Here is a 144,179-nt window from a genome sequence, read left to right as displayed (position 1 = left end):
GCAGATCTTGAGGGAAACTTTTGCCTTGCAGAGGAGAGGCTATGGGGAATAGGAGATTGGAGTGCTAACTTTTTTTTTAAGATTTTATTTTTAAGTAATCTCTACACCCAATGTGGGGCTCAACTCACAACCCTGAGATCAAGAGTCCTGTGCTCTACCAGTTGAGCCAGCCAGGTGCCCTGTGTACTAGCTTTTAATAGGGAGGGCCAAATGTGCTATCTCTGAGGGTTGAGAGGAGCCTGGGGATTCAAAGTCGTTGAGGTTATCCACACAAATTGTCAAGGACCCAAGCTTCCCAACAACAGCCCCAACCTTAGCACAGCAGTCCTGCCTTAGCTGAGTGGTCAATTCATCTTTGTAGCTTGGTGATTCAAACTTTTAAGTCCCGAGTATGGTTTTTATAACCTCTGCTCTGTTAATTTAGGAAACAATGGACTTTAGGCGTTACCAAGGAGGTCCTATGACCTTCACACTTAGTTTTCAATTCTTTGTTAAATGCCCTCAACATTCCATTATCCCTCTGTTGTTGGGGCATCAATGCAACTTAATAACAGCCAACCAGTTTCATATCTTTGTATGCATTGTCCACACACTACCTGGCAACTTTCCAAAAACCTGAATAATTGCACCATCGAAGATGTTCTCCTCCACCAGAACATTTTCCTAAATCACCACTGGTGGAAGTTTTAGCAATTTGGCTGCCATCTTGTACATAAACTATCTTTGCCTTGTATACCACCTGGAATGGGGCTGCTATTGCCAGCCAATTGATGAATGATCCACTCCGCAGGCTTCACAGCTGGTGCCTTACTACATTACTTCAGGTGCCTGAGTAGACAGACGCCAAGGCAATATTAGGAGGACAAGAGGTTTATTAGAGGTTGATGTCTGCAAAATTTAAAGGGAATGAAGCAGGACTAGGCAGGAAAACCTTCAAAAAACACTGCAGATCTTGGGGAACCTGGGTGGCTCAGTTGGTTAAGCGTCCAACTTCAGCTCAGGTCATGACTCACAAATTGTGAGTTCAAGCCCCACATTGGGCTCTGTACTGACAGCTCAGAGCCTGGAGCCTGCTTCAGATTCTGTCTCCATCTCTCTCTACCCCTCTGCCACTCATGCTATCTCTCTTTCTCTCTCTCTCAAAAATAAAATTAAAGAACAATGCAGATCTGACAGTCTTAATCGCCTGATCGACTACTAGGATAAAAACTAGTAGAACTTCTAGATGCTAATAGAACTCTTGCATCCTACTTCAAAACATGTATGTTTGTGTATAGAAACAATGTTTTAAATTAGTTGCTGGGGGTGGGGGAAGAAGTGAGTGAAGGCGTGTCTTGTGTAAATGGACAAAATGCTATAGCAGTGAATGCATTGATTTTATAAAATTGGACTGAAGCAAACTCCTACCAAACACATTTTTAATTTCTTGTCAATTTTCTCTTCTCTCCTGAGGTGACAATATTTTGGAGACCCCAGAATCCCATAAATATGTGAATAGAGACTGAAAAGATGTTTGTTTGTTTCTACTACATCACAAGATATGAAGGGAAATCATTAAGGGGAGACACTCAAAATGTAGTCACAAATATAATAAGGTGCAAGCAGAAATTCAGGCTAATGTCAGGCATTCTACGGGAACACATCACTAGTGACATAGGAAAGACTGATAGGCTCCTTAATCCAGGGTCAGTACCCTTTACAATCTTGGGATTACTTGTCAAAAGACGTTTTTAATGAAGAAAGTGAGATTTATCCTTAAATCTATAATTTTGGTCATGTGTAAATTTAAAAGTCTCCAATGGTTCGTGATCCTCAAGATCAACTTCCTTCACATACTCTCAAAAATCGTTTTTCATTGAAGCAATGCTATTGTTTTTTATTTTGGAAAGTTCACAGCCTGTTATTTTTACCATTCTGTTAAACATGCTAAGTAAAGAGGCAAATTTTTTTCAGATGAAATGTTCTTAGCAAATGATGCAGGATTAGTTAATAAATTCAGAAGATAAGCACTCCTGCAGCTTTATATATGATGCCCATTTATTCATTTTTTTCAGTTGCTACTCTGTTCACTTAAAATTCACATATCTTGTCGAAAATACTTTTGTTTGCCCTTGGCAAATAAAGATGACTCCACAAATATTCTCATTGTCAACAATAGTAAAGAAAAACAAATGAAAACCTAGATCAATAATTTGTCTTCAACATATCATTATATTTGTTTGAGTACATGTTTTGAGCATATCAGAATGTGTTTTTTGATGGGATAGTTCCATTATTTCAGCTCGAATACCAATTTGGGGGGCCAAATATTTTCACCAAATCTATAATGCCAAATCTTCACCAAATTTTCTCCTACTCAATAGCTTCATTGCCCACAATAATTCTGAAATTGATTTTAAATTTTGTTTTTGTTTACCTTCTTTAATTATTTTCTTTCTTCAGTTTTTTTTTTTTCAACGTTTGTGTTTTTTTTTTTTTAATTTATTTTTGGGACAGAGAGAAACAGAGCATGAACGGGGGAGGGGCAGAGAGAGAGGGAGACACAGCATCGGAAACAGGCTCCAGGCTCCGAGCCATCAGCCCAGAGCCTGACGCGGGGCTCGAACTCACGGACTGCGAGATCGTGACCTGGCTGAAGTCGGACGCTTAACCGACTGCGCCACCCAGGCGCCCCACTTTCTTCAGTTTTTAAAAGTCACTGAAAAATGGCTGGTGGTATGTACTCAGAATTTACCCCTATAAGTCATACTAAGGTTCAAGCTATTTTGTATCTCTGTAATAGTAAGACTCATGCTGAGAGATGCATCTATGGCAGAGACATATACTACTCACCAAATAAACTTGGGCTCCTCCACATTTCCTGATAGACTTGCAGGTAGATAAGCCTGTGTGACTAGCTTTGGGCTGGGATCAAATGAGCTGTTGTACTGTTCAGCCCCTAAGAGTAATTTTCTATCACACAAAACCTAGCATCTGAGTGTATTCTACCTTTTTTGATTAACTGCTGCTTCTTACTGTTGCTGACTCACAACCTATGACGGAGTAAGGCTAACTCTTTTTTTTCCTGCCAACAAGGGAGTCTTTAACGAAAATGCCACTTCCTCACAAGCTTTGATCATTTCCATTATTTTCTCTATTTGAGTATGAACAGTTTACATATTCATTGGTTTTAAGCTTAATCATCAAATTTTTCATTTGCTGCCAGCAATGTGTGGCCCTAATTGAAAATACAATTTTAAATATTACATTTTTAAGAAGATGAAGAGAGGCATTGCAGTCATTTTAAAGCAGAATTTCAGGGGTGCCTGGGTGGCTCCGTTGGTTGGGCATCCGACTTCAGCTCAGGTCATGATCTTGCAGTCTGTGAGTTCAAGCCCCATGTCAGGCTCTGCACTGACAGCTCAGACCCTGGAGCCTGCTTCAGTTTCTGTCTCTATCTCTCTCTGCCCCTCCCCTGCTCTCACTGTCTCTCTCTCTCTCTCTCTCAAAAATAAAATAAAAACATTTAAAAAAATTGTTTTTGATAAATAAATAAATAAATAAATAAAGCAGAATTTCAGGTATATTTTTATTACAAGGGAACTAACTCACTGCCACAGGAAGTAATATTAAGGGTTACATTTGGTTATGGGAAATTGTGTTAGGAAGTTGGGCTGATTTGTAAGAAAATTATTTTCTATAATTAAAATCATAAATAAATAAATAAATAAATACACAAATGCATGTAAGGGTTTGAAAAGAGGCCATCTTGTTCTTCAAAATACTTAATGTGTGGACTTCCACAGGCTGACTGAGAAATCACATGGTCCAGTTCTAAGCACTACAAAGCGGAAGGGGCAGAGGTGGATAACAGGGAGGAAGTGGACTCACAGCCATAATGCACCCAACTGGGAGGAGGGAAGGGCAAAATAAACCAGATTTCTTCAATGATACAAAGTTCGAATTTCCCAGTAATTCCTGGTATATAAAAATATTAAAATGTGCAAAAATTGAACACATGTAAAACAAAATTGGTAAAATACACAACACAAACACACACAAACCATAACAAGGTAACTGCTGATTGTTCTTGTAGATTTATGTGACAAAATGTTTTAATAAAAAATATTCACAATTTTTTCTCTATGATATTTATACAAATTTAATGCTTCAGAAAGATGGGACATGTTAATTCTTTGGTTTCATGTATCCCCAGAACACTGATATGTATACTTTTAGGGATAAAATTACCCCAATTTGAGAAGCATCACTTTAGTTTTCCTAAAAATTATCTTTGTATTATACTCTTGAATACTTTGGGTCTTGATTGATTGTATAGATTTCTCAGATCACTGCTTTCACTTAGTGTTACTTTGTTTTTATGCCATTAGTTTACACTAAAGAGTGACTTAGTTCAGGTTGCTATAACAGAATACCAGAGACTGGGTGACTTAAAAACCAGAAATGTATTTCTCACAGTTCTCGAGGCTGAGAAATCCAAGATCCAGGTGTCAGCAGATTCCGTGTGTGGTGAGAGCCCTTTTCCCAGTTGGCAGATGGCCATCTTCTTGCTGTATCCTCCCTTGGCTCTGCTCAGAGGTGGGGAGTTCTCCGGACTCTTCTTATGAGGGCACAAGTTCCCATCATGAGGAACCCACTCCTATGATCTCATCTAAACTTAATTACCTCTTCAAGGACCCACTTCCTAATATCATCACATTGGGGGTTAGAATTTCAACATATGAATTTTGGGAGGACACAATCACTCAGTTCCCAATAAGAAGTAACGTAAAAAACATTGATATGTAACTCATACTAGAGCTCTTTTAGATTGTTGAGATCATCTTTTATAATTTCATATAATGTCCCCTTTATGTAGTTCCATGAAATAAATTTCTTCTATATCTCAGCCTGGGGGTGGTCAGGAACAAACTTTTCCCACAAAACTTCTTTGTTTCTTAAATTAATAACACTGAATCCCTAATTTGATCATTGTGGCACCATCCACCAAGGTATCTCCAATGATCCCCATCTCCTGATACTCACATTCTTGGGTAGTTTCATCCCACAATGTAATAGGGTTGGTCTATGTCACCAACAGAATACCATAGAAATAATAGTATGTCATTTCCAAGACTAAATCATTAAAAGCAATATGCTTTTGCCTTCTCTCTTAAATCACTCACTCTGGAAAAACCACCTGCCATGTTTTAAGGGCACCCAGGCAGTCCTGTGGAGACAGATGGGTACCACCAGTGCAGGGCCCAATGCGGGGCTCAAACTCATGAACTGTGAGATCATGACCTGAGCCGAAACCAAGAATCAGACGATTAACCAACCAAGCCACCCAGGTGCCTCTATGGTATGGTTTTTTTTTTTTTAATATTCTTAATCATACCATTTTCTCATTTCCCCTAGCATTATGTGTTTCTGTTTGGTTTTGTCTTATTAAATGTTCCCTGTGCATGAAACCACTGACTGCAGGAACCTCTCAGCTCCTAAGGAAGTATTGAAGGATGGTGAGGAAGATGGCAAAGCAGTGCACAAATCTCAAGGCAGAGGAATGTCTGAGGGACAAGAACATACATACTTTCAATACACTCTGTTTTCATAACACTAACTACAGAAGCAAAAGCTTAACCAACTTGCATCGCAGGGCTTCCCTTCCCCAACCTGGTTGAGTTCCATTATTCCAGAGAAGTAGACTGGTTCCTATCTTTGGCCCTTGGAGACAATACAAGAGATTACCCAATCTTTTTGCTCACTTAACATTATCTATAGTCTGAAGAGTATCATCAGATAATATATGCACTCTTTCAAATGCATAGAATTGGTATGCATAATGAATCAAATTCCATTAAAAGTGGTATAAATTCATAGCAGGTTTTTACATATTGTGTCATCTAATTACTAGATACAAAAATGTCATTGCTATGAGATGAGCATCTCATTATTTTTTTATGTTTTTAAAAGGGGACCTTTGAAATAATAGGGAACTAAGTAAATGTTTTTGGATAGATAATAGGATCCAAAAAGAAAAAAAAAATGGAAAGGAAAGAGTGAAGTGCTTGAATCTTCTTTCCCATAATACAAGCTCCTGGGAAAAGTTCTTAACTGTGATAGACTCTCAATCTGACACATAACTCTTTATTTTCTTTATAAGGTCAAGTGGTTCCATGCTGCTATCTCCAAATGAAGCAAAATTGCCTCACTTTTAAAGGTGAAATTCTTTCTATTCTCAGATAATCTGAAGAATGTGTTCATTAAGTCTAATATCCTATTTATGAGCCGATAATAAGACCAATTTTCATAAACCACTCCAGAAAATCAGTAATTACTTCATAAAAAAGAGCTCCAGTTTCCACAAGTAATGCAAGTAGATGGTTACAGCCTACAGCTTATCAGTGAGGAGTCAGGATATTCAGCGTCCCCTGTGGTGTTCTGAATGTTTCAACTTGCCTCCAGGACTGTCCTGTGCCTTCCAGTTCATTTTATCTCACTGGAGCACGAGGCTCTCTGTGACAAACTGCATAGTGTAGACTCACATCTTTCCTCACACTGGAGATTGTATCCTTTTACTAACAGAAACACATGTTCAGACTTAATATAACCAGCTTTTTGAATCGTGGGAGGATGTCTGAAGCTCTTCTGCTGCCTCTTAGCAGATGGACCTAAGAGGAGAATGGCAACCAATTAACCTTCCTTATTTCTCCAACAGCTCTTCCACTGCTCAACCCTCCCTCTTCAGGAATTGTTTTCTAGCCAAGGTTTGCATTCCTTTCAAATCTGGAGAATATATCAAGTTCAATAAATGGTAAGAAAAATCACTGCATCTTGGAAATGGAAAGGACCCAAAAAATTTTTTTTCTAAATTAATTGCTTGAACTTCTAAAAAAAAGGAAAGTGGGGCCCAGGGTGGCCTATGTGTCTTAACTAGTGTTGTACCACCACTTGTAACAGGAGCCAGGATTAGAATTCAAGGTCTCCTGGTACCAACTTAGTTTTTCCCATGTAGGAATTCATCATGTTAATGGTATAACTCAAGAGAGAAGTGGGGAAAAGAAGGAAGATGAAATATTCTAATAAAGCATTCCCATTCTAATTTGGTACCTCTCAGAGGAAACTCTGAGGGGCCCTAAGCCTGGAAGGACAGGAAGTCCTCCTTCCGGAGTCTCTTCCATCACAGCAAGTGCTGGCTTCAAAAACAACTTAATTTTAGGGGTGCCTGGGTGGCGCAGTCGGTTGAGCGTCCGACTTCAGCCAGGTCACGAACTCGCGGTCCATGAGTTCGAGCCCCGCGTCGGGCTCTGGGCTGATGGCCCGGAGCCTGGAGCCTGTTTCCGATTCTGTGTCTCCCTCTCTCTCTGCCCCTCCCCCGTTCATGCTCTGTCTCTCTGTGTCCCAAAAATTAAAAAAAATAAAAAAAAAAATAAAAAACAACTTAATTTTACACTTGCCTTAAAAGTTTAGTAATGATGTCATGGCAGACCCCAGCCAACATTTCCTTCAGGGCCACAGGTTTTCTAGAACTGAAATAAAAAACAAAACAGTATTTTCCTTTGCACAGAATACAAAAGAAAGGAGAGGGGATGGAGGGAGAAATAGAAAATGACATAACCATATCTATATGACCATTAAAGCCAGCGAATAAATTAAATAGCATTTTCTGAACTTAATTTACTTAGGATATTTTGAATTATCAAAAAATGATATGACTTACTTCATCTTAAAACATTAAAAATCATCATCAGGAAAATATTAACAAACTCGGGGCAGATAGAGTACAGAACCAAAGAGACAGAAACACAGGACAGAGGGTATTCCAAATTGCAACTAAATTCCATTACATTACTTTAGAGTGTTCTTAATTTTTAAAACTACGTTATCTTTTTTTGTGCCCACCATCCCTTGAATTTTATATCAAATTCTTTCACTGATTTAGCTTTAATACATAGACTCTAATCTGAAAAATCATCATTATACACTATTAAAGAGCACCATCTGGGAATACAAGGTGGTGCAGCCACTCTGGAAAACAGTATTGAGGTTCCTCAAAAAAACTAAAAATAGAACTACCGTACAACCCAGCAATTGCACTAATAGGCACTTATCCAAGGGATACAGGTGTGCTGTTTCAAAGGGACACATGCACCCGCATGTTTATAGCAGCACTATCAACAATAGCCAAAGTATGCAAAGAGCCCAAATGTCCATCGATGGATGGATGAATGGCTAAAGAAGACGTGGTATATATATATATATGTATGTATACACACACACACACACACACACACACAATGGAGTATTACTTGGCAATCAAAAAGAATGAAATCTTGCCATTTGCAACAACGTGGATGGAACTGGAGGGTATTATGCTAAGTGAAATTAGTCAGAGAAAGACAAAAGTCATATGACTTGACTCATATGAGGACTTTAAGAGACAAAACAGATGAACGTAAGGGAAGTGAAACCAAAATAATATAAAAACAGGAAAGAGGACAAAACAGAAGAGACTCATAAATATGGAGAATAAACTGAGGGTTACAGGAGGGGGTGTGGGAGGGGGGATGGGCTAAATGGGTAAGGGGCACTAATGATCTACTCCTGAAATCATTGTTGCACTATATGCTAACTAATTTGGATGTAAATTAAAAAAAATAAAAATAAAACAAGTTATAAATAAATAAATAAATAAGAAAAAAGGAGCGCCATCATTTACGATACTTTCGCACTTTTTTTTTCAAATTTTAATTATGGCTTAAATTTTAAAATGAATTATGAAGGGAAGTACTCCTCAAAAACCAACAGAGCAACAGGTTAATTAAGAACAACATTACAAAGAATATATACAAAAGGACAACAGGTACGTGAAAAGATGTTTAACATACTAGTCATTAGAGAAATGCAAATTAAAACCACAATAAGATATCACCTGACACCTGTCAGAAGGGTCATCATCAAAAAGACAAGAGATAACAAATGCTGACGTGGATGTGGAGAAAAGGGAACCCTTGTGCACTGTTGGTGGGATTATAAATTGGTGCAGCAACTACGGAAAACAGTATGGAGGATACTCAAAAAATTAAAACTCAAACTACCTTATGATCCAGCAGTTACACTTCAGAGAATATATCCTAATGAAACAAAAACACTAACTCAAAAAGACATCTGCATCCTCATGTTCATAGCAGCATTATTTATAATCCAAGACCTGGAAACAACCTAAGTGTCCATTAATAGATGAATGAAGAAATTGTACACACACACACACACACACACACACTGGAATACTACTCAGCCATAAAAAATAATGAGGAAATCCTACTACCGGGGACAACATAGATGGAATTTGAAGGCATCATTCAAAGTGAAATAAATCGGACAGAGAAAGACAACTGATAATCTCACTTATGCATGCAATCTAAAAAATATTCACAGAAAAAAGATCAGACTTGTGGTTCCTCAAGGCAGGATGAGGGAGAGGTGAATGAAGGAAGGTGGTCAAGAGGTACAAACCTGTAGTTGTAAATTACATTTAAGTACTAGGGATGTAATGTACGACATGATGACTATAGCTGACACTGATGCATGATATATAGAAAAGTTGTTAAGAAAGTAAATCCTAAGAGCTCTTACCAAAAGGAGAATTTTTTTTCCTTTTTCCTTCTTTGTTTTCTTTTTATTGCATCTATATGGGAAAATTGATGTTAGCTGAACCAACTATAATCATTTCACAATATATATAAATCAAACCATTTTGCTATATGCCTTAAACTTATACAATAATGCATATCAGTTATTTTTCAATGAAACTGGGAAAAATTACGTCAATTTTATTACACTAGGTGGCAGCAAATAATTAGGAGGGCCAAATAAAGGCAAACATTTGAGTATCTCATAAATATTGAGGCACTGGATTGAATAGAGAAATGATATTTGAGACAGAAAAATAAAACTTCTATATGACTCCTGAACATTCTTATTTTTTAAATGTTTATTTATTTATTTTGAGAGTGAGAGAGAGGGCATGAGCCGGGGGGGGGGGGGGGGGGGGCAAAGAGAATGGGAGAGAGGATCCCAAGCAGGTTCCACATTCAGCACGGAACCCCACCCAGGACTCAATCGCACGACTATGAGATCATGACCTGAGCAAAAATCAAGAGTTGGAGGTTTAACCAACTGAGCCACCCAGGAACCCCCTGAACTCTTTGATATTTACCATTTATGTATTCCTTCATTCAACAAACATTACCAAATTATTTAACAAACACTTTAACTTTTACAAAGTGAAATGTGAGTACTTCATGCTGATTTTATAATCCTTAAACAGCACATGAGGACTTAATTTGTTGCTCTTGTATAGGCAAGAACTATGTTTTCTCTTTGAATACTCTGTGCTACTATATAACTGATACATAGTAGGTTCAGATTTCACATTCAGTTACTTGTTAGCTTCCAATCACAGTATGAGAGTTGTACCTCTGTAACTTTCATATCATGTTCTGTATCTGGAGTTAGTCCAATGCCCCCCATACACACTGCACTATTAGCTCTTTCAGATCAGCTTCAACAACCATCATAAGTAAAGCAGAGCTCCTTCTTCCCTGTTCCCACAGAATTCTGAGAATGCCTATAATCGTGGAGAGTTCTGTGTTATATTTGACTGTCTCTTCCACTAGACTCTGAGCAGTGTTTTTATATAGCCACTATCCAGGACAGTTTCTTTCACAAAGAGGTCTTCTGTAAAACTTTGTTGAGAGATTTAGGTGTGTTGCAGGAAATCAACCTTCTGTGTCAGAGGTCTGATAATAACTTACAAATGTAGATACCAATATTTTATAATGTGATGTGGTAACATATGGATAAGACTTGTGAAAGTGGACAATAAGCCAGAAGTGCCTCCAAGACAGTCTCAAGGTTCATGATAATACATTGTTATACAATATTAATACTAAAGAGAAATATGAGGTCAAGGAGGATAAGCAGAAAAGGACAAGAAGAATGAGAATAAGGAGAAGAAAGAGAGAGGAGGGGAAGCAGAAGAAGAGGAAAATAGACACAGAACACTTCACCAGGCACTATTCTAAGGGTCTTATTTCATTAAATCTTTATGCCCCTAGGGTAGATACTATTAATATTCCTATTTTATAAAAGAGGCTCTTAAAATGTGGGAAACTTACTCAAAGTCATAGACAATAGGTGATGGGATCTCCAATGATTCCATAGACCTTTAGCTTTGTCTGGAAACCACTGTCATACTAATTCAACACTCAATCTAATATGCAAACAATATGTGGGTTATCTTACCATAACCATATAACTTCTTGGCTTATCCATCATATGGTTTTAGTAAAACAGTGCAAAATCACCATGAGTACTTCTAACTTATGCTACAATAAAAATCTTTGCCAGAGATAGTGTGGATTATGGAATTTCAGTGTGGTGATAGTTAACAAAATCATGAACGAAACAAACAAAAACTTCTAGAATATATTCATTGATCTTTTTCTCTTATAGGATATTCAATATTTTCTTCCAACTTTACTTTTCTTGAATCCTGTAGCAGACACTTGCCATTTGTCTCCTCTCCTCGCACTTGACTCCCAGAATCTGTATCCCCTTCCATTTTCTTTTTTTTTTTTTTTTGGCTTTTTGTCAACTATCCTGACTCCAAAAAAAGAAACTCAAAGGAAATAGATACAATGCAGTTTTCTATACACCAATAATGAATCAGCAGAAAGAGAAATCAAGGAACTAACCCCATTAACAACTGCATGAACAACCATAAGATATCTAGGAATAAACCTAGCCAAAGAGGTAAAAAATCTGTGCTCTGAAAAGTATAAAACACTGATGAAAGAAATTGAAGATGATGTAAACAAATGAAAAGACATTACATACTCATGGGTTGGAAGAACAAATATTGTTAACATATCTATATTACCCAAAGCAAACTACACATTTAATGCAATCCCTATCAAAATACTACCAGAAGGGGTGCCTGAGTGGCTCAGTCCATTAGTATCCAACCTCAGCTCAGGTCATAATTTCACGGTTCATGGGTTTGAGCCCCACATCAGCACGGGCTCCGTGCTGACCTGTGCTAACAGCTCAGAGCCTGGAGCCTGCCTTGGATTCTGTGTCTCCCTCTCTCTCTGCCCCTCCCCTGTTCATGCTCTGTTTCTCTCTCTCAAAAATAAACATTTTTTTTAAATATCACCAGCATTTTTCACAGAGCTAGAACAAATTATCCTAAAATTTACATGGAACCACACACAAAAGACCCTGAATAGCCAAAGCAATCCTGAAAAAGAGAAGCAAACTGGAGGCATCACAATTCTAGACTTCAAGTTATTTTACAAAGGTGTAGTGATCGGGGCGTTTGGCTGGCTCAGTTGGTTAAGCTTCCAACTTCGACTCAGGTCATGATCTCGCAGTTCGTGAGTTTGAGCCCTGTGTTGGGCTCTGTGCTGACAGCTCAGAGCCTGGAGCCTGCTTCAGATTCTGTGTCTCCCTCTCCCTCTGCCCCTCCCCTGCTCACGCTCTGTCTCTCTCTGTCTCTCAATAATAAATATTAAAAAAAATTTTTTAAACAACAACAACAAAACAGGTGTGATCAAGACAATATGGTACTGTCACATAGATCAATAGAACAGAACAGGATCAATAGACACATAGACACATAGATCAATAGAACAGAACAGGAAAACCAGAAATTAATCCACAACTATATGGGCAATTAATCTTTGTCAAGCAGGAAAGAATATCCAGTGGAAAAGAGTCTCTTCAACAAATGGTGTTGGGAAAACTGGACAGCAACATGCAAAAGAATGAAAATGGACCACTTTCTTGCATCATACAAAAATCAATTCAAAATGGATTAAGGACTTAAATGTGAGACAGGAAACCATTAAAATCCTAGAGGAGAACACAGGCAGTAACTTCTTTGACAGTGGCAGTAGCAACATCTTACTGGATATGTCTCCTGAAGCAAAGGAAACAAAAGCGAAAATAAACTATTGGGACTTCTTCAAAATAAAAAGTTTCTGCACAACAAAGGGAACAATTAGAAAACTAAAGGATGCCTGTGTGGCTCAGTTGGTTAAGTGTCCAACTCTTGACTTTGGCTCAAGTCATGATCTCACAGTTTGTGAGTTCAAGTCCTGCTTCGGGCTCTGTGCTGACAGCTTGGAGCCTGCTTGGGATTCCCTCTTCTCTCTCTCTGCCCCTTCCCTGGTCGTGCTCTCTCTAAATAAATAAATAACAAAATACACTTGAAAAAAAAAACTAAAGGCAACCTTCGTAACAGGAGAGGATATTTGCAAATGACATATCTGATAAAAGGTTGGTAACCAAAATATTTGAAGAACTCATAAAACTCAATACCCCAAAGATGAATAATCCAGTTAAGAAATGGGCAGAAGACATAAATAGACATTTTTCCAAAGAAGACATCCAGATGGCCAACAGATACATGAAAAGATGCTCAACATCACTCATTATCAGGGACATACAAATCAAAACCACAATGAGCTGCCACCTCACACCTGTCAGAATTACTAAAATTAACAACATAGGAAACAACAGGTGTTGGTAAGGATGCAGAGAAAGGGGAACCCACTTACACTGCTGGTGGTAATGCAAACTGGTACAGCCACTCTGGAAACCAGTATGGAGTTTCCCCAAACAACTAAAAATAGAACTACCCTGTGATCCAGCAATTGCACTCTTAGATATTTACCCAAAGAATACAAAAATACTAAATCAGAGAGATACATGTATCCTGATGTTTATAGCAACATTATGGAGAGAGCCCAAATGTCCATTAGTTGATGAATGGATAAAGAAGAGGTGGTAGATATAGATATAGATAGATATAGATATAGATATAGATATAGATATAGATATAGATATATGCCAGATATATGCCATATATATGCCAGATATATGCCATATATATGCCAGATATATGCCAGATATATATATATATATATATATATATATATACTCACACATATACATACATATATATGTGTGTATGCACACACACACAAGGAATATTATTCAGCCATAAAAAAAATGAAATCTTGCCATTTGCAACAATCTTGATGGAACTGGAGAGTATTATGCAAGCAAAATAAGTCATAAAAAGACAAATACTATGATTTCACTGATATGTGGAATTTAAGAAACAAAACAAATGAGCAAAGGGGAAAAAGAGCGAGAGAGAGAGAGAGAGAGAGAGAGAGAGAGAAAACAAGAAACAGACTCTTCATTATAGAGAACAAACTGATGGTTACCAGAGAGGAGGTGATGGGAGGTGGGGGGCGGGGGAGATGGGTGAAATAGATAATGAGGACTAAGGAGAGCACATGTCATGATGAGCACTGAGTGATGTATGTAAATGTTGAATCACTAAATTCTATACCTGAAACTAATATTATACCCTATGTTAGCCAACTGGAATTTAAAGAAAAACTTAGAGGGAAAAGAGACAATGCAGTGAGGAAAAGAAAATTTAAGATAAACAAAAATTATTAATGTGCTATGAAATTACAAATGATAAGCATTTATGAAACAAGAACAGGATTCTATAAAAAGGAACATGTAGAGGCAAGATATGTTACTTATCTATTGCTGCATGACAATTTACTCCAAAACTTAGCAACTTGCAACAAACATTTACTATCTCACACAGTTTCTGTAGGTCAAGAATCTGGGAGCAATTTAGCTGGATATCTGGCTCAGGCTCTCTCATGAGATTGCAGTCAAGCAGTCAGCTGGGACTGCAACTTTCTGAGAACTTGACAGGGACTAGAAAATCCTCTTTAAGATGGCTCACTACATGGCTGTTGGCAGGAAACCTCAGTTTCTCACTGCATGGAACTTTCCATAACACTATGTGTGTTCTTATAACATGGCAAGTGGATTCTCCTAGAGCAAGTATTGCAGAGAAACAACAATAAGAAAGCCACACTGTCTTTATGACCTGGTATCCAAAAGTCACACACTATCACTTGCACTTTTTTTCTATTCATTAGAAGCAAGTCACTAGGTACAGCCCATACTTACAGGTAGTGTTATTAGGCTCTATTTTCTGATGGGAGCATCAAAGAATTTGTGGACATACTGCAAATCACCACACAAGAAGAAAAATAGCTCCAGGAAATTAAAATATGATCAAAGTATAACCATCAAAATAAAAATTCAATAGGAACATTAAAAGGTAAACTTGAGAAAAGTTAATAAAAAGTCAGAAATGGTTATCATAAGAAAAATGGTAAGAAAAATAGTGCTATAATCCAGAAGCTCAAATTCCCAACTTGTTGGAATTTCAGGAAGAGAAAACAAAGAAAACAAGAGGGGGAAAATAATTAAAGAAAAAATTTCCCTTGACTCAAAGGATACAAATCTCCAACTTTGTAAAAGAGATCCCTTACTGCCTAGTGCAAAGTATAAAAAATGACCCAAATGAAAACTTGATAACACTAGAAATAAAGATGGGATCATAAAAGTTTCTAAAGTAAAATTGGTTTTTTTAATGACAAGTTTCCAAGAACCACCCATCTGGTATTCAAATTCAATATGTTTGCAGTGGGTACTAAAAATCTTTATATCTATTAAGTTCCCCAAGCACTTTTAAAGATGAGCCAAACCTAGAAATAATTGGTTTAAAGAGCTCTGAGGAGAATGAGATAAACATCTTCATATATAAGGATTTCCTTTCCCTAAAATTGTTGGACATGTTTTTCTAATATTATGCTATAAATTAATCCACTTTTTTTAATGAGTGGCAGAATTTTCCTAATTTGATAGAATCATGGTGGAGAGGGGAGAAAAAAAATTTAAAGCGCATCTTAAACTAAATTTTAGTTCCATGTAACATTCTTATACACAGGGAATGGTAACCTGTTCTTTAACAGCACTATAAAGAAAGAATAAAAGGAAATGACTTAAACTACAGCAAAATAGCTTTAGGGTAAGGAAGTTTCCTGACATTGAGATTTGTTAAACACTAACATAGGTTTCTAGGGATGTTATAAAAATTTCACCTTCGAGATTTTTTAGAAAACATTTCCATCTGTCTGAGTTTAGAGAAAAAGCCTGAAGGAAAGAAGATGGTTAGAAAGACTGAATACATTCATTCATACAATAAGTTCTTACTGAGCTACTGCTAAGTGCCTGGCACTGTGCTGGTGTTGGGTATTTCAAGACAGCATTTTTCAAATTAATTTGATTATATAATACTTCTTGAATGAAGGTATGTGAATATGTCTCCATCAAGAGGAACTTCTAACATATAATAGTTATATTCATAAAAAGGAAACAAAAAAATTTTGCAGATGAATTGATGCAAGAAAACAAAAAAATATTTATTAACAAAATTTATCAAGGGGCGCCTGGGTGGCTCAGTCAGTTAAGCATTGACCTTGATCTCAGCTCAGGTTTTGATCTCACAGTCATGATTCAAACCCCCACGTTGGGCTCCACACTGGATGTGGAGCCTACCTACAAAAACAAAATTTATCAAGCTTAGTATAATAGCTTTCATCTCATATTTTTATTATAAAACATGATACACATTTACAAATTACATTTATACACATTTTTTTAAATTTTTTTTTAATGTTTATTTTTGAGACAGAGAGAGACAGAGCATGAATGAGGGAGGGGCAGAGAGAGAGGGAGACACAGAATCGGAAGCAGGTTCCAGGCTCTGAGCCATCAGCCCAGAGCCTGACACGGGGCTTGAACTCACGAACCGTGAGATGGTGACCTGAGCTGAAGTCGGACGCTCAACCGACTGAGCCACCCAGGCGCCCCTATACACATTTAAATAAAACAATCAACTCTATTTTTTAGAACTTGCAGTTCATCAAGGTGATCAGATAAAAATGAATATACAAATCTTTTCTATAATCAGTTAAAAAAGAAGTGAGGGGGTTTGAGTAGAGGTCTGTTCTCTAACGCAATAAAAAAGATGAGATATCTATCAATATGAATACAGGAAATATACAAGCTCTATATGAAGAACCAGTGGTAATTTACTAAAATATATCAAAGAACACTGGAATAAACAAATAATTCCAGAACAGAAGACTCGGTGTTATAAGGATACCAGTTTCTCTGAAATTAATCTATAGATTTAATGCAGTTCTAAATAGATTCCTATGTGTATGATGGTAGGTGAGTTAGAATAACATGGACAACTGCTTACAAATTCTTATCAAGAAGAATAATGCATCAAAATGGAAACAGATAGCACATTGACCATGTAAGTTTAATTCCTCTTCCTCCAAATTCCCATCTAAAAATGACATTAAATGGATTCTTGAAAAATATAAATAAACTCCTTCGCTTGAAAGACTCACCTAAGTAGGTAGACTCAACCAGGATAATCTCTGTTTGATTAACTCAAAGTCAACTGATTAGCAACTTATTCATGGGAATAATATCCCATTATATGTACTAGTATCACTCATAATCAACAGAAAGGTATTATGCAAGTCATGTACATCGGGGAGAGGAAATCTTGAGGGCCATCTTAGAATTCTGCCTAACAAATCCAACCAAAACTTCATTTCAAGTTTGAGGTAATCTGGTTCTCAACTCTGTTATCACATTAGAATCTCCTGGGGAACTATTAAATCCTAACATCAGACTCCTCACTTAGTTGGTCTGAAGCAGGGCTTGAGAAGTTTTGCTTTTGTTTTTAATTTCCCTTATAATTCCAATATTCAACCACGGTTGAAAACCACTAGAATAGAATAAAACCCTTTTCAGATATCCAAGATCTCAAAGAGTTTACTTCCACTGACCCTTTCTCAAGAAGCTACTAATGAGGAAGTAGCAAGACAGAGGAAAACACAGGATTCAGGAAACAAGGATAGTAAGATAGGAAATAGCAAAGGGAAGTTCCAGATGACAGATAGCAAGAGCTTAGAAAGTAACTAGTCCAGACTGGAGCGTTGGGGTGAAGGGCTCCAGGAAGAGGTCTCTAAGAAAATACAAGTGGAATTAATGGATTATCTGATACATCTGAGCAACGAGGATGAGAACTAGTATTAGGCATATGACATAATTGATAAATAATTGGGAAAAAAGTAAGAATAGGTACATAGAAAAGGTATACACAGGATAAATGATGCAATTATGTCCCTTAAGAAAATTAAAAGCTTATCAAGACAGAAAAGTATGTACTAGTTTGCTGTGACATTAACAATATGAATATAGTCATAGAGTAAATATTGATTTTTAACTGAAAATTATCCTTATACCGATAGTATAGGATAAAGGGAACACTACATATGTATCTATTTAAAGAAGCTAAAACAAGAAATTGGAAAATAGTTCTATAATACTAATTTCTGGAATAACAGAAGAGTTTAATGTGTTTGGCTTCAAAAATAAAATAGAACGGGGGCGCCTGGGTGGCTCAGTCGGTTAAGCATCCGACTTCAGCTCAGGTCATGATCTCGCGGTCTGTGGGTTCGAGCCCCGCATCAGGCTCTGTGCTGACAGCTCAGAGCCTGGAGCCTGTTTCAGATTCTATGTCTCCCTCTTCCTCTGACCTTCCCCTGTTCATGCTCTCTCTCTCTCTGTCTCAAAAATAAATGTTAAAAAAAAAATTTTTTAATAAAATAAAATAGAACGTGTGGAGAACTACTGTTTTTTTATATAATCTTTTCAGTACTATATTCTTTTCCATTATGTGCATGTGTTACTGTATTAAACTTTAAAAAGAAAAGAACATAAGGAAACTCACCAGCAATAGTGTTAAAAAGAAATAAATTGGTAATGGAATAGCAGTTTTTACTCAATAGATTAGCAAAAGTTTAAAACTCGAACATTACCAATAGTCAGGAAAGATAAGGGGAAATTCACAACTGATAGAATAGTAAATTTGTGACCAACTGTGGAAAGCAATTTAGCAATAAAGTAAAGCTGAAAACGTGCACATACTACTGCCTAGAAACTTACATTCATACATGAGACATAGAAGGCTAGCCAACACAGCATTACTTGTAATATGGAAAAATTGAAAATAGCATGTCTATCAACTGGCATATCACTAAAATTCATTTGTTCATTCAACAAATATTTACTGAATGGATGTTGTCTGTCAAGCACTGTTCTGAAAACTTGAAATATAACCTAATAATACAGACAAAAATCCTAGCCTTTATGTAGCTTATATGTTCATGGGAGACATATGATAAAGAAATAAATAAAATTTTAGATGCCAATATGAGCTACGGAGAAAAACAAAGGTGGGGAGGGATAACAGGAGCCCTGGGAAAGAGTATGTGTATAGTTTTTTTAAAGGATGGACAAGGAAATCCATACTGACATTTGGAATAAAGAGTAGAAAAAAATAAGTGAGCAAGCCAAGTGAGTATAGGAGTTGGGGGTGGGGAGATGAGTGTACCAAGCCTTTAAAATAGATAAACTAGGGGCGCCTGGGTGGCGCAGTCGGTTAAGCCTCCAACTTCAGCCAGGTCACGATCTCGCGGTCCGTGAGTTCGAGCCCCGCATCAGGCTCTGGGCTGATGGCTCAGAGCCTGGAGCCTGTTTCCGATTCTGTGTCTCCCTCTCTCCCTGCCCCTCCCCCGTTCATGCTCTGTCTCTCTCTGTCCCAAAAAAAATAAATAAACGTTGAAAAAAAAATTTAAATAAAATAGATAAACTAGATCAACATATATATGCATGGATAGATGTTAAATACATAATGTTGAGTAAAAAGGGCTATAAAAGTAAACATACCACATGACACTATTTTTTAAAATAATTTAAAAATAATAATACTATTTCTTGTTCCTAGATAAAAGTAGGTAAAAATATGAAAAAATACAGGTAAAACTAAGAAGGAACAATACCAAATTGAAAATAATGGTTAGTTCTGGGGAAGAGGGAATTGGGATTGAACTTGGGTAAGGGGTCAAGTACTTCAGCTTTGTTGCAATATTTTATTTCTTTGATGTAAAACAAATTTCACTCAAGTATAACAGACTGTTAAATAATTGTTAATTCTGGGTGGTAAGAAAATGAGTGTTTGTTATCTTATTTTTGTACTTTTCTGAATTTAAATTTTCTCCAAAAGATTAGCCAATACATTTTTAAGAGAATAGTGAGGTATTAGATATCAAAATGAATAATAAAGTTACCATAATTCAAATACTGCCATGCTAACATAGACAGAGATTAATAAAACAGAGTAAAGTCCAGAAACAGATTCAGATGTATGCAGGAATTTATTACATTAAAAATATGGCATTTCGGGGCGCCTGGGTGGCGCAGTCGGTTAAGCGTCTGACTTCAGCCAGGTCACAATCTCGCGGTCCGGGAGTTCGAGCCCCGCGTCAGGCTCTGGGCTGATGGCTCAGAGCCTGGAGCCTGTTTCCGATTCTGTGTCTCCCTCTCTCTCTGCCCCTCCCCCGTTCATGCTCTGTCTCTCTCTGTCCCAAAAATAAATAAACTTTGAAAAAAAAATTTAAAAAAATATGGCATTTCAAATATATGAAGAGACCAGGAAAATGGCAAAGAAGCAAGATAAATCATTTACAAAAGATGAATCTCAGTAGATTCATCCAAGCTGTTGCATGTATCAGGAGTCTGTTCCTTTTTATTGCTGGTTAGTATTTCAGGGCTGATTTTTATTGCTGATTAGTATTTCAGTTTAACTATTCACTTATTGAAAAACATCTACGTTGGCTATAATTTTTGGTTACTTATTTTGTAAAATAACTTGTGTATATACATTGGGGGAAAAAAAGACTAGGAAGATGTATACCAAAGTAAAAATAACCATCCTTTATCTTTTAGGGATGCTTGGGTTTTTTCCCTTTAAACATTTTTTAATGGGTTGAATTTATTTTTCTTCCAAGATTTTATTTAAATTCAAGTTATTTAACATATAGTGCAGTATTGGTTTCAGGAGTAGAATTTAGTGACTCATTACTTACATATGACACCCAGTGCTCATCAAGTGCCCTTTAATGTCCATACATATTTAGCCCATCCCCCACCCACCTCCCTTCCAGCAACCCTCAGTTTGTCCTCTATAGTTAAGATCTCTATGGTTCGCCTCCCTGTTTTCTCTTATTTTTTCATTTTGTTTTTCCTTCCCTTCCCCTATGTTCATCTGTTTTGTTTCTTAAATTCCACATATGGGTGAAATCATATGGTATTTGCCTTTCTCTGACTTATTTCGCTTAGCATAATACACTCTAGTTCCATCCACATCATTGCAAATGACAAGATTTCATTTTTTTTTTGATAGCTGAGTAATATTCTATTGTATATATTGTATATGTTTCCTTTTCCACTTATCAGTCGATGGGCATTTGGGCTCTTTCCATAACTTGACTATTGTTGACAGTGCTGCTAATAACAGTGGGGTGCATGTGCCCCTTCCAACAGTATTTTTGTATCCTTTGAATAATTACCTAGTAGTGCAATTGCCGGGTCATAGGGCAGCTCTATGTTTATCTTTCTAAGGAACCTCAACACCGTTTTGCACAGTAGCTGCATCAGTTTGCATTCCCACCAACAGTGTAAGGGGGTTTCCCTTTCTCTGCATCCTCACCAACATCCATTGCTTCTGAGTTGTTAATTTTAGTCATTCTGACAGGTATGAGGTGGTATCTCATTGTGGTTTTGATTTGTATTTCCCTTGTGAGTGATGTGGAACATTTTTCATGTGTCTGTTAGCCATTTGTGTATCTTCTTTGGAGAAGTGTCTGTTCATGTCTTCTACCCATTTCTTAACTGGATTATTTATTATTGTGGTGTTGAGTTTGATAAGTTGTTTATTTGTCATTATGTATTATTTTTAAAGGAATAAAAATAATATTTTAATGAGTAAGCTCTTATAAAATTACATTTGTAAAAAGCCAACATTTTAATAAGAATAAATATTTCTGCCTTATCCTATAATACCCACTACCAGGAATGATGTTTGTTGAAATGGATACTCTTACTCACTGCAAAATTAAGTCCATTTCTACAAATTGCTTTTATTCTTACATAATGCAAAAACTCTGTTTCACATGAGAATGTTTCACCAAATGGAAGAAGAAAATAAACAGCTGGTTTTTTCAATATTTAGGTATTTATGAGTCAGGGAACACTAAAAATCATTTGGCTAAATTAAAAGATTTGTTTCACCTGACCCATCAGTAACTCAAGGGGTGCCTGGGTGGCTCAGTTAGTTAAGTATCTGACTCTTTATCTCATCTCAGGTCTTGACATCAGGGTCATGAGTTCAAGCCCTGTGTTGGGCTCCATGCTGGGCATACAGCCCATGAAAAATAAATAAATAAATAAATAAATAAATAAATAAATAAATAAATAAATAAATAAATAAAAGAACCTCATGGTCCTACTCTTCTCATACAACTGGTCTGACTAACTACAGGGTTAGCACAAATACACATATTCTTATTTCCTAGGTAGAAATATTTTAACAGAGTATTGTGAAAAACCTTAGACTATATAATAGCACTGCAAATATCTTTAGTAACTGCAGATTTAATTATAACCATAGCTATTGAGTATAAGAAAATTGTTCTCTGTTGTAGTCAAGGTGTGCAATTTGTTTTATTAGCAATGTTGATTTTTTTTTTTAAAGGAAGTAAAATTGGCTATTCTTCCTTTAGGAGCTGTTTCTCCCACTAAGCCTCATAAAAATGCCTGCAAGGTATACTACTAACTATAGTCTCTGAGGTAAAGACAAACAAATTTGAAATGAATGGGAAAACACTGGTTCTTAGTAGAGATATAGAAACCATTAAAAAAGAGCCAGTGAGAAAATTAAGAATTGATAAATACAACATTCTGAAATTTTAAAGTTTCCTAGGTGGGCTCAGTAGCAGAAATGGATATAAAAGAGACAAAAATTAAGTGAACTGGAAGACAGATCAGCAGAAATTTTCCAATATGAGAAATAAATAAGATCAAAAACAATTAACAGAGCCTTAAAGACAGGTAGGAAAATATCAAAATGTCTGACATTCTTGTCATTGGATTCCTAGAAGAGGAGAAAGAAATTGAGATAGGAAAATATTTGATGAAATAATTGCTGAAAACCTCCCAAATTTAGCAAAACATGTAAGTTTCCAAGTTTAAGAACTCAGCAAACCATGGGGTGTTGGGTGGCTCAGTCAGTTAAGTGTCCGACTTCAGCTCAGGTCATGATCTCATGGTCTGTGAGTTTGGCACCAAGTAGGGCTCTGTGTTGACAGCTCAGAGCCTGAGGCCTGTCTCAGATTCTGTGTCTCCCTCCCTCTCTCTGCCCCTCCCTGGCTCATGCTCTCTCTTGCTCTCAAAAATAAATAAAACATTAAAACAAACTTTTTAAAAGAACTCAGCAAACCCAAGTAGAATAAACTCAAAGAAAAAAACAATGAAAGAAAAAATGTTAAATATGGAAATAATCTAGAGAAAAGTAACAAAGTACATATGGGGGAAAACTATTTGTATGACCACAGGTCTCTTCAGGTGGAGCCTGAAGAGAACAACATCTCTAAAATATTAGAGGGAAAAAACCTGTTAATGCCAGAATTCTATAACCAGCTAACATATCCCTCAGGAACAAAAACTAAATAAAACTTCCTCAAATGAAGAGAAACTAAGAGAATTTGTCACCAGTAGAACTGCTCTAAAGGAAATGCTAAAGGAAGTTCTTCAGGCTAAAGGGAAATTATACTAAAAGGAAACATGGATTTTCAGCAATGAAAGAAGAGAAATGGAAATGGATGGCTAAGTATAAAAGACTTTTTTTTTCCCATTTAAATTCTCTATGTATAACTATTGTATGCAATAGTATGTATATTGCATACATACAAAAAATATGTATAACTATTGAAAGCAAAAATGATGGGATTCCCAAATACATATACCAGCTATGAAATAAAGGTCAATGAATGGGGGAAAGGACCTATATGATTGCAAAGTATCTTTCTAAAATTTACTTGAAGTGATATAATATTAACACTCAGTAGACTGCAAAAGTTTATGGTGATATACTGTAAGCCATAGAGCAAATACAAAACAGAGAGAGAGAGAGAGAATGTTCAAAAGGACAATATATAAATTAAAATGGAAAATTAAAAACATTCAAATAATCCAAAATAAGGCAGGAAAGTGAAAACAGAAAAAACATAAGGAACAAACAGAAAACAAATAATAAAATAATAAAATGGTAGGCCAAAATCCAACAAAATCAGACTCTTGATTTCGGCTCAAGTCATGATCTCACAGCTGTGAAACTGAGCCCCGAGGTGGGCTCCTTGCTGAATGTGGAGCCTGTTTGGGATTCTCCCTCTCCCTGTCTCTCTGCCCCTCCCCTGCTCACACACACACACACTCTCTCTCAAAAATAAATAAACATTTTTTAATTAAAAAATAAAACATTTTTCCTACAGCCACAGGACCTTGACCAATGAGTTTTGTCATATACATGTCTAACATATTCTATACACTGAATAATAGTACAAACACCTTTGAAAGCAAGATAAAACACATGATAGATCAATGGTCACCAAATAAACCAAATGCATCAACTGTGAAGTGGGCAAAAAATGCTACTCCTGCACAGTGAATAATCATGCATTCAAATACCAGGCATGGCATTTTCTGCTATGACACATTTCTTAAAGGGTTGTCATCACATAACAAAAATTATATAATGTAATTAGCATTTTCTTATTTAAAAATACATTTTAGAAGGAAAAATATACCTAGCAAAGACTACCTATTAGTATCTCACAGAACTCTGTCTGGAAACACAGTTTTGGAAGTGCTGCCTTAAGGTTTACTTTGACTCGCGATGCAATGTTATTGCTCCCGCCTCCCTCCGTCTCCTCCCTCCCCCGCCCCGCTCTTAAATTCCCTGCTCTGGTGAAACATAATGTTCTGAAACTGTGGGGAAAAAAAACAGATTCAAGAAAAATATTTAGAAACATAGACCCTTGGAATGTGAGATGGAAACCAGAGCTTAAGAAAAGAAAGAAAACAAGAAACGCACTCAAATGAAAACTAGGGCAACATAAAGTAATGGATCTCATTTACGATTATGAACGTGTGGTGTTCCAACAAAAATTGGTTATTGGTCAAGTTTTTGGCTCTTGGATGACAAATGAAACTGCCTGTAACATCTCTAGGGCGGGTCATTTCCAAGTCCTCTACTTAAAAAATTGAAGGGAAAACGGATATTTGGGGACTTGTATCGAAGACTTTCAATCACTTTCCTTTGCCTTTTCAATACAATGAAAGACCACCAGGGGGAGAAATACGCAGAACGCTGGACCCTTACCAGTAGCGATCTCAAAAAGCAATAGATCGCTTTACTCTCAAAAAAAAAGGGGGGGGGGTGGAGGGGTGGGGAGAGTGGGTTTCTATGGCACGCAGCACAAAGCTTCAATCTAATCTATAGCTGAGATGGCTTTTCTGAAGTCTCTGTGGACACTACGCGAAAAAAACTCGTCTTCTCAAGCCAGAATTTATTCCTACAAGCTGATTCAAATCTGAAAAAAAGAGCATTGCAAAAGGTCTCTCCGGAGTGAGTCAAAGGATTGCAGAGCGCAATAGCAGTTTCTCTTCCAATTTGGGCTACAACTTAACTTTATGTTGGCAGAAGGACACTCAGTAACGCTTTATAAAATGCCTTCTAATATCCATAACCGCTTCTGGTTAGTCACTGACAGCCGCGGTTAGCCACCGAGGCCCTTTCTCTCGCTCATTTCCTCCAAGAGCGTAAATGAACTCACTCGATCCTAACACTATTTCTCTACCCAGGCCTGCCTGGTGCCCGCAGAAATGGACACACAACACATATGCCGTCCTAAGATGACACAACATCCCCACTGCTGCAAAAGACGGAACATAAACACCCGCGCGCCAGAGGCCCCCCCACCCCGGCACACAAAACACCCGAACTTCGGGCGGAAAAGCAAGGCGCAGGCGCACTGGCACACTGTTACCCGATTTGCCCACTGCCCCCTCCAGGTCTCCGCAACTTCACTTCCCTCCTTTGCACATCTACTTCCGGGGTATTGTAAGCTCAGCCCCTCCTCAGCTCTTACCCTCCTCTGCCCGAGGAGGGGGGGAGTCGAGGGGGTGGGGAAGAGTTCGTTGTTTGTTTACACGATGTGAGCGGAAAAGAGACCAATAAAGTTTATTCTGGAAACAAAAGGAAAAAAAACAGGGTGACAGAGAAAGGAGACGGGGGCGGGGGCGTGTGGCGGGGGCTAGAGAGGAGAGGGAGCTAGAAGGAGAAAGCGGCAGTTCCGGTGCCGCCGCTGCGGCCGCTGAGGTCTAGGGCTGCTGCTGCCGCGGCCGCTGGGGCTGGGGCCGCCGGCGAGGCAGGGCTCGGGCCCGGCCGGGCAGCTCCGGAGCGGCGGGGGAGAGGGGCCGGGAGGCGGGGGCCGAGCCGCCCGCTCTCCTCTCCCTCGGCGCCGCCGCCGCCGCCGCCGCCGCCCGCGGGGCTGGGACCCGATGCGGTTAGAGCCGCGGAGCCTGGAGGAGCCCCGAGCGTGAGTACAGCGCGGAATGGCTGGGAGCGGGCGCGGCTGGGATGGGAACGGGGTGGGTGTGGGGGCCTCTCCGGCGCGCCCGTCGTATTGGGCGGGGGCTACCCACGGGTCGTCTCCCAGCGTCGGCCCGCGGCGGAGTTCGCCAGCGATCGCCGCTCCCTCTTCCCCGCCTGCCGCTGGCCTCACCCAGATGCAGAGGCGAGGGCTCGCGGCTTACTCTCCTTTCCACCCTGGCCTCCGCCTCGCTCCTCGTTTCCTTCCTTTCTCATTTTTGGGGATGGGCGGCTGGAATCTGAGGAAACGCACCCAAGGGCCGCCGCCCCGGTCGCGGTAGCTCGGTCCCCCGCACCCTTGCACGCCCACCCCGCCGCGGGTGGCCGGGCTGCAGCGAGCAGCGCGGCGTGAGGGATCCTGGCGGAGCCGCGAGCTGCTCCAGAGGGGCTGCTGTCATGCCCCAGGACTCCGGCCCCGCCAGCCGGGCGACCCTGTGTTTGCCTCACGCTGAGTTTAAATCGCCCGGCTGGGGCAGGGAAGGAAAACCGCTCCCCCCACCCCGCAGTTCCCCTCCCACCCTTCCTCCCGAGGTTGTTTTTTTTTTCCCCCCTTTTAACCAAGACAGTCAAACGTATTGGATCTTTCATTCATAGACCTGAGACACTGTCTCGTGATTTGTGTCTTTACTAAGTCTATTATGCGATGTCTGCTTCATAGCTCCTAAGTGGTTCAGAAAGGTAGGGTACGCCCAGGATTGGGCTATGTAAACACCAGACGTTCCGCCAGTGTTTTGACCGCGGCTTGAGGGGTTTATTTTAGGATGCTAAAGGAATAGTGGTGATGGTGGCTTGTTCCCAGAATTGGGGATCGAAAACTGTTTTCTTAGATGTCAATAACGGGGGAACTGTTTACATAGTTATATGAACGATAAGGGGAGCGCGACAAGAGAGGGCTTTGTAGAAAACAGCCTGCATATTCTTTAATGAATTAGAGTTGTGATTTCGTTTTTGAGAAGCTTCCTCATTCCAGCGACTTTGTGCACATGCGGGACATGGGTTTGTGAGATGATGTTTTGAATCCAGTTTGTGAGGCCTGGGAGAACCCCCAGAAAACTTGGGTAGATGAACTCCTGGTAACTCAAGTCGGGTGATTTCAATGGCCAACATTTGAACCACTGCGGGCAATATTGGTTGCATGTTTTCCTGCTTAGAAAATAGATTCTTCGGGTATTACAAATTTGCTTGTGTGCTGGATTGTGTGATGTTAAGACCTGGAAATACTTAAGTTAACCATGTTGCTAATTTAACTTGGATAGATCAGAACACTTTACGTCTTTATTAAGGAGCCCTCAGAGCAACTGCAAGTGTAAGAATTTGTTAATATGTCTGTGTTTTCAAGTTTTAAGATTTTTTTAACTGAAGTATTGAATTCTGGTTGATAGCGTAGATCTCTAGCTAAACATCACATGGTATGGAAAATTTTAATTATCAGATTAACTGTTCTGCAGTGTCATCAACCAAAATTATCTGAAGAGGGCCCAGTAGGGTGTGTGTGTGTGTGTGTGTGTGTGTGTGTTGGTGTTTGTTTCGTTTTTTAAGTTTTCTCATCCTGTGTTTTGGGATAAAATTAAAATTTCATCCATAACTTTTTTCACAAGTTTCTTGTGCAATTTTCATCATTATAAAATGGAGTGGTTTTCTATTAAAATCACAAAATAGGTGATTGAAAGAAATGATAGCACATCATAATAGTAATAGCTCCATGGGGGAAATAGCAAGACAGTAAATTAATATTAAGTTAATATTCTATCAACTATGAGTATAAAGTTTGAAAGGCATTTCTGTCAGTTTTACTTGAAGAATTCAAAATAAACCACACATGTAAATGCAGAATTGTTTTAATATATATAAAGTTTTTAAATGTTAAGTAAATTAGATATAACATGAAAGAGATATCACTGGATACAATACTGTACTTGAACTGAAAGATTACTTCATGAAAGTGTATATTCTCATGGGCTGGATATGTATAAAAGGGAGGCTAAAAGAACAAGTGACTGCCTGGCTCTGTGTATGGAACAGTCCTTCTGGAGGCAGAGCTTCCTTCCTGTGAGGATAAGATCCTCTCCATCCCAAAGAAGTATTCCTTTAAAAAAAAAACAAAACACTAAATTTATAAATAAAATACTTGTATAATAAGGTAGATCATAATAATGTTTTTCCTAAGACAGTTTACTTTATGTGTAGCTTTCATGATTAGAGCCCTTTAGTGAACAAAGGAGTTTTAAACATTTGTTGTTACCATTAAAGGGCATTTGCTCTGTTGATCTGTTTATTTGAAAAGAGCTAACTTAATCCCATTTGATCTCTTTAGCAACTAGAATAGCATTAAAAGGATCAGTTCCCTATTTTATTTTTTTAATATCTTGAATTCCAAGGTAGGCATTATTCTTTAAATGAATGAAATGTATTCTTTAAGCATCATACAAGATTTCATCCTTGGTGAAAATATTTATGACCTTTAAAATTGTGCAATTTTGGCAGCATAAATCTTGGAATATTCTAGTTTCTATTTTATTAGCCCATTTATTAAGCTCTTTTCTTAAGTGTTGTCTTGAATTACAGCAGTCCTGTAGGCAGGCAGTATCACTATCTTTGAGAAGTGACATTTTAATCTAAGGTCATACAGGTGTCAGGTGACAGATTCATTGACAAAACCAATGTTTTCTGACTCCTTTCACTATATCAGACTATCTCTAACTTGCTTCTTCCTGCTTTCTGATAGACAAACTAAGGCCCAGAAAAGTTAATTACTTAAGACCACCTTTTTCATGATTTCCAGTAATAAGCATATTTTTTAATTCCTTATATAGCTTTAAAAGTGGTTTTCAATCTTGGCTATACATTAGAATCTTCTAGTTAGCTTTTTTAAACTACCAGTGCCAGGGCCTCATTCCCAGAGATTCTGATTTAATTGGTTTGAAATGGAGCCTAGACATCTGTGGTTTGTTTGTTTGTTTTAAAGTTCCCCAGGTAATTCTAATACACAGAATTGTAAAGCCCTTGTTTCCAAGGACCTGTATGATTTGGTCCTTGCTTGTCTTTCTAGGTTAATTTCTCCTCCCAGAGCTTCGTTGACCTTTCCCTGCTTTCATGTGCAAATGCTCTTTCTGAAATATTCACGCACTCCATACCTCTGCCTTAACTAGCTGATTCCTACTCATCTTTCATACCTCCTCCTCCTAAAAGTCTAGTCTGGGTTAGGTATCCTTGCCTCCTGTTCCCATAGCATCTTGTATTCCTACTGTCATAGCATTGACTCACTGCATTATAATTGACTGTTTATTTGTATCCTCTACCAGGATATAAATTCTATGTGAAGGATAGGGAATTTTTCTATTTTATATACAGTTGTATTCTTATTGCCAAGCACAGTAGCCAGCAGATAATAGGCACTTATTAACTGAATAAATATATTGGCAACAGATTTTTTTACAACATGTAATAATTTATGAACACCAATTAAGTTTTTACTTCTGCTAAATACATTTAATATCTTTGGTCACTAAAAGTGTCTATCCCTGAACTTGCCACACATATAATTTCGTTTAGAGACAGTTGAGATGTTATAAATTATACATGAATTACATCAAGTGTGACTCAACCCCAAACACATACAAACAAAAATAAGGATTATTATTATGCACAGAACTGCCCAGGAAATCAGGAGACTTGAATTCAAATCCGTTTCACTACAAGCATTGTGTCCTTGGGTAAGTCTCAGTCTTTTGGGGCTTCTGTTTCCTCATCTGTAACACAGAGAGATTGTATTGGGTGCTCTACATGGTACCCAGTGATCTGGCCTTAAGTCTTATGAGTACCAAAAAACTAAAAATAATTGGTTTTGGAATCTGAAGCTCCTTGATTTAATACCTGGCTCTTAGAGTTGCTGTCAGGATTACTTTAGACAGATTTCCTAATCTGCATAATAGGAGTAATTACTATTCAGTAGAGTTGTTGTTGAATTAAATGAGATAATATAGATCTAAAAGAGTTTTTGTCCTGTGTTAGGTACTTAATAAATTTTCATTTCCTTTCCCCTTAGGAAGTTAGATCTCATGAGTGGACTTAGATAACAGAAAGACATAGTTTATGTATTAAATCCTGTTTTCCACTTTGCTGAGTGCTAGCATTACAGATGTGACTAGGGACCAAAACAACTGTGGCTTTTAGTTTCATTTTCTTAGAACCCCATTAGACTGTCAAATACCCACGTGTTAGCTTGGGAAATAATTGTGCTTAGAAATTTCAATCATGACAGGATATCAAATGCTAAACTATCAATACATCTATAATTTGAAGGAGGAGAGAGTCTGGTGACCTTATACCATCTACAAAGATAAGTGAAATCAGACTTGACCACTCCAAAAGAAGGGGACAAATTAAAACTAAGGGTGATTTATAAAAAGAAGACCCAGCAATTTTGGTGAAGTCTCTGTTCACCAAAGCTTAAAACTCAGGAATCATTATTTGGTAATTTCTAGGAGATATAGGAAATATACCTCTGGTCAGGGCCAATTCCAGAAGATAAGATTGTTCTTGATGTCACAGTAGCAATTTCAAATATCAACAGACTGAAATTGTTTATTTGGGAGCCATGTTTTTTATATAGTTATCTTAGGATTTATTTGGTAATAGAGAGCAACCTTACAGTGTACTAATATCTCTTTGCTAAAGTTTTTTGATACCGATCTTATTTTTATATAATCGAATTGGCATGCCTGAGTTTTCCCTTAAGTTTATGTTTAAAGTGAATTTTATTACCATTTTGGAGAAAAATTCTATAATAAAAACTGAAAACTGTGGGGAGAAGAAACTGAAGTGTTAGGGCATAAAGAAATTTGAAGCAACACATAGTGAATGAAGTCTGAGGATTCAACTTGAAGGCTTGAGATTTCCATCATTCAAAAAAGGTTATTAGACCTTAGATATACCAGTAATGTTGTATAGCTATGTATCTTATTCACATTTAACCCTTTTTTCTATGAACTGATTGATTGATCCTGGTTAAGGAATTTTTAGGTGTTTCTTCTCCCTGTCCCCAAATCATAGTTTGGGGAGTTTAAAGTTAAAATGTTCCACTAAAGAATTTGTAAATTTATAATAAATGTGGTACCTTAGAGCTTTTTCAAGTTTAATATTTATTAAGGTGAAGCTGTTCTTAGGGTGGATTATAGAGCTCTGATCTAGAGGACTAATGGACTGAATTCCAGCCACAAACTGCTGCTTTATATATGTGTATGGGGGAGAGGAGGCAGATTATATCAAGTTTTTGCCTCTTTTTCTGCATTGAGATGATAGGAACTCTAATATGTTGCTTGCTAAGTAACTCATGTAATTAATGAGATAATTTAAATGATCCCTAAAATTACATAAAATTATTAAGGAAGAATGTATACATACTAATCATTATTTTAAGTTTACATCTAATACAAGAATAATACCTTTCATATTTAGCCCAACAATTAAATACTCATTTTTTCTGTAGTATTCTAGTAGTTACCTTGATAATTTATCTAAATTGCTAGATTAAGTTTTAGTAACCTTTAGCATATAATTGCAGTTGTTACAAAGGAGTCTTTGTATCAAAGCCAGCATTGCCATTTGAAATAAAGGTGGGATTTTAAAATGTAGTAAGAATTTTTACAGACCATACCTATCTGGTACACATCATATTTTAAATATTTGTGTAAAAAAAGTCAAGTGTTTTGATTTGAAAAAGCTGTACCAGGATAGAATCATCCTACTCTGATCTTAATTCTCTTGCCAAACTGAATACTAACTCAGGAGTTAGTAAGACTCAATGGAGAGGTGCATCGTACAAACTTCCCATAGAGAGGGGCACCCAGGTGGCTCAGCCAGTTAAGCGCCCAACTTCAGCTCAGGTCATCATCTCAGTTTGTGAGTTCAGGCCCCAAGTCAGGCTTTGTACTGATTGCTTAGAGCCTGGAGCCTGTTTCAGGTTCTGTGTCTCCCTCTCTACCCCTGGCCTGCTCACACTTTGTCTCTCTCTCTCTCAAAAATAAACAAACATTAAAAAAAAAAAAACAGCACTATAGAAATTTAAAACAATATGATAAAGATATTTTTAAGCATAAATTTTTTGACAGGATGTTCATTCCTATTATCTTCGGCACCTAGCATAGTGCCTGGATATAACTGGCCACTAAGCATTGATATTTTCACAGTAGAATCATAATTGAGAATCAAAATAATTTTCTTTTATCAGTTTGTAGCTATATACTTCAAACTATCTAAAACTAGGTAAATTGTTCTGTGCCAGTCTTAGTTGATCATTTATTGAGTATAGGTTTGAAGTATATCAGAAACACTTTTCTGTAAGTTGCTAAGTAGTTGCAGATTTCTATTGCTATTTAGAGATAATTTTAACAAAGATTGATAGGTTAAGGAGAGGCTGTGTGTTATGATGAAAAGAACATTGGATCAAGAATCTAAAATCTAGACTCTGTATTGAACTGTTAACTAGCTGTTTGGTTTTGGAGCTTGACCTTTCAACAATTGTTTCTTTTACCTACAAAACATCTAATGTTCTTTGCTATTCCAAAATTCTGGGATATTGCTAGTATTTTAAAGTCTATTTCTGATTTCAGGGAAGAGTAAGCCACTCTCTCGAGGGAGGATAGTCCATGTCTGTTGTATTTTCAGAAGCTAAAATCTTTTTGTCTGCTTGCTTATAAATTTGCACATATTTGAAGGCTCTTGTGTGAAATTCTGTGGCATAGACAAGCTGCCATCAGAAAAAGAATGGACTGGAAAGATTTTTTTTCTTTCTGAAACCATCAGGGATTTTGTAGAATCAGACTTACTGTAGGAGTGGCTGTTTTGGTTACTGGCATTGAGAGCAGTTAAATGACTGATAGGCATTGAGAGTAGGTCATCTATTGCACACCAGGTGACAGAGTTATGAAGGCCAGCAAACCTGTCACAGCACCCTTAATACCTCTGGTCACCATCCCTACTTGTTAAAGACTTCTAGGAAGGTATGTTCCACAATTTCCTTTGATGACCTATCTCACTAAATGTTTTTCAGAAAATGTGTTCTAATCTTAGGACTATAAATCAAGAGGCATAGTAAGCCTTTTTTCTAGATATATCCTTTTTGTGCAAATATAAGGAAAGATGACAAAAATAATTGTCCTTGATTGGAAAGCATTGGTATTTATGCCACTGATTTGTTTCTATAAACGTTCAAATTACTCACCTTCAGGGTTTGAATATTTTGTAGCCAACAAACTGTTCAAATTATGAGATGTTATTTGGAGTATGTACTCATTTTTCAACAAGCTAAGCACATTTCTGTACCTTATTTTTCTTTGAGAGGTTGTACTTTTTCAAGTACTTTTTTGATGGACTTATTACAGGTCTAGACCTGAAAGTACTATTGTTGCATTTTGAAACAATTGACTGCCTTTAGCTTAAAAAGTGAGTGAAGTGAGTGAAGTGTGTGTGTGTGTGTGTGTGTGTGTTTGTTTTCCTTAGGAGTCTGAGGAGGTTAACTTCTTGGCAAGTGCAAAAACCTTAAAGTTTTTTGCCAGCTAAGCTACTATTCTGTGAATAATATAGGTTTGTAGGGTATGTCATCAAATATAGAGCACGTCGTCATTAATGGGAAAAATTGTGGGGGAAAAGATTGAAACTAGAACTACTAAAGTCCAATCTGAAATCAAACCACACATGACAGGAAAGAAAGGAAAAACTGTGTGATACTGTCATTTTTTTATTTATAAATATTAATAGTAACATCATTAAAAAAATTTTTTTAATGTTTATTTTGAGAGAGAGAGAGAGAGACAGAGCGTGAGCCGGGGAGGGGCAAAGAGAGAGGGAGACACAGAATCCGAAGCAGGCTCCAGGCTCTGAGCTCTCAGCACAGAACCTGACATGGGGCCCAAACCCGTGAACCGTGAGATCATGACCTGAGCCAAAGTTGGACGCTTAACCAACTGAGCCACCCAGGCACCCAATAGTAACATCACTTTAAAGTTATTTTCTATATGAAGATTTCCTTAAAATCTAATGGCTATTATCAGTTGCATTTGAGACCCCAAAAGGCAGCTTCTTAAAGTATTTATGAAAGATACTTGTATTCTTTTTTTTTATGTTTGTTTATGTTTGAGAGAGAGAGGGAAACACAAAATGTGAGTGGGGAGGGGCAGAGACAGAAGGAGACACAAAATCCAAAGCAGGCACCAGGCTCAGAGCTGTCAGCACAGAGCCGGACGGACACAGGGCTCGAACTCATGGACCAGGAGATCAGGACCTGAGCCGAAGTCTGATGCTCAACTAACTGGCCCACCGAGGCACCCCTGTATTCTTTTTCTCTAACTATATAGCAGTTGTAAAAGTTGAACAGGACTTTTCCAAAGCAACTTCTGTACTTGTCTTGATAATTATAATGGTAGCAACACTCAAAGCTGTCTGGAATATTAGTAATTTTATAGTGTGGAGATTGGTTGTTCATTTTCTGTTCACTAGAAATGACCAACTTTCAAGTTTCTTAATGATATTATGGGACTCCAGATTTCCTCAAATTCAATTTCACTAATTCTGTACAATAAAAGGTAGTAATTTTTACAGCCATGTAATAATGTTCATGGACACTATTATTGTATAGTTAAATGTATCTACTAATGTACGATGACTAAAACAGTTAAATGTATCATGCTGTGGTCTTTTTGTTGAGTATAAATATTAAGCATGTAAATTAGTACATTTCTCCTGCAAATAATTTTTTTCCCCAATCAAAATGAAGGTAAGTAATTTGACAGTAGGAATATTTGAAGGCAGGACAGTCTTCGAATATTCACAAAATACAGTTAGTGTACTTAGGCTTCTTTAGTTTTCTTTTCTTTTTCAAAATATACGTCATAATGGTTAAGAGCATGTGCTCTGGAGCCAGACTATGGAGATTAGTAGTTTTTTTAGCTTAAAGCAAGTTATTTACCCTGTCTGGGTTAAATATTCTCTGGGTTATTAACACATATTTCCTTGTTTGTAAAAGAGGGATGATAACAATACCTACATCATAACATTGTAGTGAGGATTAAATGACTAATACATTAAAGTTTTTTGACAGTGCCTAGTTGGTAGTAAACACTCGACAAATATTTGTAAATTCCTTGAGAGCACAAACTGTGTCCTATTCATCAGTTTATTTGGGGGCTTTAACATTATGTAGTGAATTGAATTTTGTCCATTCTGAGGATTTACTAATGGATCCAGTCTCTAGAGAGTGAACAGTAAGGCTGCCTTCTAACAAGTTTCTTGATTACTAAGCAGTAATGTTCTTTTTGTTCTATTACAACTTAAAATTTCATTCTAACTCTAGGAATCTGAATTGTGTTTCACACCTACTCCTAAGAGAAGTTAGCACATGGAGATTTAGCTTGATGGAAATGAGGTATTGATGGGCAGAAGATACTAAGAAATGGATGTACATATTTCACATCTAGTCTGATGTTCCCATGGATTGATTTTTCCCTGTCAATTCCTGGAATCTCAAAATCCCTGGCAGATATCTTAATAGCATTCAATAGCCATTGAAGTAGCACTTGTTTCATGCTACCAGTCATTTCCTTTCCTTGTCCTCCCTCATGCACTAAAGTCTGTAGTTGTGTCCTATTGTCATATAGTCCCTATATTACAAGACTTTTATAGAATTCTTATGTCATGTTGGAAGCTGCTTCTATTTCACGTAAGTACCTTATTTTTCTGAATAAGGTATGGTCTAGGTAAATATGGTCTTTATCATTGGTAAAGATACGTGTTTATGTTTTCTCACCTCTTAACTTTTAGCAATTTAGACTGCTCTTGATGGTCACACACCATAACTTATTCTTCTCAAGTTGATGATCCTATTGTCTGTATTTCTCATTCACCAGGTTGATAGTAAACAATAAAGTCCATGTACTTTTTAAAACTACATGAATTGTTATAATTAGTTTATATGGGGATTGCTTTACAAAGGATCTATAATTTTGGCACAGTTATTCAAAGTTTTTCATTGTTACTTTTAAAGAATTACTAAGCATACTTTCAAACATTTTTTATATGTGTAAAACTATATATAGAATTTCGTCTCTTCTAGGGGGTGGTATGCATAATGAAAAAAACAAAACAAAAACAAAACAAAACATGACCGTGGACTGCCCTAGTACTAACCAAGCGTTCATTGCCGTACTGTGTCATTGTGATTAACCTAGGAATTAAAGTTAAGAATTAACTACTTATTTTGCTGAAGGAAACTCAGCCATGTTACACCGAATTTATTTTATGAAAACTCTGAGTAGGTTTCTGTTAACACTTTCACCTAGGGAAATGGGAAAAAGTAAAAGACAGGACATATATAAATAAGGTAACATATCTCCATGTTACTCTCACCTCCTTATGGAATATTCATTCCCTTTGTACAAACACCCACTTTTTGAATGATCTGTGTGGAGAGGTGGAACTTCCCCTAGAGTCTTAGAAGAGTGTACCCTGAGCTGCCATGTGCCCGTCTTTCTAGCTGTCCAGAAGATAAGGGCTGAAAAGAGATGCTCTCTCTCACATTGGGGGAGAATAAAGGGTTGATGCACTGAAATAGGACATTTGCTTATAATTCTAGATCAGAACCAGAATATCTAACTTGCCTGCCAACCACATGACACTGAACAAGCCACTTAGGTTTTGTGAGCCTGAAAAGTTGTCACTAGATGGCTAGTGACTGAAAGAGATGTTTCCAGGGTGCTGTATTCCAGAAATGAGCCTGTGCAAACTTTATGAATGTAGAACTCAAATAGCTATGAATAAAATAGAAATAAAAATAATTAAGTATATTAAGTCTTTTATGATTATCAAATATCTAAGAATGCAAAGATGGGTAAATATGAAATTTTATAATATGTAGGTCAATAGATCTGATAAGGAAAGTAAACATATCGGTAAACATGGAAAAGAAAATAATAATTTCCTTTTGTCCCTTTAAAAGCCAGAAATAAAGAGAAGTTTCCTTAACAAACATACCAAACTAAAAGCTAAAGTAAAAATTGATAGTGAAACACTAGAGAAGCAATGAGTGTTTAAAACTCAGAGACCTGTTATCACTACATTATTATATAATATTCCTCTGGATGTTCTGACCAATATAATAAGAAATGAATTAGAATGAAGAGTAGTAAATACTGGGGAAAAAAAAAAGCTCTACAATCCCATTTTTGGGTGGTATGATTGCATTCCTGGGAAAACCAAGAGTCACCTGAGAAGTTATTAGAACTTATTAATAGGAAGGTAGAGTAACTAGATTTAAGAAAATACTTTAAACTCAGTAGTTCTCCTTTATAATAGCAGTAATTGTTTAGAAAATATGGTAGAAAAAGTCGCTTATAACAAGGACAGAAAATATAAAATTATGTTAATAAGAAATGTGTGAGCCCCTGTGGAGAAACCTGAAAATTACTGGGATACGCACAGGGTGGGGGGTTGGGGGTTGCAGGGAGAAAAACATCATGTGCCTGAATGGGAAGTCCCAACTATTAACAAATATCCGTTTTTCTCAAGTTAACTTAGAGGTTGAGGTTTAGCATAATTCTGATTTTTTAAAATACGTTTGAGAAATTAACAAGATAATTCTTAGTTTTGTCCAAGAAACTAGAGGTAAAAATGAGATAACTTAGGTGAAAAACCAAGAACAGTGCCAGAGAGCTAATAACCCTGTGGCCCTATCAGATATCAAAGCATGTGTAAAACTATAATAAATAAAAGAGTAGGGTACTGGCATAGCACTGATAGTAAAGTTGGTGAAAGTGAATTGAGATCCCAGAAATATATATTCTAAATATAATAAAAGAATCATCAGAAATCAGAAAAAGGAAGACATTCAGTGCATGTTTTTGAGAGTAGTAAATAGTATTCAAAATAAATTTGAATCTTTATGTCATCTTATATACCAAAATAAATTCAAGGTAAATTGAAGAGTTAGATGAAAAAGAGTAAATATCCTTATGCTAGTTTCATTTAAGAAAGATATTTTATGTGGGGGCACCTCGGTGGCTCCGTTAGTTAAGCGTCTGACTTCATCTGGGGTCATGATCTCCCAGTCATGAGCCCAGTGTCAGACTCTCTGCTGTCAGCACAAAAGCCTGCTTCAGATCCTCTGTCTCCCTCCCTCTCCGCCCCTCTTCCTACCCTCCCCCTCACCTCAAAAATACATAAAACATTTTTTAAAAATTAAAAAAAAAATTATGTGCATGGGGAAATACCTTCCAAACTTTAAAGAACTGGAAGGACTCATGAAGGGAAAATTTATTACATTGACTCAGAACATTGCCATTTATTTTGTCCTTTTCTCCCACCTCCCTCCCCCCAGTACAAATGAATAAATTAAAGATGTGCAAACTGGGATTAGAAATTTGCAAATATGTAGCAGACAGAGGTTTATCTCTATTTGTTTATGTGGATCAGATAATTTTATTGGGGCTCCAGGGAAGGGTTGAACGGCTGGGAGACCAATAAGATCCAACATCCTTGGCCTGGCCAGGATCTCTCCAACTTCACAGTTGCAGAAAGCCAAATGTTTACCTTTAAATTTTAAGGTGTTCCTACAAATGCTTTCAAAAGCACCAAGTTCAATGTACATGAATGAGCAAAGAACTTGAGAAAACAGGTTCATTTGCTAAAGTGAAAATAAAAGCAAATGGGGAAATGTTTCTCCTTGACAGATCTTCAAAGAAGTGAAACTTTTAAGTTGCAGTGATATATTTTTACTTTTTGAGTTACCAGGAAATTTTTCTAATGGTTTTGTTGCTGGTGAATATGCCATGAAATGTGCTTGTTCATATATTTCTTTTGGCAGTCTAAATTGATTGAACACTTTTGGAAAAAAACAAGTCAGCAATTTTTGTGCCTTTAAAATTAACATACCTTTTGATCCCATAATTTCATTTTTGCAGCATCATATATAATAATGGAAATTTTTTAATTTTATTTTTTATATTTTAAAACTTATATCCAAACTAGTATATAGTGAAGCAATGATTTCAGGAGTAGATTCCTTAATACCCTTACCCATTTAGCGCATCCCCCCTCCCACAACCCCTCCTGTAACCCTCTGTTTGTTCTCCATATTTATGAGTCTCTTCTGTTTTGTCCCCCTCCCTGTTTTTATATTATTTTTGTTTCCCTTCCCTTCCCTTATGTTCATCTGTTTGGTCTCTAAAGTCCTCATATGGGTGTAGTCCTATGATTTTTGTCTTTCTCTGATTGACTGATTTCACTTAGCATAATACCCTCTAGTTCCATCCATGTTGTTGCAAATGACAAGATTTCATTCTTTTTGATTGCTGAGTAATACTCCATTGTATATATATGCAGCATCTTCTTTATCCATTCATCCATCAGTGGACATTTAGGCTCTTTCCATACTTTGGCTATTGTTGATAGTGCTGCTATAAACATGGGGGTGCATGTGTCCCTTCGAAACAGCACACCTGTATCCCGTGGATAAATGCCTAGTAGTGCAATTGCTGGGTCGTAGGGTAGTTCTGTTTTTAGTTTTTTGAGGAAGCTCCATACTGTTTTCCAGAGTGGCTGCACCAGTCTGCATTGCCACCAACAATGAAAAAGAGATCATTTCTCTGTGCATCCTCACCAACATCTGTTGTTGCCTGAGTTGTTAATGTTAGCCATTCTGACAGGTGTAAGGTGGTATCTCATTGTGGTTTTGATTTGTATTTCCCTGATGATGAGTGATGTTGAGCATTTTTTCATGTGTCGGTTGACCATCTGGATGTCTTGTTTGGAGAAGTGTCTATTGATGTCTTTTGCCCATTTCTTCACTGGATTATTTGTTTTTTGGGCGTTGAGTTTGAGAAGTTCTTTAAAGATTCTGGATACTAACGCTTTCTCTGATATGTCGTATACAAATATCTTCTCTCATTCTGTCGGTTGCCTTTTAGTTTTGCTGGTTGTTCACTGTGCAGAAGCTTTTTATTTTGATGAGGTCCCAGTAGTTCATTTTTGCTTTTGTTTCCCTTGCCTCCAGAGACATGTTGAGTAAGAAGTTGCTGCGGCCAAGATCAAAAAGGTTTTTGCCTGCTTTCTCCTTGAGGATTTTGATGGCTTCCTGTCTTACATTGAGGTCGTTCATCCATTTTGAGTTTATTTGTGTGTCTGGTGTAAGAAAGTGATCCAGGTTCATTCTTCTGCATGTTGCTGTCCAGTTTTCCCAGCACCACTTGCTGAAGAGACTGTATTCCATTAGATATTCTTTCCTGCTTTGTCAAAGATTAGTTGGCCATACACTTGTGGGTCCATTTCTGGATTCTCTGTTCTGTTCCATTGATCTGAGTGTCTGTTCTTGTGCCAGTACCATACTGTCTTGATGATTACAGCTTTGTACTGTAGCTTGAAGTCCGGGATTGTGATGCCTCCTGCTTTGGTTTTCTTTTTCAAGATTGCTTTGGCTATTCGGGGTCTTTTCTGGTTCCATACAAATTTTAGGATGATTTGTTCTAGCTCTGTGAAGAATGCTGGTGTTACTTTGATAGGGATTGCATGGAATATGTAGATTGCTTTGGGTAGTATCGACATTTTAACAACATTTGTTCTTTCTATCCAGGAGCATGGAATCTTTTTCCATCTTTTTATGTCTTCTTCAATTTCTTTCTTAAGCTTTCTGTAGTTTTCAGTGTATAGATTTTTCACCTCTTTGGTTAGATTTATTCCTAGGTATTTTATGGTTTTTTATATAATAATGGAAATTTTAAAACAGCTTAAGTATTCAGTAAGTAAAAATGTATTCAGTTATATCTTCCATAGAAATAGGTGGTCATAGATCACTATTGTGTATGAGAAATTTACAATAATTTGAGGAAATGTTTTTGAAGTGAAAAAACAAGATAAAAATCATTATACTATATGAGCACAACTATATAAACCAAAAAAATAAACTAAAAAATACTCATAGAAAAAAAAAACCTGTGAGTACATAAGAAATGGTAATAATGGTTGTCTCAGATGCATTTTTCACTGTTTTGTTTCCTCATTCATCTGTACACCATTGCATTTTAAGTAGGTACAGGGCAGAGTCCCAGATCTTAACAGACATTTCAGTCGGTTTTTAAGTGAATGAATTTCTATAATAAGCATGAGTTACTTTTACATTGAAAGAGATATGAATATAATCCACATCTAAGTTAAGAAAAGGAGAAGTGTGGGAAGTGCTCTAGAAAGGAACCTGATTAATATCTTACACTCAGATTTCCAGTCTTCAAAATGTTTTCACAATTATATTTTATATGATCCTTTTCTGTTAATGACATCATTACTTGCTAAGCTAAGAATTTCTGTTAACCTTGACTTTATCAAACTCTCTGGCCCACCAAAATTCAATTAACCATCAAATCTTGGGTATTTCTTTCTTAGAAATGGCTTTTGATTTCATTGCCATTTTTTCTCATAGTCCCTGCCTTATTTTAGTTCTTTCCTGTATCACTAAAGTACCCCAACTAGTCTCTCCACTTTCACTTTCCACACTGCTGCCAGAATTATCAGACATGTAAATAACTAGCAGAATTTCATGAATGTGCTATAATAAATAGATTCTGTGGAAGAGAACAGGGGAGAGATTGACACTGCTTCCACACAGTTGCCAAAATATCACTCATCCTAAAATACAAAATTGATCTGCTTAAAGCTTAGTAGTTCCTTGTGGCCTGCATTACTGCTTCTCAAGCTTTAGGTGTATAAGAATCACCAGGGGAACTTGTTACAATGTAAATTATCCCCCCTCCCAAAATGTAAATTACCCAGACTCCAGAAAATCTGATTCAGTGCATCTCTGGTCCTGGAACATGCATTTTTAACAAGACTTCCTATTCCTGGTCCTATACATGTGATCCCAGGACAGAATTTTGAGGAACAGTGACCTTGGAATAAAGTGCAATCTCATTAATTTACTATCAGTCTCACAATTCCGCACCAGCCCACTTTTCTGTATATAGTTTCTGTACTTTCCCACTGAACACCTTGCAGTCTAGCCACTGTGAGCTGCCTCAGCTCACCTAGGCCTTTCTGGACTCCTGTGCTCATCAAGCTCATCCTGTTTCTGCTGCTCAGAGCCCCTTTTGCTATGGCTGCTCCTACCCAATAACCTGTTGACCTGGCACACTACCTTGAGCTTCTGTGTAAACTATGTAAAGTATTCCTGGACTCAGCTCTCCTAGACAGAGTCTGTCTCTCCCTCCTCTGTTTCCTATAGCCTCTTTATTACAGCACGCACACACTGTACTAAGTTTTGCTTATTTATTTACATATCTGTCTTCCTCAATAGATGATAAGCCTTTTGAAGTCAGGGATGTCATTTTATTTATCTTTTACTTCTAGCATAAGCCTGACCCATAATAATTGCTAAAATACATGTATGTCATGTAATTAACAATCTAGTAAAGATGGGGGAGGAGTGATTAGTTCCACTTTTCAGTGAGAAAAATGAGGTCTTAAGTATTTGCTTAGTTACCCATCTTGGGAGTTTATAGACTTAAGATTCACACCCCCAAGATAACCTGGCTTCTCTTCTGGTTCTGGTCCTTACAGGAAAGGTAGACTGTCATAGTAAAATTACACACAAACACATCCCTTTTTTAAGCATCCCCCTCCACTCACCTATCAGTTGATCATGTTTGGGGCAGAAGATGTTGCAATAGGGGCTCCTGGGTGATCATTCAGTTAAGCGTCTGACTTTGGCTCAGGTCATGATCTCCTGGTTCCTGAGTTTGAGCCGTGTGTTGGGCTCTGTATTGACAGTTCAGAGCCTGGGGTCTCCTTTGGATTCCGAGTCTGCCTCACTCTGTACCCCTTCTCCACTCATGCTCTGTCTCTTTCTCCCTTTCTCTTTCTCTCTCCCTCTCAAAAATAAACAAAAAAGGATGTTTCAATAAACTTTTTTATCATACTCTTTATAAAATAAAACCTATCCCTCCAGATTAAGAACTGGTTACTGGATATTAAGCTCTTTGTCCCTGTTTCACATCCAACCCTGTATGCTCTACTTCGTGATGCTTATTTGTATCCTTTGCAGAAACCATATTATAGTACCTGATGGGGTTTCCACAAATGCTGGTTTAATTAAATTCAGCTGACATTTACGTAGGTAACATTTTCTGCAACAAGACAAAAAGTTATCTATATATGTATAAGTATTCAAGTAGGTTTCTGTCATATTTTTTTAAGTTTATTTATTTATTTTGAGAGAGAGAGAGGGAGGGAAGGAGGGAGGGGTTGGGGGGCGGGGAGAGAGAGAGAGACAAAGAGAGAATCCTAAGCAGGCTCTGCACTGTCAGCGCAGAGCCTGACGCAGGATTCGAACCCACAAACCACGAGATCATGACCTGAGCCGAAATTGAAAGACTAACTGAGTCACCCAGACACCTCTCCATCATATTTTTTAAAGCTCCATTTTCATAGTTTAAATGTGTTTAGCCTTGCTGTAGACTTCAGCCTTAAGGTGTTGATGGAAATCAACCACCAGCTACAAGGTTCAGATCCAGTGTGCCATAGAATACACATAGCTATGGCTTCAACCAAATGTTAGCAATGAAATATTTAGTAGCAACTGTTCTTTTAAAAGAAACATTTTAGATAATTAGAGTCATCTTGTAATATCCTTATACCCAGCTGTCAGCTTTTTACTTTTTCTGCCAATATTTCTGGAACTGAAATCAAGAAAATGGAAATTAGGGTACCATACTTTGACATACACTAAACACTTGAAAAACTGTTATACCTTATAAAGATTTCCAAATAGAGTTCCTCAGTTTCTCAAGGATGTTTATAAAAAGCAAATACCTATAGTAACCCTCCCCAATATTAAGTTGAAATATATGCATTGGTAAATAATAGGAGCATTAGAGAATTTGAAAAACTGCCTCTATAAATAGCCACTGGTCTTGAAGATTATTAAAGTAAATTTGAGCATTTTAATTTCATTTTGAAATTTTGTTGTTTCTTAATTTTGTTACCATGTTTAATCAGCATCTCACTATCCTCCAATTCTCCGTTTGTTTAGCTTTTGCTATCTTTCTACTTTTAATATACTCAAATCTCCATTTTCTTTTTAAATTTACTTACTTATTTTGAGAGAGAGAAGAGCAGGGTAGGGGCAGAAAGAGAAAGAGAGGAAATCCCAAGCAGGCTCCATGCTGTCAGCGCAGAGCCCAGCGTGGGGCTCAAACCCACAAACCGTGAAATCATGACCTGAGCCAAAATCAAGAGTTGGAAGTTTAACTGACTGAGCCACCCAGATGCCCCTGTCAAATGTCTATTTTGTATCATGTCAACTTTAAGTAATAGCCCTGATTCCCCACTATGTTAGACAATGATAATATTATTCTGTTTTTCCTTTCAAGTCTTTTCCTACCCTTTCACCATGTTATACAAACGTTATACAAATTTTACATTGTCAAGTAATGGTAACATTTACATTCTATTCTACAACCATACTTAACCCTGCTTATGTTTTGACTATAGGTAGATTTTAATAGTTGAAACTAATGTTAGTTATATTAAAATGATTATGTAAAAATGTTTCATTCCACAACTAAGAACCCTAGGATTAGATTTCTTTATGTGTTCAACATCATGAGCCACACAAAGAATATTTTTAGCATTCCAGTCACATGGTTCCTCTTCATACACCATATAAGTTTCTCAAAATTGTGCTGTTTTGCTTCATATTTTGAGCATAATTTTATTACATATTTTGAGTTTTTCCCCAAAGTTTCCAATTGCCTTTTTTTTCTATTGTAAAAATAGTCATGTACACTCTTTATATACATGTCTTTAATACCACTAATAACTCCTCAATTTCCTTATCTGTTGCTTAGAGCCAGTTGTATTCTTTTTCCTGAATATTTTTTACTTGGGCCATACAGATTTCATCTTCTATCTTGGGTTTATTTCTTCCTACAATTGATAAAACTTTATCCTAGGATTGCTTTTTCTTATTATTTATGTTGTTTGGCCACTGGGTCAGTTCCACCATTTCTAGTATAGGATATCTTCTTCTTTCTTGACTTCCATCTGTGGTTGGCTAGAATAATAAATCAGGTCCCTCAGAATTGATTCATGGAAGGAAAACCCATGGAAATACCTTTATTTTTTTTCTTTACAATGATAATTTGTTGAGCATAGAATTCCTGGTCAGTTGTTTTCCAACAGATTTTAATTACTGCATAGTTTTTCACTTGTTATTTTTTTCATTCCAGTGCAGTTAACATCCAGTGTTTCACCTATATAATATTCACCACGGTTATTAATGAGAAGAATGTTTGTTGCCAGTCAGATAATTGTCCCTTTACATACTACCTATTACCTATTTTCCCCCCTGTAAAAGCTTTTAGGCTCTTATCTTTGTCTTTTATCATATAGTATGCAGGATTTTTTTTTCCATTTATTCTGCTCAGTTGTCTCTTTTAATCTAAACATGTAGGTCTCTCCAGCTCATGTTTTTTATTTCTTTAATTTTCTTTCTCCATTTTTCTCTTATTTCTTCTGGAATAATAAGTATTTGGTTGTTGGACCTCTTTGATTCATCTTACATCTGTTTACCCCTTATTTTCAATACATTTCTTTTGCTCTGTGTTTTAGCAGTTTTTTTTTTTTAATTTTGAAAATCCAGTAGGTGAGATAGATCATTTAATCTGCATTTTATTATGAATAAAGATGAGTAATTATCTGGTATTTTTGGCAACTTGCATTTCTTTCTCTGTGAACTCTCAGTTCATATCCTTCTGTCCATTTTTTATTGGGTTGTTCCTATATATACAGTAGGGATTTCTCCCATTGTTAATTATATGAGTAGCAAATAATTTTTGCTAGTTTATATTTTATCTTTGCCTATGGTATTTTTCGACTACATACAGGAATTTTTGTTTCTGTGTAATTGGATTTATCAATCTTTTTATGGCATCTTGATTTCACTTAGGAAAGACTTATATGTAGAAGGGTCATCTCACGTGTTCTTAACTGTATTTTTATGTTTTTTTTTTTTTTACATTGTGATTGTTATTCTAAGTAGAATTTATCTGAATGTAAGTTGGGAACCCTCTCTTTTTTTCAAGTGTCCAGCCAGTTATTACAAATGGTCTTTTCTCTATTGGTTTGAAATGACATCCTTATTTATAATACATTCTGTGTCTATTTTAAATTTTCTGTTCTATTGCTGTGAACATCTTAACCATGTAATTATTGTGATTTTATTATATATTTTAATATTTGGTGTAGGACTAGCCCCTTTTCTCTCCTTTCTTTTTTCCCTCCTCTAATTTCTCCTGAGTTTTCTGCTTTTCTTTTTTTTTTTTTAACATTAGAATCAGCATAATAAGTTCTGCACACACAAATCATACTAGTATTAATTGGGATCATGTTAAATGTATAGATTATTTAAGAGAGAACTGACATCATTATGAATTTGAGTCTTTATATCTAAGAACATGATACGTTTCTCCATTCCTTCAAGTCTTTTGTTTTACTCAGAAACATTTTAAAGTTTTCTTTATCTTAAAGCAGTAAAAATTAAACTTTTTCCCCCTCCAAGTGGCTATCAGGATCATCTAGTAAATAATCTATCCTATTACCTCACTTAGAAATTCTGGGTTTTTTTTTTTCCCCCATACAAAATTGCAGCAACTACTTGTGTTCATTGCTGTACTGAGTTCTGTTCTCTGGATCTGCATCAGCCAATACTATATATACTATTTTTATAACTGAAGCTTTAATGCCTACTAGGCTAGTGTCTCCTAATTATCCTTCTTTTAAACACTCAGTATAATAAAAGCTATTATGAAACTTCTTAGACTGTTTTAAAGACTCTCTTTCACACACACACACACACACACACACACACACACACACAAAACTACAGCCTCACTTCAGGTGTTAATTATCTTATGTAAAGTATTAGCTAATGGATTGAATAGTTTGTGAAAACATACACCTGCACACTGCACAATCAAATGGCATTTATTCTAGAAATACAATGGGTCATATTTTTTTTAATTTTTTTTAATGTTTATTTATTTTTGAGACAGAGCATGAACGAGGGAGGGTCAGAGAGAGAGGGAGACACAGAATCTGAAGCAGGCTCCAGGCTCTGAGCTGTCAGCACAGAGCCCAATGCGGGGCTCGAACTCATGGACTGTGAGATCATGACCTGAGCCGAAGTCAGCCACTTAACCGACTGAGCCACCCAGGCGCCCCTACAGTGGGTCATATTAACACTAGGAAATCTGTAACGCCCATGTACACATACATTTTCTTAATCACTCACACATAAACACATAACCTTAGTAAAAGATGACTTGACATACTAAATAGTAAATGTCCCAAACCAGAAGCTTTAGTCAGGCTTAATAATGAAAGATTCACACTCCATTCATGTTATGAATAACATAAGGAACAATCAATAACTTCTCTTATTTGTGTTGGTGTACAACACTGATACAGTTAGACAAGGGAAAGAAAATGAGTATAACAAAGGAGGAGACAAATTATTATTTGAAAATTTTGCTTTTCATTTTGTATATCCATTTCTGTATCCTAACTTCCCATTCATATCCTGCCCTCCAAGTGTAGCCAATGTTAATAGCATGTGATTAATTCTAGGGCAGGGGGAAATAGAAGAGGATAAAGGAATATAATCTGTATTTTTTCATTTTATTAGTGTAGAATTATAATCAACATTTTCTTTTTAAAAGTATATTCTGAGTCTATCATTATATTCCCTTTTTAAATTTGTATTTAATTTTCATCATTAAAATAATTGCATCTTCCAGTAATCACAGAATGATGAGGTTGGGTGATTCTCCTCCATAGGAAACAGGCACAAGAATGCTGGAGTGACTATAATAATAGCAGTGAAGATATATTTTAAAATAAAGAGTAATACTAGAGACAGAGAGGTATAAGGGAATGAATACAACAGGAAAATATAAAAATTCTAAGTGTATATCAGTGTAACAGAGGCACAAAATACATGGAAGCAAAAAAACCAACAAACTGAAAGGAGAAATGGTTCAACATTTAGTGTTGGAGATTTTAGTACACTTCTGTCAAAAATGGGTAGGATAAGTAGGCAGAAAAACAGGATAAATAAGACTTGAGTAAGGCAAGTTGACCTAATTGACTTCTACAGTAAATTATACCCAATGCATTCAAAGTGGATTTGAAACATTCATCAGAATGAGCCATCTACTGACCCACACACATAAAATGTATTAGTAAATATAAGAAAATTGAAATTATGCATTGTGTTCTGCAACCACAAGGAATTAAATTAAAAAATCAATACAAAAAAATCAGTACAGAAAGAAATAAGGAAAATCCCCAAATATGTAGAAATTAAATAATGCATTTCTAAGTAACCCATGGGTGAAAGAAGAATTCACAGGGGAAATTAGGAAATATTTTTACCGAATGAAAATAGAAATACAACAACATGTGAAAATAATCAGTATATAGCTAAAGCAGTGCTAACAAAGAAATTTGTAGCTTTAAAGACCTACTAGAAAAGAAAGGTCTAAAATCAATGATCTAAGCTGCTGCTTTAAGAAGCTAGCAAAGAGTGAATTAAACCCAAAATAAGTAAAAGAAAGGGAATAATAAAGATCATAGCACAAATCAAGGAAATAGAAAATAGAAAATCAATGAAAAGCTGGTTCTTTAAAAAGTTCAATAAAATTAACAAACCTTTAACTAGAATGATCAAGAAAAAAGGAGATGCAAATTAACAATATTAAAAATATAATATTAAATATTAAACAATATTAAAAATATAATAAAGGAACATTATGAACGACTTTACACTAACCAATTTGACGACTTAGATGAGGTGGAAAAATTCCTTGCAAAATTCAAATGACCAAAATGGACTCAAGAAGAAATAGAAAATGTAAATAGACTTACATAAAGAAATTCAATTAGTAATTTAAAACCTTCCAACAACAAAAAAAATCCAGTCCCTGAAGGCATAGCTGGTAATTCTGACAACATGAAAGAATTAAAAATACCAGTCCTACAGAAATTTTCAAAAAATACAGGAGTAAAAAATGTCACAACTCACTTTATGAGGCCAACATTACCCAGTTACCACAACCAAATGAAGACATTGTGAGAAAAGAAAAATAGTAGCCAATATCCCTCATGAACATAAGACACAAAAACCCTTAACAAAATATTAGCATGTTAAATCTAGCAGTATATAAAAAAAAATAATACATCATAGCCATGTGGGATTTATCCTAGTAATGCAAGGCTGGTTCAGCTTCCAAAAAATCAATTCAATGTAATATACCATGCTACCAAGATAAAGTTGAAAAAAATATATTTGCATCCCAGTAGATACAGATGACAAAATTCAGTACAGACTTACAATAAAACCTCTCAGCAGAGTAGGAATTGAAGGCACCCTCCTTAACCTGATAAAGGATGTTTATGAAAAAACCATTAACATACTTCATGGTGAATGATTTTATGCATTTCCACTTTAAGATCAAGACCAAGTCAAGGATGTTTGCTGTCACCACTTTTATTCAGTATTACACTGGAGGTCATGGCTGGTGCATTAAGGCAAAAAAAAGAAATGAAAGGACATACAGAATAGAAAGAATGAAGTAAAATTATTATTCACAGGTGGCATGTATATAGAAAGTTCTAAGAAACCTGCAAAAAAGGATGAGTATGTGAATTTACAAGGCTGTAGAAGATTGTTAATAAACAAGAACTAATTATATTTCTACATACTAGCAATGAATGATCCAACAATGAAATTAAAAAACAAAAAACCACGGTAATATTGTATAATTACTTAGAAATGAATTTAACAAAAGATATGCAAAACCTTTACACTGAAAACTACAAAGTATTGCCGACAGAAATTAAAGAAGACCTAAATTAATTGAGAGATACACCATGTTTTTGAATTAGAAGAGTAAATATTGTTAGGGTGGCAGTTCTCATAAAACTGAGCTATAGAGTGAATGCAATCCCAATCAAAATCTTGTCAGTCTTTTTCATAGAAATTGGCAAAATGATTCTAAAATTTATATGGAAATGCAAAGGCATAAAGTAGCAGCAAAAAAAAATTTAAGCACAGTCATCTAAGGACTTAAAATACCTGATTTTTAGAATTGCTATGAAGCTACAGTAGTCAGAATGGTTCAGTATTAGCATAAGGATAGACATATAGATGAATGGAGGAAATTTGGAATCTAGAAATTGAACCATACTTAATAGGATAATTGATTTTTTACAAAAGTACTAATATAATTCAAGGGGGAAAGAATAATCTTTTCAAAAAAAATGGTTCTAGAATAACTAGATGTCCATTTGGAGAAAACTTTTTTTTTTTTTTTTTGGAGAAAACTTTTTTAAGTTCATTTACTTTGAGAGGGAGAAAGAGTGGGAGAGAGGCAGACAGAGAGAGAGAGGGAGACAGAATCTTGGGCAGGCTCTGCACTTTCTACAGAGCCCCACGCGGGGCTCAAACTCACAAACCCTTGAGATAGTGACCTGAGTATTTGGAGAAATTTTTAAAAAGATCCTTAACACAATCTTCACGCTAAACCCCAAAAATTCATTCAAAATGGATCCTAGACCTAAACATAAATGGTAAAAATGAAAACATCCTACTAAGTGAAAGAAGCTAGACACAAAACATTGCATACTGAATGATTTCAGTTATGTGAAACTCCAGAATAAGAAAAAACATACAAAGATAGAAACCAAATTATTAGTTACCTAGGACCTAGGGTAAGAATGAAGATTGAGGATTGACAACAAAGGGAGAAAACTTATAGGGGTAGGTAGCTGTTTTTAACTTGATTGTGGTGGTAATTTTCACAACTGTTACACGTTTACCAAGACACATTGAACCAAATTTTAAATTACCTCAGATAAATAAAAATACAATCATGTTGTTTTAAACTACTGAAAGATTAATTAAAAAGTTTAGCACTCCTCCTTCCTCCCATCCTGTCCCCTAAACTTGTCTTGCCTTAAGTAATTCTGCAGGAAAACCACTTTCAACTATTTCAGCTGCTCATATTTACCACTTATAATAATGGGGTATAGTGCTATCTCTTGGTCCACCAATATTTGACATCCATTAATTTCTTCTTATAACATGATTTTACCTCTTTTAATGCGTAACTTTGCCTTATCTCATGTCCTAGTGTATTATTTCTGGCTAAATATACACTTAGTGTTTTTATTATTATGACCACATAATATTATTCAGTAATGAAACAAATAGTGCATGTGGTTATGTCTTTTATGGTACAATATTTTTGTTTTTATTGTTTAAATTAATTACCTCTTTTTAAAATTTTGCTTAGTTAAACCATCATATCTGAGTTTCTTCCCAGATGCTTCGAGCCTCTTTGTAATACCATTCACCCATGAGATAGTTTGGTTATTTTCCAAAGATACCCTTCCTTGAGACTTCAGTTTCTCTGATTTAATCTTGACTGCTCCCTAGGTCTGTTTCACAGCTGTTTCGGTAAGACTTCTCTTTGCTCTCATCCTGGAAATTCCCTACACCTGCTTCCTGTGTTGCAGCCTTCATTTCCTGTACCCTATATCTTCATGGTTTATTCCCTCATTTACAGGAGCATATCCTTTAGTGGCTTCCTGAAAAGAGATAACTGAGAGGTAAATTTTTTGAGATTTTTGCATACCTGAATATGTCATTTTCTACTCCTACAATTATGTGATATTTTAGATGAGTGTAGAATCCTAGATTGAAAATCATTTTTACTCAGAATTTTTACAGTATTCTTTCTTCTGGTTTCCAGTTGTGCTATTTAGTGGTACAGTGCCATTTCTGGTTCCTGATCTTTTATTTATTTATTTTTCTCTTTGGAAGTGTTTATTATCTTCTCTTCATGCCTAGTATTCTGAAACTTTAAAGCATTGTATTTTTCATTTATCGTACTGTGCACTATGTAGGTCCTTGCTTCCTGCCGACTTAACATCCTTCAGCTCTTGGAAACTTTTTGCCTTTTTTGATATATTCTCACCTCTGTTTTCATTGGTCTTTCTGGAATTCCTACAAATCAGGTATTAAACTTCCTGGATTTCTTTTTCTAATTTTTTACCTTTCCCTTCTATTACTTATCTCTTTCTCTTTTTTCTGCCTTGTGGAAAATTGCCTTGACTGTAACTTCAAGTTTTCATTGAACTTTTTTCAGCTCTTATTGTCTAATTATTCTTTTGTTGATTGCTCATCTGGTTAATGATAATAGTATTTTCTCTTAGAATATCTTAGTTTTCTTGACATTTTTTTCTGTTCCATCATTGTTTCTCAGCACTCCTATGATGTTTTGGTCTCTGTCTTTAGTATTGGAGACTTGCCTGAAATGCATAAGAATTTTTGACTGTCATTCATATTTAAAAGAATTTAAAGGCTGGTGGAAAATAGAGTTTGAGAGCAGAGCTCTTGTCTGTTGGTGGACCATGCTCTAGGAAACCCCTAAATGTCATGATCTTTCTCTGGGTTAGTCAGTTTTGGATCCTTTTCTGGAGAAAATTTATCATCTCCTGTGTAGAGCTGCAAGTGCTCTTGAGCCATACTGAAGAAAGGGGCTTCGAGTCTTTCTTATAATCTTCTGGTTTTAGTCACAACTTTACCCTTATCTACTTCTGTATCTATTCAAGTCCAAAGTCCCTTGGGTTTAATTTTTCCAGAAACTCTACCTTCTGAGTTCTGAACGATTGGGAAGTCATTGACTATACTAAGTGGACTTAACCTGGAATTCTAATAGTTCCAGGTATCTCCTAGCTCCAAACCTTTCTGAGGTTAAGAATTGGCTTGCTTCTTATCTATAGGCACTTAAATTTAATATTCCTCATCTCAATGAGCATTCTCTCTTTTTTTTTTTTTTTTTTTTTTTTTAGCCTGTCTATATGTTATGGTTTAGGGTTACAGTTTTCTGACTTTATCAAAGAAAGTGTTTGTTTACCTTATTTTCCTTATTTGGGAGTTATTGGTGGCACAGAGGTTTTTACCCTGATATTTTGAAATCAGAAGTCTGATTTTTTTTATTGTTTTAATGTTTGATTTATTTTTGAGAGAGAGAGACAGAGCATGAGCAGGGGAGGGACAGAGAGAGGGAGACACAGAACTGGCAGCAGGCTCCAGGCTCCACAGTCACCACAGAGCCCAACGCGGGGCTCGAACTCATGAACTGTGAAATCATGACCTGAGCCAAAGTCGGAGGCTTAACCAACTGAGCCAACCCAGGTGCCCCTGTTTCTTCCCTTTTTATAAGCACACTGTTCTACAGCTCTTCCTCAACCTCCTTGTGTATTTTGGTGTTCTTTTCATATTAGTACACATAGCTCTACATCATTCATCTTAATAGCTGTGTAGGATTTCATAAATTACACTACTATAATTTACAGAATTATTACCCTGTTAATATGAGGTTGTTTCCAGTTTTTGCTTTCATGAACATTGCCTCTTTGAATATTCTTTAACCTGCTTTTTGGTAAATTTGTACAAATATATCCATATAATAACTTCTACTGGGAGATTGCCTAGTCTAAGAATATGTACATTTTAAATTTTGAATCATATTGGAGTGCCTGAGTAGACCAGTTGGTTACATGTCCAACTCTTGATTTTGGCTCACATCATGATCTCACAGTTTGTGAATTCAAGCCCCACGTCAGGTTCTGTGCTGGCAGTGCAGAGCCTGCTTGAGATTCTCTCTCCCTCTCTCTCTGCACCTACCCTGCTTTCATTCTCATTCTCTCTCTCTCTCTCTCTCTCTCTCTCAAAATAAATAAATATTTAATCACATTGTTAGAATTGTCTTCTAGAAAGTTTACATTTCCACCAACTTTCTACACTTGATCTTAGCCAAAAGGCCGAGAAGCAATCCACCAACTTTCTAAGAGTGCTATTTTTGCAGTAATGGGTTTCATCAAGCTTAATTTTTTTTTCAATCTGATAAGTAAAAAATGGGAATATATCATTGTTTTTATTTTCATTTTAAAATTATTGCCTTAAGCTTATCCCATTTAAATTTCCTTTTCTGCAAACTATTTGCAATGTTTTCTTATCCATCTTTTTCTTACTGACTTGTCCAAACTATTTGTAAATTACCAAAAATAAATTAGCCTTTTGTCCTATCTGTTGTAAATGTATCTTTACCAGTTTGCCAGTGGTCTTTGAATTTGGTTTGTAGTACTTTTGCCAGACCAAAATCTTTTACTTTTATTTAGTCATATTTATCCACTTTTTTCCCGTATGTCTTCTTGGTATTATACCATTAATATGTAAATAAACCATAGTTTTCCTTTATATGAACAATAACCAATTATATAATGGACGAGAAGAACTCATTTATAAAATTAACAATAAGATCACTTATCTAGAAATAAACTTAGTAAGCCATAGCAGAACTTACATGAAGCAATCTTTTAAAACTCTACCGAGAAGGCAAAGATTTCTTGGACAAGACACAAGAAGCACTAGTAAAAGAAAATAAGATGAATAAGACTTTATCAAAATTAAAATTTTTTGCTCATCAAAAGACAGAATGGGAAAAAAAATATTCTCAGTTTTTACTGAGTGACAGAAGTGACAAAAGAACTTACACCAGAATATATAAAGAACCTCTGAAATCAACATTATAAAAAATCAACTACCAAATACAAAAATGCATACTCAAACAGACATTTCACAGAAGATAAACAAATGGCCAGTAAGCACATGAAGAAATTTCAACATCATTAGTCATCAGTAAACAGTAAAACACTATGGTTTTAATTTGTAGAGGTACCACTATATACCCACTAGAATAGCTTACATGGAAAAACTGATACCACTAACTAGTTATGAGGATAAAGAGCAACTGGAGTTCTCACTTATTGCTGGCAGTAATGCAAAATGGTCAGTCACTTTGGAGAACTGGTAGGTAGGTAAACATAATGTTTACCTTATGTATTGAGAGGTCCCCAACACCATCCCCAGGTTTGTTTGCTAGCCAAGAGGACTCATAGGACTTGGTGTGTAATCATATATATGATCAAAGAGTACAAACCACAGTCAACAAAAGGAAAAAGGTACATGGGGAGAAATCCAGGGGAGATTACGTGCAGGCTTCCAAGGGTCCTTTTGTAGTGGAGTCACCCAAGGTAGACTTAATTTCCCCAGCAAGAAGTTGAGACAACATGTATGAAATGTAGACAACCAGGAAAGCTTGTTGGGTTCAGCACACAAATGTTTTGAGGCTGATCCTTCTGCCCAACACATACCCAAATTCCAGAAGGCAAGCAGATACTCAATATAAACCATATTGTTTTCATAAACAGTTTAGGCACAGTGAGCCACTTTTATCAGTTAGGGAGTAAGAATTCACTAAACTCCTTGACCCAACTTCCTAAATACCAGCCAAGGGCCAACTTTGCAAGCAGGCCTTCTTAAGGACAAGTAGTCAGTCTGCATACCTTACAACCCAGTATTTTACTGCTGAGTATTTACCAAAAGAAGTGAAAGTATATGTCCACTAAAACAAAAAAACTAAGAATGTTCGTGGCCAAAACTGGAAACAGCTCATATATTCAACAATTGGAGAATGGATAAATGAGCTAAAATATATTTTGGTCTGCTACTTGGCAATTAAAAAGAATTAATTGGTCATATATCAACAGCATGCATAAATCTCAAATGCAGTATGTTAAGCAAAAGAAGCCAAACACAAAATAGTATATACACTGTATAATTCAATTTATATGAAGTCAAGAACCTGCAAAAGTGACCTATGATTACAGAAATCAAAATGTGATAATCAAGGGGCAGAGAGAGAAATGAATTGGAAAAGAGCATGAAATAATGTTCCGGGTTCATAGATATGTTCTATATCTTGGTTTGTATGGTGGTTACATGGATATAAAAAGTTGTTGAAAGTCATCAAACTGAACACTTAAGCTCAGTTAAGAACACAGTGCAGTTCACTGTGAGTTAATTACAGTACAATTAAAAAGTTATTACTAAGGAACATTGAAAAACAGAAAACTGTAAGTACATAGTTGGATAGGAAGTATGCCTCCCTAAACTAGTAGAAATCAGAGTTTCTCAATCAAAATACCAGTTTTGCTTTGATCTTTGTTTTGACTTTAACGAAATGAATCTGAAGTTAATTTGGAATTAGAAACCAGGTTTAATGGGACTGAATGGAAAGCATTTGGGCTGAATTGAAGGGATAGGTATGATTGAAATGGCAGTGAATAGGAATAGAGGTAGGAGAAAGATCATGGACCCTTTTTCCAAAACCAAAAAAAAATCTGTAAGGGAAAATGATTGATCTAGAAAGCTTAGAGCTTGGAGTGTGGGGGGAAAAAGAGTAAGGGGGGGGGAGCATAGTTGTAATGGTTGGTGAGGCTTTGAGTTTGAACTATATTTTGTAGATACTAGAAATTCACCATATTATTTTAATTGAGTAGTGATGTGATTAGGTAGATGTTTTAGGTAGCCAGTATTCCTCACACTGGCTAACTAATTGGGGAGGGAAGAAACTAAATACTGTGCTTTCACGGCTTTTTGCCTTAGTTCATACAGCACTTAGACTGCTGCTCATTTTGTACCAGTCAGAAATCCTATCATTCATTAAGCACCTTTCCCTTAAGCGCATACATACGCTTTGTCCTGTAATTACTATATTCTGCTTTTCAGATTGTAAGGTATTAGAACTCTATTCTTTTCACCTTCATTTATATACACATATGAATGATCTTTTCCCTCTTCTTTTCCATCAGTCATCCCTTCACTTTAATTGCCAGTGTCTTAATAGATAGCAATTACTTTATGAAGGCTTGTTGAATTAGAGACCTGTCATTGTTCCATATGAGAACTCATTAGGGTTCAGAAGTGATAGAGAAGATGCCCCCCAAAGTGATGCATTTGAGGGTGATTTAATGGGTGGAAGTGACATCATGCAAGAGAAGTTGAGAACTCCAAAGGGTCCAGCCTTGGAGATTGAGAGAGTGGTGGTGTCATGAATAAACAGAGTAAGAGGTACCAACAAGAAAAACAATTAAAAGAGGCCAGGAAAATATCCTAGAAAGATTATTTTGACTTTTATTGGGGAAATTTGGGGGGAAAGTTTAAATCATTTAAAACATCAATAGTTCCTTACCTTTGTAACTTTTACCTTTCAATTATGAAGATATTTTAAGACAAGATATAGAATACGAACCTGAGAACTTCCTAACATTTAACATTATGGAAATAATCCACTTTTAGACTGTTCTCTACATTATTGCAGTGACTTTGTAATAGATTACTCAAATAGTGAAGGGGAGGTAGGGGTGTGTGTGTGTGTGTGTGTGTGTGTGTGTGTGTGTGTGTCTGTATTTTGTCCCGGGAAGATGACATTATGATTATGACAGGACAGAACAAAAGAGCAGTACTGAAAATAGTTAGATTAAAGGTTGTTTTTCTGTCACCACACACCAGATATGTAGAGTAGTAAAAGCAGACAGATGGACAGTTCTGCTAGTTTCGGAGTGTTCGAATACAGAAAAGAAACATTCTGTTCCATTTATTCAGAAAAGGAATTTCTAGGCTAAATTACTGGTTTCAGTAATAAGTTTCATATTCTGACCAAAGAAACATTTTTTTTTACCCTGGGGATAATGACTCATGCTCTTCTCAGAATTTTGCTTTTGTGTAAACTAAAGTGCAGTCATAAATACAGCACTGTTATTTGGATCTTAGTGCTAATGATACCATTGTGAGAGACTAGTGATGGGTAAGAACACTAGTATTGTAAAGCCAATTGAAACAAAGGGACCAAGCACAGGTTTTAATTAGCCGATTCCTAGGGACATTAAAGTAGATTTTTTTAAACTAATAAGCTAATTATTGTGGTTTTGTTAATTATGCTTTAAAAATAGAGCCCATACTTTTATCTTAAAAGAAAAAAAAACATCATTTTGAGGTTGAGATAAAAGGTGAATTTCTGATTTCCAGTATTGACACTGGGAATACTTTATAGAATTTTTCTGTGCCTTTTTTTCTTATGCCCCACCAAATTGGTACGAGACTATCAAACTGTGATCCCTTAGACCATGAAGCCACTGTCAAATGATAGGAAGTATAAGCATTGACTAGATGGAGTTAAAAGTTTAGACAGTCCAGTTTTAGTTTAACCTTAATCTTGCAATTTTAGAAATAGCAGTTTGAATGTGCTCTTTACCATAATAGATGCTCTCACTTTAAATTTTCACCTAAGCATTCTCCATCACGTATCCATCCCTGTAGTAAGCATTACTGAGCGCAGACTCAAAAGTCCCTTTTATCATCCCCCACAATCTCTCTCTTTGCACACTCATTCCCTTTCTTGAATATTACTCCATAGTGAGGGTCCAGAATTTTAGCGCCTTTAAATTTTCTTCTTCAAACTTTCTTACATCTTTCTCTGTGCCTTTAATTTCAGCAAGATTACCTAATACATTATAATGTGTGAAGTAGTTGTTGGAATAATAGACAGTTTAATGACTTAGGTTAAATAACTAGTTCCTGTCAGTTGATACATTTTCTAAGGAAGCAGTTTAACTTAATGAATTATTATAAGGTATTTTTTATTGTTTAAACTATATACCTTAAGTGGTCAACTGGTGACATTGAACATCAATGAATAAAATAGAAATACTGTATGTACTGATTGCTTATGTTGCTATTTTTACACATTGACACATTTCAATTTGTCATTCTCATTGCTCTCATTTTAAGGGATAGCAACTATAGTTTCCCAGATATATGGTGTATTATACTATATTAAGTATAAGTTAACAGTAAATGTTTAAAATGCAAAGACCATCTAATATATCTCTTTCATCATTAAATGGATTCTGAAGTACTGTGCCCATATTAGAGTGGCTGAAAAAAAAATGATTTTTAAAAATGTTTGTGCTTCCATGCCTCCACATTGTTGTTGCTATCACTCATAGAACTCTTCTGTTCACATGTCAGTAGGTGATACTTGTGCTGAAAGTAAGCCCCTCTCTCTCTGATTGCACTTCTGGGAGGTCTGTGTTCCTTTGCTTGCCAAACAGCTATTCTGCATTATTTAAAATTTTGCTTTAGTGAAATAGCCTTTTTATCAGAGATCAAATATTGAAGGATGATAAATCATGATTAAAGTTGGTCAATAATTCAGTGGAGTTTTTTGCCCTTACTATTAAATACTAAACTATTCTGTTATTGCCAGAAAATGGAGTGGATGGCAGATTTTGGGTTTACAATGTTGAGTTGGTCAAAAATGAAAATAATACTCCAAAGCAAAGAGACCTTCTGTGAAATAAATCTGGTGAATATATTGGGTCTGCTAGTACCCCCAGTCAAAGCTAGCTCTCCTTATTGGACTGGACTAGACTGAACATTTACTATTTTGTCACTTGGGGGTTCTTTTCTCTTTGTGGTCACAAACTACTCATTCTGAGGAAGACAGAACAACTGAATCTACTGAGAAATCTGTAGCTAACTCAGGTCTCACTTTATAATGGCAGTAGACTCATCTTTTCACCATTGTCAAGAAAGACCATATGGTTAATTGGTGGAGTGCAGGCAGGTTTTAATGCATCTAGACACTAGCAGGCTACCACCAGAAGGAATAGTACTTGACTAGAAGCCCCCGTAGTAATTAAACTATGTCTTCATCCTGTGACATAAAGAAATAAGATAGCTGTTCATTCTTGATGAATGTAGAAAACAAAAGGGAACGCTGTGAAGCACGTGTTTTCCCGAAGTTCATCCACCCTCACCCATAGTAGCAGGAAGACTTGGAAGATTGTTGAAGTATTCAAAGCCATGGAAAGGCTTGTGAAGGAATTAAACTATACCAGATAAGTAAGTAAGTAAATAAATAAATAAGCAAATAAGTAAGTAAATAAATAAATAAATAAGAAAAAGTCATTTGATAAACTTTAGGAAGGAAGTTTGTGGCTTACGGAAACATTTTGTCTTCAGTGTGTTACAGATCTTTAAAAGAATAAAGTCAAGTGAGCTGGAAGACATATTGCTAGGGTTACCTTTTGCTAGATGTTCTTAATTCAGATGTTTAATCTGGATATTCTTAAACTTTTTAGTGAATTTATCCAGCTGGGACCTGAATAATGTACTCTTTTGTCTCTTCTTTTTCTGTAAATCACTAGCAGCTAGGAAATAACAGTTTTACAAATCAACCAAATCCAGGATGGTGTTAGCTTCTATGGGCAAGAATGATTGAAGTTATTTTTGGTGAAGTCCCCAGGCTTTTGAAAGAGAGGGGAGAGTTAGTTTTCATACAAACTTTAATCAGAAAAGTTAGAGTCCTTTTATACTCCTTAATCCGTCAATCAAGAAAGAAACAGTGTGTGGTTGGCAACATCTATGTAATTCCAAGTAATATATTGATATTCTTCCTGAAGTAGATAGGACATGAGTCTCATTTGTAAAGGGGAATTACAAAGGACTGTGAGCCCCATATTTTGGGTATCATCAGTAATAAGTTTATAAACTTACTTATGAAAGGTTAATCTTTCAGGCCCTTTTCTCTTTATGTTCCATGGGAGCTAAAATATTTGATTAGCAGGAAATTAGAGTAACATTTCAAGAACCCCTCCATATTTTGCATTTCCTTCCTTCCTTCCTTCCTGGGCTGGTCTCCATTGATCTGATATTGGTTAAATTTTCATGAAGGCAATCAGGTGTATAATTAAGGTTCTATTTTCCCTGTATTCTTGAAGAATACTCTTGGCCCTTCAATGTAGAAACAGCTATAAAATTTAAATACCTTAGGGTTATTTCTCTGTTTTATATAAAGATACTAGTTTGTAACCATTTATAAGGAGAGTGGTTTTTTTCCTCATTAAAAACTTATCCTCCAATATGAGGCAGCTGACTTTGACATTTTGTAAATAAATTGTTCTTATGCTTAAAAAAAAAATTATCCTCCACATTATACCAAATTTCCTTTAAGTGAACCAGATAGTCAATTACTTAATGTAGAAGATGGGCTGTGTTGTTGGGTTTTAGCCCCAAAAGATCATTCCTGCCCATTTTCAATCAAACCAAATATGATTAAAAGGCATTTTTTTTTAACATGAAGAGAAATCAGTGGTATGGTCTATGTAATTTGCCTTCACTTCTCTCTTTTCCTAACTGGTTGTTATTTTTTTTCAGTCCAAGAGCCAAAAGTATTTGTAACTATGACTTTGCATTTTTGTTTCTGTTGCTCATTCCTTTTTGTCTGTATTTCTTTAAATAAGAAAACTAGTATAATCTCATATATGAATGTGAAGAAGTAGATTTTACAAATTATGTATAGCATAATTCTAAAATAAGATTTTTTTGGCATGTAGTTCTGTATGTTTTTTTTCTTATGTCTCTTGTTGACTTGTGTGATTGTTTTATCATTATTGAAATATGTCAAATACCCATTTGATGCTTATGCTCTGCTCAGAGTGTACAAACTGAGTTAAATAGATACAGGTCTCATCCTTTAGGCATTTTGCAGTTCATTAAGAATACAGAGACAAGGGGTGCCTGGGTGGCTCAGTCGGTTAAGCATCTGACTTCAGCTCAGGTCATGATCTCATGGTTCATGAGTTCGAGCTCCGCCTCAGGCTCTGTGCTGACAGCTCGGAGCCTGAAGCCTGCTTCGGATTCTGTGTCTCCCTCTCTCTCTGCTCCTCCCCTTCTCACACGCTGTCTCTCTCTCAAAAATAGGGGCGCCTGGGTGGCGCAGTCGGTTAAGCGTCCGACTTCAGCCAGGTCACGATCTCGCGGCCCGTGAGTTCGAGCCCCGCGTCAGGCTCTGGGCTGATGGCTTAGAGCCTGGAGCCTGTTTCCGATTCTGTGTCTCCCTCTCTCTCTGTCCCTCCCCCATTCATGCTCTGTCTCTCTCTGTCCCAAAAATAAATAAACGTTGAAAAATAAATAAATAAATAAAGATTAAAAAAAAATTTTTTTTTAAGAATACAGAGACAAATATAAAGATGAGGACAGAAACATGTCTACAAATATCAAGTACATAAGCAAAATACTCTACATCAAAAAATTTTTTATAATTATGAAATCGGCTTGAAACCATAAAGTTCTGGCCCTTTTCTGGACCCATGGATCTTGATAGAATTGATCCAGTAGATAAGAGAGGGAAATTTTATTGAATTTTCATACTCTAAGCACTGTGCTAAGGATTTTATATGTATTATTTCATTGAATTCTTATAAGTTACTGTGGGATAATAACTTTTTATTCACTTTGTGCAAATAAGAAAACTCCTGGGGAGGTTTTGCGGACTGCAGAGTTCTCCAGAGGGTCAGTAGAGCTGAGGATGATGGAGCAGTGATCTGAACCAAAGCAGAAACATTGGTTAGGCCATTTCTGCTGTACCCTTAGAACTAGACTACTCTCATTTATGTTGTTTTCTTTGCTGTTAAACACTGAATAATACCATAGTTGAAAAAATGTAGAAGTTTCCAAAATGTTTTCAGGTCCATTGATTGTTTGCTCGGGGTATTAAGATGTTAAAGCTCAAGTCACTGGTTAGATTTTCTTTATGGAATCATTAGCTTTGTCCTTTTCTTTGGGCAAAAGAAGTCACCCTTAATTCTGTCCACCTGTCTTATCAGTACATGCCATCAGGCACAAGGTGTGCTGGCTAATAAGGAGGAACCAAAGAATTATAGCAAAAATATACTACTACCAGAAAAAACAAGGTGAGGGGCGCCTGGGTGGTGCAGTTGGTTAAGCATCTGACTTCAGCTCAGTTCATGATCTCAAGGTTTGTGTGTTCGAACCCCACATCAGGCTCTTTGCTGACAGCTCAGAGCCTGGAGCCTGTTTCGAATTCTTTGTCTCCCTCTCTCTGTGTGCCTCCCCCACTGGTGCTCGCTCGCTCTCTCTCTCTCTCTCTCTCTCTCAAAAATAAGTAACAATTAAAAAAAAAACAAAAATTTTTAAAAAAGGAAAATCAAGGTGAAATATTAATGTATTCTTATCATTTGAAGTACTAGTCATTGTTTCAGTTCTATATTTTGAAATCATAATTTACCACGTACTGCCATCTTGATCTAAAAAAGTAAATGGAGTTTCTAAAGTTGCCTAATATACCACTGACCTCTGACTGCCTGCTGCTTGTTTTATGTGGAGATATAATAATCTGCCTTTACTCCCTCACAAAGAGAAAAGAAACGTTTCCTGGAAAACTATGTCATTGTGGAATCATTTGTCTTATTAAATTGTATGATATTGTGAAATATCTCTTGTATTTTCCACATGGTTTAACTACATTTACCTTTCCTCATAATCATATCTATCCCTTTGTCATCTCTATCTGTGAATATTTAGTCTCCTTTTGAGCTTAAATTTTAAGAAATTTTATTCTACCACACACTAAAATTTGAACTTTTAAAGTTCAAATTGGTAAAATTAGTGATTACATGTTTTGAGATTTGGTAAGGTTTCTTTACATATCTATATAAAATATGGAATTTAAATTCATTATGTAATAACCTAAGATCAAGTATTTGTTAATCTATACTTCACTTCATTAATGGCTCTTGTGCTTGTTTACCCCATTTGATTCTGCTATTCACCTTGGATTCTTTTAACCCACCTAAATAAAGTCCTTATTCACATTTATTGATAATCACAAATCTACATTGGCATAGGCATTACTGACTTAGACCTTCACTGTTTGCCATTATTTTAAAAAAATCCATTAGCACAGACCCTTCCTAAGCCCATCTATGAACCTCATATTTGGGAACCCTTGTTTTAAATAACCCATTAAATCTCTCAAGTGTATTTCACAGCACTGTGAATTTAATAGTGAAAATGAATTGTATGCCCTTCTAAAGGAATTTGAATTTTCTACATACCAGTCATGAGAACTCGATTTTCCACCCCCAAGTTGTTAAGGTCTGTGAATAACTAAAAGAATGAGTTAAATCTGTTTTCTCATGGTCAGCTTGTAAAGGTCAGTAAAGGACAGCATTTTGAAAGAAGTGGATAAAATACATCCTTCCAGCACTAGTGTATATTACAGCTGTCCCTTTGGATTCACTCCAACAACAGCTCAGTGACTCTTGGAGGAAGAGAATTTTAGAGGCCCTAACCGGGGCTCATGAAGAATTATACCAAAAAACACTTGCTTCCCATGCATGTCCACTGCAGTGAAATTTGTTTAAAATCACGCTTCTTACCCTTCAAATCCAGTTAGTCTTTCGGTGTTTTTGATTTCCCTTTATCAGGTATCTGTGTCCATCTCTTCTGTTACTATTGGTACTTCTCTTTGTTTCAGGCCCTTGTTACATTTTCTCTGGGATAACTTCAACAATTTAATTTTCCTGCTTACTTCTTATCCTCTAGGGCTGTGGTGACCCAAAAAAGACCTTATCCTGGAAGAGTCCATAGTCTAGTAGCAAGTCAAACATGGATATGTTTAATAACTTTATTAAGAATAAACAGTCATAGATATATATGTAAGAGAGTGGGTAACATTAAGAAAGAGAGTAACTAAATGGAAGTATTTAAAGTAACTTTTAAGGAGAGTAATCAGAGTATAGAATTAATAGTCTAGATTTTCATCATGTTCTTTCTGTAAAAGTACAGAAGTTTTTTTATTTTGTTTTATATCAGACTAAAGTAAGGATTCATTTGGTAATTAAAAACAGGAAAGCGGGGCGCCTGGGTGGCGCAGTCGGTTAAGCGTCCGACTTCAGCCAGGTCATGATCTCGCGGTCCGTGAGTTCGAGCCCCGCGTCAGGCTCTGGGCTGATGGCTCAGAGCCTGGAGCCTGTTTCCAATTCTGTGTCTCCCTCTCTCTCTGCCCCTCCCCCATTCATGCTCTGTCTCTCTCTGTCCCAAAAATAAATAAACGTTAAAAAAAAAAAAAAAAAATAAAAATAAAAATAAAAAAAAAAACAGGAAAGCATGTTTTCTAGTTAATGAGCAAATAAAAAGATGGAACTGAACTAGCAATAAAACTACATGTTAATATTTCCCTGTTGATCTCTCTGAGAATGAGGGGTGAAAATATCTTGTCAACATATATCCAAATACACTTACTGGTTTATAAATGTATCCATTAAATCAAATAGCATTGGCTAAATGTATCAGTTAAATGAGAAATAAGTATTTGTAAAACTTTTGGTCATTTAGTAAACACTCACGAAGCTTCTGTATTTGTGGAACATAGATCTCTAGGAAACACAAGCTGCTTATTTTAGCAAAATTATGGCTGTTTGAGGTGATTAAGCTGCCAGTGGAGTCAGTATAGATAACCCCCTAAATTTCCAAGTGTACACTTCAAAATAGCTTTATTATTTCTGGTGACTTCTAAAAAAAATTCTTTTAATGTTTATTTTTGAGAGAGAGACAGAGACAGAGAGACAGAGTGTGAGCAGGGGAAGGGGAGAGTGAGAGGGAGACACAGAATCCGAAACAGGCTCCAGTCTTTGAACTGTCAGCACAGAGACCAATGCAGGGCTCAAACCCACAGACCATGAGATCGTGACCTGAGCCGAAGTTGGACGCTCAACAGACTGAGCCACCCTGGTGCCCCGTATTATTTTTAATGACTTTCTGATGCAGATGTACTATTGATTATTTTAAAAACAATTAAATGTGTTTAAAACATACATTTTGAAATTGAGACCTGAATTAAAATACCTAAAATATACTTTATATTTTAAAGTAATCAGGTCCGAAAAGGTCTCTGCAGTCTTAGGGTGTGTTTACAGAGATTCATAATTCACAGGTACATACTAGATTTTGGTTGCTGCATTTTGAGATGAGTATTAGCAAAAGAATACTTTAAGTATTTAATATTTAAGTATTAAGTATTTAAGTATTTAATACATTAAGTGATGACAAAGAAGCTGATGATAAACTATCTTGCTTGAATTATGGCTAAAGGAACTGGAGGTAAAAAGACCCAGAAAAAAATTCTAACATGACAAGCATGTGAAGAGGTAGAAAAGACAGAAAGTATGGAATGAAGATTAGAAATAATAATGTTTAGGGATAACTTTAGAAATGCTCCACAAAAAATTCTGTATCAGGCAGTGACCTCCCCAAGCTGAAAATATCCAATTAATTGACTTCTGAGATACTTTCCTATTTCAGGATTTTGACCTCACTGGCTTAAAATTAATGCTTCCTCTCCACCTCAGCCCCAAAGGACTTTGAGTGAAAGTATACGATTATGGTTAAAAAAAAAAAAAAAAAAAGGCAGGGTTAGGGATGATTTATTAAGCAGCATGCATTTAGAAAACTCTCCAGTTGATATCGGGTTAATTCTGATAACTTATCAGAGATCAGTAAACTTTTTCTGTGAAGGGCCAGATATTAAATGTTTTAAGCCACAGGGTCTCTATAGCATCTGCTCAATTCTGCTGCTATAGTGGGAAAGCATTATTTACAATATATAAACACAATTTATTGGATGTATTCCCATTTAAATTTATTTGCAAAAGCTGGTGGTGAGCTGGATTTAGCATGTGGGCCATAGTCTGACAATCTTTGCCTTAAATGATGAAACCTGAAAATACCCTTAGATTAATATAAGCGAGGAGAGGCTTTGAATGTAGGAATTTTTAAAAATTGTCAAAATGTCATTGTCTTCTTAGACTGAAAGAGTGCACATCTGATGTTTAAGTTGAATTGTCCAATGAATTAAGAAACCTTTCACCATAAAAGTCAAGTGACAATGGAGAATCTGACACTATTTTCTGCTGTTCATTTCTGTTGCTTATTTTGTGCTTAAAGTTGTCTTTACTCCACCTGAGCAAACCCATCAATCTCACTTGGACTGGTAATGAACCTTCCAAGAACCAAAGACTTTCAGTGCCTCCTGCCCAAACACAGTAATTTTTAACAGTAATTTTAACACCGGGACAAGGAAGTATACAAAAATCTCTGATATCTGTTACATATTTTGTGCTCCCAAGTTTGTATTGCAAAGGTTCTCGTGTCCTCATTTGGTCTGTTGGTCTCTAATGTATAGACGGTTATAAAATGGTAGTCAAGTGTTGATGCTGACTAGAAATGAATAACTGAAGAAGAGGAAGCTACTATCATATGCAGGCAGGCCACAGCTGAGAAGTAACCATTGACTGCTAGAAAACAAGGAGATGGGGGCATTTTTAAAAGTACCATCTCCAACCTGGGGTCATTGGGTTTAGGGCCAAAAATACACTCAGAGTATTCAATAATGTTGAAGAGCTTTGCTGTATTGTGTTTCAGAATAGCACAGTAATTGGTTTTATAATGAAGACTGTAACTCATCAAAAAAAGGGTAAATTGTGGGGGTGCCTGGGTGGCTCAGTTGGTTGAGTGTTTGACTCTGGATTTTGACTCTTGATCTCTTGGCGATCATGAGATCGACACCCCTGTCAGACTCTGTGCTGAATGTAGAGCCTGCTTAGGATTCTCTCTCTCCTTCTCTCTCTGCCCCTCCCCTGCTCATGCACGTGCCTGCTCGCTCTCTCGCTCTCTCAAAAATAAATTTTAAAAAATTAGGATATGTAAAACCAATTTATTTCCTAAGAATCCTGAATACTTGTTGATTTTTCAGTATATGCATATTTAGTCCTGGCATTCTGAACTCAAAAGCCCAGTAGAGTATTAGTTTTATAGTGATTTGTTGCCCTCTATTGCTTTTCAAATAAGTTATTTTTCTTTGTAAATAGATTATGCACTTACATTTGGATAAACCTTCTTTATCAGCAATTGGTTTTTTTTCTATAAAGGCCCTTTTATGTAAATGTTATATATGTATATACACTGATTTCTTAACTTTAGGGATTTTTTTGTCCAAATTCGGGGAATTGAGAAGGTATGTTTTCGTACCTTGATTTCATGCTTATTTGATTATATCTTGTATTTAAAAAAATTCTATACATATATATGAGTGTGTGTGTGTGTGTGTGTGTGTGTGTGTATAAATACATTTTTTTTTTTTTTTTAGAGAGATTGAGAGTATAGGCTGGGGAGGGGCAGAGGGAGATGGAGAGAGAGAATCTCAAGCAGGCTCTGTGCCCAGTGTGAAGTCCTACATGGGGCTCATCTCACCACCAGGAAAACATGAGCTAAGCCAAAACCAAGAGTCATACACTTAACCAACTGAGCCATCAAGGTGCCCCTGAAAAGAAATATTTTTTAAAAATCTGAAATTTAAAATCATGGAAAAAAGTGTCATAAAGTTCTTTATTCAAAATACTTTAGAAGACTCTGTTTTACTTATAATGTACTACATAAAATTTAAACTCCTTAACATGGGGTCTGCCCACCTTTCTGGCCCCTGCCTACCTCTCCCATCTCCCTCCTGTCACACACCCTACCTATTCCCATGCATTTCAGTCTCAAATAATGAAAAACTTGTATTGCTGGTAACAGGCTGTGTCCTTTCAGTCTGTGACATTGCACGTGTACTCTTGTGGCAATCTAAAATGCTTTCCTCATCCATCTCACCCATGTCCAAGCTACCTTCTGTGCAAAATCCCTACTAATCTATAATATTCTCCTTAAATTTTATCTTGCTGGTGCCTTCTCTAACTTCCTCAGGCAGTTGGGACAATTCCTGTGACTCTTCCAAAGTGCATGTTCTCTCTGATAACAACTTTTCCATTTTCAAAGTTGTTTTTAACTTCATTCCCCAATAAACCATGAGTCCCTCAACAACCAAAGAGAACACATTTTATTTACTTTAGTTTTCATAGCATATTTAGTCTAGAGCCTAGCACAAGTAGATATTTCTCAAAAAAAAAAAAAAAAGGTGGAGGGGGAATAACCAGGGACAAGGGATTCCTTACTTAAGCTGTAGATGGCTGTACCATTTTTTTTTTTTAATTTTTTTTTCCAACGTTTATTTATTTTTGGGACAGAGAGAGACAGAGCATGAACGGGGGAGGGGCAGAGAGAGAGGGAGACACAGAATCAGAAACAGGCTCCCGGCTCCGAGCCATCAGCCCAGAGTCTGACGCGGGGCTCGAACTCACGGACCGCGAGATCGTGGCCTGGCTGAAGTCGGACGCTTAACCGACTGCGCCACCCAGGCGCCCCGTGTACCATTTAAATAGGAATATTAGGAGTCTGGGGAACTAGAAACAGCTACGAAGGTGCCAGCCTCTGAGCCACTCAGTACTATTCCAGACTTGTGTGTCAGCCTTGCATTGCCAGTGCTACCTTCAAGATTCAGCTCTTGAAACTAGCACTGCTTTATAAGGCTCATTTACTTGCCTCCCTAAGAGAACTCAAACCCCTTTTTCCATCCCCATCTGGTACCATTCCTGGATAATTCATAATAGCTTGAAAAGATAGTGTGGGTGTACTTTACAGGTTTATTAGTAATATTTAACACTTATTGAGTGTTTACTGTATGCCAGTCTCTTTGCTTACATGTTTTTCATATATTGCCTCATTTAATACAACAATTTGATGAATTTTCTGCCATTATGCCAATTTAGCAATCTAAGGAGGGGTGGAAAGAATGAAGTTCAGTGAGATGAATTAAACTGCCCAAGGCAGTAGCCCAAGGCAGCTACTTACTAAGGCAATGAGATTTTTTTTTTAATGTTTACTTATTTATTTTGAGAGAGAGACTATGCATGAGCACAAGCAGGGGAGGAGCAGAGAGAGGGAGAGAGAGATTCCCAAGCAGGCTCCATGCTGTCAGCGCAGAGCCCAACATGAGGCTCGTACTCACAAACCATGAGATCGTGACCTGAGCCAAGATCAAGAGTCAGATGCTTAACCAACTGAGCCACCCAGGCACCCCGCCCTCCCCACCCGACAGGGAGAGTTTAAATCCTGTGTAACTTCAGACCCATTTTTCTTATTCACCACCAATGAGTATCACCTGGCTATAACTGAAGCCCAAACAGCAGAATGGTCATAGTGTGCACTTTGAAATCATCTAGACCTGGCTTCAAAATCCATAGCAAATAACTTCACATCTCTGGCCTTCAGTTTCCTGTAGGTCATTTTACATTATCATATGTAAAATGGTAATGCCTATCCTGAAAGGGTTATTGCCCACCTAAGTGTATGATATATGCGGACTAACAGTAATGTTAGCTCCATTCCCTTCTTCTACGCTTCTGTTTATGTGAGCTCTGAGGTAATGGTTTGTACAGAATAAGGCCTGACATAAGACAAATAAGAAAGTTAGCATCTTCTGTCTTCTAGTTAGTACTACCATAGTGCCAACCAGTGCCTGGCTTCCATGATCTCCAAGTGTTTTATGACTATGATCACATTTACTCTTTTAATAAGAAGAGTGTGTCTTGAATATTTAATGGTTGTTAACTGCCCATAAATATACCGTAGTAGGATAAAGATTAGAATCCATGATCTCTCTACTGTACTAGACTTCTCTCTTGGTAATTCTTAGGGAACATATGAGATTCTGAGATGTTATTTATTATATAAAATAGGTGCCCCTATGATTCCATACCATAGACCTGTTATTACTATTCAACAAAGCAAACTATAAACACAGCTGCTGTTTTAGTGTGGCTTGTGGTTTTGTTTTGTTTTTATTTGAACTTTTTTACGCAGGCAGATCATCATTTAAAAGTAGTCATTTGGCATTTCCCTTGCATTCTTCAAATTTTTTTGTATGTTTTAAAAAGCTAAGTCACTTCTATAATTATGCACACAGATTGATCCATCTGGTCTTTTTAGTAACCAATGAATTTTCATTTAAAAGTATAGGAAATAGAATAATTATATTTTAAATCCTATAACTTCAGTGGGACTCTTTTATAAACTTGAAGAAACATTTTCAACTATTAAAAATAGTTTTATATTCTTTACTGTCTTCCAGTTGATTTCTGTATTTCTAGAGATGCGAGAGGGCTTGAAATTTCTATTTGTATTTTTTAACTCCTTCATGTGTTAGAACTCTGAAGCATACTGTAAGCACTTGTCTGCAACTGACCAGTGGAAATGTGTACCCAAAGTAGTCCCTATTGCCCTCTAGCTCCTACTGGCTGTAAGGTGAAAGAAAGATGGATTGTAGGGGGCAAACCTAGATCTAGGGAGACAATTTAGGCTTTAGCAGTCTAGACAAGAAATAGTAGTGGCCTGACCCAGGGTACTAAGACTGGTAGTGGAGTATACAGATTCAGGGAATAGAATTAACAAAGTTGATGGATTAGATTTTGATGGGCATGACATACAGGAGTCAGAGAAAGAAAGTTTCTGGATTTAATTACTTGTGATTTTAATTATCCTATACCCAACAAACACATAATCTTCATACTCTTGACTTTGCCTTGTAAGGACAAGGGCCATGTCTATTTTATCCCATTATCATATTCCCAGGACCTAACATGGTCCTGTAGAATAGCCCCAGTACATTTTTTTTTTTTTAGCCCCAGTACTTTTTTAGTTAATAAACAAAGTGTCATTTATGGCTGTTGTCCACAGTGCCTGAAGTTACCTGAGCCTTTGGTTCATTTCTCTAGCCTGACTTTCGTTTCTTTTTTATTTCTTTAGTGTCTCTCACTTTACCTTTTTTACTGCCTTTACAGTGTAGCTTACTGAATAAAAGAAAATATAAACATAAGTAGCAAGAATGAACCTGTGCTCTGTGGGTTTTGTAGTATCTTCTAAAGAATCCCCGAGATTGTTGACATCTTTAAAAATTAGGGCTTCTAATCATAATACTACTTAATATTTTTAAAAATATTACAACTACTCTAACACTGTACTAACAAAGAGAGTCAGTGGGTCTCATTTGTGTGTAGATCAATTCATTTCAATCAGAAGTATTAGTGGGTTATTTGATAAAGTAGATGAATCATTCAAATTCATCATATCTCAGGGAAAATGCATTGATGACACTTTATATTATAGTGAATATATACCTAAATTATACTTTCAAAGCAGAATGGTCTATGAAGTCACTTAGACAATAATCAGTACAAAGAGGGAAATTACAAAGATTAATTTAAGAAAAAGACTAAGCCATGTAATTTCCCATTACCACAGAGTACAGATAGGGAGTGAAAAGGAAGATTTGACTTCTCTCGCCTTTACTCATCTTTAAATTGAGAGCAATGGACCCATGATCTAAAAGATCCTTTCCAGCTCAGATTCTCTTGCTCTAGAAAATAGAAGAGAATGATAAAGGTGATATGTGATGGGAATTTTAGTTTCAGTTACAATTTACTGTTCATTCTTCCCATAGCTTCAGCTCTGTCTGATAAAACCTGACTTTTAAAAAATCTAGTAAAATAAAATGTTTTTAGTTAGTGATTTTATTAAATATAATTAAATTCAAGTGGTTTTTTGGTTGTTTTTTTTTTTTTTTTTTGGTTGTTTTTGTTTTTTTCTAATTTCTGCTTTGGAATCAGTTCCTTCAGCCTAATTTGGAGCAACAGTCTCCATTAAAATATTTAAGATAAATACTTGCCCTAACAATTAAACTACAGAAAAAGTTTTTACATTTAGTAATGCCATAAATGTACTCTTCTATAGTTGTTTTTGTTTTAACATATGTTTTTTTTCCCCCCTTCGGTTTAGATTTCTGCTTTGGGACAGCCACGCATCTAATTCCTTAAAACAGTTTTATATGTAAAACTTGTAAAGGATCAGAACAATGCCTCCAAGACCATCATCAGGTGAACTGTGGGGCATCCACTTGATGCCCCCAAGAATCCTAGTAGAATGTTTACTACCAAATGGAATGATAGTGACGTTAGAATGCCTCCGTGAGGCTACATTAATAACTATAAAGCATGAATTATTTAAAGAAGCAAGAAAATATCCTCTTCATCAACTTCTTCAAGATGAATCTTCTTACATTTTCGTAAGTGTTACCCAAGAAGCAGAAAGGGAAGAATTTTTTGATGAAACAAGACGACTTTGTGACCTTCGGCTTTTTCAACCCTTTTTAAAAGTAATTGAGCCAGTAGGCAACCGTGAAGAAAAGATCCTCAATCGAGAAATTGGTATGACACAGTTTTTAACTAAATGGCATTGTCGTCCTATTCTAAAAGCAAATAACTATGAAACTTAACTGTTTTCTCATTACTAAAATATTTCTGTCTGAATCAGTTAATTACCTTTGTAATCTCAGGTAAATAGATTTTGAAATAAAAACCATTACAAATCTATAATAATCTTTTGATTATTTGGCTAAGAAACTATTTTTAACACCTTGGTGTTAAATTTTTCTTTAAGAAATATCATTTGTAGGGTTGGCTTAGATTTGTTATAGTCCAGTTTTGTTGTATTACTCTTCAAAAAAAAAAATTACACGGATGTTTGCTACCTCTGATCCAAATCGCTGAATATATTATGTTCTGTATGTTAAAGATATTTGAGTCCGTGTCAACTCTTACTTTACTATATGTATTTATTAAAATTTCTTTAAACCCAGAGATACCTCTTTACTCTATTGTGATCTTCCAGATCTGTCAAATTCCCCATTTGTAAGAAACATGTTCATACTTTATGTTTAATAGAATGTTATATTCTTTATGTAATTTTTTAAGGTTTTGCTATTGGCATGCCAGTGTGTGAATTTGATATGGTTAAAGATCCAGAAGTACAGGACTTCCGAAGAAATATTCTGAATGTTTGTAAAGAAGCTGTGGATCTTCGGGATCTTAATTCACCTCATAGTAGAGCAATGTATGTCTATCCTCCAAATGTAGAATCTTCACCAGAACTGCCAAAGCACATATATAATAAACTAGATAAAGGTAAGAAAATTGTCAATCTACCATAATTGGTTACTATAATAAAAATTTCTATCTGTGCCTAGTCTTTTTACTAGATGCTGGATGATAAGCTTCTTGAAGGCAGGGACTGCCTATGCTGACAAGATATAGCTGATTGCCAAATACATATGTATGTAATGAATATTTATTGATTGAATGAATTGTATGCATATGGTGCTGATCCCTTGGTGAATTCTGTATCTTAGAATAAAACTAAAGAACTTTGATTGTGAAATTCATTATTACACAGTTACGATCAATTATCTTTTTACCAAAAAAATTATAAATAGAAATACTTTATGAAATTTTGGGAAAACTTTGCACATTCTTGTTATCTTTTATCATATGTAGAAAGAAAAACAAATTTCTTAGTGGTAAATGCAATAATTAAATCTGATAGTGAATAGCTTTGTGCAGTGGCAGTATCGTAGCCAATGAGGTTTATCCGAGGCGCGATTATTGCTAATTGAAAACTGATAGTGAATAATATATAGATTGACTTTTGATACTTAATGAATCAATTTCTAGAATTAAGTGAACATGGAAATTTATAAACTATATTATAGTTTGGGAAATGAAAATATCATTGTATCAGATAAATATCTGTATTTTCCAAGATAACAAAGTGAAGGCTTCAATTTGAAGTTACAGAATAAGTTAACTCTCACACACAATTAAATACAAAATTTTGATAGTAGAATACGTTAAGACATCTTATTACTATTCCACCCAAAATATTCAAAGTAGTTTAATGCAGTATAACATAAGGTCTTCATTTGAAAATCTTCTCTACTCTAGTATACCTTTTAAAATGGAATTCTCTTGGGAGCACCTGGGTGGCTCAGTGAGTTAAGCGTCCGCCTTTGGCTCAGGTCATGATCTCATGGCTTGTGAGTTCAAGCCCCGCATCGGGCTCTGTGCTGACAGCTTGGAGCCTGGAGCTGCTTCTGATTCTGTGTCTCCCCCTCTCTCTACTCCTCCCCCCTGCTCATGCTTTGTCTCTCTCTCACAAGTAAATAAACATTAAAAAAAAAATTTTAATGGAATTCTCTTTTCATTTTTTTCCAACATTCTTTATGAAAATTTTCCAACATGCAGAAAAGTTGAAAGAATTGTACTGTGAACACCCAGACCACTCTACCATCGTTTAAATCTTTCCATTTTCATCATCTTCCACCCTTCTCCCAGCTTAATTTATCTTAGAAGGAAAACATTTAAAGATTCATACTCTTTTCCTTCCTCCACCATCTTTTCTTTTATTCTGATTCAGCATTTTCTTCATGTCTCCATGATTCTTTCCCATAGTTGCCAGAAAGTCTTCTGTATTTTAAGTACTGTTGAACCTTTGATAGCATCATAAGTCACTTTTCACAGGGGTTGTAGTCATGAAGTATGTCATGAAGTTTAGAATGGAAATTAGCTTGGCCTCAGGTACTTGTGACCCACTAATCACAGTGTTGGGTGCTTGCCATAAAACATGAGATCTGAGCATGGTCTGGCAGCCCTATCGTATTTGAAGATTTATGGTTTCTACCTGATATTTACCTGTACTTAATTAGTTTGATTATAAGTAATTTCCGATTTTGATTAGAATAATGGTAGTGCATATTTTTTGAAATCTGTCAAATGAAATTTATATGGTGATTGCATCTAATAATGTTTTCCTGTTACAGGGCAAATAATAGTGGTGATTTGGGTAATAGTTTCTCCAAATAATGACAAGCAGAAGTATACTCTGAAAATCAACCATGACTGTGTGCCAGAACAAGTAATTGCTGAAGCAATCAGGAAAAAAACTCGAAGTATGTTGCTATCATCTGAACAACTAAAACTCTGTGTTTTAGAATACCAGGGCAAGTATATTTTAAAAGTGTGTGGATGTGATGAATACTTCCTTGAAAAATATCCTCTAAGTCAGTATAAGGTGAGTAACAAGCTTCAAAAATATTAAATTTAAATTTAAAAGTTGGGGCAAATATCTGTACTTTTAGGACATACTTTTTGAAAATTCAGTGATTAATGTTAATGATTGGTATTCATATGTTTATTTTTAATACTATAATTACTTAATTTGAGAGATTGATGATGTGTTTAATTTGAGAGAATAGATGCTTTTCTTCCTTAGGTTTTATGTATTTAATATTTGAGGTGTGACTTTAGACATATGGATAAGCTGATTAAATTGTTTATTGCGATATAAACAGTGTTGGTGCACCACATGCTCAGTTGGAAGAACATGTGACTCTTGATCTTGGAGTTGTGAGTTGGAGCCCCATGTTGGGTGTAGAGATTACTTAAATAAATAAAACTTAAAAAAAAAGATATAAACAGTGTTTTCATAATGAATATCCTTTGGTCATTGTTTTTAATTCCTTTTTTTTGTTGTTTTTTGCTTACATGTTGCTTTTAAAATGAAATACCTTATAAGAAATTACTTCTCCCCTCCCCTCTTCATCTTTTACAGTACATAAGAAGCTGTATAATGCTTGGGAGGATGCCCAATTTGATGCTGATGGCTAAAGAAAGCCTTTACTCCCAACTGCCAATGGACTGTTTCACAATGCCATCTTATTCCAGACGCATCTCCACAGCTACACCATATATGAATGGAGAAACATCTACAAAGTCCCTTTGGGTTATAAATAGTGCACTCAGAATAAAAATCCTTTGTGCAACCTATGTGAATGTAAATATTCGAGACATCGACAAGGTGAAGTCAAGTGTTGATGCTTATTATCTTATATAAATTATTTTACATAAACTTTTTAACTGCATTGTATATAATAATCTGTTGACCCACACTGTGTTTCAGAGAGCTACAGTACCGCTCCTCTGCCTTAGCTATTGCACAGTGTACAGTCCTTTTTCTGCAATTCTAATTTCCATAATTCTAATATTCTAATAATTCTAATTTCCATAAATCTAAGTTCTTAAAACCAAGTGTTTACAGAATTCATTTGTCAGCAAAACCTGACCCAACCTGAAACAGGAATTTTTATAGTCTTTTTATATCCCAGTTAGTATAAATATTAATGTGATTTGTTGCAGAAATATTAATGTCTTTATGGAGTGCTGTTCCAGCTGCTAAGAATATGAAGTAATATTTAGTATATGTACTAATTTATCTTCCTAAAATATGAAAAACTCTAAATTACATACCTTATTATATATGTGAAGGGAGAACAGAAAAGCTATATCTGAACAGAAACCTCTAATAGATTCTTCATTTATATCAGTTACATTATTTTACTATTGGTTCTGTAGTGTGTGTGTGTGTGTGTGCACGCCCGTGTGTATTATGTTTGTATATATTTGTATACACATACTTTTTTTTTTCTTTTTAAGATCTATGTTCGAACAGGTATCTATCATGGAGGAGAACCCTTATGTGATAATGTGAACACTCAAAGAGTACCTTGTTCTAATCCCAGGTAAGGAAGCCCTGTTAGTGTTTAGCAATGTAATCAATACAAGAAGCATTTTTTTTTTTTGGCATCATTAGTTTTATACAACTCATATAAATTACCAGACACTTACATATAGAACCATAAGGTCTTTCGGTCAAATGAGTATCAGTCACAAGATCATTTTATGGAGTCTCTGTAAAATTTTATGTGAAAGACTTTTCTGATTCTCTGTTTCCGTTATATCAAGTAGAAAACAGAATATGGTTACATTTTGTACCATGATGATTCCCCACCTTAGATCTAAATGCTAAATAAACCTAGCATTTTATTCATCTCTCCATTTCCATTTACATTAAGAAGAAGTGAGAGTTGGCAGACAACTGCAGAGCTAGACTACTCTGAGGCACTCACATCACTCACAGGAATAAGTATTTATGACATTCAAATGAAGAGTCTTTGGGAACAAATCAGTTTCTTAGAAGGAGGGGAAGTTTTAAGGAACATTTTAAATGATTACTGCCGAGATAAAATGAAGAAATAAAAGGTAATATAATCCAACAGTTTGCCATACTGCCATTTCTTTGGCTCTTTGTGGAATGATTTGGGAATTAAGAATCTACCCATGGGGGCAGGGCGCCTGGGTGGCTCAGTCAGTTGAGCGTCCGACTCCGGCTCAGGTCATGATCTCACAGTCTGTGGGTTCGAGCCCCACGTCAGGCTCTGTGCTGACAGCTCAGAGCCTGGAGCCTGTTTCCAATCCTGTGTCTCCCTTTCTCTCTGCCCCTCCCCCAGTCTCACTTTGTCTCACTCTGTCTCTCAAAAATAAATAAATATTAAAAAAAAAATTTTTTTTAAAAGAATCTACCCATGAATATAATAGAAATATTTTAAGAGCACTCAGATTGTTATTAAGATTAAAGATGGATTTTTGTAGACTAGCAATAAAGACAACTAGTAAAACATCCAGAAGTATATTTTATAATGAATTTAGACTGAATTCTGGAAGAGTCCAGAAAAAGTTCTGGTCTTGTACTTAATTAAGCTGCTGGATGTGGCCATCATTCTAGGGCTTAGGTGATGTACAAAGAGATGATAGCCTTCTCTACCAGGAAGAAGCGAAATAGTTCCTTGCCCTACCTGAACAATTGTCAGTCAGAAAACACATCATTTAAGTTAGATTGCACTGTGAAACAAACAACTACAGGATCTTTTAAAATTTTGTTATAACAGCAAAAGTTTATTTACCATCCACACTGCATGTCTGTCACAGGTTGGGTGGGGTGGTTGTGTGAGGAAGAGAAAAACAATGTTTGAGGAAATAATGGCCAAAAATTTTCTAAATTTTGTGAAACCTATAAACAATCTAAGGAGTTCAACAATCCCAAGCAAAGACCCCAAAATAATATTGGGTAGATCTGTCCTAGTTGTTTCAAGTATCAAAAGTAAATAAACTAGTTTTATAAAAGTAGAAGGTAAATTTGTTTAATAATACAAGATTAAAAGCTCAAAATTTTAGTAAATTAACTATTTAGAAAGGACTTTCATTTGATTATCTTTTCTTGAAGAATTCCCTAGTTTAGAACAATAGACTAGTGTCTCTGATGACCATAGATGCAAAAAATCCTTAACAAATATTAGCAAACCAAATCCAACAATACATTTAAAAAAAGTCATTCACAGGGTCAGGGCACCAGGGTGACTCAGTCAAATTAGTGTCCAACTCTTGATTTCAGTTCAAGGTTATGGTCTCGAGGTTCATGGGTTCAGGTGGCACAGAGCCTGTTTGGGATTTTCTCTCTCTCTCCCTCTCTCTCTCTCTCTCTCTCTCTCTCTCTCTCTCTCTCTGTCTCTCTGTCTCTCTCTGTCTCTATCTCAAAATAAGTAAACTTAAAAAAAAAAATTACCTACAATCAAGTGAGATTTATTCCTGGGATGCAAGGGGTTCAGTAGTTGCAGATCAATCAACGTGATACTTCACATCATTAAGAGAAAGGATAAAAACCATATGATCATTTTAACAGATGCAGAAAAACCATTTGAGAAGGTACAACATCCATTCATGATAAAAACTCTCAACAAAGTAGATTTAGAGGGTACTTACCTCAGCATAATAAAGACCATCTGTAGAAAACCTACAGTTAACATCATACTCAATGGTAAAAAATTGAGGTCTTTCCCCCTAAGATCAGGAACAAGACAAGGATGTTCAGTCTCACCACTTTTAGTCAACATAGTACTGGAGGTCCTGGACACAGTAATCATTCAAAAAAAAAAAAAAAGGAATACAAGGTATCCACATTGGCAAGGAAGAAGTAAAACTTCCACTATTTGCAAATGACATGATACTATATAGAAAATCCTAAAGACTCTAGCCAACAGACCCATAGAACTAATAAATTAATTCAGTAAGGTCACAGGACACAAAATCAGTGTACAGAAATCTGTTGGATTTCTGTACATCAATAATGAAGCAACAGCAGGAGAAAGTAAGAAAGCAGTCCCATTTACAGTTGTACCAAAAATAATAAAATACCTAGGAATAAACTTAACCAAAGAGGTGAAAGACCTTTCTCTGAAAACTATAAAACATTGTTAAAAGAAATTGGAGATGACACAAACAAATGGAAAGATATTCCATGGTCAGGAATTAGAAGAACAAATATTGTTAAAATGTCCATACTACCCAAAGAATCTTCCTCAAAAAAATTAAAAAGAGAACTGCCTTATGACCTAGTAATCCCACTACTGGCATTTACCCAAAGAATATGAAAACACTAATTTGAAAAGATCTGTGCACCCCTGTGTTTATAGCAGCATTATTTACCATACACCAATTATGGAAACAACTCAAGTGTCCATCAATAGATGAATGGCTAAAGAAGATGTGGTATATATATACAATGGAGTAGTATTCAGCAATAAAAAAAAAAAGAATGAAGTCTTGCCATTTGCAGCAACATGGATGGAGCTAGAAAGTATAGTGCTAAGTGAAGTAAGTCAGAGAAAGACAAATACCATATGATTTCACTCATATGGAATTTAAGAAACAAAACAAATGAACCAAGGAGGGGAAAGATGCAAACCAAGAAACAGACTCTTAACCATAGAGAACAGACAGGGTTACCAGAGGGGAGGTCACGGGGAGATGGGAGAAATAGAGGATAGGGATTAAGAATACAGTCATCATGATGAGCACTGAGTACTGCATAAAATTTTGAATCACTATATTGTATGCCTGAAACTGATATAACAGTGTATGTTAACTATATTGGATTAAAATAAAAAATATTTTGGGGCGCCTGGGTGGCTCAGTTGGTTGAGTGTCTGACTTCAGCTCAGGTCATGATCTCGCAGTTCATGAGTTCAAGCCCTGTGTCTGGCTCTGTGCTGACAGCTCAGAGCCTGAAGCCTGCTTCTGATTCTGTGTCTCCCTCTCTCTGCCTCTTCCCCACTCATGCTCCGTCTCTCTCTGTCTCTCAAAAATGAATAAATGTTAAAAAAAAAAATTTTATAAATAAATAAATAAATAAAACTTTAAAAAAATTCTCTGGTTAGAGGGTAAAATCTCTATGGTAGTAGTATGAGGATTTAAGTAGTTTTTTTTAACTTTTCTGTATTTACGGAATTAAAGTCAAGGATAAAAGAATATGAAGTTATTGGAAAGGTAGAAAAGTAGATTTTTTAAAAATTCTTACTGAGATTAAGTGATTGTTCCAAATCCATGCTTCCCATATATGAGATAAACTAGATACATAATGCTTTCTTCATAGAGGTTACCAGTTCTCTCCCAAAATCAAAACCAGTTTGGACTATATGTATCAAACCATTGCATAAAAATAAAGAACTTAATTGGTGTTTGCACACATGTCTGTATGGACTTTAGAGAAACAGAGAAACATACTTTAGTCAATTAGCATAGTATTGAACAACTACACTCATAGGATATATCTCTCTTAGAAAGTGTGTGGAATATTCCTCATTAATTATGAGCAATTCTAAAGATTTAGAAGTAATAAAAACAGGTACATTTAAGTACCTGTGTCTTTAATTTTTCTTAAATTACTGTAGACTTATCAAAACCCACGGTATTTCTTCTGCCTATAATTATTGTTTCTTTTCCCTTTAGAATTCCTCATTACTAAATTCTCCCATTAAATGTAAGCTTTCTCTGCATCAAAAGACCGTATTTTTTTCATCTTTGCCCATAAATAGCACTTATTTTATTGATAAAGTTTATACCCTAGTTTGGCTAATTAAAAATAGAATTTTTGTGTCATTTTATTGTCTTTTTTTACTTATAATAAAAAATAGAGTTATGAAAAAGCCTATTGAAAAATTTTCTTGGTTAATATCTAGCACTTGAGCGTTTACCATGGACCAGTTACTATTCTGATCACTTTATTTGTGTTATCTGACTGAGCCAGTCAGGCGCCCTTTCACTTGTGTTATCTCATTTGATTTTCACAACAACCTTATAGAGTAAATACTGTTATTAGTCTCATTCCACAGATGAGAAAACAGACAAAAGCAAGGGTTACACATTTAATAAAATAGTAGAAACATATAGTCTGACTTCTGAGTTTATAACTGGTAGCTGTTGCTATAATGTTTTGTAGCTATTGCTATATTGTTTCAAAACAAAACAATATGTTATACTTGGCTCTTTACAAATATGTCCAACAAAATAGACATAATTTCACATGTAATATCCAGTAAATTGAAAGGAGTTTATCATAAATATTTGAGTAATTTTTTATCATCACTTTCTATAGCAACTTTTAATTCTTTCCTTATTATGAACGTTAAGTATTACCTCTCGTGAAGGAGTTACGTTCAACTTCAAATACTTCTGCTTACATGTCCTTCATTTTATTAACATACTGTCTTATTTAATGGGTTATTCTGAGTAACACTACACCATATATAAGAGTAAATATGATTGTAATCATAATAGGAAATCTCACGCTTCTTGTTTAGTTTCTGTGTGCCTTTTCTATAAGCTGGTTTGTTTTTAATTTTTTTTTTACTAAAGTGTAGCACAAATGCATACAAATATATAAATCTAATTGTATATTTCATTGACTTTTCACAAAGTTAATACCCATTTAACCACCATGCTGGTGAAGACATAGAACATTTACCAGAAATATGACATTGCCCCTTCCCATTAACCTTCTCACCTCCCTAGACAACTACTATCCTGACTTCTAACATTGTTTGTTCATTTGAACTGTTTTTGAATTGTATCTAAATGTACTCAAGGCACCAATTTTCTTCTGTGTCTAGTTTCTTTCACTCATGTTTGTAAGATTTCATCCATATTGTAAGTAACATGTTTATTTCCATTGCTGTATAGTATACCATTATGTGACTATCCTGCAATTTATTCCACTTTTGGACATTTGGACGGTTTGTATTTGGGGGATATTTGCAAATACTCAAATACTCATCACTCCACAGTATATGAGATTTCCTGATTTCCTGATTTCCTTAACCACATCCTTACCTTAGTGATATCTCCATGGTGTTTTATTTTGCATTTTCTGCGTGGTAAATAATATTGACTACTTTTTTATGTTTATTGGCCGTTTGGATATGACCTTGTGAAGGATGCCTGTTCCAGTTGATCTCCAGCCTGCTTTTCATTTGATTTCTCTTTTTCTTGATGATTTGTAGGAGTCATTTATATACTCTGGATGAAGCCTTTTTATGGTAAATTATTTTTTCCTTTAACATTTTACATAGGTGGAATGAATGGCTAAATTACGATATATACATTCCTGATCTTCCTCGTGCTGCTCGACTTTGCCTTTCCATTTGTTCTGTTAAAGGCCGAAAGGGTGCTAAAGAGGTAAAGTATTTCAGAAAGAATAATTACATTTACTTCTAAAAGCTCCTAATTATAACTGCTGATTTGAATTTTTATCAAGAAATGGATTTTTTCGTCATTTAAAAATTGATCAAATATTTTAAAATTTTTAATAAATGAATGTGTCTAAGAGTAAGTACCTTTGGAGAGCTTCCCAAATTTATTTATGATGAGTATTTCCTGAGTTCACACTGATACAATTTTTTAAACATGCAAAGTGACTGCACACAAATACCTGTTAAATGACGACATGCTAATGTCTTCCTAGCTTGCTTTGGTTCATGTTACTTACTCATAAGTAAGGAAAAATACGTGTAATTTCAAATGGGGAAACAGAGAGTGCTTATACTTTCAAAAAAATTAGTATGGCTTATTATAGATATAATTGTAATGATTAGTTATTGAATTCTTTCTGGGAAAGAAAAGTGTTTTGAAATGCATTTTATAATTTAATCCACAGAGTAGTGAATACTTTTCTCTGTGTTTTTTAAGGAACACTGTCCATTGGCCTGGGGAAATATAAACTTGTTTGATTACACAGATACTCTAGTATCTGGAAAAATGGCTTTGAATCTTTGGCCAGTACCTCATGGATTAGAAGATTTGCTGAACCCTATTGGTGTTACTGGGTCAAATCCAAATAAAGTAAGCTTTTTATTATCATAAGTTAGAATTTTTCTTTCATTATAGTCAAGCATAATATATATGATAACTTTTATTCCATCTCTTAGGAAACCCCATGCTTAGAGTTGGAGTTTGACTGGTTCAGCAGTGTGGTAAAGTTCCCAGATATGTCAGTGATTGAAGAGCATGCCAACTGGTCTGTGTCTCGAGAAGCAGGATTTAGTTATTCCCATGCAGGACTGGTAAGGCAAATCACTGAGTTTTCTTAGCTCCTATGGGCTCTCAGACGGTATTGTGATATAATCCCATTCTCCATATGCTAATACTTTTACTGCAGCTCTTCCTCTTCTTAGTTTATTGAGCCCTCCTGCTTTCACTTAATAAGTATTTATTGAATGTAAACTATATGTTTATATTTATCGTATGAAAGGTACTGAGTAATAAAGTTGTGACCTAAAGAGACCTCCATTGTGTGTGCAGTCTAATGGTAAAAATAGACATCAGAGTGGTAAAATCAGGAATAAAAGATTATAAATCATGGTTAAGTGCTATGAAGGAAAAGTCAATAGTGTGCCAAGAATGACTACAGAGGGTGGGGGGGAAAAGCTAATATATATTGGATTCAAGAAAGAACTTATTTCTCTGAGATAGTAACTTTGAAGTTGAAACAAAAGTATGAGTATGTTGTTAGTTGAGCTTGGAAGCAGAGGAAATAACTTTACCACCATACTCCAGATTGCCTAGAGAAATTACATATAAAATGGAGTTTAAATATGGATCAAGTTGTCTCATCTTGGCCATTACTTTGGAACCACCATATACCTGGGTTTAAGAACCACTAACTCTCTACTATATCTCAAGGGCAAAGGTGTAAGTGCTAGGAGAAAAGGTTATTTTTGCTCTTTGTTGTCTCTTTCCCTAGTTCCAAATTTATCACTTTTTCTTTGGCCTGGTTTTACATTAAGATAGACCAATCAATGAATATGGGGTCAAGAGGTCCTGAAATACGCCTACCTGAATAACGGCAATACCCAGGGCCAGCTAGAATCCTGCACTGAGGAACTTTATTAGTTTACAGCTATGTTCTCAGTAAGGAGTTTACAAATCCCTTTTGTAAACTGATTAATAATAATCATAACCGGGGTGCCTGGGTGGCTCAGTCGGTTAAGCATCTGACTTCAGCTCAGGTCATGATCTCACAGTTCATGGGTTCAAGCCCCGCACCAGGCTCTGTGCTGACAGCTCGGAACCTGGCCTGCTTTGGATTCTGTATCCCCTTCTCTCTCTGCCCCTCGCTCGCTCGCTCTCTGTCTCATAAATAAACATTAAAAAAAGAATCATAATCATAACCTTCCTGCCTGTATACTTTCAAACACATGTAGCAGGCGTTTTGGTAAGTACAAATTAATTTAAAATCATCACTGAATTCTATCAGATACTAAAAGTACAATTAACTTTTTTCACATTAAAAAGGAATTAATTTTCTTGGGGCACTTGGGTGGCTCAATCCATTAAGCGTCTAGCTCTTGATTTCAGCTCAGGTCATGAGCTCACAGTTAGTGGGATTGAGCCCTGTGTCAGGCTTCATGGTGAGAGTGCAGATCCTGCTTGGGATTCTCTCTTTTCCCTGTCTCTCTGCCCCTCCCCTGCTTGTGCTGTCTCTCTCAGAATACATAAACTGTTTTTTAGAAAAGGAATTCTTTTTCTTGAAAAATGTAGCTACTATTTTTTCAGTTTAATTTCTTGTTGATAATTGCTGACATTTGTCAAGTCCTTACTGTGTACCAAAAGTCATACCAATCACTTTTTCACATTCTGTCTCATTTAACCTCAAAAGCAGTCTCTATGAAGGTAGGTACTATTATAATCCCTGTTTTACCAGTAAGGAAACAGGCTTAAGTTTAACTTCTCCAATGTCACTGTTTAATAAGTATTGAGCCTCTCACTCTTAACTCTTCTGCTATAACTGAACAGGAACTCCTTAATTTTGAAATTGGGATTGAAATATTGATGAGCATTCATTCCCATAAAATGTCCATAGTCTTGTCTGATTAGGTATACCTATAAACCATTTGAATTATCAGAGTCAAGTTCACTTTAAAACTCATTGATTTCCTATTTTATTCATACATTCATCACTGAATTCAGTTTACCATCAGAGTCTGTTGTGCCAATTAGCTTTTGACATTTTGTTTTGTTTTCTTTTTTGAGCAGTTCTAACTCCTTGTAAGGATTAATATTTTATTACTCTTTTCTTTCTGGGAAGAATTTTTTCTTTAAAGGAAAAAGAAAAATTTTTTATTTTTATTATAGAATAAAACTGGGTCAGTTTTTCAGTTACCATTGGGTCTGTTGAAAACTTTTATAAATCTAGGATACAAATGATACCCCAAAGGTCCTGGGAGGTAGAGGGGACAAATTCACCCCAGTTGAGAACCACTACTCCAGTCTCTAATGTTGACAGTAAATTGATCATATAGGTTAAACATCAGGTAACAATATCTTAGATGAATTTTCTCAAACTCAAGAAATGGTGAGTGAACAACATATTTCCAAGAACAAAAAGGAAATGTGATATTCACAGTCATTCAACAGGAATAACCTCATCACACAATATTTTTTTTACAAGAACCTGGACCATGCCTTATCCTTCTTCCAGTTTTCATGATGCTGTACACTAAAATTTACCTGATACACTTTTTAAGTGAAGAAACATCACAGGCAAGTGTGTATACAAAGATGATTGAAGGAAAAAGGTGACGTCGAAATTTTTTAATTTCTTGGATTACTGTCCGAGTTTTCAAAAGTAATACATTTTGACAATTCAAGTACAAGAAGAAAAACCAGAAGTAATGATAAGCTAGAACTTATTAGCTATCTATTTGAAATTAGGAATCAGTATATACTGATAAATTATGTATGTTCCAGGCTTTTGCATGACCGTTGATGAGCAAGGAGTTAGTGGCATTCAAGTATGTTGCCCATTTTGGATTATGAATTTAGTTTTACTGTGTTTAAATTCTTTTTTTTTAATGTTTTATTTTTGTTTATTAATGGTTTTTAATGTTTTATTTTTGAGTGAGAGAGAGAGAGAGTGAGAGAGACAGTGTGAGTGCAGGAGGGGCAGAGAGAGAGGGAGACATAGAGTCCGAAGCAGGCTTCAGGCTCTGAGCTGTCAACATAGGTAGAGCCCATTGCATGGCTTAAGCCCATGAGTCCACTTGTGAGATCATGACCAGAGCCGTAGTTGGACGCTCAACCAACTGAGCCACCCAGGCTCCCCTACTGTGTTTAAATTCTTAATAAGATGTCTAATAAAATTGTTTTTCACGGGGCGCCTGGGTGGCACAGTCGGTTAAGCGTCTGACTTCAGCCAGGTCGCGATCTCGCGGTCCATGAGTTCGAGCCCCACGTCGGGCTCTGGGCTGATGGCTCAGAGCCTGGAGCCTGTTTCCAATTCTGTGTCTCCCTCTATTTCTGCCCCTCCCCCGTTCATGCTCTGTCTCTCTCTGTCCCAAAAATAAAATAAAACGTTGAAAAAAAAATTTTTTTTTTTAAAAATTGTTTTTCACAATTGTTTTTCACAAAGCTTTTTCACAGTTGTTTATTCTGTAAGTTATTTTGAATTAAAAGTAAAAACAGATAAAAATAAGCAAATAATACTGAGTACATTGGACCAAGATGATAAATGATAATGACAAATGACAATGATGACTTTTCCTGGTGAATTGAGGGTTAAGTATTTATTATCTCTTACCTGGAGTATTATAATAGCCTAAATGGTCTTCCTCAGTCCACAGAGCAGCCAGAATAACCTTTATGAAACAAATCAAATCATGATATTCATCCTTTAAATAGCTTTCACTAAAAAAAAAAAAAAAAAAAAAAAATCCAGACATTTCATCCTGATTTGCAAGTTTTACATGCTCTGAACAGACCTCCTGTCTCTCCTCCCCCTCATCTACTAGGCTTCAGGCTTACAGATCTTCCTGCCAAACTCCTCTCCTTGGGTCACTTTCACTGTTTCCTCCATCTGCAGTTGTCTTTTCCTTCATCTAAGTGTGGATGGCTCTTTCTTGTCATTTGGATCACAAACTAAATATTCCCTTCTCAGAGGCCATTTCCAAACACCCAGTGTGACATGCGCACTCAGTCATTCTCCGTTACATCACCCAGAGTATATCAACTCTCGAATATTTTTCTTATTTGTTCATTGAATTTTTTCACTATAATGGACACCCTGTTAGTGCAGGTTCTTTTATTATTTAAGACCCCAGCAGGAAGGACAAAACAAGGCACAGAGTACATGTTTTAATATTTGTTGATGGACATGTGCCAATGATATTTCTGTGAACTATTATATAAAAACAATATTTAAATGTTAGTATAATGTTAACAAATGTTAATAAAAACCAAGTAGCATGGATGCCTGCTTTCATTTTTAGCCATTGGGGATATGTGTAACCCATTCGAAGGAATGTATATGTTTTCATAATAAATTAATATAAATTCAGAATTATTATGCAGTTAATATATCTGTATTTAAAGGAAATAAATACATTACTTGGAATCTTGGAATTATACTAAAAGTTATAGTGTTTTCATTTTAGTTTCTGAACACTTAATGTTCAGTGTTTTAATAGGGGTTTTTCTTTTCCTTTTTCTCTTATTTTTACCTTTTAAATTTGAAAGCCTTGCAGTGATTATAAGGATATACTCAAGCAAAGATTAGGAATAAAATAAATTCTTAGGAAAGAATTTACATTTTTATTTTATTATTTTACTATTGTTTATTTACATTCCAGAAACATGAGCAGATTAGTTAATAGAATACTAGGAAGGGGCCTCACCAGTAAAACAAATTATTTACTGCTACACCCTAGTATCCCAGTCTGGGCTTATCCTTGACTAATTTGGCAGTTACTGTTCTGTGGTTGGTGGTAATGTTAACTTAGTAAGATACTGGATTTGTTCCACAAATACTGCCTTAAGTTGATTCTTTCCTGTCCCTGAAAATAAAGTCTTGTGATGAGAATAAACTGTTTCACAACAGTTAATAAGCAATGTAAAGTTATTGGCACTTTTCTTTTTTTGTAGATCACTCATGAATCCAGGGGAAAATATGGCAAAGAAAATCATATAAGATATTACTTTATTTTACAGAGTAACAGACTAGCTAGAGACAACGAATTAAGAGAAAATGATAAAGAACAGCTCCGAGCAATTTGTACCCGAGATCCTCTATCTGAAATCACTGAGCAAGAGAAAGATTTTCTGTGGAGCCACAGGTAAATGTTAAAATGGAGATTCCCTGTTTCTTCTATTAAGGGGAAAGAACTGATTTTGGCTTATCTTACAGATTCTATCATGCCTGTTAAAGTACATAAAGCATAATTTACATGACTTTTTTATTATAAACATTATTCTTTTTAAAGCTGTGGATGAGGATCAGTATTTCTAGCAAACCACGCTCCTTTGGTACTAACCTTGAATCTTAAACCCTTGAAGCCTTTTTTAAAATTCTAAATCCCTAATAGCACTTTTTTAGGATTTGGTTTTTGGAGCTTTTTTTAATGAAATTCAAGATCCAAAAAAAAACTAGTAGTTTTAGATCAATTTAGTTGTGATTTAGTTGGTCTAGATATTTCCATTTTAAGGCATTCCTTCCATTTTTTTTTCTTATACCTCCTCAAAGTAATAGTGCAGTGCTTTATTTTCACTTATGAAGAAATTATCCCACTACTTGGAAAGTATACAGTGGTTTATTTAAATAAAGCAGTTGCAGTGCATTTCTGCAGAAATTTTGTCCAGCGACTTAACAGTAGAACTGGTGACTCTTTGCATGGTTTCTGTTGCATAAGTAGGTAAATTAAAAGAGCTATATAAAGAGTGTTATGAGGGGCGCATGGGTGGCTCAGTGGGTTGAGCGTCCGACTTCAGCTCAGGTCACGATCTCGCGGTCCGTGAGTTTGAGCCCCGCGTCGGGCTCTGGGCTGATGGCTCAGAGCCTGGAGCCTGCTTCCGATTCTGTGTCTCCCCCTCTCTCTCTCCCTCCCCCATTCATGCTCTGTCTCTCTCTGTCTCAAAAATAAATAAATGTTAAAAAAAAAAAAAGTGTTATGAAATAAAATCATAATTTTTTCTAAGTATTTGTCTTCCATTTGGATTTTTCTTTTGTCTTCCTTGCCATTATGTCTAAGGATACATGTACGTATATATGCAACTATAGTGTTAAACACTGATTTCTTTTGATTTTAAGGAAGGCTAGTAATGGTGAGTTTTAAAAGTGTTTGGAACTTCTTAAAGATTACATAGTTGAAGATTTAGATATGTAGGCCTTTTGAATAACATGCAGAAATGTTTTTTGTTTTGTTTTGTCTTTTCCACACAGACACTATTGTGTAACTATCCCTGAAATTCTACCCAAACTGCTTCTGTCTGTTAAATGGAATTCTAGAGATGAAGTAGCTCAGGTAAATGCATGTTGGAGATTACGGAATAACTGTTGTATAAAATTGGTATGTTGTTCAAATCATTTTCTCTCAGAAAGTCTGCATAAATGTAAGAGGTGAAATAGACTATGTTTTATATTAATAATGGTAATATGGTGGAGAAAAATACCATTCAAACTGCTTCTACTGATAAAATTAATTAGAATTGAACATTTTAAGCACTGAATTCATGAGAAGAGCTCTTATCTAAACCAATTTTAAAATAAGAAATTAAGACAGTGTCTTAACAGCATTCACTCACAACTATCCTATGCTTTTTAAATACGATTTATTGTCTTTCTTATAACAGATGTACTGCTTAGTAAAAGATTGGCCTCCAATCAAACCTGAACAGGCAATGGAGCTTCTGGATTGTAATTACCCAGATCCTATGGTTCGAGGTTTTGCTGTTCGATGCTTGGAAAAATACTTAACAGATGACAAGCTTTCTCAGTACTTAATTCAGCTAGTACAGGTAAAATAATGTAAAATAGAAAAATAGTGTTTTATTCTAAATCTGTGCAACTTTACCCAAACCGTGGATCTTTATCTACCCTGGTTTTATGCTTTTTTAAAAATCAGTTTTATTATCAGTAGTGACTACTTGCTTTCTAAAAAATTCTCTGTAAATCTAACCATGCAGAAACTGACCCTGATTAACGCAAAGTTGTTTTTATGTTTGTGTTTAATCACATAGGTCCTAAAATATGAACAGTATTTGGATAACCTGCTTGTGAGATTTTTACTCAAGAAAGCATTGACTAATCAAAGGATTGGGCACTTTTTCTTTTGGCATTTAAAGTAAGTCACGCTATTTTCCCATTAAATTCTTAGGTATATATTACTTGCTTTCTTAATAGATCTATAAATATTCGTTACTTATATACTGTTGTTTTGTTTGTCTGGAAGACTATTCCATAATGAAAGTATATTTGTAAGCTTCCCCTCAGATTTTTTTCATTTAAAAAAAAAATTTTTTTTTTAATGTTTATTTATTTTTGAGACAGAGAGAGACAGAGCATGAACGGGAGGGGCAGAGAGAGAGGAAGGCACAGAATCCCAAGCAGGCTCCAGGCTCTGAGCTGTCAGCACAGAGCCCAATGCAGGGCTCGAACTCACGAACCATGAGATCACGACCTGAGCTGAAGTCAGACGTTCAACCGACTGAGCCACCCAGGCGCCCCTCCCCTCAAATTTTTAAATAAGCAATAAAATTCAAACTGAATTTTATACAGAAATTAGAGCTGAAATATTTTTAAAGACTTATATTTTTCTTTAAGCAAAACAAAATTTGCTAGATTAATATTGTTTAATATTGCAGTTGGTTTCATTGTATGTGTGGATTAAAATACCCAAAATTAAAAAAAAGATCCTACCTCAGAATTCAGAACAATAATATAAAAATCCCAAGTTTCTTACTAGAAAACAAGCAAACAAGCTAATTAAGAATAAAAAGTATTTTGTAGAATATGATCTAATACTCAGTGTCATCACAAGTCATACACTGTTTTCTAAATTTAGAAAGATTTAAAATTAACTTGATTTTTTTAATGTTAAAATGAATCAAAGGTGGAATCTTGAAGCTAGGTCTAAAATAACTTAAATTCAAAGACAGTATAGAAAAGGTGCATGTATGCCAGAAGAGTTAAATAGTACTCACTGAGCTCTTCACTCCCTCCCTATTCATTTTATTACTTTTGTGCCTAATTTACTTTTTTTATTGTTTATATTTTTTTTAAGTTTTTATTTAAATTCCAGTTAACATGCAGTGTGTATTAGTTTCAGGTATATAGTATGTACAATGTGGTGATTAAGCACTTCCATACAATACCCAGTGCTCATCACAGCAGTGCTCTCCTTAATCCCCATGCATCTAACCCATCCCCCCACCCCCACCCCCACTCACCTCCTCTCTGGTAGCCATCAGTTCTATATAGTTAATAGATTTTGTGCTGACATTAGTAAATGAAAAGTAGTTGAAATAGGCCTAAAATCTAGTTTATTAAATTCACAATTCCAGGAATGATCTTAAACTCTTGATTATTTTTGCTTACAAGTGATAAGTTTTGAATCACTTTATTGTTAGTATGATTATAACATTTATTGGATTTCAGAAATGGGTTTTCTTATTTTCTTAAAAGCGATTATATATGTATACTCATTTAAGACCACGTAGGGGCACCTGGGTGGCTCAGTCGGTTAAGCATCTGATTTTGGCTCAGGTCATGATCTTGTAGTTTGTGGGTTCAAGCCCCACATCAGGCTCTGTGCTGACAGCTCAGAGCCTGGGGCCTGCTTCAGGTTCTGTGTCTCCCTCTGTCTCTGCCCCTCCCCCACTTGCACGTGTGTATGTGTGTGTGTGTGTGTGTGTGTGTGTGTGTGCACGCGCGCGCGCGCACTCTCTTTCTCTCAAAAATATTAAATAATTTTTTAACAGTAAACATTTAAAAATTTTTAAAGGACCATGTATATATATAGATATAATGTGTGTGCGCATCTGTGCACGTGCGTGTGTGTGTATGGGTTTCTTTTTTTTTTTTTTTTTAATCTTACACTGTTCTTTTAGATCTGAGATGCACAATAAAACAGTTAGTCAGAGGTTTGGCCTGCTTTTGGAGTCGTATTGTCGTGCATGTGGGATGTATTTGAAGCACCTAAATAGGCAAGTTGAAGCTATGGAAAAGCTCATTAACTTAACTGACATTCTCAAACAAGAAAAGAAGGATGAAACACAAAAGGTATGTGACTCTTTAGATTGCTTTTGAGACCCTTCATTGCAGTGGGGCAAGGTAATTTGAGAGTCCGATGTAGATGCAGATTGTGAACATTAGAATCAAGCATATCAGAATTTGGATCCATGTTCCACCGCCTCTCAGCTGTGTAATGTTAGACACGTTATTTAGTGCTTGAGATCCATTTTCCTCATTTATAAATCGTACCGATACTTTCTTCGTAGTGTAGTTGTGAGCATTAAATTACATGACAAATGCTGAAGCACATATCACAGTCCCCAGAACACAAAAGGTACTCAATAAATGTACTCTGTTCTTTCCCTTCCTTCTCTTCTACATCACCGTAACTTGTAAAATGATTTTTTTCGTAATTTTCGTCATTTATTAGCTTTTAGTAATGACCTTGAAAATAAGTGTTTGGAAATTAATTTGTATGTTTCTAAGTTTCAAATGGACTCTTAGGTGGGGCACCTGGGTGGCTCGGTTGATTGAGCATCCAACTCTGGCTCAGGTCATGATCTCACAGTTTCTGGGTCAAGCCTGGCATCAGGCTCTGTGCTGACAGCTCAGAGCCTGGAGACTGCTTCAGATTCTGTTTCTCCCTCTCTGCTTTCCCCTCTTCTGCTTGCACTCTGTCTCTCTCTCTCTCTCAAAAAAAATAATTTTTTTAATGGACTCGGGCGCCTGGTTGGCTCAGTCAGTTGAGCTTCCAACTCTTGATTTCAGCTCAGCTCATGATCTCACTGTTGCGATCGCACATTGGGCTGTGCACTGAGTATGGAGCTTGCTTGGGATTCTCTCTCTCTCACTCTCTGCCCCTCCCCTGTTCACATGCACTCTCTCTCTCTGTAAAATACAAAATACAATAAATACAATAAAATGGACTCTTAGTCACCCAGTGAGCATTATCACACACTCGTCATCGGCAGTCTAGCTTAGTGTAACTGAGGAATATGAAATGTAAAGATTTCTCATGACCTTTCCTCCTCTCTATCCTTTATTCAATCTACCACATCCTATAGTAAAAGTGAGATCATTCCTCATCTCTAATGAAATGGAAAAAAAAAAAAAAATCCCCGTATATTGATGAGTTCCCAAGCACAAGAATATAAATTAGCACTACTGAATGAATTTTTCCAATACCTTAATATTGCATGAAAAAAAATTAAAAGACAGTTACTGTATTAATCTAAATGTCATAGAGTCTGTGACTGAGTTGACTTTATTGAACTTGTGAAATGTAAGTTCAAATAAAGGTTGTTAGAAAATAATTGTACTGTTTCTGATTCTGGGAATCATGAACAAGAGTAGACTAGTCTGCTTTGAAAGAATAAAACTTATTATATTTATATTGTAACTGATTGAAGAAAAAAGAAACTAGATATTAAATTTGCAAATATAAAGGTTTCTTTAAAGCTAGATTTTTCACAGCCTAATATCACAGATTGGCTCTGATACAGTGGATTAATTAGGAACGTGAAAGTCATTACATTAGTATTGGCTTAAATGGGATTGTGACAGGAAACTAAGAATGCTGTAGGTACAAAAGCGTTTCTTTGGTGTCGTGTTTTAGCATAACCATGGTAAAGCATAGGAAGCAGTGTGCTAACATTACGGTTGATAATGGTAGAAAAAGAAATGCCTTTACATGAGCAAGAGTTGCCCTTGTCAGTGATAACTGCATTTTCTAGCTACTCATCCATAGTGAGAAAGAAAAAGAAAAAGAAAAAAAAAGCTTTGTTACTAAAATTACAGCACAAAAATTATTTATTGTTCCTTAGCTTCTAACCTCTTTCGTCCCTCACTTACCTTTTATATTTTTGACAGATGAAGATTTTCTAAAATAAAATGGCAGTTATTACATGCTATATAATTCAGCAGTCTGGGCTCTGGTTTCAATTGATTAGCAAGAGTGGCACCTGGGTGGCTTAGTTGGTTAAGTATCCCAATTCTTCATTTCGGCTCCCGTCAGGATCCCAGGGTCATGGGATTGAGCTCCATGCCAGGCTCCCGTGCTGAGTGTAGAGCCTGCTTGAGATTCTCTCTCTCTCTCCCTTAGTCCCTCTCCCCCTACTCACATTCTCTCTCAAAATAAAATAAATCTTTTTTAAAAATTGAGTAAAAAGAGATGTTTCTGCATACATACTAAACCTGAGTATAGCGTGAGACTCAGTGTAACATGTTTTTATAAATACTTTTCGAGCAGTTTCTTTTAGCTTCACTAGATGTTTTTTAACACTCAACAGAGAAATGAATATGGTGTTTTCTGCAAAGCTTAAAAGTAAAGTTACTAAACTGACGTGATGTCTCCATAGTTTTTCCTCTGGAACAAAGATCAGAAAACTCTTTCTTGAAAGGCAAGATAGTAAATATTTTAGACCTTGTAGGCCATGCAGTCTCTGTTGTAACTACTCAACTCTGCTATTCTAGTGTGAAAACAGCCAGTATCTAAATAAATTGGCATGGCTACATCCAATGCAGTTTGATTTACAAAAACCTCCATAGTTGACCAAGCCCTGCTATACTGGCAAAACATGTCTGTGTCAGTGTGCAGAATTGTCACAGGGGAGTACATGGTGCTGCCCCTCCTGCCTCTGCCTGAGTTGTGTTGCTCTGTGCAATAGAAATCCTTCTGATCGAAATACAGGATATGGATTCACAGACTATACAGTACTGAGGTTCCAGCATATAAAAGCGATTAGCAGTTAGTGTTACCTTTTATGAAGTCTAACCATGATTGTGCTTATTTATTAGGTACAGATGAAGTTTTTAGTTGAGCAAATGCGGAGACCAGATTTCATGGATGCTCTACAGGGTTTTCTGTCTCCTCTAAATCCTGCTCATCAACTAGGAAATCTCAGGTAACGTACCTTATTGGAAGTTTTATTGATGTTTAAACAAGTACCCTGTCTGGAGAAAATCTGGAGAAAAGTTAAAGTGTCCATTATAATTAGAATGTTCAATTATATATGCTTCTCTCTCCTGTTATCCTACCCTGCAAAATAAGAGTTGTTCAATTTCCTTAAGTTCAGAACTGCATTTAGTCAGAATGAGTTTTTACTACTTTAATAATATAGTTTAAAACTTTCTCTGGCCAGAATTTCTGGTTTCATACAATACAAAAATGTAGTATCTGGGGGCACCTGGGTGGCTCAGTCAGTTAAGCGTCCAACTTCGGCTAATGAGCTCACGGCTTGTGAGTTCCAGCCCTGTATCAGGCTCTGTGCTGACAGCTCAGAGCCTGGAGCCTGCTTTGGATTCTGTGCCTCCCTCTCTCTCTGCCCCTCCCCCCCAAAAATAAACATTAAAAAATAATAATAAAAAAAAGAAATGTAATATGTGTAAAACTAGTGGTATGTCCCTATATTTGTTGAAAATTCCTATGTTATCATATAAGAAATTTTTAACGTTAATATTTATTTTTTCTTTATACTCCCCTTAGAAATGAATTCATAAATGGAAGTGAGAAGGTTTTAAGTTTTTATAAGACTTCAAAAACTATACTGTGTATTTTAAAATAAATTTGAGGGTAAAAGAATAAAAAATGTAAGATACCTGGTAAAGTTTTTAACTATTTTAAAGGCTTGAAGAGTGTCGAATTATGTCCTCTGCAAAAAGGCCACTGTGGTTGAATTGGGAGAACCCAGACATCATGTCAGAGTTACTCTTTCAGAACAATGAGATCATCTTTAAAAATGGGGATGGTAAGGAAGAGTATTAATGAACTTATGATGCATGAATTTAGCTATCTTTTTATACACAGGATATTTATGAACTATGAAGACTATTGAAAGCCATTTAAGGAATATGCATGTGGTTAAAATACATAATATTAAACAGATGTCTTAACCTTTAGAACATGTATGTATGATTATTAAAAAGAAAAGAAGTACTAAATTGAGAACCAAATGGCCTGAAATAACTTTCTAACTATTTGCTTAGCTGTGTGAGTATCCATTCATTCCATAAATATTTGATGTGCTAAGCCATCAAATTGTAAAAATAAAACAGAATCCCTGCCCTCTTAAAGTTTACAGTCTAGCAGGGAGAAGAGAGATACTAAACAAATAATTACAAAAATAGAATTACACTATGCTACAAAAGAAAAGTGTAGTCTACTAAGAAATATTAAAGAAGGTTCTAATGTACTTGGAAAACAGGTTGCTGGGGGAGCAATGGAAGGATTTTTGATGGGTTGCCTTTGGGGAATGACATTTCAGCACTGAATTCTATTAGCCCCAATATGTTAATATAAACAAGTTCAAATCTAAGGATTCAGAAAAATAAGTACTTTAAATATTTTAGTCTAAAATTTTTCTGAAATACATAGTAGCTTATCCTACATTGTTATGCAGATGGTTTATGCAGATACTTTAGAGTGGGTTAAAGAATCAAAATATTGCTTCCTTATAGATCAATTTGAAAAGTAAATATAGCTGTATTTATTTTCTGTTTGAAAGCAGTGTGATAACATGACACCCAAATTTGCATTTATGGCATTAAGTGGTGGTACATATCATTTGAATTGCAGATTTACGGCAAGATATGTTAACACTGCAGATCATTCGCATTATGGAAAATATCTGGCAAAATCAAGGCCTTGATCTTCGGTAGGTAACAAGTAAGGCAACATGTATGTTAAAAAAGTTATCCTGAGAAAGTAAACTATTAGTAAATATCAGTTATAAAGCATAACGGGGCATTTATCTATAAGGAAATGTATGGAGTAGAGTAATACTAGTCGATTACGCTACTTTCATTTGTCTTTCTCTTCTTTGCCTTAGAATGGCTAAGAGATTCAGGTAGGTAAGAAGAGGTATCTCTAATAAGCTGGTAAGGGCTCTACAACTGTGTCTGGAGTGTTACTGTTTGGGACATGACATAGAAGACAAAAGCCCCCTATTTTCATTCAGAAGTTAAGAGGTTTAAAAACAATTTCTTTCATAATATAAATTTTCTAATTTTAAAACTTTATAAAGCCTCTAATCTTGAATCAGTTTGATAGCAAAATTTATGAAAAGAACTAAAAGAACTCAAAGCTTTTGCCCTTGGGAGCACCCGTGTGGCACTGTCGGTTAAGCCTCCGACTCTTGGTTTTGGCTCAGGTCATGATCTCACAATTTCATGAGTTCCAGCCCAGCGTCGGGCTCTGTGCTGACAGTGCGGATTCTGCTGGGGATTCTCCATCTCCCTCTCTCTCTGCCCTTCCCCAGCTCGCACTGTCTCTCTCAGGATAAATAAATAAGCTTTAAAAAAAGAAAAGAGGGGCGCCTGGGTGGCGCAGTCGGTTAAGCGTCCGACTTCAGCCAGGTCACGATCTCGCGGTCCATGAGTTCGAGCCCCGCGTCAGGCTTTGGGCTGATGGTTCAGAGCCTGGAGCCTGTTTCCGATTCTGTGTCTCCCTCTCTCTCTGCCCCTCCCCTGTTCATACTCTGTCTCTCTCTCTCCCAAAAAAATAAATAAATGTTGAAAAAAAAAATTTTTTAAAAAAAAAAGAAAAGAGGGGCGCCTGGGTGGCGCAGTCGGTTAAGCGTCCGACTTCAGCCAGGTCACGATCTCGCGGTCCGTGAGTTCGAGCCCCGCGTCGGGCTCTGGGCTGATGGCTTGGAGCCTCAAGCCTGTTTCCGATCCTGTGTCTCCCTCTCTCTCTGCCCCTCCCCCGTTCATGCTCTGTCTCTCTCTGTCCCAAAAATAAATTTAAAAAAACGTTGAAAAAAAAAAATTAAAAAAAAAAAAAAAAGAAAAGAAAAGAAAAAAACTTTTGCCATTCTGTTGATTTCTGCCCAACTTTCTACAATTATCAGTATTATCCCTTAAGTTTTCTGTCATGCTTCATCTTGTCCTGGTCATTTCTTGTCTCGTAGTGTTTCCTTTTCTTTCTTATCTCTTTGCAAATCTAGGGTCATTCCAGCAAAGGCCACTCTCTCCAAAAGAAAAATGTCTGTTTAAGTGAGCATAGGAGTCAACTCTAGCTGCAGCAGCAGAGTAGATTAGGGTCTGTTTGTATGCCTCTTAAAGATGGAGGGTAGCTGCTATATAAAGATGTATCAGCGACACATAGTAGAACTTTCTTATTGCAGAAGAAAAATGGACACATCAAGTAATTTGCTAAAGTACAAAATTGAGTCATCATCTTCAAATTTTTAATTCCTGACTTAATCCCTTCTGCTTTCCAAAAACAATGTTATATTGATCAAGTTTCCTCTTTTGGTATAATTTTCTATATCTGAGAGACACATGCCATTACTACCACTGTCCCCAGGGAAGTACAAAACAAAAGAGAGAATGCAGAACTAGACAGAGTAAAGAAGTTAACTGTAACTCTGGTAATTACAATATTTAATTGTGAATTAGAGACTATGCTAAAAAAGCACCTAAAGTTACGCTAGATCATTGGAAGGTAAGTTGGATCTTCAAAAAGTTTTTAAGTTTTAAAATATTTTCTAAATTTCTTTAACTTAAGTAATTTAAGTAAACATTTTTTAAGTTTAATTATAAATAAAATATAAATTTAAGCAAAATTATAGCATTTTTATTCTTAACAAAACTTGGATTCTCTGCTTTATTTTTTTTATAACAAGCCTTACAGGAGTATGTGACTCTTTAAACTATGAGCATGTTCAACAGTAATAAAATTAAAATGTAAAGAGAGAATGAGCAGGAGTACAACCTTAAGAAATCCCTGTATTTATCAGGGCAGGTAGAAGGAAAGCTTCCAGGAAAGAAATGGTCAAAGGGATAGGTCAACCAGAATTTGTAATTCGCAGAATCCAAAAGAGAGGAGAGAGTCACAAACAGTTTATAGTATCAGGTGCTTCAGGGGATGTAAGACCGTAAGGACTATGAAAAAGCCCTTGGATTTGATGATTCATGGTTAACTGTAAGAAGAATTGAGTCAGTAGAGTAGTAGGTGTAGAAGTTATGCTACATGGAATTCAGAAAATGAAAATAAGTGTGGATTGTAATCTTTTAGGAACTTAAGTCAAAGAAATATGGAAAGAAGTGCCAGTAGCTTATGAGAACAACAGAGCAAGAAAAACCATACTTTTTAGTACCTACGTGCCAAATGGTATTTTTTTTCATTGTCTCTTTAACTCCTCCTCACATCTCCCTTGACTACATGTTCTTTTTAATACCATGTGATGAATGGGAGGAATCCATACAGCACTTCTGTGTATCCAAGTATGGTTCTATCAAGAAAAAGCATTTGTGGGTTATTAGAGTTGTAAGTTGAACTAGCTACTTTTTTTTTTTTTCATGGAACACCACTTTTACTTAAAGAATAACTAATAGATAAGTTTTGGTTATTGAGACATAGGTATTTGGCAGACATTTTCTTTCAAATGAGTTGATATGAGCCTATCCCTTCAAGGTGAACAACTGACACTATTGTCAAAGATCAAATTTGAGCTCTCAAGCAAAAATCAGAATTTTGAAAAACTTGTGTGTAAGCAGAACAGCTTCCTCCAAGTAAAGATTTTACTGAGGAAATCAGTGGTGTTATTAACAATTGTGATTTTTTTAGTTGGTATGATGAAACATACCAGCATTTGAAAGATCTTCATAACTCAGTGAACTGGTATCTTCCAAGTGACCAATGCAGCATGTGATAAAGTCACATGTGGGTAAAAGTTCGATTCAGAGGCAAGATAGACAAATGGATTTTAATGTAACAGAGTGTAAAGAGTTTAAGATGGTTTCATATTCCAAACTGCAACTTGAGAAACTACTTCTTATCCAGTTTTAGAATAGTATCAAAGAAAAATATCTACAGTTATCTGAAAAAGCTATTCCAATACTCCTCTTTTTTCTACCTACATAACAGTACAAGGCCAGATTTTCTTCATATGCTTCAATTAAAACATGGCATTAGATTGAGTACAGAAGGTGTACATGAGCATCCAGCTCAGCACTGTGGAATGAGACATTAGATTTTGAAAATAGGGGATTGTGTCACTGTTCTTACTAAGAATTATTTTAATATAAGGTTCTTCGTTTCATTAAAAAAATATTCTTTATATTACTACAGAATAGTTTATTTTTAGATTAGTTAATACTTTAATTTGTTATTTTCTCTGTTTTAATTTCTATTATCAGTAGATATAACCCACATAAATAAAAGCTCTTTAGGATCTGGGTAATTTTTAAGAGAACAAAGGAGTCCTGAGACCAAACATCTGCTGCTTTAAAGTATTACTTAGATGTCAATTAAACAAATTGAAATTCACCCATATTTTTAAAGTCATAAATATTTACGCAATTTTAATTGCCACAATAATTTTCTTAATGTTTTTCTCTTACATAATTAAATGCTTTCTCATTTGAAGGTTATAACAAATGATGGCAGATAATTTTGAGGATTTTTCTAGGAATGTTTGTCATACTGTAATAAAAGAAAATTAAAATTAAAGGAGTGAAGATGATGCATGACAAATTTGCAAAAAGAATATTCCTGTAATTAGGCTATTAAAATATTTGCTATTTTAAAATGCCATCATTTAATTGCAAATGTTTTTGATCTTTTTCAGAATGTTACCTTATGGTTGTCTGTCAATCGGTGACTGTGTGGGACTTATTGAGGTGGTGAGAAATTCTCATACTATTATGCAGATTCAATGCAAAGGTGGCCTGAAAGGCGCACTGCAGTTCAACAGCCACACTCTACACCAGTGGCTCAAAGACAAGAACAAAGGCGAAATGTGAGTTTATTATTCTTGTCTTCCTGTGTTCATCTAAGTTTTTGTTAGCTGAGGCTTTTAATGGTTGTGTACATTTCTCTGAGACCAGAGAAGACATTTGTACTTACCTGGGAAAAAACTATGCTCAGCATTTGAAATGTTTGAGATTTTGTGTTTGAATGATCAGAATTGAATTGCTTATAATTTTGGTGAAATCCTATATATCCAACTTTATACATCCAGTTTTAGGTATCTAAAATGTGTTTCTCTTATTGCTTATTCTTTAAAAAAAAAAAATGATCATTGAACATTTCAAAATATACTTCAAGGTCACTGTTGAAATGATTAGAAAAAATGTTTTTTTCATGACACGTTCAGTATTTTTTCACTATAATAAAAATTCCGCTTTAGTCAGAGGATATGTAGAAATGTACTTTCTGGGGGCGCCTGGGTGGCGCAGTCGGTTAAGCGTCCGACTTCAGCCAGGTCACGATCTCGCGGTCCGTGAGTTCGAGCCCCGCGTTGGGCTCTGGGCTGATGGCTCAGAGCCTGGAGCCTGTTTCCGATTCTGTGTCTCCCTCTCTCTCTGCCCCTCCCCCGTTCATGCTCTGTCTCTCTCTGTCCCAAAAATAAATAAACGTTGAAAAAAAAAAAAAAAAAAAAAAAAAAGAAATGTACTTTCTGTCTCAAATCTTTGCACATAATTACTTCCTTTTCTTAATGTCAGCGATTGTTTTCCTTCTTCAGTAGAGACTTTGACCATCTTTTCCCAATTTGGACTGGCTTACTCTGTATTTCCACACTGCTGAAAAGGTGTTTATTTCTTCTTTGTAGATACGATGCAGCCATTGACCTGTTCACACGTTCATGTGCTGGATATTGTGTTGCTACCTTTATACTGGGAATCGGAGATCGTCACAATAGTAACATCATGGTTAAAGATGATGGACAAGTAATAGCTTTCTCTTTTTAAAATGTTTTGGCATTCTTAAATTTATTAATTCAGGATATTGTATTCTGCATTGGTCAAACTATAATATAATTATTTGTTTTTGAAAGCTATTTCATATAGATTTTGGACACTTTTTGGATCATAAGAAGAAAAAATTTGGTTATAAACGGGAACGTGTGCCGTTTGTTTTGACACAAGATTTCTTAATAGTGATTAGTAAAGGAGCCCAAGAATGCACAAAGACAAGAGAATTCGAAAGGTAAGTTCCAGAAATCAAAAATGCAAAGTACCGAATTCTTGCTGCTCTATCAAAAATAAGTGATATTTTTCAAGCAACTTAATGTTAACATTTTGGCATAACTGAATATTTTAATGTGTTTATTTATTTGTTGTGTAATGCTATGAAAAATGGAGGAAAACAATTTATTAAGTTAACTAAGGCCTGAAATGATTTATTTAGTTAATTAAGGCCTAAGAAAGTGATTCTTAATCTTCTTAATATATTAAAAGTTTTTATTTACTGTTGTTTAAATGATTGGACTACACCTTCTCTACATTGACAAATAATGTGTAGTGCTTAAGACAACATTTTTTAGTCCTACAATTTGAGGAAATCAGTCAACCGTAATTACCATGTGTATTCATAATTTTTCCTACCACCTTCTGGTATATCATCAGTCTATCTCAAACCTTAAAGTACTTTTAAATTCTAAAATCTCATTTTGTCTGTAACTCTATCCTGGCCGTAGCCCAAACCCTAAAGGCTTTAGTATGGACCAGTTCAAACATTTAATAAATCCTTGGTAAACTGCTAATGTGCCAGGCATCATTCTAGGTGCTGGTGATAAAGCAGTAAACAAAATCCTTATGGACTCACAGAGGTTACATTCTAGTGTGGGGTAAAGAGAAAGTGTCGGTAAGGGGAATGGGAAGAGAAATGCTATTTTTCATAGGTTTGCCCAAGAAGGCCTCTCTAATGACGTGACATTTGAGTAGAGACCTGAACATATTAACCCCAATTGTTCCATACTGATGAAACTGTTCTTATTACTTATAGGTTTCAGGAGATGTGTTACAAGGCTTATCTAGCTATTCGGCAGCATGCCAATCTCTTCATAAATCTCTTCTCAATGATGCTTGGCTCTGGAATGCCAGAACTGCAATCTTTTGATGATATTGCATACATTCGAAAGACCCTAGCTTTAGATAAAACTGAACAAGAGGCTTTGGAATATTTCATGAAACAAATGAATGATGCACATCATGGTGGCTGGACAACAAAAATGGATTGGATCTTCCACACAATTAAGCAGCATGCTTTGAACTGAAATGATAACTGAGAAACCAAAAGCTCATTATCTGGATTCTATACTGCACTGTTAATAACTGTCAACAGGCAAAGACTGATTGCATAGGAATTGCACAATCCATGAACAGCATTAGAATTTACACAAGAACAGAAATAAAATACTATATAATTTAAATAATGTAAACGCAAACAGGGTTTGAGAGCACTAAACTAGTTCATTTCAAAATTAAGCTTTAGAATAATGCGCAATTTCATGTTATGCCTTAAGTCCAAAAAGGTAAACTTTGAAGATTGTTTGTATCTTTTTTTAAAAAAGAAAACAAAACAAAAAAACCCCAAAATATATAGAAATGGTGGAGAAGGAAAAAGAATGATGTTCTTTTTTTGTCTTGCAAATGTTCTATGTTTTGAAATTGTGGACACAACAAAGTCTATTATTGCATTAGGTCCAAGGAAACTGAAGTTTGATGTTAAATTGCATTAAGATTAGAAAATAATGAAGATTTCTTATTTTTCCATTGCTGTTCAATTTATAGTTTGAAGTGGATTTTTTTGACTCCTTGTTTAATGAAGAAAACTGCTTGGGGTGGAAGGGACTCTTGAGATTTCACCGGAGACTTTTCCTTTTTAATAAATCAAACCTTTTGACGATATGGGGTCTTATCTGCAAAGTTTTGGAAGCAGTCACAAATGAGACCTGTTATAAGGTGGTGTTTTTGGGTTTTGTTTTTTTTTTTTTTTTCTGGACAGTATTTACAAGAATCTGATTCTTATTTCCCAGGGAAATTCTGGGCTCCCACAGAGTACAATAATCATCATAGAGAAAGAATGAGCAGGAAAAGCTCTTGCTCCAGAATTGTACAGTATTCGCCTTAGGTTGATTTTTTTTTTCTCCTTTTGCAATTGAATTGAATACATTTTTCATGCATGTTTCCAGAAAATAGAAGTGAGTATTAATGTTATTAAAAAGATTATTTTTTTTATTAAAGGCTATTTATATTATAGAAACTATCATTAATATATATTCTTTATTTACATGATCTGTCCCATAGTCATGCATTGTTTTGCACCCCAAATTTTTTATTGTCCGTAGCAGCATGGTCAGCTTTTCTCTCGGTCCGTGGGTGAGGCTCAGGCACTATCCCATTTATACCAATGACTAGTGTATAACTAATAAGGAAAACAGATTACAGTTCATCCTCTTTCCTTTTATTTCTGTTTTCATATGAATCCCCCATTTTCCACCTTCTTTTATAGTTGATAATGCCTCAATCATGAAACTAGTTACCAAAATTGACACAATATAGCATATCTTCCTGATTGCTTCAGCCCCTCTACCCAGGTATGCTCATGAATAATACTTTATAATATGGGGGAATAGAAACCATGAACTTTCTACCTTCTTAGGCTGTTTATGCAATATCTTGATAATAAAAGTAGGACCTTAAACCATTTTAAGATCATGTCCCATTTCCAAGCGGTTAGGGCTCACTCTTCAACTTTATTAAATTGCATTTGAGTACAGGATGCATTCTTAAACACTTTGGAAAACATTAACCCAAGATGTAGGGGCTAATGCTAGTCATCACTCTAGAATCTGTTATTTTAGTCAGTATTTGAAATGAATGATTAATGCCCTAGGAAATAGCTTTAGCAAACGTCCAGGTGCCACACCAGAAAAAGTGCAATAATTTACTGACAGTTTTCTAGATTAGGCATATTATTGGAATACAACTTTATAAAAAGTGTACATTATAGTAAAACAGCATCACTTAAACGATATTCACTTATGAAATCAGTTACCTATAATAGAAGTCTTGAATAGCGAACAAGGGACTCTAATACAAATACTCTTAATATTTGGCTGTTTTAGAACCCTTAAAGGGCCTAATTATTGGAGATTTAGGTACTTCACTAAAGCATGTACATAATATTGCCAACAAGAAAAATAAATTTGAAAATTAGGGGAACTTACTTCTGTAAACTGTCTTGGAATAGTTAAGAAGAATTTAAACTCCCATTTTAAGCAGGAAGCCAAATAGATTCTTTTGCAGATAGAGGTTTCATAACTTATTAAAATTTGTTTAACATTTTGTGCCTTTTAGATATATTCAATTAACACATGCTAACATCCCAGTCTTTTCTATGTCAGGGATTAATTACAGGAAAACTCAGTGAAATGGTACAAATCTGAAACTCTGATGGTAGAAACTGGAGATTTAACCGAGAACCACGTTTTACCCGAGTGCCAAAAAAGCTTTGAGCTTCCTTGCACAAAATGTATATAATTTGTGCATTTCTCACATGAGCCCAGATAGTTCCCTTCCCCTGGGACCTCTCCACCATTAAAACACAAGCCACACAGCTTATTTCATCATTTACATTTATTTTCAATAGTTATTACAACCAAGTTAATTCTGTTTGAAGAAGCATAGACAAATTTTACTAAGAATTAAGATTCTATAGGTTAAGTGATTTCGCTAAAAGCAAAGTAAGTTTTAAACAAATCCAAGCGGAGTTTAAGCAAACAACATTAAAAATAAGAAAAAAAGGCCAGGTAGTGCTCAGAAGGCAAAGAACCAAAAATTGAATTGAATGTTACATGGGGTGACTAAGATGTCAAGTCAACGGTAAGCCGTTTCCAGGTAGTGCAGTGTCTGGTCACCCCCCCCCCCCCCAATGGATTGGTCAGTTCCTGTGGCCGACCATTCTTGTCACTGAATGTGGTATGACCCACTGTTGACTCGACAGTTTCATTTGGTCACTTGAGAAATAACTTCCTTCAATGACTTTCGGAGGAAAAAAAAAAACCAAGCAGGTTTAAAGAACCTAAAGAAAATAAAACCTAATTTTAAACACATTCTAGTAAGATATAATCTGAAAATCATGTTTTAACTTTTTATCATATTCTCAGCTATACAGAATCATTTATTTTGAAGATTTTTAGACTGCTGTTAATTTGAAATCTGTTAATCATATTGTAGAATTTGGTTTTTAAAAAAGATGTTTCTAATTGGATTTTTTTAAAGAAGAATGGAATTTGGTCACTATTTTCTGATAGAACCTAAGCTTTTTGTGGTTCTTAGTGTCCTCTGTAAAACTCAGTGTCAAAGTAATCAACTTTGAGGTTTTCCCTTCTAATCTACTTTATATTATAAGCCCTTTAGGAAATGGGAACCTGGTGAATATACAATGAATTGTAAAATATTTTAATGTGTAATTTTTTCAACTGTGAAACTATGACTATTGGTTTTTGATGAAAACAGCTGCTGATAAAGTATTTTGTGTAAAGTGTAGTTCTTATTAATCAGGAAAATAATCAATGACTTGATTAGAATGTATATACCCTCTTGGATTTTATTTTAAATGGATTGGTGGTTTTCACATAGGTAAAACACAGTCCATCTGTATTCTTTTTCCATCAAAAATTGAGCGATCTAGCATCATAAAAAAATTATGAGCAGCCTATCTGTTTTAAAAGAACCATGGAAATTTCACAACACATAAACTTGGATTTGTTAATGATTTTATAAATCCATTTAATTCCTATTCTGACCCAATAGCCCATGCTTGCCAACTCTTTGAAAAAAAAAAAAAAATTGATTTCCAGCATTATTTTAAAGTCAGCAGGTTAACCTTTTCTGAATGTTTTGACTTTTGTTTCTATGTCTACACAAACTGCAGACCTGGGCTGGACCCACATACTTGGAATCCACCTTAAAAATCGATTTTGATGTCCAAGACATCACTAAAATATTGAGTTTAAAGACCCTATGCGGTGTTAATGGATTGTGGTGCTTCTCCTATCTAAAAACAACTTTCATACTTCAGATGTTTTTGAGAAGAGGGGAATGTGGAAGGAGGGGGCAGAAGAAGAGGGGGAGTCTGTTTGAATGAATTACATTCTTCGTGCCCATCCTGCTCAGATGAGGCGCTTCTAAGGGAAGCCTTAGACGGGGCCTTCGAAAGACAAGGCAGAAAGCTGTGAGTATACTGTGCATACCAGGAGGGAAATAACTCTTCCTCAAGGACGGCATTGTGAGGGCTGAAGTATAAAACTCAGCATGGACAGGATCCTCAGATAACAATTATTGGTGACAGAGAAATACAGCTGGGCTGTTTTTTAAAATATAAACACAAACCATTTTTATTTTTTAATTGTTACATTAAAATTATAAATGTATCTTACACGCCATGGCCTGGAAAGCCTTTCTTCTTTTCTTTACAAAGTTATTTTCATTTTCTGAAAAGATTATGGGGTTTAGCTCAAGATAACTATGGTCCTGATAAAATTGGATTGGTAACTCTACCTCAGAAGGTTAATAAGAAAAAAAGTAAATGAGTCACAACTCAATACCAGGCTCTGATGTTACAGAAATTTCCAGAGCACTGTAGTTTAGATTTATAAAAAGTTAGAGTTGGCATGCCTTGTTTTTAATGGCATTGGAGACATTAAGAAAAAAATTTGGTTAAAATTTAATCATTGCTCCAGCCATGGAAAAGGCTACAGCGCCAGAAGGTTTGTGGTACTAGGTTCTTGAATTCGGCATTCGAAATTAGCTGTCTTCCTTTTCTTTATTATTAGTGAAATTGGTGTGTGTATATCTGCACACATTTCTATTTGCCTACACACTGCTCGCTAGTCCTAGTCAAGAAGTATCGTTCATAAAAGGTGTAAGCATCAGGTTCTAAAGCTCAGAAGTGTTTAGAATTCATTAGGAGTTTCCCGAGTTGGGATGTTAGTTTTTAAATAAACTTATTTCATCCAAGTATTTCACTTGATTAAGGTTTTACACTTTCTTTTTATCAGTGAAGCGTCGTTCCTTTTCCTTAGTTTTAGGCATGTTAATATTACAGCCGTGCTAGTTAGCATAAAGTGACAGTTATGAGCCATAAGGAAATTTTCTCACTTTTTACACAATGACATATATATGAGTTTTAGTAGGGGGTTGGGGGCGGTTGGTGGGCGGGGGGAGGGGATCAGTCCATTGTACGGTTAGTGTAGTTTAGGTAACTGATTTTCACTACCAACAGTAGACTCCATTCTTCATGTTGGTAAGTATGGAAAGGTTTTCTTAATGCATTTTGTAAGCCAGTTAAGTCTTAAATCTTATCTGAAACCTTATTTAATCTGTCACTACAATAATTTTGTGGTTATGCTAAAAGCCATGTATATTTTTAGGTGATTCTTATTTTTGTTACTCCTTCTAGGTTAAGCAAGGAGGAAGAAAAATTTCATTGTTTTATATTTTCTCAAAATATCTTTAATAAGACTAAACTTATTAATTCAAGTATGAATTTACAAATGTAGTCATGATCTATCAATTTCATTTAAAAAAAAAAAAAAGCCCCTATCACATTTAATATATGTTCTGAAGAGTGGTTGGAGAGCTTGGACTTCATGTGGTTTCTAGAAACGCTTTTGGCTACGGAACCTAAGTCAAATACAATTGATAGTTTTGATGTGATTCAGTCCTCAGACTTCCTTGGGTTGAATACAATCTAAAAGAATATATCCTTTTGGAACATAACACTTTACTATCTTGGGGAATGTGGCATTACCAAAAGAAGACTACAAGCACATCAAATGTTGACTTTGGAAGCTTCAAAAAACAGCCCCTACCACCCTCTTTTGGCCCCTTTTAATTGTAGCAAATCTATTTCTATTTTGTCATTCAATGAATTGAAGTCCTGTGGTATACTGCATTCATTAGGAGAAAAATGTTTTTACATATTCTTTTACTGATGGCCCAAAAAGGTTTGACACAGCAAGATGCATGTGTTATTGTACTGAGAATATAGAATAATACAGTGTCACTAAATTTAAGACCTCTTCCCAGTCTTGCTGTTCCTAGCAAGATGTTTGGCCTGTGACTGCACTTACTGTTTGTGCTCATCAGAAACTGTCAATGTCTGCTTTTCTTTTAACTTTGCAGTCTGTAACATCACGCTGTTTATTAAAAAAAAAAAAAAAAAAAAAAAAAAAAAATGACTGGTGTCTAAGCAGTCCTTAGTGTACTACATATTTTAAACAAAAAACTGTGATAATTATACTTTGCCATTTTTTTGGAATACTTACAAGCAAACCGGTGTTGCTAATAATCAAAATTTAGCTGAACTTGAGTTCTGATCAGTAACAACTAAGAATAGTTGATTGAAAACCTGAAACTATTATGCCTTAAAAGCAATTTGTCTGCCCCAGTAATGAATATTAGAGAAATATCTGTTTGAATATTCATTTCCTTTAAGCAAAAAGAATTGTATGTTTGTGTTTCAAGCAGAAACATACACATATACATAAGAATGTGTTTGTACATGCAGACAGACTTATTTTCAAGTCAGTTGAAGACCAGAACCTAGAAGTGAGGTTGGGCTAGAAGCAAACTGATTTTACTTTCAGTTATCGTAAACCTTGCAAAAGGGGAGTCTGTACTTGGATGAGTACATACATGTGAGTGTTGATACTCTGTACTTCTAAGCAATTAACAGCAAATGATTGCTCACATTTTGTCTCTTTGCCAAATGGTTTGCGTGACTTTGAATTAACATTATTCTAAATGGACTTTGTTCTCCAAGCATAATGTTCCTCTTTCCTGAGATGAGGTAACGAGATGAACCAAGTAGCCGCACAGTATGAGTGGAAAACTGGTAATTGCAACACTAGGTTTCACACTTTCACACACTTTTTAGGCTTTAAACGAGTGGTTTTGAATTTGTTAGAAAAATCCCAAGAACTGCACGTTGTTAGATGGGTGTCAAAACTTACTAAGAAATGGAATAGAGATCTGCCCTTTAGCAATCTATAGAATCTCAATTTGTAGAATGACTTAAAATATGTGTGCCTACATCTATTTTATTTCAGGAAAGTCTTTGGTATACAAAATAATTTACCGCAACCTTTTAAGCAGCACGTTCTGAATCTTAAATGCATATTATATTTCGCCAAGACAAGGGGAAGGAATGCTCTCCTACAGCTCCCTACGCTAGCCCCTATAACCGGCTGTCCAGTGAAAGGTACCAAGGCTGACTGAATTTATTTTATTTTTTAATGAGAATTGTATATATTTAAGGTGTACAGTATGATTTGATATTCACGTACAGCAAATGATTATAGTCAAGCTAATCAATGTATCATCTTCTCACATTGTGTGTATGTGTGTCTATGTGATGAGAATACCTGAAATCTACTTTCTTAGCAAATTTCCAGTATTCAATATAGTATTCTTGCCATAATCATGCTGTACGTGAGATCTCTAGACCTCATCTTAAAACAGAGTTTGTACATTTTAATTAACATCTCCCCATTTCCCCTACCTGACCACACCCCCAGTAATCACTATCTTACTCTCTGCATCTGTGTATTTGACATTTTTAGATTCCACATATAAGTGAAATGCAGTTTTTTCCTTTCTATGTCTGGCTTATTTTACTGGCATAATCCCCTCTGGGTTTATCTGTGCCGTTGCAAATGGCAGGATCTCCTTTTTTAAGACTGAATGATATTCCATTGTGTATATGTATACATACCTCACATATGTGTGTACAGTGTGGGTGTGTGTGTAAGATCACAATTTATTCATCTGCGAATGGACACTGGTTGTTTCCATATCTTGCCCATTGTCAATAATGCTCCAATGAACAGGGGAATACAGATGTCTCTTGGAGATACTGATTCCATTTCCTTTGGATACATACCCAAAAGAGGCTGACTGAATATTGAAACTTAGCAAAAAAAATTTATCTAACATTTTTTGAGCACTTTTACTAGGTGCAAGAAACTAAGGTGTTTTATATACTCTACCTTGTCTCTTCCTTTACCCCATGAAGGAAGAGATTATCCCCATTTTATAAATGAGAAGAGAGAGGCTTGAACCTGCATTTCAGTTCAGCTGAACTTCCAGGGGATACGTATCTGAAAAGCTGTAGTTATGACCTATGAATTCAAATAAATCCTCTGAAACACATGTGTTTTCTACTATTCCACACTAGGAGGAGGAGAAAGTACCAAAATTGTTCATTACTTGTCAAGTCAATATTGCTCTATTTAATCATTCAGTCTCTTCAGTAATTTGTGATTTGAAATTAACTGCTAAAAGGCATAATATTTACTTAGAATCAAAATTTCTGTTTTAATTACATCTGCATATAAAAGTTGCTTCAAAGTCTCATTCTTTCTGTGGACCATGATGTAAAACTTTTTTAGTAAAATTGAAGAGATACTTTGAGGCACATTGGTTTTCAGAACAAATATGTGTTTTCAATTCCCAATTCAGCTTATTCTGGAAAGCACTTGTTGGGAGAGCCTTGTGACATTCATTAGTTAATAACCAGGGTTGAGTCATTAAACTACAGATGTTTGCTGACTGTCCACGTGGGACTTTTCTACAATTGCAGATTATCTGAGATGAATGTTAAATTCCATCCAATACAGCTTCTCCCTACTTCACGTTTCTGGCCATCTCTCCCACCCCCACCAGAATGTGCACAAAGAAGAAAATGATCTTATGGAAAGCATAATTAACTAGGAGAATGTTGCTGAAAGAAAAATTACATGGTACATGGCAAGGTTAAGTACAGAGAACTCTAAACTCAGTGCCATTTGCTAGGAGCAGCTTTCCTTTATCATGAATGGTGAAGCAAAATGGTCGGCCCACATTTTTTTGAAATTACAAGATTATTATCTTCCTAACAGTGAATGACCTGTTCTTCACCAAGCACTTTTTTGGGAAATGTTTTGATGTAAACTGTGTTGCATAGACCTAGGCTGGCTGTTCAGTACTCAATAGGTTAGATACCCTCCATCATTTACTTCCACGCGGACAAGTTCGGCTAGAGCTGAAATTAGATAAAGCACAGCTACTGTGAGCTCATTTCGCCATGTGGAGACAAAAAGCACTTCCTTGGCTCATGTGGAAAGAAATGTGGGGTAGAAAAAAGATGGTGAGTTTGTATGTATGCATAGAATAAATGGAATACATAGTGAGGCTTTTTTAAAATGTTTCCCAAAAGAAATGTACTTAGTTTGAATTGCCTCTACGTGGTTAGTTTGCGAGCAGGCGTCATTAGGTCCACAGGTGAAAAAATTGCAGGTATCTGAAGGCCAGGACTTTAATCTGGCCACTGTCTTAAGATCTTTCTGCCCCTTTCTTTGTCCCTCCCCAAACTCCACAGTTTGAATCGATGCTGTTCCATATAAGGTACTTTGCCACCTACCTCATCTCTGAGTGCAGCACTGTATTTTTCACACAGCAGGGACAGGTACTGTGTTAATCTCACCATGCCAACAATCAGGGCACCCCCTAGCAGAGTCAGTGAAGGCCAAAATAAACAGTGAAAGATAACCATCTGGTCGTACTTTTTTATGAGAATGACATCTTCAGATTGGCTGTCTGGACTGTAGAAGCATGAAAAGGGAGTCCCGTTTTTGTGATCAAAGAATTCCTTTATGTCCAGCACACTGTTGAGCAAATCATTCCTATCTCGGTGACACTTGGGTGTGTAAAAGCACTAGGAATATGGAAGAAGAAGAAAGATGAGGGCACTGTCCCCCAAACCAAGCATTTAAACAACAGTTTTCATTCTGAAAGAGCTTCAGACTGAAGCTATTCATGGAGAGTTGCAATCTCAGAAGCTAATGGAAGCTGTTGTAAAGCTCATGGGGAAGTGTGGGCAGGAGGGCACAGAGTGATATGGCCATTTCCAGGCACTATGTAGAAATGTGGAAAGGGATTCTTAGAATACAAATATTTCAGAAGAGGCAGTGACCAGCTTCATAAGGACCATGCAGGCCCCCTTGGTCTTTGTCCATTCAACAAATATCTGCTGAGCTCACTATGTGGTCTCAACACCTATTAATGCCTCTATCATCTTTGTCTTGATTTCCTACAGTAAAATCTTTACCTAAAGGATAGCATGTTGAAGCCTTTGCCCTAGGCCCATGGAGAGGGGTCCTACATGGGCTTTGGTTCCTGGGTGGCAGAACCAGTGAAGAAGGGATATGTCAGCTGGTGATTTTTTTTTGAAAAATGCCTGAGATTTTTTAGCATATCCACTAGACCTTCGAGGCACTGTGCTTAGGGTCTACAAAAATGTTTGAGGCCTTAAAAACTATTGCATCCAAAATAGAAAACCGAGATCATCAGATTGATTAAGTGCCTAAGTAAGTAAAGACAACAAAGCATAGTATGTCAACTAATCTGATACAACCTAACTTTCATAGTTAGGTGAGAATGTGCACTATACATCATATGAACCAATCAAGAAATGTATAAAATCAAAATTATAATAATTTTTACATTTATTTTGATAAGAAAAATTGCTTACTTGATGTAAGATGGGTTGAGTACATTTTAACATTTTTGATACAATGGGGAGTTGGGCTTCCACAAGTAAAACTGCCTACAAATGACTCTGTCCACTGGCTCAGCCTGTAAATTCCAGACACCAGTGTGTGAAATTGGCATGATTCCTTTCCATTCTATAACCCCCATTTTTCCTCCAAGAATGCCTTTAGCTTCATTTATCCCGATCTGACCACTGTAGGGGTGTTCACTGGAAGGAAACGGGTTTACTGCCAGAGATGGTCCTGGGTACTGCACTCTGCAGGGGACAGTCTGGCATGGAAGGGCAGCTGTAATGAGAACTCTTTAATTACATGAACATGAAATTACCTTGGAATTTATCTGGACAGCCTCTTCATTATAATGTAGGAGAGCTTTCTGACCTGAATGGGTGACGTTCACAAACACCTGAAGACATGGGTACTCGCCCCGGCCTCGGCAGCCTACACCACAGGGGAAAGCGCAGTCCATCCAGTCGTCCGTGATATGAGTGTGGATGGTAGTACAGTTCGACTCTTCTCTCTGAATACTTCAATTGCAAAAGATAAATGATCTTCACCCTCTAGAAAATTTACTTTTATAGTTGTAATGTGATAACCCAAGACGTGTCTATTTCCAGGGAATGTGGAACCATTACAGAAGGTACATAATGATTAGGGAACATTGAGATAGGAGAGAAACAACAGCATATTGCTAAGTTTCTTCTCAGTTATGACCCCCTTGGCATATTTCTTACTACACCAACCCTTAGAGCAATGGTTTTCAAACTTCAGAATCACCTGAGCGAGTTTAAGAGTGAAGTATTTGTGGATTCTAAGGCTTCACACCCAGAGATTTGGATTTAGTTGATCTGAGTTGAAATCCAGGAATCTGTATATTCAGCAGTATTTAAGATGCAGGTATTTGGCGAACCATGCTTTGACAAATATTACTGTAACCACATACTCAGAAATCTTATCCTCTTCCATTCCTTATCATCTCAAGATGCACCCATTGGCCCGTCCTGATGAAAATGTGCCTTTGGAAGGTTCCAACCACAGTCAATGTGACCCTTAGTCAATATAGAATTCTAGTAACAAGGTACAATTCCATTTACTCATTCTACTTCCAAAGAGGCAAATACAAATCATAGAAGGAATGTCTCAGAAAACTTACCGTGTTTTCACTGTCAGTAGGTTCCTTGAGGTGAGGGGTTATGTCCTATTCATCTTCATGTTCCTTAAAGCAAGAAGCACCATGCCTCCCACATAGAGGCTCAATACATGTTGTACTGAATGAAAGTTTGATTTGGAAAACATTCCTTGTGTATTTGCACACATACTACATTCACAGAATGTTCTAGGTGCCATGAGAAGTGGTAGACAAAATTCCTGCCCACGAAAATTTTGTGGTGGTGTTGAAAAGACAAATATGTATGAAATTGTTAGAGAACAAGTCCTAGATAAAGTAAAGTTGGGTAAGAAGAAATGCTTGACAATGTACAGGTCCATTCCTGGGGGCCCTCACACTCACACCCAGGTGGGTCCCTGACCTTATTTCCTGGCGACCTCAACACAAGAAGTCAGATTAGCAAATTCTAAAGTCTAGAATGTTTGAAAAGCCTCATTTATCTGGATTCATACTGCTCTCCTGTTAAGATATTTGGCCATAAGTAAACATTTTTCTGTATTAATATAATAAACTTGAGACACAGTGCAGTTTAAAATAATCTCAAGGCCCAGGGCATTAAAAAATCATTGGATTTTTTAAATAAATATATTTTATATATATTTTATAAATTTTATAAATAAAATGTTGGGCAAGTGAAAATACAAATATGAAAAATAAGGTTCTTTCACAGGTTTAACACCAGCTGCTTTTCCACAAAATTAAATTCTGTACTTATTTAGACTAGGCATCTTAAAATAATTCTTTAGAGTTGCCCATTTGTCTGTGTCAGAACTTAGGCTCTCTGAATCCTAATCAAATGCTGAACTGAGTGTGGTTGGAACCTTCCTTGAAGATTTCAGAAAGCTCCATTATGGAGAGCAGTATATTTCTTCCTGTGCACAAGGGTCAGGCCAGTTCTCTCAGGGAGAGCCAGGGACATATTTAAAGTCTACTTATTTATATTTTGAAAGAGAGAGAAAGGGAAGGGCAGAGAGAGAGGGAGAAAGAGAGACTCCCAAGCAGGCTCTGCACTGTCAGTACATAGCCCAATGTGGGGCTCGATCTCATAAACCGCACCATCATGACCTGAGTTGAAATCAAGAGTCAGATGCTTAACCAACGGAGACACCCAGGCACCTGGAACCAGGCATGTATTTAGAGCTGGAAACATGAGCATGTTCTTTCAACAGCACTGTGTGTCTATTTGTCTACAAATAGACAAAATCCATCATTTGATTGAGAGATGATGGTCGAAGGGCGTGGGAGCAGGCCATCTTCCATGGAGCAAAACCACTCTCTGAGGTGGCACAAAATCACGAGGCAAGAGACAGATGAGAACTCACCACTCTTAAGCACTCAATTACTTTAAGCAAACAATTTCCAGAAATGCTTAGCAAAGTAAAATTTAAATACGAGCAACAGTTTGGTGTCAGGTTGCAGAAGGTATCCTCAAAACATCTCACAAATTATCACATTTTAGAAAATAATCTGACCTGGACCTGCACACAAGCACTCATGCACATGCACACACATGCGTGCACACACACACACACACACACACACACACAAATTTATTCAGCTTACATAGGTATGTGTAATGCAGCTAGATTGATGATTGGATGGGTGGATGGATGGATGGATGGATGGATGGATAGAAGGAAGGATAGATGATCAGGTAGGTAGGAAGGTAGGTAGGTAGGTAGGTAGACAGAGATAGGCAATAGATAGATATCTCTCTACATATAATGGAGTAATAGAAAAAGGAAGGTAGAAAGCTAGAAGTCAAGAGTAAGGTAAAGCACATAAACTGAAAACCATAAGATCCCCTACAGTTATGAGAACTGGGCCACAAATTTCGCTCTGAGCTTCCTAGCAGCCAAAGCAATGAAGGAAGTATAACCACATATAAGTTTCCTGGTGTCTACTAAATAAAAGTAAGCTGGATGATGAGAAGCAGAACATGGTGATAATACCAGAGGGAAAATTATCCTGAATGCTTCTAATAGTGGCACTGTGTTCTGTAGTGATGGTGACCTCCACACTATTGCCCTAATAGTAACTTAGGAATGGCAGGAGATGAATCTGATAAATAACAAAAGCAGGACACCTACTTCCTATTCTGTGATCCTTTTTCTTAACTCCTAGGCCTCCCTCTCCCTATTCTCCCTGGGCCTTCTATCACTCTTTGGCTAACAAAAGGGAAAGTGCCCCTTGCTGTCCCCCTACCCAATACTGCCCTCCCTCAAAGTACCCCATGTTGTAAAAGGCATCCTCCAAAATTAAACAGCTCCTCCCCTGCCCTAATGAAACCTCCCATCCCCCACCCCCATTGCTACAAACTTCATTTAAGTATTAGGAGACCAGGAGTCTTATATCAAAATGACAGGCAAGTTCTTTACTGGCTAGGTGACCTTGGGCAAGTTACTTGGACTGAGCCTCAGCTTTCTCATTTATAAAATGAAAATTAAGGGGCGCCTGGGTGGCTCAGTTAGTTAAACATCAGACTCTTGGTCTCAGCTCATGTCATAATCTCACAGTTCCTGAGATCAAGCCCCACGTCAGGCTCTGTGCTGACAGTATAGAGCCTGCTTGGGGTTCTCTGTCTCCCCACCTCTCTGCCCCTTCCCTGCTCGTGGTCTCTCTCTCCCTCTCGAAAATAAACATTAAAAAATAAAAATAAAAAAATAAAATGAAAATGAAAATGATAAAATAATGCTACCATGATAGGTTTGCTATAGATTTAAATAGGATAAAATATAGTATATTTTGGCATATAGTATATATTTAATAAATGGTAACTGTTATTTGCTGTATTTAATAATGAATAAAACAAAAGGGAAGAAACACTTATTGACCAACTACTATGTGCTAGGTAGATATTGTCAAACTCAAAAAACTCAGAGTTAAATAACTTTTATTGTGTTCACATAGAAGACTTAAATTAACCTTTCCCTATGATATCTGCTTGTTAAAGGAAGAATTTATTCCTTCCATGCATATCTAATTTATGGATCAGCTGTTGGAAGTACTTTTCAAGTTGACAAGGGGGAGTGGTAAAGGAGTATCTTCCACTTTGTTACCACACCTTTCTCTACACCCAACTGCCTCCCAGCACTGATAACGAAACAGGTGATTCTATCATCCCTTAGACACTGGTCAGGAGGGCTGAAGAGGCCAAAGCCAGCTTCCTCTTCTCTACCACTATGCTTGGATCTGATCCGAATTGAAAATTCTGGGTTTCCTTTCTATGTTTCTTACCTGAGCATGAAAGGCTTTAGGATGGTAATTCCAAGCAAGAAGAACATGAGGACTGAGAAGCCCATCATTGCAAAACCCAGCAGCAAGGCTCGGTCCTCTCCAGCACTGGATGGCAGCTTCTTGTGCACATCTGGTAAGTCTCCATCATCGTGGTCTATATTTCTATTTCTGCCTGAGGCAGAAAAGGCTGTCCTTTGGAGGAAGTAGGAAGGAGATATTTCAATAAGCCCATAGAGAAATGGAAACATATACCAACCCATGGTGGGTGGAGGGATGATCCCATTTGCTGTCCACCTCAGGTTTGTGAGCAGGTTGAGTGCAACACCATGAAATCCCATGTTCAGAGCTTGGCTAAAAGTCCATCTAAACAAGCTAAAATTATGTGTTATAAAATATAATGTAATATAATATAATATTATTTCTTACATATAACAAACAATCATAAGGAAGTCTTTAGTGTTCGGTTTAATCAATGATTAGGAAACAATTGACTGTCTGTAGTTTTTATTTGTATTATGTGACTAAGTATTATGAGCTTACTTCTCTGTCAGGTATACTGCACATTACCCATGAAAATGATTTTTACACTATTTTATAAGTTCCATATGTAAAGAATGACTTAAAAGGTTTGGAATTAACAGCATCCAGAAATAGTAGGATTTGACTTGTTCTTTTATATTCAGCTGTTGGAAAAGCAGCATATCTACTACGGGGCTTGGTGACCCATGGTCAGTCCACTCAGAATAATGAAGCCTTCACTGCTGTTTTCTTTCCCCTCACCCCTCATCTCCTCTCTGTTCACTCACAGCTCTGTGTGAATGGTCCTACATTTCTTCTCTCCTTCCCTCTGTTCTGTACCGGCAAAGGATGCGATAAATTATTTCACGGGGGGGGGGGGGGGGGGGGGGGGGGGGGGGGGGGGGGGGGGGGGGGGGTCCAGTGAACAGTAAAGTCCAAAACAAAAGTTGCTAACTGGTGACCCATGGACAGCATCCAGCCCACAAATGTGTTTTGTTTGGCCTTCTGTGTGTGTGTGCGTGCGTGTGTGTGTGTGTGTGTGTGTGTGTGTGTTCAATGTGGAATTAGTTGCTAACAATTTAAAAATCATGAAATTTCTCATAAAAATACTGATTACTAGCTTTTGAAAATATCATAAGATCCCATACTCCTGCCTATGAGCAGCTGGCCGAGCCAAACAGAGGCTGTCCCCATGGACAGGCATGTATTCTCCAATTTGCCAGAGTCCCACCACTTCCTATGGTCAATGTCATTGGTTTGCTACTCCTTGCTCATTAGGCATATGAGTCCCAGAGGTATTTCCACTTTAAGAGTCTTATCAAAATCTTAAGCCAAATGAATGCAGCTATAATGGTAGAAACTCAGGCACCATCAGGCTGCTTAAAAAGCTTACTAAAAGTTAAAGCTGAGTAAAAACGCTGTCAAAGGAATTGCTACTTGCTTTCTTCCAAAAGTGTATTTTATACTTTATCCCACATCCTTCTCCTTTTCTCTCCCTAGCTCCTCTTCTCTCTGGCAACATCTTCAGAATTCAAAGAGAGTGAGGGGAATGTCAGGCTATCCAGGATGTTCCAGGAGCCTACACCAGGAAGCACTGGCTTCAGAGGACAGCAACACTCCCTGGTTAATACTACTCTGACTTCAAGACCTGGTTTGGAGATTTTTAGTCTCTGATATTTCACTCACTTTCAATCATGCCACCCTCAGAAAATGGGAAGAGGAAAAAACTTTTTTAATGAAATTTGAGCCAGTACATTTTATAATTTGTCAACAAGTATGATAGATTAAGAGTTTCAGCCATAAACTAAGATTTGGATATTTTGTGGGGTTTCCAATACCCAATATCCCATCTTTTCCCTCATGTTCTGAAACTAGATTTTAGTTGCTTCATATTATAAGGCATCCCAGAGGTTTATTGTAAGATACCCATGGAATCTACACATGAAGAGGCTTATTATAAGGCCTCTCTGCATTTCTCATATATTGATTTAACAGACCCAATTATAATTGTTGATATAGAAAACCGGCATAATTTCAGTGTGCATGGGAAGCATCTACACAGGGGACACCTTTGATCACCTGACCCTGGTGGCCAAGACGCTGCTGTTCCTGAGTGCCACTGGAATGTAATGATTAGAAAGACAAGTTATTGGTAGGCCACCACCCCCCAAGGTACTGCACAGATAGCAGACTAAAATACACAATCTTCCTGTGAAAAAGACCTATCTCCTTATCCTGGAGCTTCAGCCTAAAGTACAGGCTTCAGGTTTCCTACACATCTAGAGGCTAAGGAGGCACTCCCAGGGAACACAAGCAGGGATATACAATCCCTGCACACCCTCTTGGTCTTGCTATAGCTTGACAAGACCTCCCAGAAAGGAGCTTGTCTGGAGCCCCAGTTTTTGCAACTCTCATCTGGGAGACACTTCTAGATCACCTTGTCTGAAGGCCAACTAGGTTTCCAATCGCAGCCCCTCAGGACTGTATATATTTGCATACTTTTACAGCTGCTGCCTGAGGGTCTGGCTTCCAATCAGCCTTAAACTAGGTGCTAAATGAAATTCCTTCCCTTGGAACACTGACAGGTTTTAACACACCCTTAACAGCTGGGACATACAAAGAATAAATCAGGCAGTTTAGACAACCACAAAGTTTTGAGAAACAACCAAGAGGTAGGGAAAGGGTGAACAAGAACATTCATCACTTACACAAGGCCACTCCTTCAAGACTGAGAGAAATAGCTGTTTTGCCTAAACAAACACAGAGTCAAGCAAAATGAGAAAACAAAGAAATATGTTCCAAATGAAAAAACAACACTAAACCTCATGAAAAGACCTTAATGATACAGAGATAAGTAATCTACCTGATAAAGAATTCAAAGTAATGGTCATTAAGATGCTCACCAAACTCAGAAGAATGAATGAATAAGGTGAGAACTTGAACTAAGAGAGAGAAATTATAAGAAAATACTAAACAGAAGTCACAGAGCTGAAAAACACAATAACCGAACTGAAAAATACATTTGAGGGGTTCAAGAGCAAACGGATGAAACAGAACACATCAGCAAGCTGGAAGACAAAGCAATAAAACTCATCCCAACAGAGCAACAAAAGAAAAAAAGAATTTTAAAAAATGAAGACCACTTAAGAGACCAACATCAAGTAGAATAACATACACATTATAGGAGGTCCCAAAAGAAGAGAGATAAAATGGGACAGAAAAATTACTTGAAGAAATAATGGCTGAAAAACTCCCTAACCTAAGGAAGGAAACAGATATCCAGCTCCAGGAAGCCCAGAGAGTTCCAAATAAGACAAACAGAGATCCACATCACGACACATTATAATTAAAATGTCAAACATTCAAATAAAGAACTTAAAGAAGCAAGAGAAAAACAAATTGTTATGTACAGGGGACACCCCATAAAGCTCTCAATAGATTTCTCAGCAGAAACTTTACAGACCAGAAGGAAGTGGCCTGACATAGTCAAAATGTTGAAAGAAAAAAAAAAATTCCAACCAAGAAATACTCAGCAATAGTATCATTCAGAATTGAAGGAGATAAGTATGCCACATAAGCAAAAGCTAAAGAAGTACATCTCTCCTAAACTGGCATTACAAGAAATGTCAAAGGGATTTCATTTAGCTGAAAAGAAATGGCACTAACTAATAACAAGAAAACATACCAAAGGAAAAAAAAACAAAACCCTCACTGGAACAGGTAAATATAAAGCAAAGGTAGTGGATTGATCACTTATAAAGTAGTAAAATGAACTAAAACCATAATAATTAGTTAAGAGATACGTAAAATAAAAACATGTAAAATGTGATATCAAAAATATAAAGTAGGGACGGGGTGCCTGGGTGGCTCAGTCAGTTAAGCATCAGACTTCAGCTCAGGTCATGATCTCGCGGTCCGTGAGTTCGAGCCCCACATTGGGCTCTGTGCTGACAGCTCAGAGCCTGTAGCCTGTTTCAGATTCTGTGTCTCCCTCTTTCTCTCTCCTCCCCCTGCTCATGCTTTATCTCTCTCTTCTCAAATATAAACGTGAAAAAAAACTTTAAAAATATAATAAAGTAGGGAAAGAGGAGTAAAAATGTAGTTTTAGAATGTGTTCAAATTTAAGTTGCTATCAACTTAAAATAGACTGTCATAGACATAAGATGACATGTGTGCACCTCATGGTAACCACAAAGCAAAACCTGAAAGTAAATACATACATACAAAAATGAGAAAGGAATGTAAACACAACACTAAAGAAATTCATCAAAATATAAGGAAAGAGAAAAAGAGAAGAAAGAAACAGAGAGGAACTATAAAAACAGCCAGAAACAATTAACAAAATGGCAATAAGTACACACTTATCAATAATTAATTTAATTGTAAACATACTAAATTCTCCAATCAATGTGGAGTGTCTGCATGGATTAAAAAAAAAGAAAAACAAGTCACATCTATATACTGCACACAAGAGACTCACGTCAGAAGACACACACAGACTGAAAGTGAAGGGTGGGAAAAAGACATTTCATGCAAATGGAAATAAAAAGAAAGCTGCTGTATGTATACTCATATCAGACACAATATACTTTAAACAAAGAATGTAATGAAAGACAAAAAGGAGCACTACGTAATGATAAAGGAGTCAATCCAGTCAGAAGATATAACATTTATAAATATATATGCATCCAACATACTACTAAAGTAAAGCCAATATTAATATGAAGAAACTGACAGCAATAAGATAATAGTAGAAGACTTTAACACCCCACTTACACCAATGGCTAAATCATCCAGACAGAAAATCAATAGGGAAACATTGGCCTTAACACATTAGACCAGATGGACTTAATAGATATATTTAGAACATTCCATCCAAAAGCAGCAGAATTTATATTCTTCTTAAATGCACATGAAACATCCTCCACGATAAATCCCATGGTAGGCTAAAAACAAGTCTCAATAAATTCAAGAAGACTGAAATAATATTAAGCATCTTTTCTGACCACAGTGGTATGAAACTAGAATTCAATACAAGAAGAAAACTGAAATAACTACAAATACATGGAGATAAAACAACATGTTGTTGAATAACTATGGGATCATAGAATAAATCGAAGGAAAAAATTTAAAGATACCTAGAAACAAATGAAAACAGAAATATGACACACTAAAATCAACAGGATACAGCCAAAGCAGTTCTAAGATGGGAGTTCATAGCAGTATAACCTATCTCAAGAAACAAGAAACTATTTAACTTCATACCTAAAGGAATTAGAAAAAGAAAACAAAGCCCAGAGTTGTAGAAAAGAAAAGAAAAATTATAGGCCAATATCCCTGATAAACAAAGAAGTAAAAATTCTCAACAAAACATTGGCAAACTGAATTCAACAAAACATTAAATGAATTATACACCATGATCGAGTGGGATTTATTCCAGGGATTTAAGGACAGTTTTACATATACAGATCAATCAATATGATACACCACATTAAAATAATGAAAGATAAGGGGCACGTGGGTGGCTCAGTTGGTTAAGCATCAAACTTCAGCTCAGGTCATGATCTCACAGTTCATAAGTTCAAGCCCCATGGAGCCTGCTTTGGATTCTTTGTCTTCCTCTCTCTCTGCCCCTCCCCCACTCATGCTATGTCTCTCTGTCTCTCAAAAATAAACTTTTAAAAAAAATTTTTAATAAAGATAAAACCATATGATCATCCCAACAGATGCAGAAAAAGCATTTGACAAAATTCTACATCAATTTATTGATAAAATCTCTTGATGAAATGGGTATGGAGGGAAAGTACCTCAACATAATTAAGGCTATATATGACAAGCCTACAGTTAACATCAGACTCAGTGGTGAAAGCTGAAAGCTTTTTCTCTAAAATCAGGAGCAAGACAAGTATGCCCACTTTTATTCAATATAATATTGGAACTCTTAGCTACAGTTATTAGGCAAGAAAAAGAAATAAGAGGCAAACTGGAGAGGAAGAAGAAAAACCATCACTATTTGCAGATGACATGGTACTATATATAGAAAACCCTAAAGACCACCAAAAAACTATTAGAACTATTAAATGTATTTAAGAAAGTTTCAGTATGTAAAATTAATATACAAAATCTGTAGTGTTTCTATACACTAAAACAAACTATCAGAGAAATCAAGAAAATAATTCCATATGATCACAACAAAAAGAATAAAACACCTACGAATAAATTTAACCAAGGAGGTAAAAAAATCTGTACACTGAAAACTATAAGACATTGACTAAACAACTTGAAGAAATAATAAATGCAGATATCTTGTGCTCATAGATTAGAAGAATGAATAGTGTTAAAATGCCCATAAAAACCCAAACCAATGAGATTCAGTATAACCCCTATCAAAATTCCAATGGCATATTTCACAGATATAGGACAAATAATTCTCAAATTTATATGGAACCACAAAAGACCCAGAATAACTAAGACAATCTTGAGAAAAAAGAACAAAACTAGAGGTATCACACTGCCTGGTTTCAAATTATATTGCAAACCTAAAGCAATCAAAACAATGTGGTATTGGCATAAAAACAGGATTATATAGTCAATTAATTTACAACAAAGGAGACAAGAATATACAGTGGGAAAGGGCAGTCTCCTCAATCAATGGACAGCTACATGTGAAAGAATGGAACTGGACCACTATCTTACATCATATACAAAAATTAACTCAAAATGGATGAAAACAGGGGTGCTTGGGTGACTCAGTCAGTTAAGCATCCCACTTGGCTCAGGTCATGAGTTTGAGCCCCACATCGGGCTGTGTTCTGACAGCTAGGAGCCTGGAGCCTGCTTCAGATTCTGTCTCTCTCTCTCAAAAATAAATAAAATTTAAAAAAATTTTTGTTTTAATGGATTAGAAACTTGAATGCAAGACCTGAAACCATAAAACTCATGGAAGACAACATAAGCAGAAAGCTCCTTGACATTGGTCTTAACGATGTGTTTCTGGATCTAACTCCAAAGAAAAGGAAAACAAAAGCAAAACTAACACACAGGACTATATCAAACCAAAAGCTTTCTGCATGACAAGGCAATCTACCAAAAGAGAGAAAATATTTGCACATCATATATCCAATAAGGAGTTAATATCCAAAATATATAAATAACTCCTACAACTCAATAACAACTTTAAAAATCCAATTTAAAAAAATGGGCAGAGGGCACCTGGGTGGCTCAGTCAGTTAAGCATCCAACTCTTGATTTCAGCTCAAGGCATGATCTTGTAATCATGAGATGGAGCCCCATGTCAGGCACAGTGTAGAGCATGGAGCCTGCTTGGGATTCTCTCTCTCCTTCCCCCTCCCTCACTTGTTATATCTCTCTCTCTCTTACAAAATAAATAAATAAACTTTAAAAAAAAAATAATTAAAAAAAACTTTTTTAATGGGCAGAATATCTGAATATTTTCCAAAGAATATTTTCCAAAGAAGACATACAGATGGCCAACAGACACATGAAAATATGTTCAAAATCACGAATCATCAGAGAAATGCAAATCAAAACCACAAGGAGATATCACCTCACAACTGTCAGAATGGCTAGAATCAGAAAGATAGAAGTAATCAAGTATCGGTGAGGATGTGAACTGTTGGTAGGAATGTAAATTGGTGCAGCTACTAGGGAAAACAGTGTGGAAGTTTCTCAAAAAACTAAAAAGAGAACTACCACATGATCCAGCAATTCTACTACTGGATATCTATCTGAAGAATATGAAACACTAATATGAAAAGATAGGTGTACCCCTGTGTTCATAACAGCGTTATTTATAATACTAAGATATGGAAACAACCTAAGTGTCCATCATTGGATGCGTGCATAAAGAAGATATAGAAGATATATATTGGAATTCTACTCAGCCAGAAAAAAAGAATGAAATCTGGCCATTTGTGACAACATGGATCAACCTCAAGGATATTGATGCTAATTGAAATAAGACAGAGAAAGACAAATACTGTATGATTTCAGTTTTATGTGAAATCTAAAATACAAAACAAATAAAGCAAAACCCAGACTCAAAGACACAGAGAACAAGTTGATGGTTGCCAGAGGGAAGTTTGGTGTGGTGGCGAAATAGGGGAAGATAATCAAGAAGTACAGACTTCCACGGGCACCTGGATGGCTCAGTCATTTGAGCGTCCAACTCTTAATTTCAGCTCAGGTCATGATCCCAGGGTCATGTCAGTCTCCATGCTGAGCGTGGAGCCTACTTGGGATTCTCTCTCTCCCCACACCCCCCTCTCTTAATTAATTACTTAATGAATTAGTACAAGAAGTATAGACTTCCAGTTATAAAATGAAAAAGTCATGGGAAGGAGCCAAGATGGCGGAACACCATGGAAGTTTTTTATGTCTCGCATCCATGAAATATAGACAGACCAACACCAAACCGTCCAACACGCCTAGAAAAATGATTGGAGGATTAACACAACAATCTGCACAACCTGAGCCACAGAATTCAGCAGGTACGTGGCACAGAGAGGTAAACTTGGGGAGAGAGAAGCCGGTGGCAGGCAGGGAGTCGCCTTTGCAGGCAGAGCGAGGACAGAGACTTGGTCAGGGGAGAATATGGGAAAAGCACCCCTCCCCAAAAGCAGCTGGAGAGAAAGTGGAAAATTGGAAATAGCCGCAGGGACTAAACTAAAAAGGGAGAAAGGAGAAAGGAGAGGGTTTAAATTCCATTAGGACTGTAAACAAGGAGAGCGTAAAGGCTGCAACTCTGCAGCTCCATACCTGGCGGTGCTCTGGTGGGAAAGGTGAATCCCCAGGAAGAGAGTGGGGTCTGGGAGGTTCTCGGGCCACACGGGGAAAAACGGTTCCACTGCTGGAAGGACATTTGGTAGAGACTGTTGAAGCCACCTGGTCCCAGCAGACCCCAGAAGGCGGCCACATTCGCTGGTGCTGGAACAAGGCCATTAAGGGTGAAGCCTGGTGACAGATGTGTGTTGTGATTTTCCACAGTCCCTGAAAAGCTGCTGCTACACTATCTCGCAAACTTTTTCTGGGGCAGGCTGGCACCTGGCTGCAGTCTCGGGGTACCAGCAGCAGCAGGGTCCAGCAGGCGTTCCTGGGTACAGCTGGCATTCGGCCATTGCTCGGTGAGACCCTCCCGCAGAGGGATGGAACGGGTCAAAGCCGCAGTCCTTCAGAAGTAAGGGGCCAGGGAAAACAGCCTCATCTGAGATAAAACTCGGGAGAGAGGTACTGCCTGGGGCTTGGTCACGGACAGTGAAGAAGCCAGGAGCGGACGAAAGCTGAAGACAGAGGATGGGTGTGCGATTGCTGATCCGAGAGAAAAATTCCCATACTAGAGACTGGGTATCTGGATGACGCCATCTTACTGCTCCCGCGCATGTGCATACATATCTACAAGCCCTGCAACAATCCACCCCAGTAGGCTGGCAGCGCCATCTAGTGGAGAACAGAGCTGTTTCACTGAGCCCCGCCCAACTGGGCCAACCTCGCTCTTCAAGAATACAAGTCTCACCACCGGCTTAGTTTATGGACTATAAAGCGCTACATAGACTGACTTCTAGGGGAAAACGAAGTAATTTCTGTCCTATTTCAATCTGTTAGCAGGTCCATCTATTCAATTTTCTTTCTTTTTTTTTCTTTTTTCTTTTTTTTTTCTCTTTTACACTATTCTTTTTCTTGAATACAGAAAGAGAAAAAATTCATTTTATTTTCAATTTTTATTAAAAATATTTTTCTTTAATTTTTTACTATATTTTTTACTTCTGTGTAAATTTTTTCCAATTCTATCTTAGTTCCATCATTCTATTTTAATCTACTTCAGTGTATTCACCTTTTCAAATTTTCAAACAATTTCCTTGTTTTCTTTTTTCTTTTTCATTTCTTTTCTTTTTTTTTGAATGCAGAAAGTGAAAAACTTAATTTTTACTTTCAATTTCTATTAAAAATATTTTTCTTTAAATTTTTTACTATGTTTTTTGCGCTTATGTAAATTTTTTCAAACTCCATTTTACTTCCATCATTTTATTTTAGTCTACTACAGTGTATTCACTTTTTCAAATTTTCAAACGATTTCTTTTTTCTCTTTTTTCTCTTTTTTGTTTCTTTTCTTTTTGAATATAAAAAGGGAAAAAATTCATTTTTATTTTTAATTTTTATTAAAAATATTTTTATTTAATTTTTTACTACTATATTTTTTACTTTTGTGTAAATTTTTTCAAATTCTATTTTACTTCCATCATTTCATTTAGTCTACTTCAGTGTATTCATTTTTTCAAATTCTCAAATGATTTCCTTCCCTCCCCCTTTTTTTCTCTAATCTGTGAAACCACTTTCAACACCCAGACCAAAATACACCAAGGATCTAGCATCATTCATTCAATTTTTTTTCTGAATGTGTGTGTTTTTAATTTTTTACTTTTAATATTTTTTTAATTTTAATTTTTCTACCTCATTAATTCCTTTTCTACCTTCAAAATGACAAAATGAAGGAATTCACCCCAAAACAAAGAGCATGAAGAAACAACAGCCAGGGATTTAACCAACACAGATACAAGCAAGATGTCTGAACCAGAATTTAGAATCACGATAATAAGAATACTAGCTGGTGTCAAAAATATATTTGAATCCCTTTCTGCAGAGATAAAAGAAGTAAAAAATAGTCAAAATGAAATTAAAAATGCTATAACTGAGCTGCAATCACAGATGGATGCAGCAGCGACAAGGATGGATGAGGCAGAACAGAGAATCAGCGATATAGAGGACAAACTTATAGAGAATAATGAAGCAGAAAAAAAGAGGGAGATTAAGGCAAAAGAGCACGATTTAAGAATTAGAGAAATCAATGACTCATTAAAAAGGAATAGCAGAATCATAGGGGTCCCAGAAAAAGAAGAGAGAGAAATAGGGGTAGAAGGGTTATGTGAGCAAATCATAGCAGAAAACATTCCTAACCTGGTGAAAGACACAGACATCAAAATCCAGGAAGCACAGAGGACTCCCATTAGATTCAACAGAAAGTGACCATCAACAAGGCATATCATAGTCAAATTCACAAAATACACAGGCAAGGAGAGAATCATGAAAGCAGCAAGGGAAAAAAAAAAGTCCCTAATCTACAAGGGAAGACAGATCAGGTTTGCAGCAGACCTCTCCACAGAAACTTGGCAGGCCAGAAAGGAGTGGCGGGATATATTCAATGTGCTGAATCAGAAAAATATGCAGCCAAGAATTCTTTATCCAGCAAGGCTGTCATTCAAAATAGAAGGAGAGATAAAAAGTTTCCCATACAAAAATTAAAGGAGTTTGTGACCACTAAACCAGCCCTGCAAGAAATTTTAAGGGGGACTCTGAGGGGAGAAAAGATGGAAAAGAAAAAAAAAAATATATATATATATAGACAGAGAGAGAGAGAGAAATAAATAAATAAATACCAAAAGCAACAAAGATTAGAAAGGACCAGAGAACACCACCAGAAACTCCAACTATACAAGCATCATAATGGTAATAAATTCATATCTTTCAGTATTCACTCTAAACGTCAATGACTCAATGCTCCAATCAAAAGACATAGGTTAACAGAATGGATAAGAAAACAAGATCCATCTATATGCTGTTTACAAGAGACCCACTTTAGACCTAAATACACCTTCAGATTGAAAATAAGGGGAAGGAGAACCATCTACCATATTAATGGTCAACAAAAGAAAGCTGGAATAGCCTTACTTATATCAGAAAATCTACAAAGACTGTATCAAGAGGGGCGCCTGGGTGGCTCAGTCGGTTGAGCACCGACTTCGGCTCAGGTCACGATCTCACAGTCCATGAGTTCGAGCCCCGCGTCGGGCCCCTGTGCTGACAGCTCAGAGCCCGGAGCCTGTTTCAGATTCTGTGTCTCCCTCTCTCTGACCCTCCCCCGTTCATGCTCTGTCTCTCTCTGTCTCAAAAATAAATAAATAAACATTAAAAAAAATTTAAAAAAAAAGACTATCAAGAGATGCAGAAGGGCATTATATCATAATCAAGGGGTCTATCCACCAAAAAGACCTAAAAATTGTAAACATTTATGTGCCAAATGTGGCAGCACCCAAATATATAAATCAAACACAAACATAAAGAAACTCATCGATAGTAATACCGTAATAGTAGGAGACTTCAACACCCCACTCACAGGAATGGACAGATCATCTAATCAAAAAATTAACAAGGAAACAATGGCTTTGAATGACACACTGGACCAGATGGACTTAACAGGTATATTCAGAACATTTCATCCTAAAGCAGCAGAATATACATTCTTCTCCAGTGCACATGGAATGTTCTCCAGAATAGACCATATACTGGGACACAAATCAACCCTAAGTAAGTACAAAAAGATCGAGATCATACCGTTCATATTTTCAGACCACAACACTATGAAACTAACAATCAACCACAAGAAAAAATTTGGAAAGGTAACAAAAACTTAGAGACTGAAGAACACCCTACTAAAGAATGAATGGGCTAACCAAACAGTCAAAGAGGAAATTAAGAGGTATATGGAAGTCAATGAAAATGATACACAACCCAAAACCTCTGGGACACAGCAAACGCGGCCATAAGAGGAAAGTATATAGCAATCCAGGCCTTCCTAAAGAAGGAAGAAAGATCTCAGATACACAAGCTCACCTTATGCCTTAAGGAGCTGGAAAAAGAACAGCAAATAAAACCCAAAACCAGCAGAAGACAGGAAATAATAAAGATTAGAGCAGAAATTAATGCTATCGAAACCAAAAAAACAGTAGAACAGATCAATGAAACTAGAAGTTGGTTCTTTGAAAGAATTAACAAAAGTGATAAACCACTAGCCAGTTTGATCCAAAAGAAAAAGGAAAGGACCCAAATAAAACCAAGAATGAAAGAGGAGAGATCACAACCAATACAGCAGAAATAAAAACAATAATGAGAGAATATTATGAGAAATTATATGCCAATAAAATGGGCAATCTGGAAGAAATGGACAAATTCCTAGAAACATATACACAACCAAAACTGAAACAGGAAGAAACAGAAAATTTGAACAGGCCCATAACCAGTAAGGAAATCAAATTAGTAATCAAAAATCTGCCAAAAAACAAGAGTCCAGGGCCAGATGGCTTTACAGGGGAATTCTACCAAACATTTAAGGAAGAGTCAACACCTATTCTCTTGAATGTGTTCCAAAAAATAGAAATGGAAGGAAAACTTCCAAACTCTTTCTAAGAAGCCAGCATTACCTTGATTCCAAAACCAGACAGAGACCCCACTAAAAAGGATAACTACAGACCAATTTCCCTGATGAACATGGATGCAGAAATCCTCAACAAGATATTAGCCAACTGGCTCCAACAATACATTAAAAAAATTATTCACCACGACCAAGTGGGATTTATACCTGGGTTGCAGGGCTGGTTCAATATCCGCAAAACAATTAATGTGATTCATCACATCAATAAAAGAAAGGACAAGAACCATATGATCCTCTCAATAGATTCAGAGAAAGCATTTGACAAAATACAGCATCCTTTCTTGATAAAAACCCTCAAGAAAGTAGGGATAGAAGGAGTGTACCTCAAGATCAAAAAGCCATATATGAACGACCCAACGCTAATATCATCCTCAATGGGAAAAAGCTGAGAGCTTTCCTCCTCAGGTCAGGAACAAGACAAGGATGTCCACTCTCACCACTGTTATTCAAAATAGTATTGGAAATCTTAGCCTCTGCAATCAGACAACACAAAGAGATAAAAGGTATTCAAATCGGCCAGGAGGAGGTCAAACTTTCACTCTTCGCAGAAGACATGATACTCTATATGGAAAACCCAAAAGATTCCACCAAAAAACTACTAGAATTGATTTATGAGTTCAGCAAAGCTGCAGGATATAAAATCAATGCACAGAAATCGGTTGCATTCCTATACATCAACAATGAAGCAACAGAAAGAGAAATCAAGAAATCCATCCCATTTACAGTTGCACCAAAAACCATAAAATACCTAGGAATAAATCTAACCAAAGAGGTGAAAAATCTATACACTGAAAACTATAGAAAGCTTATGAAACAAATTGAAGAAGACACAAAAAAAATGGGAAAAGATTCCATACTCCTGGATAGAAAGAACAAATATTGTTAAAATGTCGATACAACCCAAAGCAATCTACATATTCCATGCAATCCCTATCAAAGTAACACCAGAATTCTTCACAGAGCTAGAACAAATCATCCTAAAATTTGTATGGAACCAGAAAAGACCCCGCATAGCCAAAGCAATCTTGAAAAAGAAAACCAAAGGAGGAGGCATCACAGTCCCAGACTTCAAGCTATACCACAAAGCTGTAATCATCAAGACAGTATGGTACTAGCACAAGAACAGACACTCAGATCAATGGAACAGAATAGAGAATCCAGAAATGGACCCACAAGTGTATGGCCAACTAATCTTTGACAAAGCAGGAAAGAATATCCAGTGGAATAAAGACAGCAAGTGGTGCTGGGAAAACTTGACAGCGACATGCAGAAGAATGAACCTGGACCACTTTCTTACACCACATACAAAAATAAACTCAAAATGGATGAAAGACCTAAATGTAAGACAGGAAGCCATCAAAATCCTCAAGGAGAAATCAGGAAAAAACCTCTTTCTGATATTTCTAATGTTTTCTTTCTTTCTTTCTTTCTTTCTTTCTTTCTTTCTTTCTTTCTTTCTTTCTTCCAAGTGTTTATTTATATTTGAGAGAGAGAGAGACAGAGAGACAGAATGTGAGCAGGGGAGGGGCAGAGAGAGATGGAGACAGAATCTAAAGCAGGCTCCAGGCTCCAAGTTGTCAGCATAGAACTGGACATAGGGCTTGAATACATGAGCCGTGAGATTACGACCTGGGTTGAAATCAGATGCTTAACCCACTGAACCACCCAAGTGCCCTCCTTTCTTTGTTTCTTTAAACATATTACAGATACATTTAAAAAAAATGTTTTTAGCTTATTTATTTTTTGAGAGAGAGAAAGAGAGAGCAGGGAAGGGACAGAGAGAGAGGGAGAGAGAGAATCCGAAGCAGGCTCTGCACTGTCAGCACAAAACCCCATGCAGGGCTTGAACCATATGGTTCTAATAAGTCAGAACTGTGAGATCATGACCTGAGCCGAATCAAGAGTTGGATGCTTAACCAAGTGAGCCATGCAGGAGCCCCCAGATACACTTTTTAGAAGTTTATTTTCATTTATTTTGAGAAACAGAAAGCAAGTGGGTGAGGGGCAGAGAGCAAGAGGGAGAGAGAATCCTAAGCAGGCTCTCTGCTGGCATGGGGCTCGAACTCACAACCTGTGAGATCATGACCTGAGCCATAATCAAGAGCTGGACGCTTAACCCACTGAGCCACCAGGTGCCCCGAGATACATTTTAATTTATTTATTAATTTTTTATTTTTTTTAACGTTTTAATGTTTATTTTTGACAGAGAAAGAGAGAGAGACAGAGAGCAAGGGGGTGGGGGCGGGGAAGGCAGAGAGACAGACACACACAGAATCTGAAGCAGGCTCCAGGCTCTGAGCTGTCAGCACAGAACCCAATGTGCGTCTTGAACCCATGAGCTGTGAGACCATGACCTGAGCTGAAGTCAGACACTCAACCGGCTGAGTCACCCAGGAGCCCCAAAATACATTTTTATATGCTGCCCAAATACCTGAAGTTTTTTGTGGATGCGATTCTGTTTCTCACTCAAAGGCCTTACTGTGTTTTATGACTTTTGAATGAGAACACGTACTCCTTGAAACTTCATAGGACTCCCCTGAAGCCTAGATTAGAGGTTAGCTCTTACAGAAAAGTTATGTATTTGCTTCTGCCAGTTGCCAAAGAGTACGACCTACTTGAGATAACATTAAACACAATTCTTAGGTTAAGTGTTTTGGATTGTTTAGGTAGTGTGAATTCAGGCAGAAACTGTCTTGAAGATTATGTTGAGATTAGAAAATCTCAGGGAAGATTGTAATTTTCCTGCTCTGCTCAGTGTCAAGGTTTGAGAAAGGCATTTTCCTTGCAGTGTCCTGTGGAGCTGTGAGAGTGATTATTTCTAGTTCATTTTTATACTGAGTATGAGGGCCTTGGTGGTCTCAGTTCTAGTTGAGTGGTATATTAACTCCCATGCCTTGGATAGGCCCTGGGCAGTGTTCTCATCCCTGTGTCCTTCCCGCATACTGTGAGACTGAAGCTCAAGGCCATCAGTTTCTGCAGTGCAAATGTCTTCAAGGTGAAAATTTACTTCAGTACATTTTCCCCCCCTCTAGGTTCCTACTTTCACATAGTTTTTGTCCTTTGAGTATTTCCAACTTTTGGTAAGCTTTGACCAAAACTTTTTAGTTGTCTGCAGTTAGAGTGAGTATCTCGTTCACAGTGCTGGTGAAACCAAAGCCTATCAATTCATAATAATAAAAATATATCTGAATATTCATTTTTAGTGGCTATATTATCCTTCCTCCCAAACGTGAAAAAGCTGCTTCATAACACATCTATGAGGTTGTCACCTTTCCATAAAGCATTGGAATGAAATCGATGGAAATATTACAAAGAAAAGGTATAGTCTCGTATACTATCAGGTCTGTTTTATTTCTCAATTAGATCAGAATCAGGTTATGCAGTTTTTTTAATTGAAGTATAATTGACATACAATATTATATTAGTTTTGACTCAGGTCATGATCTCATGTTTCATCAGTTTGAGCCCTGTGTCAGGCTCTGTGCTGATAGCATGGGCCTGCTTGGGATTTTCTCTCTCCCTCTCTCTCTGCCCCTCCCCCACTCATGTGCACGTGCACTCCCTCTCTCTCCCTCTGTCTCTCTCAAAATAAATAAATAAACATTCTTTTTTTAATCATGAGGATACACAAATGAACTACTGGGACCTCATCAAAATAAAACACTTCTGCACAGCGAAGGAAACAATCAATAAAACTAAAAGGCAACCAATGGAATGGGAGAAGATATTTGCAAACCACATATCAGACAAAGGGTTAGTATCCAAAATCTATAAAGAACTGATAAAATTCAACACCCAAAAAACAAATAATCCAGTGAAGAAATGGGCAAAAGACATCAATAGACACTTCTCCAAACAAGACATCCAGATGGCCAACCGACACATGAAAAAATGCTCCACATCACTCATCATCAGGGAAATACAAACCAAAACCACAATGAGATACCACCTTACACCTGTCAGAATGGCTAACATTAATAACTCAGGCAACAACAGATGTTGGCAAGGATCCAGAGAAAGAGGATCTCTTTTGCATTGCTGGTGGGAATGCAGACTGGTGCAGCCACTCTGGAAAACAGTATGGAGCTTCCTCAAAAAACTAAATATAGAACTACCCTATGGCCCAGCAATTGCACTACTAGGCATTTATCCATGGGATATAGGTATGCTGTTTCGAAGGGACACATGCACCCCCATGTTTATAGCAGCACTATCAACAATAGTCAAAGTATGGAAAGAGCCCAAATGTCCATCGATGGATGAATGGATAAAGAAGATGTGGTATATATATATACAATGGAATATTACTCAGCAATCAAAAAGAATGAAATCTTACCATTTGCAACTACCTGGATGGAACTGGAGGGTATTATGCTAAGTGAAATTAGTCAGTCAGAGAAAGACAAAAGTCATATGACTTCACTCATATGAGGACTTTAAGAGACAAAACAGATGAACAGAAGGGAAGGGAAACAAAAATAATATAAAAACAGGGAGGGGGACAAAACAGAAGAGACTCATAAATATGGAGAACAAACTGAGGGTTACAGGAGAGGTTGTGGGAGGGGGGGATGGGCTAAATGGGTGAGGGTCACTAAGGAATCTACTCCTGAAATCATTGTTGCACTATATGCTAACTAATTTAGATGTAAATTTTTAAAAATAAAATTAAAATTTTTAAAAAGACCAAAAAAAAAAAAAAAGAAATATCAGAAAGAGCAAGACTCTACAATATGACCAGGCTAATATTTAAAAGAATCAAATATAATTCCTAGAAATGAAAAATAAAATAATTTAAATAAAAACTCAATGGACAAATTTAACAGTAGATTAGATACATCTAAAAATATAATTAGTAAACATAGAAATAGATCTGCAAAATAGCCAGAGTATAATACGGAATAATTTTTTGTAATGGAAAATACTGAAGAGAGATGAAGAATCATGGAAAATAAAAAGGGAATGTTTAACATGTGATCTATTCAGAATTTCAGAAATAAGGGAAATAAGTCACAAGCAATATTTTAAAAAGATAATAAACTTCAGAATTGATGAAAACCCAGTCTGTAGATTACAGAAACCCAGTGGGATAAAATAAAAAGAAACCCACATTAGGCACATCACAGAGATATTGCACAGACACCACAACAGAAAATCTTAAAAACAGCCAGAGAAAAAGACAGATTAACCCCAAAGGAATGACAGGCTGAGATCTTACTTCTCCATAACAGGAATGGCAACCAGAAGGCAGAAATATTTGCCAATAGGCTGAGAGAGACCATGGGAAATGCGCAGATGTAGAAAGGTTGAAATTTGTCAGGCAAAGTCTAATGACAAGCAAGCTGATATGAACCTTAAGGTTAAAGAGCTTTTTAGAAATAAAGAAGGTAATAATGTTGATTAAAGATTCACCTAGAAGAGCTAACAATACTAATTTATATGTACCTAATAGCATTCCCTCACTGACAGAACTATAGGAAGAAACAGACAAAACTCAGGAACAAATGATGAGATATTTTTGCATCCTCCTTCAGTAATTGATAACCAGACAAATCAGTAAGGAAATAGATTTCAGCAAAGTAATTAACATTGTAACATTACTTTGTAACATTACTTTGTAATGTTTGGGATGTCCTTTGTAAGTAATTATATTATCTAAGCAATTATGTTTTCTAAATGGTAATATAGAATGCTATCCCCTGCAAAATATATATTCTTCTCAAAGATATAAGGACATTTATGAGACCTAACCATAAATGGAGCCATAAAGAAAGCCCCAACCAATGTCAAAGGACTCGTGCAAGTAATGTACTTTTCATATGCTCATGTTATGAAGCTCAGAAAGTGTGGAAAAGTCTAGAGAAGAGAATAAAACTCACCCACAGTTCTACCAGTTAGAGATCACTTCTGTTCATTTACTAGGTTATTTCCCTCCTCTATATTGTTTTAAAGAGAGTGAGATCATTCTGGATATAGGTTATATTTTTTTAATCTCTTTTCACTTACCATAATAAACACTTTCTTATGTCATGAACATTTCTTTGTAACCCTTCTATTGGCTACATAATATTCCATCAATTGGATATGCCATAAATTCCTTACCTATTTCCTTATTGTTAATTATTGAGGGGTTTTTTACAGGTTTCTGAGACCATAAATATCCCTGTAATTAACTTTGTGGTATTTACAAGCACCTTTCATCCAAGGACTTCAAAGCATTTCAGAATGATCTCATTTTGCTCTCTAGCCAGTGAGATGACTAGCATTTTTATTCCTTTTGGCCAGCAAAGTATTTCCACTTCTAGCCAATGTGTTACCTGGAGATGTTGTATTCATAGTCTAGGCAGCCCCCACCCCCTTCTGTTGCTTCCCTGCAGACAGAACTGACTTTCCCACCAGCTCTTTCCCACACATTGCTACAGGCACCTTCTGGCTTAGCCTCAGGCAAACTCAGTTTCAAAGAGCTTGAACATACTTCTCTGGCTGTGATCCCTGCAGAAGCCAGCAGCCTCTTCCTCCAACACTGTAACTGGTGTGAGAAGCGTCCTTGGGAAGATGCTGCTGTTCATCAAAGCTTGATAATCCATCTGACACCCGTTTCACATGTGTGTGCAACTTCTAAGCATTGGGATGTGAAATTAACATTTCCCTGTAATTTGTTGGTGTTACAGAGACGATTTGGGTGATTATTCTGATCCTCATATTTTTTAAATTACAAAATTATTTAACAACTTCTTTTGAAACAGCAAATGAGGTTGAGTAAAGTCAGCATGGTTCACAGAGTTCAGCAAGAGGAAAGAGCAATAATCCAATTGTGCATCTCAGAAACGAAAATGGGAGACTGTATTGCTTTGGGGAAAAAACAACTATTCTTATATCTAGTTAATTATGTTATGAAGAGGGCACTAAAACTTGCTTCCTTGCATGTTCGTCATCTGACCTTCTGCCATAGAGTAATTCACTTTAATTGTCTTTTCACAAAAGCATTAGTGCATTTCTAGGAGAGAAGTGCTTCTGCCCCCACGTCTTTCCCCTTCTGGTCTGCTCCTTTCTTCTCCGACCCCACCTCCCCCCAAACCCCTCTACCTCACTTTCCCTCGTTCTCACTCAACTTCCCATGAGTATAGTTACAGGATGAATGTGATGGCTGCTGTGGTCTTTACTGTTTCCATTTTCTCAACTCCCAACTCCATTGGAGCCACTAACAAACCAGCCTTTTTTCCAGATAGAGTGTGTGAACTTGGCTGTGAGGTGTGCCCCTTCCAAGAGCAAACTGGCAAGCTTTTAATATTCCATTCCTCACACACCCTCCGGCATGGCTCTTCTCTCAATTTCAGTGCCCAGTTCCAACCACCCCACTGGCCCAAACCCAGGAGCAGACAGAAGGACCACAGCTTCATTTAAGGCTCTCAGCCCCTCAGCTTTGCATTTCTCTGGGGGAGAAAAAGAAGTCCTGAAGATAGCCCCTCTCACTTCCTCCCTTAAGGAGAAGTGGGTGCCTCAGTCAGTTAAGTGCCTGACTCTTTCTTCATTTTGGCTCCAGTCACGATCTCATGGTTCATAGGATCAAGTCCTATGACTTGAGTTGGGCTCAACGCTGACACTGCAGAGCCTGCATGGGATTCTCTCTCTCCCTCTCTCTCTCTCTGCGCCTCCCCTGCTCACATATGCGCACACTTGTTCGCTCTCAAAATAAATAAATGAACATTTTTTAAAAGGTGGGTGGTTAAAAACAGTGGCTGAAATATAGAGAAAGTATAATGGAATAGTGCCAAGAGCAGTATTAGGAAGTATGCCAAGGCATACTATCCCCACTTTATGGACAAGGAGATGAGGCAGACAGAGATTACATGGCTTGCCCACGGTCATATAGCTAGTTAAGTGGTGGAACTGAGATTTGAATTCAGTTCAGTTCAGTTGTGACTCCAAGGCCCAAGCATGCTTCACCAGGGGGACCAAATGCTGGTGACAATTTCTTCATCCCTTCATTCAAGAGATATTTATTCAGCACCAGACATGTACTGGGCCATGTCCTAGTGCTAGGGAGCCACAGGGGAGTTTAAAAAAAGGTCCCTGGCCTTTAAAATTTTGCAATGCAAATGCAGGAGGAAGCCAATAAGAAAGGATGCAGCCCCCTGAAGTCAGTGCTGCTGGGGCGAGAAGGCCCCAAGGTCCCTCAGGAGCCATGGCAAGTGGGCACCCTTAGAGGAGGACGACCAAATCTAACCTCATACTCCTTATGGCCGCTCTTGGAGCCACTATGCAGCAAGAGAGATTCTGGTGGTGGCTTACCTCCCCTGGCGCCTCCGGCCACCCTGGAGTGTAATCTGAACGGGGATGCTGAACGGCTGCATGAGACCAGGGGCCTGGCCAAAATGGACTCCTTTCACCTGAGTCATAGCCTCTGAGGGCACAAGAAGGGCGAAGCTTAGGCATCAACGGAAGTGGGGTCCCAGAGGGAGCCGCCAGTCCCAGCGCAGGCAGCCATCAGGAGCAGCGGTGCACAGCGCCCGCTTTCCAGGAGACGTGGGAAGTCGAGGCAGCCTGGGGCAGGGGCGGGTGAGGGGGTGGGGGGGAGGTCTGCATTTTCTCAAAAAGCAGAGTATCAATCCTAGACGCTCAAGAAGACCGTTAATGACCTTCTGCATCCAGACCTTCTCCCCATGGTCACCCAGCGCCTGCCTCCGCCTAGTCACCTGTGTTCCGCTTTGTCACCTATGTTCCGCTTTGTCACCTGGGTTCCGCTCCAGCAGCCAGCTGCATTGCCATAGAGACCTAACCGCTTGTGGAAAGTTGAGGCCCCAGGGACCCTATGTAATTGGCGAGGGACATACTCAGTTCAAGGTTTATAAAAAGAGGAAATGTTTTGCCCTGACTACGTTTCCTTTTTCACAAATTGTCTGTTAGAGTGCAAGCGTAGAGAGTGGATTTTTCCGGTTAATTGCATGTTCCAATTAAGAGAATTCATTTTTATACCATATGTGATTTCCCAAATTTTCAAGGGCCATAAAATAACTCACCATTAAAACTGTATCAAGGGGCGCCTGGATGGCTTAGCGGGTTAAGCATCTGGCTCGATCTCAACTCAGGTCGTCATCTCTCAGGGTCCTGAGTTCAAGCCCCCTCCCCGCACCCTTGGGGGCCACGCTGGGTGTGGGACCTAGTTACAAAAAATAAAAATAAAATTTATCAAGGTTTGAAAAAACCGTATCGAATATCATGTTATCTTTCTTTGATAACCCAGAACACATTTGGAGATGTTTCAATACTTTCAAATCATGAACATCAATTAGCATTATATTGTCGCTTACTAAAAGGTGGATAATAAAATGTCAGATAGACCCCTTTTGCCATATGTTTTTAATAAGGGTAATATCATCTTGCCATTTTCCAAAACATTACCATGGGCAAGAATGTAAGCATAATCTCTTCTGTAAATATCCGTGTATATGTAGCCAGATTAACTGTTACTTGCAGCTATTTAATATTGCTTAAAATATATATTGATATACTTCTGAGAGTATGATATTGTATTGATAGTATTGATATACTTCTTAGAGTTATAGCCTAAGTCTTTTATAAACCATATGTTTCTAATGAACTGATATAATTTGGAATAAAATCTAATAGCAACTAAAACTTTTTCCCTTCTGCCCCCTCCTTGCAACTTAGCCTTATAAATATATAGCCTTTCTTTTTCAGATGTAGATGTGCTAATAAATTCCCCTGCAATTTGGTGTGTAACTCTCTTTGAAGAGGTAAATAATTTGCTACTATTTTTACATATTTGATTCAATCTCAAAAATATACTAATGTTTGAGCCTGTGAGATCCCTACATGGCTCCCGGGACTTGAATCCACCTTTCCTGGGGCCTTCTGGTCGTCCCCTTTTTCTGATTCTTACTCCATTATGTGAAAACCCTCACGCATGATCTTTAAAAATTCATCTTAAGAGGGTATAGAGAGAGAAAGTGAGTTATTTCCAATTACTTTTAGTCTCCATTCAAGAGTTCTGAGAGACCCAGACATTTGTTTGAGGTCCTAGACAAGTCAGGGCCTGAATATGTCTGAGGCATAGCTGTCACAATTGACCATCTGAGATTGATCTCAGACCTAGTGCTTTGTTTTCTCTTCCCTTTTAAATAGGGTCAATGACAGGTGAAAAGGAGTAACATAACCTGTTGCCCTTTGATTTACCTCCTACTGCCGCTTCACTTGGTGACTCACCTCTGCCCACCACTACCAGCCCACCCCCCTCTGGCCCCTACAGCAAGTCCCCTGCACATACATACTTCACTCAAGACTCACAGTCCCAAAAATCTAGAATTGTCAGTATGAATTGCAATGCCAGTGTGTCTATTCAGGGACATGGCAAATAAGGCAGAAGGAGTGTGGTGTAAGAGACACCAGGTACATGTGCCCTCACTATATATCAGGGCGTCTGGTCCCTTCTCTTGGTCCCCTAGACCATCCCTGAGCTCCTGGTTTATGCCTTCCTCTCAGAGTTGCCCGAGATCACTTCCTGCTCCACCAAATATCAGCTATGAGTCAACTGTCAAACCCACCATGTGGGTCCCCTTCCTCTCTGGGCCAGAAGCTTTGGGTACTGGGTTCAAATCCCAGCTTTGTAACTCCAAATAACCCTTTAAACTTTCACTGCCTTGGTTTTCCTCAGTAAAAAGGGAGTAAATAAAACACAGTGTGAATTGTATGAGTATGGTGAGGCTTAATTAGTGCCCATAAACTGTTGTGAGATGTGTAGATGAAAGGGGATGTTATTGTAAAATGCTGGCATCATGGACTCCTCGCTCCAGAGCCCATAGTCATTTTCCTTTGCATTTAACAAATGCTTTACTCAAGGGGAAAAAAAGAACTACTTTTCCCTTTTATCATGCTGGAGAACCTACTTCCTCATTCTTTTTCACATTCTCTCAATTACACATTACCTATCACAGTTAAGAATTCTGTAGCTGAAATTCTCCATGTTCGTGAACACGATGGCTCTGTTTTCAAATTTAGACATGCACGAGTCATTTACAGCAACCTAAGAAGTATAAACAGCCTACATTCTTGTGTGTCTGTGTGTTTGTAGGTAGGAGAATAAATAAATCCCCAACTGAAACATCATCCCATTATGAGTAGTTTCTGCTGATGCAAGCAACAATTTAAAGTATCAAAAGTAAAGTCATATCTGATCTTACATTCTCTTCACAGGAAAAAAACAACAAAAACAACAAGGGAGTATGATCTGTGCCACGCACTTAGGGAGTCTTAACGGGATCTTCCATTGCCTTTATCTTAATGACTGCCTCCAGCCATCTTCCCTAATCAAATTGACACTGATCCTATGACCTAAGCTCATGTCAGAGAAACCAACATCACCCCTCTGCAGATGTTCTTCCTGCTCTAATGAGAAATAATACTAATAACTACCTTTTATTGAGCACTTGCTATGAACCTGGCACAGTTCTAAGGCTTTACATGTATTAATTCATTCCTTGGGCTTTTGCAAGAGTAGAGAGCCACACTGAGTTATTCAATTTCACAGGAGCCAGAGAACTGAGCGTCTCCTGGCATAAAGACAACTCATTGGATAATTGAAGCAGAAAGTAATAGAAGCAATAGCTGAAAGTGTTACATAGTTCAACAGCCCTGGATTTATGGTCCTATTTCAAATCCACTGCAACCAAGTCTTCAGGTGGCACTGGGTTTGGGCATGCTTT

General features: G+C 36.5%; 2 protein-coding genes and 1 non-coding gene across 4 annotated transcripts; 2 read left to right on the top strand and 1 right to left on the bottom strand.

Annotated features, from left to right (window-relative positions):
- The first annotated feature begins 26,038 nt into the window (after positions 1-26,038).
- On the top strand, positions 26,039-107,689 carry PIK3CA (phosphatidylinositol-4,5-bisphosphate 3-kinase catalytic subunit alpha). The gene is made up of 21 exons (XM_043594865.1): positions 26,039-26,513; positions 73,146-73,573; positions 74,120-74,329; positions 76,021-76,271; positions 76,812-77,057; positions 77,693-77,778; positions 83,500-83,605; positions 84,116-84,268; positions 84,355-84,489; positions 89,411-89,535; positions 90,639-90,720; positions 91,049-91,213; positions 91,436-91,539; positions 93,305-93,476; positions 96,225-96,331; positions 97,053-97,174; positions 98,002-98,080; positions 101,999-102,169; positions 102,983-103,100; positions 103,208-103,359; positions 104,158-107,689. Exons 2-21 carry the CDS (start codon positions 73,222-73,224, stop codon positions 104,426-104,428), a joined length of 3,207 nt encoding a protein of 1,068 aa, XP_043450800.1. The 5' UTR covers positions 26,039-26,513; positions 73,146-73,221; the 3' UTR covers positions 104,429-107,689.
- Positions 74,753-74,890, top strand: LOC122492566. Its single transcript, XR_006299719.1, has one exon. It is a non-coding gene; the product is annotated as a U4 spliceosomal RNA (small nuclear RNA).
- KCNMB3 (potassium calcium-activated channel subfamily M regulatory beta subunit 3) lies at positions 106,650-140,810 on the bottom strand. Of its 2 annotated transcripts, XM_043594867.1 has the most exons (4): positions 140,749-140,810; positions 119,157-119,348; positions 115,080-115,278; positions 106,650-113,916 (listed from the first exon to the last, which is right to left on the bottom strand). In XM_043594867.1, exons 1-4 carry the CDS (start codon positions 140,808-140,810, stop codon positions 113,518-113,520), a joined length of 852 nt encoding a protein of 283 aa, XP_043450802.1. In that variant the 3' UTR covers positions 106,650-113,517. The 2 variants fall into 2 exon arrangements, with proteins under 2 accessions (XP_043450802.1, XP_043450801.1); XM_043594866.1 differs by lacking the exon at positions 140,749-140,810 and having other exon boundaries at positions 119,157-119,564.
- Between the last annotated feature and the right edge of the window lie 3,369 nt (positions 140,811-144,179).

The sequence above is a fragment of the Prionailurus bengalensis genome, chromosome C2 (assembly GCF_016509475.1).
Source record: "Prionailurus bengalensis isolate Pbe53 chromosome C2, Fcat_Pben_1.1_paternal_pri, whole genome shotgun sequence".
NCBI classification, from domain to species: Eukaryota; Metazoa; Chordata; class Mammalia; order Carnivora; family Felidae; genus Prionailurus; species Prionailurus bengalensis.
Note: the sequence above shows the minus strand (reverse complement) of the source record. Positions and strands in the feature narration are given on the sequence as shown.

Coding starts and splice junctions, on each gene's coding strand:
- KCNMB3 (XM_043594866.1), bottom strand. CDS start 119,494: ATGGGATTTCATGGTGTTGCACTCAACCTGCTCACAAACCTGAGGTGG. Junction 115,279..119,156: donor CTAAAGCCTTTCATGCTCAG/GTAAGAAACATA, acceptor TTGCAATTGAAG/TATTCAGAGAGAAGAGTCGA. Junction 113,917..115,079: donor CTGTCCAGATAAATTCCAAG/GTAATTTCATGT, acceptor CCATATTCCTAG/TGCTTTTACACACCCAAGTG.
- PIK3CA (XM_043594865.1), top strand. CDS start 73,222: ATGCCTCCAAGACCATCATCAGGTGAACTGTGGGGCATCCACTTGATG. Junction 77,058..77,692: donor ATATTCGAGACATCGACAAG/GTGAAGTCAAGT, acceptor TTTCTTTTTAAG/ATCTATGTTCGAACAGGTAT. Junction 91,214..91,435: donor ACTTAATTCAGCTAGTACAG/GTAAAATAATGT, acceptor TTAATCACATAG/GTCCTAAAATATGAACAGTA.